We start from the raw sequence: 144179 nt of genomic DNA on the forward strand, positions 1-144179 counted from the left end.
AAAAACACTGATATGCTTCTATCACAACAAAGGTAAATCATTTTCAGGAGAATATTATAGATTTCAGGTGGGAAATATTTTTTTACTGTTCTATAGCACATATCTGCATGCACATGGCCCTACCATGCTTTCATGTTTTCCATAGGTTTGCAGTATCTTCCATGTTCGCCTAAGTATTTCAGGGTTCAAGATGCGAAAGTTTCCTGGCTGTAGTGGAATATCATTTACAACGTCTCTCCAGAACCACAGTTTATTCCACCAGCTCTGTAGACAAGGATCAATTTTCATTTCATTTTGTTTTCTTTTAATTACATTTTGACATATTGGAAGATACCAGAAAAATAATCACTCAACATGCTCACCAAAGGCTTTTTTGTTACAATAGAGATCAACCACTCTAAATCTAGCCTCTTGAATGCAACTAAAGCTACTATGTCTGTGTTCTGATATTCCTGTGGTAAGAAAGACGCTGCTTCAGGATAAAGCAGCCGAATTGTGGTTCTTGAGCCTGCATCTTCCTCAAAACCAAACACTGGTGCATTGTTCATTCTAGAAGTGTAAACATGACAAAATAAGGTGTAGGTTCATCACAGCATCTGCTTTAAACACATGAATCTTTTGACATAATTTGAGGTAAAACTACAATAAAACCACACATAAATCATTTGCCTTATATTAATGCCATTAGTTTGATACCAAAGATAGAATTACTAATATGTCTATGCAGGACAATACAAATGAATATATTCAGTAAAATTTGTTTTTAACCTAGTTATGCAATTATATATATTATGGGACAATATACTGTAAATAATATAAATAATGTTAGCTGAACTAACCTAATAATGATGTCATATTTATCAATATGGGCTCCAAGGTGTTTGCCATGTAAGGTTCCACCACTCCCAACCACCATACATCTTTTACACTTGTTTGAGACAGAGGGTAGTCCAGAATTGGGTAGAACTCTAAGTGCCTGTGCCAACATACCCTCACTGCCAAGCAGACCAAGTGGAGGTGGCAGCTCCCAGTGTCTGGTTCCATTTTGCAGGAATGCTGCAATCTGTACCAGGCTGTGGAAATTCACAGCTGTGGAATGCACTTTCTGCAGCGTTGCTTTGGTCAAGCCGCTTATACAAGGCCGAGACAGCAGAGCTGCTGAGCGATTCATTATCACCTAGAGAAGGAGTGTTTTATGCAAAGCACAGTATTTTAATGCGCTTGTCCAGGATTAACCCATATTTCCTGTACTATTAACATATGCTTTAATTCCATCATTTATTAATTCATTAATTCGTTTATTTAGATTCTGCTTTATCCTGGCATGGGTGGCAGAGGTCATGGATCCAGAGCCGATACTGGGGATACATAATAGTCGGGATATCTCAGTCCATCTCAGGCCACCTTGTGTACACAAATTCACACCCTCATTTACATCCAGGGGCAAACTATCTTGGCAAATTATCCCACTGGTATGTTTTGGGGAAGTGGGAGAAAACCACAGAACCCAGAGGAAACTGACAGAGACACAGGGAACATGTCAAACAGGACATGGTACCTGTATTATACGTAAAACGTGAATAAAAAATATGAACATTAACTTTGTACCATATAATCTTCTGTGGAACTTTCAATGCAGGTCGGCTGCTTAGTAGGCAGATAAGCAGGGATAAGGATTGCTGAATAACAGCTCAGGAGCAGAGCGAGGCTCAGGCCAAGATTTTTCCTTCTTTATAGCGAGAGAACAAACATTTCTGTATTCTATTCTTTGAAAAAAAAACTGTATTTCCTTCATGTCATTCATGCAAATCATTAGTCTTTCTTGTTTTCCATTTTGTCTGAACTCACTGCGTGAGGAAGAATTCTCTGGACTCCCTCCTGTGTTTAATGCCCGGGCTCTCAGCACTGTCTGCCTCAGCCAGCAGTGGAACACCATCTTCATCACGCTCTTTTACGCTCAGGTGCTTTAAAGTAACCATTGAACCACAGGATCCCAAGGTTCTATGAACACTTCCTGTGCATTCCCCCCTGTAATTAGCATAACAGAAGCCTCCATAGTAAAAGCAGGAAATCTGGAAGCATTTCAAATCCCTGACTTCTGTCGCATTCCTTTCATGTGGGGAGAAGCTAATGGATTAGATAACATTGCAGTAACATTTCCAAAAATGGTCACATACTTACTTCGCTTTTCAGTTGGTTTTAGTGATTCTTGGCTTAGAGGAGTAGTCAGCTTTGAGTAGAGGAGAGATCAATGGCACTTCAACTCTGTGACTTTAAACAGCAGTTATGTGTTTATCTCTAACTGATCTTTGACAGTCAAGGTTAATGATTCACCTGTCACTGTGGGCTCTCCTATACAAAAAAAAAAAAACTATTCACATATACACATCTTCATTTCAAAATACAAGTATTACTATTCTTTAATGTTTTGAACAATCCAAGTTTTTAGAGTATTATCGTTATTGGAGAGTTGAACAATTCCAGATTTTTCCTTTATAATCTCACATATTTACACATTTATGAATTACTTCCATGAATTGGAAGAATAAAAAATGAATAAAAAATCCTATAAATTTCATTTTTCTTGTGATGTTGGTTCCAGTATATTGAACCTGATCTGTATCAAATAACTAATTAATTAAGGATTCTCATATGGAGTAAAAGTCATTCCTAATTCCTAGGCAACCAGTTTCTGTAATCTTTTGTTAAGGATTAACACTGTGATATGTTCAGGTCACAAGTTTACATTGTAAGTGTACAAGTGTTTTGATAAAAAAAGCCCTAACAGAACCATGACTTTTTAAATATTGTCACATGTATATTGCTCCTGGAGCACAGAGGGTTAAGGGTCTTATTCAAGGACCCAAGAGCGGCAGTTTGACAACACTGCGGCTTGAACCTATGACTTCTGATCAGTAATCCAGTGGCTTAACCACTTCCCAGGGGGTGGTACATATTAAACAATTTACCTCAGAGTTTCATTATAAGAGTAATGCATGGGTTGTGATGTACTTAATAAACAACCATGTGTATTTGCTTCCAAAATTCTGAACACAGCATGAATACTTTGCAGTGATGATTATGACAGTAGTAAATATTTACAAGCTATTACATGACACTAATAAAATAATTATAAATAACTGAATCCCCAAAAGAGTGTTTATTAAACAGATTAAAACATCTTTTTTTTTTTAATGGATAAACAGCAAGCACAAGTTCCTGATACTAGAGTGTGTCATGTGTCTGTGTTGAGTTTAGCTCCCCACCACACCTGTCACACAGAGCACACTGTGAGCTCTGCATGCCTGCTGTGTGGCATAAGAGCACCCATAATGCCTTCCATTCGCTATAGTCCTGAGCGCGCTTATTTATAGGCGCCAGTTACTTCTCGTATTCCCTTTCATAATTAAATAACATTAATAAAGAAGCAACTTTCTAAATGGAATAACTTTACTTGTCTATACTCATTTATTTATCAGGATGAATAAGGATATTTTGTGGGCCACCACAATAGTTGACCAAAAAGCTGAGTTGGATCAACAAGAGCAGGTATGGCATAGATTCTCTACTTCAGGTTCTATGTCTATTAAAGCTAAGGTATGAAATATTATGAATATGAATATATGATATTATGAAATAATATACTTACATTGTAGATTTTACAATTCAATTTATTTAAATGTAAATCACATTTTTTTAACAGATACAAATATAAATAAAGCAAAATTAGCACTATTAACAAATTATTATACATTTACTCTAATGAGTAGATGTTCAAACTCGATTTGATATCTTACACTTTTAGACAATATTGTCAATTTGTTTTATTGAGTTAGTAATCAACTTGTTACATAATCACATCAGTTTCCTAAAAGCTACATGCCTTTTTTCTGATCTATTGTTGCACTTGATGTAATTAAAAATTGATAAGTACTGTATTATTGTTTTCAGAAACACAAAACACATGCACAGAAACTGGGAATTGTGGATGATACTAAAAGCCGAAGTGAGATGATCAATTGCTCACTCAATCAGAGTTTAGCAAATGTTCAGGTGAGTTGCTTTAAGAGTTGCTTTGCTATTTAAAGAAATGAAAAAAAAAAGTTCTCATTTCTTTGGGGAGAGAAAAAAAACATTAGAAAACTGAATACTGTAATCTATACATTTAAATTCACATTCATTATTTGAGCAGAATGATATCACCATGGATTGGATTTAATAATTATTTTTTTATTATTTTTATTTATTAGATTGATTTTGTCATGCTGCAATATGACCGTAATCCAAACTAAACATCGTGGTATTTCATGGTCTTACAAGCTTAGAGCTTGGCATCAGCATTATTAGAGGTCAAAACTTGAATGGTGTCCAGCACAGATTCCTCACTCAATAACTTGCACTGTGATCTTAAACAGGAGAGGAGAAGGTAGTGCATGGTAATTTAATATATAATTAACAGTTTGATTGTTTGTTTATACATTACACCTAAATTACAGCAGCACTTCATGTATACCTACTATATAGTATTTCACTGAAATGAATGGTGATGTCATCAGGTGGAGCAGAGAGTGAGGAAGAGCTCATCTGATCTTAGGCATGAGATAGTTGATCTATTTGGGGCTGAAAATATTACCGACCTCCGCTCAAAAAAAAAGTCAAAGAATAAAGCAACAATATCTAGTAACCTACCCGACAATCATGTGGTAAGAAAATTAAAGTATTTTTAATAACTTTATTAATATTTATTTCTTAAACCAATTATTATTGTTCTGTAATCATACATAATTATTTCCAGTTATTTATTTCAGTTATAGTTATAGTATAATTGTATTATCATTGTTTTTGTCAAATAGAGTTCTGTGGATTGTGAAAGCTTTCTAAAAGCAGCCACAAATGGAAACCTCAAAGTGGTTGATAAGTTCTTAGAAGATGGTGGAGAACCAAACATAGCTGATGAGGTAGTTCTTGTGTTCTTTATACTTACATTTCAGTAATAATATTCTTCATAAAATGTTGTTTTTAGTTTAGAAAATCAGCACTTCATAGAGCTGCCTTTGAGGGTCATGTTAAGATTGTGGAGCGGTTACTGGATAAGGGAGCAAACATCAACTCTCAAGACCGGGTGATAAACTTTGAGTTAACATTTACTTAGCTTTTTTGTTTCCTTTTATTGGCACAGGGTTAAATTCTGTGTTTTGCTTATTTTCTTAGTTGGCATGTACAGCTGTGCACTGGGCCTGCAGGGGTGGAAGTCTAGATGCACTTAAACTCCTGCAGAGCAGAGGAGCTGACTTAGAAGTCAAAGACAAAGTAAAACACCTGTACAAAATTATGATATACTGAATGACCAAATGTTTGTGGACATATTTGGCTATATTGCAAATGTATTGCAATATAGCCAATTGTGTAAATGATTGCATAAATGAAAGTGCATGGTTTCCCATACCCACAGCTTCTGAGCACTCCGTTACATGTGGCCACCAGAACGGGCCACTGGGAGGTTGTGGAGCATCTTGTGTCCAGTGGTGTGCAGATTAATGCTAAGGATCGGGTATGAGCTACAGGTTTTCTAATGTGTAGAATGATTTTATTACTTTGATCAGTGTGCAAACTTCTGTGGAATGTTCTCCATTACACCATTATTATTACTCACCTTGCTTTAAGGAGGGTGATACTGCGTTGCACGATGCTGTAAGACTGAACCGATACAAAATTGTCAAGTTACTAATAAGGGCAGGAGCAGACATGAAGATTAAGAACGCTGTAAGTATTACATGGCTCATGAAAAGCAGATAAATAAATGTGCTCTTGTCTTTTTTAAATGCACTATATGGCCAAAGGTTTGCGCAGAATGTTGTTGTGTCCTGTACATTACAATTTCTTTTCATTAGAACTAAGAAGCTCGTACTGGTTTTAGCATACTGTAACAATACCCCTTTGGAAAAAAAACAATCTCTATGAAGACATGGTTTGGCAAGATCGGTGTAGAAGAACTCAATACCTCAACTGCATTAAACACCAGTAGGATGAACTGGAACACTGACTGCAGGCTTTCTCACTTTACATCAGTGCCTGATATCACTAATGCTCTAGTAAAATGCATTCCTGGAAAAGTGGAGGTCATTCTAACAGCAAACTGGGGATAAAACGTGCATATAGCTGTGATGCTCAGATGTATAAATACCCTACATGGACAAAAGTTTGTGGACACCTAACCATAAGATTCGTATGTGCTTTTTGAACATCCAATTCCACATTTAATCCCATTTGCTGTAAAATATAACCTCCATTCTTCTGGGAAGATATTCCACTAGATTTCAGTGTGCTTGTGGAAATTTTGCTCATTTAGCCACTAGGACGGTTGTAAAGTCAAGTATGTTAAGGAGTCGTGGTGTGCAGTCAGCGTTCCAATTCGTTCCAAAGCTGTTGGGATGTAGCAAGGCTTGAGGTCAGAGCCCTATTTACAGGCTACTCAAGATCTTCCACTCCAATCCATGTAAACCATATTTTCATGGAGCTAGCTTTATGCACTGGGCATTGTAATGGTGGAACAGGTTTGGGTCTTCATCTTGGTGTTAAACAGTTTAAGGAAGATCCACATATGACTGGAAAAGTCCAGTCTGACAATACATTTGGCCATATAGTGCAGTTTTGTCCATATAGTGTACATTAAAGTGCAAATCCATGTTTCTCAGGCATGTGTGACGGCAACTGAGCAGGTGAAGATGTGGCAGTGTGACACGAAGGAGATGCTAGAGAAACTGGAGGAGATGAAATAATACAAACTGGCTTGAATGCCACATTTTAAAAAGTATAGATGATAATAATGTCTGTACAGGAATGACTGATGAACTCCTTCACTAAATTAGAATTATTGACTTGATTTTTAGCTGCTGGAAACATATGCGTATGAATAATCCCTACATTGTGTGTTTACTTTGAAACTGGTATCATCCTAATTCAACAAAAATGGTCAATTTGTTTCATATTTTACATGTGGTGTATAGCACAAATGTGATATAAACAGCAGATTGCTGAGTCGTTGTTTAAATGAAATCTCTCAGGATTTTTTTCTTATTAAAATGAAGTATTATTGAGTAGGCATTAGCCAAGCTCAAGTATAACTATAACTGCCATTACCCAATAATGTGCAATTCATCTTCTGTTGCTGCGATCGAAGTGTTTTTTTACACATGCAAAATCATGTTTACACAGTCAACGTTAACTGCATTAAAGTATAAATGTGCTGGCCTTCTTTTATAAATATATGTCATGTTCTAGGGACACAGAGAAATCAGGGTTAGGATTTCTGTTTTGTCCCTGACTTAACAGTAGGCTTTGTGAAGAGGTATTAGTGCATAGTTTCCGGTTACTATCAGGGGTTTACCAGTTTGCCCAAGTGACATGGATATACTGTACCATTGCCAGCCCAATGAATCAGCCTTATGATACTTTAAAATATTTATTTGAAATTTAGAGAAAGATTCCCTCTGCTTAATCCCCAAATATGTCAAGTGCCGACTGGCCAGAGACAATGTGTGCAGATTAATCTGTGGGATGCTTTAGTAAACAGTACATTAAAAAAGCACATCTACACTACACACTAAAGAGGTTTTAAGAGAGTAGAAATTTCAGTATGTGGCTCTACTTACAGTACATGTGACTTTTAGACTCTTTTGGCAGTTTGTCCATTGCGAGAGATTGATTTCCACCACCATTTGTTCAAACATTCATGCAAGCTTTAAGCTGCCTAGAATAGCATTGCTTTTCCTTCTGCAACATGTGATGAATGAACAGTTTTGCTGAAAATTTGTATAAACCTTTTTTTGCATTGTAATTTTTGCAATCCTCTTGAATCAGATGTTTGAGTTCTCATCATGAAAAAGTGACTGCCAGTTTCAGCATTGTACTTATATTGACTACAAAAAAAAGCATTAAAAATCAATAAAATACAATTAAAAATTATATATAATTATACATAAAAAATACAGATGGATTGTCTTTTAGAATTTTGGGTCTACTGTAAATTTTGCCCAATTCTGTAAGCTGTCAGTATGACCACTAGAGGGCGCTATTTTGTGAAATAAACCCTGTCCTGCCCCAACGCAGACCTGTGATTTCTCCAGACATTATAAGGTTACTATAGGAGACTAGCAACACATAGCATCTGTTGATAATCTGCCGTAAAAACAGAAAATATAATGCTTCAATTATATTTTATTAATTAGAAAATTTATGTCTACAACTCTATTGTATTTGGAACTAATGTTTGTTTAGGAGTTGAGGGATTCAGCAAATAAAACACTTACTTAGCACCTTATTATTTTTTTTTAATTCCTGTTAGGATAAGTTTTTTTTTACATTTTCATTCTCTCCAAACTTTTCAAGTAAATACTAAAGTTAATACACATTTTGGTGTCAAAAGTATAGATACAGTAATGAGTACAGCTTTGGACATTGCACATGGTAAAACAGTGTAACTACAGTTTGCTAATTAAACAATAAGCAATAAACATTGTAATTGTGTATTATATGTTTACATATGCATACACAAATAACTATAGTTTGCAATCAGTATCTAGGCATTGTATCAGTATAAGTCCATAACAACATTAACTTGTCAGTGGTAACAATTGTAGTAGTTTCCACTATAATAAGAACAAACCTGTCCCTGTTTTCAAAATCTAGTTGTTCCTCCCCTTGACCATTGCCTGCTTTTGAGTGTTTTTTCCATTTTCTGGCACTTAAATGCTAAAAATAAAGTATTACATGAACTGAGTGATAATCTGAATACTCTTACTGACATAAGGCTCAATGGACTTCACCAATGATTGTTGATTCTTAGTAGATACACTTTATATACACATACCATTACTGAATGAATACTATAATGCTGAAGGTAAAGAGGCTAAATTCCTAGTGCCTGTTCTACCGTTTTTATAAAAATGATCAGATACATGCTTTTTCAGTGCAGTTACAGTACTAATTAGTCATTAGTTGACCGACTACACCTTTTTATCCATACGTGTATTAAGAAAATACCAGAGAAAGTGCATGAAGATAAATGATACACACTGGTGATAGTACACACATTCGAGAGGATCACCTGCATGGACTCTTGCACTGTCCAGACTTTAATTTTAAAAGCATTTCCTCATCTGTGCACTTAAAATATGTCCACCGAGTGTATAGGCTTCTGATTATCTCAAACATCAATACTGGATATATGATGTTTTTTCCATGAGGTATATACAAATGCAGATATTATATTTTGAATTTATATTCAAGATTGTTTCTCAGACGGTTTTCACCAAAAATTAAAAAGTGCTTGATTATAACATTTAAATAAACAAAATTTTCAATAAATAAATACATAATTAAGAAGGTACACAATTACAGTTTCACAAAGGCAAACAAATTCACACTTAGACAGATTCCTCATTTTAAACACTCAGTAGCCCCATGTTGTTGATGGCGACTTTGGTTTCTCGATATCGAAGATGAAATAGTTCACATTGATGCAGCAATAATAACCTTGCCCAGTTTTTTTTTCTTTCTATATGATATTAAACTAGAGGTATCGAAAACAGACCAGCACTGAGAGACAGAAGGAAAGGAAACCCTGTTATCCATTCTTGAGGGTCTGCTGTAATGCCCATGTGAAAGAGAGCAGAAAGTGTGCAGATCCTGAATCAGTTTCATGCTCGATCTTTACCTCTGCAGAAGGAGTAGTGTTTGGAAAGCTGATCTGAGAGCAGCAGTATGGTGATTATCAAACTATTAGTGTGTCGATCATACGGAGAGGCTGCGTGCAGTGCAAGCTGAGCTCCGGGCCCTCTGCACCACCGCCTGGCTCTTCTCCCGCTTCAGCAGCTTGTTGTCAGAAAAGATCCCTTCGTTCCGTGGAATACCATGGGAACCATCCGGAAATGTCAGCAAGCCTGCAACGGAAGCCAAAACAACAAACAGTATCCTTATTTATTCATATTACAAAACTTAAAATAATAATAATAATGATAACTTTCTCGTGAAACAATTAATGAAGCCATCAAATGTCATGCACACTATAGAAAAAGCTCAGTGGTTAAGGCTCTGGATTTCTGATTAGAAAAGTTGAAGGGTTAAAGTCCCAGCCACTTTTGGGCCTCTGAACAAGACACTTAAACCACCCTGCTCCAGGGGCTCAGTATCATGGCTTTGGTATGCAAAAATATAATTTAACTTTTTATATATATGTAATATATATGTAGTAAAAGACACTTTCTTAATGCCGAATTGCCATTTTAATGTGTTCATATGCCCTCATACAGCAAATAATTCTTAGCTTAAGCAGTGTATATATACACTCACCAGCCACTTTATTAGGTAAACCTGTCCAACTGCTCGTTAACACAAATTTCTAATCAGCCAATCACAAGGCAGCAACTCAACGCATTAAGGCATGTAGACATGGTCAAGACGATCTGCTGCAGTTCAAACCGAGCATCAGAATGGGGAAGAAAGGTGATTTAAGTGACTTTGAACGTGGCATGGTTGTTGGTGCCAGACGGGCTAGTCTGAGTATTTCAGAAACTGATGATCTACTGGGATTTTCACACACAACCATCTCTAGGGTTTACAGAGAATGGTCTGAAAAAGAGAACATATCCAGTGAGCGGCGGTTCTGTGGGCGCAAATGCCTTGTTGATGCCAGAGGTCAGAGGAGAATGGCCAGACTGGTTCGAGCTGATAGAAAGGCAACAGTAACTCAAATAACCACTCGTTACAACCGAGGTATGCAGAAGAGCATCTCTGAACGCACAACACGTCGAACCTTGAGGCGGATGGGCTACAGCAGCAGAAGACCACACCGGGTGCCACTCCTGAGATCTAAGAACAGGAAACTGAGGCTACAATTCACACAGGCTCACCAAAATTGGACAATAAAAGATTGGAAAAACATTGCCTGGTCTGATGAGTCTTGATTTCTGCTGCGACATTCGGATGGTAGGGTCAGAAATTGGCGTCAACAACATGAAAGCATGGATCCATCCTGCCTTGTATCAAGGGTTCAGGCTGGTGGTGGTGGTGTAATGATGTGGTGGATATTTTCTTGGCACACTTTGGGCCCATTAGTACCAATTGAGCATCGTGTCAACGCCACAGCCTACCTGAGTATTGTTGCTCACCATGTCCATCCCTTTATGACCACAGTGTACCCATCTTTTAATGGCTACTTCCAGCAGGATAACGCGCCATGTCATAAAGTGCGAATCATCTCAGACTGGTTTCTTGAACATGACAGTTTACTGTACTCGAATGGCCTCCACAGTCGCCAGATCTCAATCCAATAGAGCACCTTTGGTATATGGTGGAACGGGAGATTCGCATCATGGATGTGCAGCCGACAAATCTGCAGCAACTGCGTGATGCTATCATGTAAATATGGACCAAAAACTGAGGAATGTTTCCAGTACCTTGTTGAATCTATGCCATGAAGGATTAAGGCAGTTCTGAAGGCTAAAGGGATTCCAACCCGGTATTAGTAAGGTGTACCTAATAAAGTGGCCGGTGAGTGTAAATATATATATATATATATATATATATATATATATATATATATATATATATATATATATATATATATATATATTCTAATTTTCTGTATGAAATAAACTAATTTTATGTGAAATTCACATCAAAATTTGAAGAACGATTTAAACCTATGCTACTATTGTTTTAATTAAACAAAGTACACCGGCTGAAACAAAAACACAAATGGGCTGGTATTCACAATGAACTAATATTTACACATCATTCTCAAATTATTGACTTTAGAATTTTAGAATTACCATGTCCTTCTACACGGCCGTTTTTGAATTCTCCTTCAAACTTCATCCCATCGAATCTGCTAAACACTCCAACACCTTGGAATTTTCCTTGGGCAAATTCGCCTTCATACCTTGAATTGAAAAGTGACAGAATGATTTTATGATTTTTACTGCACACATACAACAGACACTAGTCCTTAAAACTATTTATGAGGAATACCTGTTCGATAAGTATCACGTCTTTATGTTAACAACAAATTGTTAACTAAATATCATATTTAAATATCACTATGTTGCCTGAGGATTGCAATCTGATTCCATAATATCTCACCTGGATCCATCGGGGAACATTAAGACCCCAGAGCCATGGAACAGGCCATTCTCGAAGTGACCCTTGTAACAAGTGCCATCAGAGAACTTCAGCTGCCCTACACCATGTCTCCTTCCTGTATAGAAGACATAAGGTAAATCTTTGACTTTGGAATACACATTGTGATGAAATGTTCAGCGGTGCTTTTTCCAATAGCATGGTGTGAATAATTCAGGTTTTTTTCTTTTTGCCTTGTTTCCCATGCTACTTCAGGCAGTAGATTTCTTACTGAAATTCACAACAGTAATCCACTAAAAGCTTTTGAAAGCTGTCAGAGGGAAATCTTGAGGGACTGAGTCAGAGGGTGGCTAAGACAGAGATATTTGGCAAGTATTTGGGAGTTATATGAGCAGTACACTATGAGCAATACACTCCAGATAACAAGCTCAAGGAACCATGGCTGATAGCAGAGAGAGAGGTCTATTATATTTGCCAAATTCTTGCTCATTTTCTAACCCATAAGTTGTTGTTACGACCATTAAAAGGAAAATATTTGCCTTTTGGCATTTGACTGATTTGTTTTTTTTGTACAATTTCAGGAAGTTGTAGTATAGAATATAAAGCAATCGTATACTGCACATGCTGTTGACATTATTATTGAATTCAGTACAATGCATACAGATATCAAGAGATCAGAATGATATTATCACAGCCTAAAAGAGCAGGAGTTGGGTAGAATAGAGAAGCAAGGGCTACAGAGGAAGAATGACTTGCCTTCTTTCCATTCACCACTGTACTCTTCTCCAGTTGAGTAAGTGAAGGAGCCCCTGGTTAGTGTCATGCCTCGACCACCCTGTTATCACAAGATCACCCAACATGAAATCAAACAAATGGTTCGTCTTTCACACTAATATGTGCAGTTTCACGTTTGAGCCAGACAATTATTCAGTACACTGCAAGGAAAGGAGAACATTTTAGACATCTCCATCTCCACTGGAGCACACGAATGGAATACAGGCACTCACAGCTGTCTCGATGGTGAGGTTACCACGTGCCACCATTTTAAGCCTTGAATGTTTGATGTGGAAAGTCTAGACAGAAAATAATAGCACGGGGGAAAAATGGTCGTCGCCTAAGTAATTGACCAGGAATTAGCAAGTAATCGCAGTGTCGCCTGCATCTGTACCGCACACACACACACACACACACACACACACACACACACGCAATTACATCGCAGGCTAGAGCAGGAAAAGACTTCAGACTGGCCCTGACACCGAGCCTCTCCTCTGTGATCTGAGGGACGAGGCGAAAAAAATGTTTACCTGTATAATGTCCTTGATTTCGCAAAAACATTAAAACTCCTTTGTAAAAAAAAAAAAGGTGTGATCAGTTTCCTGAGACAGAAGAGAAATAAGACTAGCAGTAGTATCGAGCTCTCTGCGGCAGCCTCTGGCGCGCGCCTCGGCTCTGCTCGGCTCGACTCGACTCGCGCACGGCTCTCCTGGCAACGCGACCTGCTCGGAGGCTCGACTTCCGGAAGATCGGCGCGTGTCATTGAGCGCTTTTCCAGCTATGCATTCAAAGCGCATGCTGATTGGCTGGCTGCGGAATTTCCGTTAACGCCGCTAACACCGTTTCCTCAGAGGCGTGCTCGTCTGCTTGGGAGTGTGATTGTGCTGTAGATTAATTTAATCTGGAAAGGTGGTTAAACTGATAACGCGGGAGGTGACGTTCCCAAAATACAGACAACTGATTTCAAATTGGCACATACCGACTGTTAACCTGAACAGGGAGCAGTGAAAACACAAGTCTAATGTGACTAATACACCTAAACCCTCTCCAACCAATTTTATTCAATGAACCAGTATGGAACAAAATATTAAACATCCAGAAAGTACAAGTTTGAATGAAAAGGCGTTTGTGACAGTTGGTAGACCATACACACCTGCGAACAAATCCAGTATACGCTGATGATCAACCGGGCTGGTCAAACTGTTAGACCGTGTTTGATCAATAATTGTTAGAGATTTTCTTTTGCCTTGTAAAAATTCAAAAAGTGTACAATGCACTATTAGAATCAGTCATTCTGAAATTTCATGTCAGCGTGCAAACCTTCCATCCATCCCAACTTCAGGCCAGGCTGGATTTTTCTGCAGAGACAGTGTCCTGTAAGCAATCCAAAGATCCATCTTGACCCTTTCTGTCATAATAAGAACTGGAACCTGTCTCAAATGCAGTGTCATCGAAGTCTCCTTGAGAAAGTTGGAGAGTCTATTTTACAGTCTGTATGACCCTCCGACTCCGACACTAACTCAACACATCTGACAATTGATCTCTTCATCCTGCCCAGAACCATCCAGATTTTGAACTGGAGTGGATATTTATGATGGACTCTATAAAGCAGAAGAGGCGGTAATGGGAAATGTCGATAAAGATTTCTCCCTGGAGATGTATTGCTTGTAATACTGAGGATGAGTTGTTTTCGCTGTAGAATGGCCGTGAATTATATAGGGCCGTATGTCAAACACCATCAGCACTGTCGGATAAAATGACCCAGCCTCGCAAGAGCTAATTTTCCAAAGAAGAAAGTGGTATATATTTTATAAATATATATATTAGCCTAAAAGTACCATCACCTGGTTACATTAAGCTAGATTTCATGTATTCCAGACATGCAGACAGAGAAAGTGTGAGAGACAGCAATGTCTAAAAAGAATTTCTCTCTCTTTGACCTTCAGTCCATAGTCATCATGCTCATAGGTACATGAACACACACACACACACACACACACACACACACACACACACACACACACACACACACACACACACACACACACACACACACTCACAAAACCAGGGACTAAATTAGCCTCCTTTAGAGATCATTGCCCTTTACTGGTAATAAATCAGCATTGTGCTCATTCTCAAGGGAAATGGACAGTCAATCCCATATGCCCCAGAGTGACAGGATGGGTTGTGCAAGCATCACTACACATAAGCGCCCATTTAGCACCACATAATACCCCCCAAACACATACACATACACACACACACACACACACACACACACACACACACACACACACACACACACACACACACACACACACACACACACACACACAAACAAACACAAGCTAAACAGTGAGGTGAGTCTGCTCTCCTTGCAAGAAAAATCCCAAAGGTCAACTTCTAGTAGGTGGGGGTGGACCACGGAGCGTTGATGGTCATCTCTCTCTCTCTGGCTTAATTGGGTCCATAATTCTTTGTTTGCCAGATCATATGATGAGAGCTGTGTGAACCGTACATTTCAAACCAAGGTGAACAGGGTTATGGTGTCTCGTTGTCGTACTTCAAATTTCCACTGCTAAATTTTCTGTTTGAATGCTGTAAACTTTGACATTACATAAGCACAATTTAAATAATTGTGGGGTGTTACCTAATACCCTTTATATCTAGATGTTTCGTTCAGGCCAGGGTTACACTGTATCCTTACACTATTTCAGTATTGTACAACAACAGAATTTATCGTGAATGTGTCAGTCCAACACACACACACACATTCTGGGTAGTGAGGCAGCACTGCTACCCACCAAACCACTGTGACACCCTTTAATGTTCTTTTTTAGTAACCTTTCAATAAAACCTGCCTGGTTTTATGGCTTTTAAGTGGCTCTGTAGGGTAATTAAGAAAAATCTGCATTAACTGTAACTCTTATTAACAAGAGATGCCCTGTCCATTACAGTGGAGATTTTTTAAATAGTTAGTAAACCTATGCACACCCTATATTGTATGAGTTCAGAGTGATTAAGACTAAGGAATTAAGAGCGATATGATATTTGATCAATTTGATAGTTTGACATGGTATGTGGTGCTACTATAAATTAAATTCCATGCATCAGTAATGTGGGTTCAGTAAAGTACTTAGCAGTCCAAAGGCCAAAGAGAGATAGAGAGTTAGAATGGAACATATCACACAGGGGCACACAACACAAGCACACACACACACACACACACACACACACACACACACACACACACACACACACTGCTCACGGCACAGAACCTTGTCAGATGAAAAAGAGCAATTAGGATAGAAATGAGGGGAAATCACAGGGGAAGCAGGCGATGAAGACTTTATTGATTAGCGAGATTTCACAGATCCACCTTTCACTGTAGCAATTACACTGAAGTCATTAGAGACCAGCGCTACAGAAGTAGCAAAAATGATTGTCTAAACAGCCCATGATAGCGAAGTTAGCATAGTTAGGCTTTGCTAAAACTATTAATGAGCAGCTTTTATACAGACTCAAAAATGAATTGCAATTAAATAGAAGCTTTTTGAAATCAATATATTTGATCGCAGTGCATGTCTGAAATGATCTTCTGTGTGCCAGAGACCTCAGTGAAGTGATAGGAAAGTTTGCAATACGATGGACAAATGAATACTTCTTTGGCATTAGTGTCATTACATGGAATCTTTGATGATCTGTGATGTGTAGTGTAATGTGTAGTTACCTGCCATTTTTACATAGAGTGCAAGCTAAAGTATCACTGGATAACATGTTGCCTATGAAGCTATTATGAGCTGGTTAGTTTTACATGCATGTGACTGTGGTAAAAAAGATGGCTTAAAAATATAACAAATAATGGAAAGGACAATATGTCTATGTTATAAATATGAACACAATATTTTAACAAAGCTGGCTGCAAAAATACTCAACTTTGTACAAAAATACAATACAATAACTGACTAGTATAAAAGACTAGACAATGAGCAAAGGTCTATTTGTGACGGTTTTAGCATCACACAGTGAAGATATTGTATATGCTCTACTGCTTTCTATTAGCTTCATCCCAAAAGGTATAAATTCCTGGAGAAACCTTTCTTTTTTTTTTTTCAAGTACATGGACATCAAGGCAAGAACATCACTATCCTCTTGAACCCTTTTGGACGCTTCAGCTTACATTCATTGCTCTCATACTTATTGTCTATAAACTATATTGCCGATTAGAAAATTTTGTCTTTTTTTTTGCTAATCTTACCTTTTAGCAGCCATGTAATTATTGATTAGTAAGATATACTTTAACGGGAATAACATCCTAAAGATGATAATATGCCTGGGGCTTTAGATTTACACATGAACCAATGAACTGACAAAATTGCTACGAGTACAGAACTTTTCAGAACTAGAAACATGAACACCAAGGGCAGTAGGATGCATGGTGTGGTTAGTAGAGAGTGAAGCAGTGTGTGTTAAAGGGACAAACACAATCTGTTTCGTTCCCAAATAGAGATGAATCCGGCTCTGCTTCCTTTCATTCAATCAGCCATGCTTGGCCAGTTCTGCCGTGCATCGCTCCCTCTTAACACTCATAACCATTAATCCCAGACATATTATTTATATTGTCTAATTGTAAAGAGGATGAATTATCAATTATGGTTAGTGCTTAATTGCCCTTCATAAAGTTAGCTTCCCTCTGGCTTTAAAGTGGCCTATTTAAACAATGTAACTAATAACCCTACCTTTACATGCAGAATGCATCCTCATTGTTGAGATCAGCGAGTGTGAGAGTCACTCCTAATTTAACGGGCAATGGAGGGAAGGCATGCAGGTGGCACAAGGGGGACTCGTTAGGCATTAATGAATTGTGACACGACCTTCTGAGAACAATGAGGAATTAATGCAGCAAGTGACAGACAGAATCTCACATCTGCCTTAGGACTGTATCCAAAGATGCTGTACAGGGTAGGTACAAATATGAATTTGTGTTTACTCTTAATAATATGGTTATTTTATTTTACTCTCTGTTCTAAACTTTAGCTTTTCCAATAATTCCTTTAAACACATAATACAAGCCATGTGTGTGAATGACTCTTTAGAGTGACAAATGTACTTGTGTCTTCAGAGCACTGACACTTTAGGTGACACATGAAGGCTAATGACAAAGTCTTAACTTTCAAATACAAGTAATTTCCTGATTGTCCTTCAAACTAAAATACAATTATCACACTTTCCATTTTTTTCCATTTCTCACAATCCTCGTAAACCTTTTCACAGTAGTTATTAAAGTAGGCAAACTGACCTCTGTCTGTGAATTTGTGTGCGTATGGGTGGGTGCAGACACAAGTGGTGGTCCGTTAGTGAGGGAATGACAGAGTCCCTCGGTGTAATTATCCTCTCCTGCAATGATGCGGCCCTTTAACAGATCGCTCAGCGACTTTCCACATCTGCTCCATGTCAGCATCTGGCAGAAGCGCTCAGCCATCCCGGATGCAGCGGAGAGCCCTCATTAGAGTCACCGCTAAACAACTAGAAGTGCTAGGACAATTATGGGGCAATGAAGCTGACCTTGTACCCACCTCAACACCTTCAAATGTTTATTTTTTTCATTAGTATTAGAGGACTGTAAGAGAATCTCCAATGATCTCCATATTCATGTTAATTATATGATCATTTAACCAGGCAAATGTATTTATTTATGGTCCTGCTAAATGGTTTGTCTACGCTGTTGATGTACTACCGAGGACGTCAACAGCATAGACAAACCATTTAGAAATTAAATGAAATGAAAAGTGTCTACTTGTCTTTCTATTTCAATCAAAGAAAACAGGAAAGATCCCTCAGAATTTCAGATGTTTCGGACTTCAAAAGACCGAAAAGGGCCCTCTGTTCTTTTGTCTGGATGTACTTTGTACATGAACAGAAGAAACATGGGTTGACAAAGGGAATAGCTCTGTCTGTGAATGGAATCCCACCCAGTGATGTGAATCCCACCATTACACAAATTATCCGATGTTTAGCAGACTGCTCCAGTCTTCCTGGTGTGCCACTGATTTTATGGAAGTGGGAACTCAGAAACAGTGGGAGGCTTCGTCCATAAGTGTGCCCTCTCCACAGGCACCCTCAATCCCTGTCTGTGAGCTCCTCTGATCTCTGCTGCCTTGAGCATCTCTTTGTGGACATAACTGCTCGCAGCAGCTGCTGCTCTTTTAGGCAGCCTCCTTTTCCTCTTGCAACTTTTGTACTAACAATACCTGTTTCTGCATTGTTACTAGGACACACTTTTGTTTTCTATCCCTGTGTAAACAAACATGTGTGCAGTGTGGGCCACAGAGAGGAAGTTGTAAACCACCAATAAGAGCTCATTCATATGGAGTTTCTCAGTTACCAGTCTTGCATATGCTAATGAAGACAAACAGAGGACTCAGTGGGGACAGACTGGCTCATGTTTTTCCAGGTTACATTCAAAAAACATGGTGGTCACCTACTGGAAAAAGGGGAAGAACAAAACCCTATCTGACAGGCGATTAAATCTGTCTGTAATGTAAGTGAAGTGAAGTATCCTGCGAAGTATCCAGTGAAGTAAACTTTAGTTGTTACTATATAAGTTATAATTATTTACATACACTTCTTTTAAATTGATTCGATTTAAAATACAATTCAAGTTCAATTAAAATCAAGTTGCTACAATAAAATGGGCAACAGTGGCTCCTTAGCAGTTCACAACATTCATAACACATAAAACCATGTTCAATATACAATTTTCAATACAAATGTAATATCCTTCTTTTCGCTACTTGTGTACTGAAACAAGTTCAAATCTGATTGAGTGAAAGCACCCATATAAAAAGCCATATAAGGTACAGCATTTTAGACATTGTGTGGTAAGTAAGGTACCTAATCGTATAGTTGCACAACTTAATGGTTCAATGGTTAAACCCCTCTTTAGTGAGACCAAGCATTATTGGGCTTTTTTTTATCAGTGTTGGACAGACGCTGAGCCTATTGATCCATAATGTAGGTGACCTGAGTCCCAGCAGCAGTTACATCATAAATATGATCAAAACTAGTCAAATAGTACAGATGGACTATTACCTGTCAACATAAACAGATAATAAAAATCTGCACACACCGTTACATGTGGAAGATTCAGTCTGTGAATAATGAAAATAAATTGTGCTCTCTTAGGAGAGTCCTTCTTTGGCCTGCAGTACATCATAATACTGAATTTTATTAAGATTCATTCATCTTTTCGTTTTTTCAAATGATAACATTTTCATTGCAGGTGTAGTTTCATAAAAAATTTTTTTTAATGGTTTCAGATAATACTCACAAAATCTTATGTGAATACCCAGTCTTAAACAAGAATCACATAGATGTGAAGTATATGTGATTCCTCCATTAAGACATGAAATTAAGCAGTAGCTTTTCTAAAAAAAATATTTAATTTTATATGTAAATGTTTTGATGTTCTGAATGTGAATATGTGAAACGTAAAGCGATATAACTGGAAGTGGATGGTTATTATTTTTACAACTGTTGAACAATAAAAGACCAAATTAAAAATATTATTTTCAGGGATTTTGGTAGATTCTACTTGAAAACCATGGTGTCTTTGTCCAAATACTATACTGCTGATTGATGTGGTCCAACATGTACATACATACATACATAAATGTACATACATACATACATACATGATGGAGGAAAAAAAAGGATGGTGGTGGGAGACAGATCTTAATTTTTAATGAAACTTTCTCATTTCTATTTTTTTTTGTTTCATTTTAAGATGAAAAAAAAAGTAAATTAAAGTGAAATGAAAGAAACAAGTGAATTTGACACACAATTTGGAAAAGTCTTTAAAATATATCATCTCGAGGTCACTGATCTTACAAACATATGGCTGTATTACACACTGAACTCTAATGTACACTGTAAATACATTTTTTTATTTTTATTTTTATTGTTTATTGTTTTTCTGAGCTAAAGAACTTTGAAAATACAATGCATTAGCAAAATAACATTATAGAGACTTTTTCTATGTACTAATTTATTTATTATTTTTTCTTTTTTAATTCATTTCTTTATCTATCAATAATATGAAATCATATATAAGAGGAACCATGACAGCTTTCATTTGAATGTAAAACGGTTTCGTCTAATGAAACATTTACTTCCAGACCCACGTCCTCAATCAAATTAGATTTTTGGCTTTTCATAAGAAACCGTTTGTGCATCTTTCCTTTAAGGATTCTCAGTTCTTTAAAAGTTTACAGATATTATTCCTTTCGTTCACCAAATTAACACATACAACACAGATTATTTGGACGCTTTAAAAAACTATTTTATGGAACGCTTTGATTTACTTATGTTGAGGACACTTGTGAATTTGGCTTCATTTCTATAAATGAGTTTAAACGGTTCATTGCTCTCGTCCTGCCACCTGCCAGTCTGCCTCCCTGTGGAGCGGAGCATCTTATTGATTTAAATGTGGAGGAATGTAAGTGCTGGCTGGTTTAAGCTCTATTAACAGAGACCACGTGACGTCACGTGAGTGAGCGCGAGAGCGCGCGCGCCTGTTCGAAAGCTGTTCGCACACCCCTCCATCCAAACACACACACACAACGGGAAAAGATCACCCACCTCTCCATCCCCACACGCACCGGGAAAAGCTCACACACCTCTTCATCTACAAGCACACAAACACACACTGGGATCCATCCACGAACCGTGGAGAGTGCGCGCGCCAGTGTATCTCCGAGGTTAAACAAGAAGGAGGCAAAAACAAAAACTCTAGCGATCTCGTTCTCCCACCAAAGAGTCCTGGTGTCTTTTTGACATCCGGCTGAAGATGTTTGAACACCAGGACCCCTCGCTGAAAACAACGACCGGTCACAGAATTTCCTTTTCAATTATGGACATTCTGGACCCTCACAAGTTCACACGTAAAAAGCTAGACGGACTTTCTCAAGCGAGCAGCGAGAAGTCTTTACTGAGCACGGAGTTTGGAAACATGTCCAGTTCACCCTCAGGCAGAGAGACACCTTCTCCAACTGAGCCATTACTCCTCAACAAGAATCCAGGTAAATGCACGTGCTCTTCTTTTTGATTTAATGCAGGATTAAATGCATCAAACTGCTAAACTTTGTGCAGCAATTTGGTATTACCAATTGCATTGGTAATATTTTAGTAAGAATTTAAATGTGATGCAAGATAACTAGTCTAGTTTACCATATATATATATATATATATATATATATATATATATATATATATATATATATATATATATATGTGTGTGTGTGTGTGTGTGTGTGTGTGTGTGTGTGTGTGTTTTTTCACCTTTCACTGTATGTTGACCTTCCCCAAATATCCAATGCCGTGTTTCCTTCCCCAGTCACAAAGAGCCGCTTTCTACAGTTAAGTGTGTGATTGGCATAGGGGCATGGGGGATAATTGTTTAAATCGTCCCATTGAGAATGGCTGCGCTCACTTTGATCGATATTCCATTACTGGATGCTGCATATCTCCCTCCAGCACCTTGCAGGTAGCTCCAAACTTTAAACCCCCTTCCATGTCTGATCCCAAATATCGCTCGATTAAAACTTCTCTTTAAATAGATGACATTTATCGATTTGCCGACAAATATGAAACTCTATTAGCACGTCACGGGTAGATGCTAGGGCTGGATTTAAGCGGGATTTCTTTCCGCGACATGACATTTGAAGCGATGTGTGATTTATAAATTATTAAGGGATTAGAGCCCAATCCACCCAAGTCCCCTTCTTAACCTTCGCTTCGGTGCTCGCGCAGAACTCCCGATCTATAACCTTTACTCCACTGCTCCACTGCTCCACGCTAATGCATCATCATTTACATTTCAAATAAACCGCTTTATAGGAACAGGTCTCATTTGTAGCTCTTTATTAGTTTGTTGCTTGTGAACACCACAGTAATGAAAGCTGATATAAACAAGGTTGGCTTTTAATTAGTACAATATTTTATATTTATTAAGGAATTGTTTCATTGTGCATTTTCCAGTAATAGTCATGGTTATGTGTTTGTCTTTTCATTAGTGACAACGTGTAAAGCATTGAGAAGAACGTAATGCAGCTGTTTAAGGTCATATAAGGCAAATAAATAAATAAATCCGAAAACAAAAGTATAACTCTGTAAACTGAAATAAGACTGGCAATGGATGTTTGCAAGAGTGAGTGTGAATTTAACTTTGCATCACGTTTGAAAACTGTTTGTCCAAAAGTATCGAGTCCCTGCTCTAATACTGTGTAATAATAAGTGTTTGAATATATGAACAGGTGGTCGCACAGAGGAGGAACAGTGTAACTCGCCGCTCACACCTGATGTAGAGACAATCACCGTCCACCCTCGACTCTCGTGCTCCAAAAACCCGACTGAGGAGGACGGCGAAGAGGACGAAAGCAGCAGCAGTAGTAACAGCAGTAGTAACAGCAGTAGTAACAGCAGTAGTAACAGCAGTAACGGTGTCGCGGATGCTTCGAGCCCAGAGGAGCACGCGCGCCGCCGCCGCCGCCGCTCCCGGTCTGAACACGGGAGCGCGCGCCCCCGACGCGCCAGAACCGCGTTCACTTACGAGCAGCTGGTGGCGCTGGAGAACAAGTTCCGCGCAACGCGCTACCTGTCCGTGTGCGAGAGACTGAACCTGGCGCTGGCGCTCAGTCTGACCGAGACCCAGGTAAAGATCTGGTTTCAGAACCGCAGGACAAAATGGAAGAAACAAAACCCGGGGGCTGCAGACAGCATCCTGCAAACGCCGAGCTCCAGCGTGAGTCCCGGTGCCGGATTGTGCGGATCGGCTGTCGCTGGATTTCACTCTTTCCCGCATTTCAGCGACGGTAACGGCTATTTCCACTCCTCCAACCCGGGGCCGTTATCAAACCCCGGTACACTCCTGCGTCCGTTTTTTTCCAGCGGCTTCCTGCAACCCGCCTTCTTCCAGCATCATTTATAAACGGAAAGGAAAAGATGCTGAATGACGAACTTCAAAAGTATAACGAAAATAGATCAATACATAATCACAAGAGTTCAACTGGGTTTTTTTCCCCTTCCAGTCTGGTAATCCATTACATCTGACCCCGCAGAACTTTCTCCCATATAACCAGACAAATCATTATTTTAGGACTAAGAGATAAACCACAGCCTATACTTTCCTACTGTCCTACATAAGTCACATTTTATGAACTAAGATCAAACCTTGTTAATACTTGACACATCTGCAACAACATATTTATATACAACATTTTTTTTGTTGTTATAAGATGAATAATTGAATGCTGTATAAGAAATCAAGTGTTCATTTTAGTAGTTTACAACATGTTTGTGCTATATGTTACATTAAAAACGACTATTTAAGAATTTATCATGGGAAACTGTGAAGAAAGGAAATGTAATGTATAATAATAAAAACAGAATGATTAAAGTGGTTTGAATTCTTAATTCTTAATTTAATAAATATTAAACACACACACACACACACACACACACACACACACACACACACACACACACACACACACACACACATGCGTATGTACATAGGCCTACATAGTAACGTACAACATTACACAGTCAGTTTTAACAGTTAATAATTTACACCAAGGTTAGATATTAGCATAAATAAATTATGATAAAACTTTCTTTCGGCTTCTCCCATTAAGGGTCGCCACTAAACCCCTCAAAAAGTAGTGTAGAGGTTCTAAAGCCAACTGTGAAATTTGTGCATTAGTGGTTGTATTACATTAGTTTTCCACTGGGAGGCAGTACAGACTTATTTATATTTAAGGCTACTCTCCAAGAAAACTTTTTATTCAATACAACTTGCAGCTACCCAGACATTCATGTAAATCTCTGATTTCTATACTTTACTGTACATTATAACTTTTGAATTTTATTATTCCCAATAAACACTGAGCATCATTCCTTTCACATGTAATTTATTACATTTATGTAAGAATGTTTTATCATAGTACTTATCCAGTTATAGTTATATTTCATATTGCGGAACAACTGAGGTTGAAGAAGTCAACAATGCTAAGGTGTGTTTCTGTCTCTCTCTCTCTCTCTCTCTCTCTCTCTCTCTCTCTCTCTCTCTATATATATATATATATATATATATATATATATATATATATATATATATATATATATATATAGTGTGTGTGTGTGTGTGTGTGTGTGTATGAAAGAGAGAGAGAGAGAGAGAGAGAGAGAGAGAGAGACAGAGAAGATTTTTGATTTCTGAGTACAGTACAGTTTGAATCTATATTCTTCTTCATATTCATTCTGTTCCTCAATCTGGGCCTTTTTTCAATCAGCCCACCTCAAGCTGTTTCATCCTGCCTTTAATACCAACATGTAATCAGAGGAGTGAGTGAAATTACATAATAATAGGCAATATCTATCTGTTTGTAATAAACAAATATTTATCAAAGTGTATAGATTTAAGTTTATAGGATCCCCCCCCTCTCTCTCCCTCTATCTTCCCACATTCCTGCATATCCATAATGTAATTAATCTCTGAATAATTGCACTCTAAACTTGAGAAGCCGTGGATGAGGTCTTAGTGTGTTTGTGGGTGTGTGTGTTTGTGTGTGAGAGATATAGAGAAATTCAGACAGACAGATCCTGGAAGGATGGTTTCAGCTACATTTTGGGGTAACTGGGAAAAGAAAAATGTACTAAAAGTGTACTATTGGGGTTCGAGAGGATTTTGAGAATTGTATTATGCTTTAGTACTCACACCCTGCTCTCTCTCTCTCTCTCTCTCTCTCTCTCTCTCTCATATTCTCTCACATTTTCATTTGCTGGTGGGAAGAGGGTACACTAAAAGGCTGTACGGCGACTAATCAATAGTATATCTATTTTTTGCAGATTGCAGAAACTGGAGTGAGGGTGCTGTGCTATAGATCAACACATAATACTGTGAGCCAATGTATAAATATGGAGAGATTTTTTGAGCTGCTGTCCCTTGGCATCCTGTCACACGCCTTGCATACAAAGATGTACAGCTGTCTTTAGTGCAAAATTGTCAGTGGTTAAAACAGATGTTTATCAACAGCATGGGGCTAAATCCATAGATTTTACCAAAACAAGGTAAAAATGATTCATATCTATGTTTTCAGATTGTGCAGTAAGGTGGATATTTACTCAGAGTTTTTTCACACTCAATATCCTTCTATTTGTAGATTTGGGTAACTGGTTTGAGTGTCATGGAGTGCACAAGTAGCAGACAGCACAATATAAGGGCAGGTTAATGTACCAGAGTACTCCCCTTTTTGTTACTATGTGTTCATAGCATCTGGTTTTCTCTCCCTGGTACATCGATTCCAAGTGTGACATGATTACCAGCATGTTGATAACAGTATGTGTCATTCCTATGGTTCCCTGGAGAGTTATTTTCTCTTGTTGTGCTGTTTTTATGGTTATATGAGGTGGTATCAAAAAGACTAATGGTGCTAACTGGTGCTATTTTGACCATGTGCATGAGCACGTCTGTGGGTTCATCATGGACAGCAGTTAGAACAAAGAGCAAATGTGAAATTCTGTGTGAAACTGGGCCAATCTGCCACAGAGACATGACATTGACATGACATATGTTCGACATGCGGTGATGCTGCAATGAGTCGTTCGAGGTGTTTTGAGTTATAATAACATTTTGTAACCCTTTGTAATTGAAGCAAGTTAACTTGCTTCATTATATAGCAAACCAAAGCATATAAACTGAATTATTGTGCTAATTGCTTGACATTTTCATGGGCGAAAGCCTCAGTGTGGTGTAGTCTCTGACTTACTCTTTAGTTGCAGCCCTTAATATGATACCATAACGCCACATTCGGGCGTAGTCAGCAGGATTGCTTCAGGGCATTGCATCAGCTATTAATGTAATAGCCTACTTACTCCTCTCCATGCCACATTTGCTGTATAGTTGTATACTTTATAGTTATGTACAATGTCTACACAAGTACAGACATCATGTGAGGTAGGTAAGGACCCTGTTTAACAAATGGGGTTTTAAAATGGTTAGTCTACTTATAGATGCTTTAATTGCTAGCTTAATTGTTTTACTGAGTGAATAGGGACCATTATCGGCTTACAACTTCATGGTCTTTGCTTTGATTCTTAGGTGACTCTCTGGGTAGAGTTTTCTTCCCCAATTTGAATCGGGTTCCTCTGGATTCTCTCATTTTCTTCCATCTCCCCAAATCATACGAATGGGTGGATTGGCTACACAAGTACATTGCCCCTGTTAGGAGTTTGTGTATGCATTGTGATCTTTAATAGACAGGTGTTCCATCCAAAGTGAATTTTACTGCCTTAAGATCAGAGTTTCATTAAATAGGCCAGGATAAATTGGTTACTAATATAAATGAATGTAGTCATAATTTTAACAAGTTGTTAGGTGCCATATAAAACTAATAAATACATAATAAATTTTATTTGTAATTGTTTAAATATCTGTTCTTGTCAAAATATTAATACTACATATGTACTGTAGAGATTAAAGCAGGGTTGTAGAGTTTGAATGCTAATTTCTAAAACATGGGAAATTTAGCCAATGGAAAAAAAAACACAACAGTGAGATTTTGGTTTGTCAAATGCCAAGAATGACCTATTCTTACCTTAAGAAATATGACTTAGAAGACTAATGTGGATAAAGGTTGGTACTGAAGTAATTAATAAGATGTTTCATGTGTAATATAATGTTAATATAAAGTATAAAGTTTATTTTGTTTTTTAGTGAAAACGTTAACATCACATTAATTGTGGTAATTTAGTGAGTTCAAAAGTGAAAACGTTTTGAGTGAAAAAGTTATTCATTAGACATGCTTCATTTTATTAATCTCTAAAGGCTTTTAGGCTTTTTTAAAAACAAAAGAAAGGATTTCTGAGAGGGATTTATATCACAACATGGGATTTCATATTAGGAATTCTGTTTGGATTTGTTTCTTGTCTACTGGAGTCTCTCTACTTGGTCTATTATTTAAAGAATAATTAACAAATGTACATAGAATGTACTGTAAACAAATGTATATTGTCACCTTTTTGATTGTCCCCTCAGCATATTTTTTTAAATGCTAGAACAAGCGATCTGAGTGAGATTTGGCTTAAATTTCGCTTAAATAAATAACACATCAGATAAACCTGTACATTTTAGAAATTCATGTACAGTAAGAGAAAATAAACTTTTACCATGAAAGGGTATTTCTGCCTTATACACAAGGGTACGTTTACCCTTTATGCACATACAGAACATTTCCCCCGGTTAAAAACACACCACTGAATGTAACGAAAACCACTGTAGGAACATTGGCTATTTCTATGAGTTTTTTTAAGACCTACATTTTTAAAAATCAACATGCATTTATTTTCGTATTGCCTCTGGGGGATTCTCATGCCACAGTCTCACAAGCCAGACATTTAGTACTCACTAAAGCAGAAGTTCTCAGCTTTTTTTTTTTTTTTGGTCAGTGAGTGCAATTTAAGATAAAAATCTTCTAATCAAATCAAGTAACATTAACACTACCTTCATATACAATATATTGCACATCAGTAATTGTTATAACATTAATATACATGACTTAGGAGAAGATTGCCCTCTTTATGCTTTTATAGATCACAATGTGTAAAAATAGCAAATAAGTCTCATTTTGCTTTGTACAGTGTAAAAAATTATATCAGACATGCGTGCTAGCCAATATCTTTTATAAAACTGCGATTTATTTATATCGAGTTCTCTAATGAGATCATTTGGAGACTTAAGCGTGGCTTATTGATCTTAAAGCACAGATTTCTGCAATGCATATGCTACAGGTGTTGTAGGACTGTAGATGACTTACTGATCATCATGTTGTCCTGAGACTTTTTTAATTTACATACAGCTGCCTATGATTGGAGTAGATGCTCTAATTGATTTTTTAAAAAGGAATGTATATGTGGTTTTAAAAAATTCAGAAAAATTTATTTGTTTATAAGGTGAATATAAATCTTTAGTCACACCTGTAAAATCTTCAAAAATGTAGGTTTGTCATTACACAATGCACGGTGTGTGTGTGTGTGTATATATATATGTATATTTCTGTTGGATACATAGTGCATACTGTGTACTCTATGTGGAAGTGCAAAGAGAAAAATCAAACTGCAGTCTTCAGGAATCTGACAGTTCTGGCTCAAGGGTAGAACATCCAAGGCTAAGAGTAATAAGTGTTTGTCTTTTTTTTTATCTGTCTAGATCAATTTTGTGAAATTTGGGGTCATTTTATTTTGAGCACTGGCTTCTTCTGTGTTGACAATAAATGGCAAGAAACAGGTCATTACACATTTATTATAAATATATTTTGTTTTCTCTTTCACTTGCCCTATGTCTTGCTTCTGACCTTTCACCATCCCAGTGAACAGTTTTGCAATCATGACCTGTCCTATTTTTCTTCTTTTAATGATATCCCACTGTTTATTTTTATACTTGCACAATGGAATGCATTGTAGAGCACAGCAATAGATGATACACTATTACAGCAATTGGGAGTGTCCTTAAATAGTTTAATGTTTAAATCTTGCTGTTTAAATCCGTATTTTATTTGTGCATAGTCAATAACACAAACACATCAGCTTTAGCTGTTGTCTATGCTTTAATGCCCAGACTAATGTAGTCACACAGAAAGCAGACATGTCTTCCAGCCTGGGCCGGTCAATGGCCTTACTGAATAAACTCTGACTAAGTTGTTCTGTCCTTTTCTGCAGACTGGAGGTCAACATGTTGAAAAGGAAGGTTGTCTGACTGTGTTGTGATCTGTAATGCTTTGTGCTCATACATGGCTGTATGAGCCAATTCGCATACAGCTTCACTATGTGTCACCAAAAAATGTGCTTTTGAAATTGGAACTTGAATAAAAGTCATTATTTTGGGCCTAGCATTTGTTTGCAGAATTTAGATTCAGAGCTATTTATATTCGTGGAACTGATCTATTGTTTGGGAGTGTGACCTGAATATTTGATGTTGCACATAATGTTACCATAATAAGAAAATATACAAAGCTGAATGAGAAAGAGCCAAGTTTATGCAAGCCCTTTGTTTTTCATAAAAGTTTGTCTCATTAATAGGCTGGTTTATGGACTGCGACCACCATGCAAAACTTGTAGAATAAAGCCAGGATCCTGAGAGACTTGAGAAACAACTCGAAAAATAAGCATGTTTTATGCTCTTAAATGAAAGCTTGAACTTTATGCTCTGAGGACTTTATATGCTTGTAAATTCAGATATGTATGAGCAGATACAGCACCTCCTATATATACTGCACTCTCCTCATATAAACAAGCTTTACACTTTGGAACATACACCTACACTTGTGTCTTGTACATACAGTAGACACCCGTTTGGACTTGGTGGCTGCCTCTCCGGTTATGTCAAGTAAAAATGCAACGGTGTTACAAACATCAACCAGGCAACCACTGCTAAACAAACATAAATGGCAATGTACAACCCAGAAATTAAAAACAAATGGACTGCCTCGTCCATCATCATCTGTCAGAGACCTGGACTCAGCTCCATATGAGGAAATGACTCCCTCACTTGATTAGCAGGGAAGCACTGGGCCACATTGTTTTGCTGAAAGATTAATTTTGTTCTTTGATTAGCTTTAGTTGACAGACAGTCATATTTTCCTTCCTATCTTTAGAAACTGTAGGCAGGAGTGATTGTAATATTACTTTTCTCTTTCCTGCACATCAGCAATAAACTGGTTCCTAAAAACAGCACAAGATAAAGTGGACATGTGTGATTTTGTCTCATTCTTGATCACTGCTGCTGTCACTTAGTTTCTAGTTTCATGCTGTGGAAACCACTGGGGAAATATAGGATTTGAGAGGCCTGGTGAGATCATGGCTCCATTGACTGACTCTCTGGGGACTATAACAGACATACAGATAAGGGGAAACACGCATACACACACACACACACACACACACACACACACACACACACACACACACACACACACACACACACACACACACACACACACACACACACACACACACACACACACACACAGACACACTCACACACATACTTTGAATCCACATTCATGGATGTACAGCCAGAAAAAACATGGTAGCAGGGAAGTTAAAACTGGATTGAAATTAAAAACTAAACAAGACCACACATTAGATATGTTTATTGTGGCTCAGATATTGGAGACCTTTATGAATGTGGAAATGGAACCGAATTTGGAAGAGACTTTTTGGAAATGATAAATGTTCACATATAAAGATACATGATGTTTTTTTTATTATTATTATTTCATTTAATTATATGTTTTTCTTGTTATGTTTTTAATTATATGTATTTTATTTGCCTACATTGTCTGTTAGTGATGACATTTTGCTAGTCTGCTGTGCAGTTTTCTTTTCTTTTTCTGAAGTGCTTTTAAAACATTTTAAATAGAAAATAGAAAAGTTGTATCATGCCTTCTCTACAATACACTCATCATTCATCGATGTAAAGTTGAAACTGAAAGACTAGACAACCTTGGTAAATTTACAGGGTTTTTGTAATGTAAAAATGAAAGCTTAAGCCATTAAGCCATTAAACCATTGTCTAGCTTTTTTCTGTCAGCTACCTTACCTTATAACATTTTTACATGCAGGGAATGACCAAACACTTTTCTGATGTTCTAGTGAAGACGTTTTGGAGATGTTGGTAACATCCCTGTAGATTTCTCCACTCTTTGATGATGGCTTTCATGGTTTCCATGGTACATGTTTTGTTAGCCCCAGGTGGACCATGGCTTCAGTAGTTGGATAAAACAATGAAAATCATACAAAACAAAAATCCAGCAGCCTTCTTTATTCAGGTATAATCAGAATGACATGTGAAAGAATTACTTTCAAACCTGAACTACATAGGGATTTAATCATTCTGAGCACAGTCACATATACCATTGTAAGATATTTATTTATTTTACTATTCACATTCTTTTGGTTGCTATATTACATTAGTCATGCAATATGTTTATGGACAAATATAACAGGATTGTGTTGCTTTAGTCTAAAAGTGTTAATTAAATTGCTGAATTCATAGCCACTTTCCCTCACCTTTTTCCTGTCTAAATGCAAGAACAGGCTTTTTTTTTTTTTTTTTTTTTACAATAATAAGTCTTTCCCATTTAGCATGCCTGCTTTGTGGACATCTTTATCACCTCACTAACCCTTAATTATATGTTTGGTGAGTTATGCAGGTGGGGAGCCTATGGAATGCATGGCTGGAGGGTCTGAGGTCTGAGCAGGTCATAGAACTGTTTTGGGGACTAAGCCACCTGGTGTGCAGTTCACAAAGAAAGGCATGGCCTCTGCATTTCAAAACATAGGTCAGTCCTTTACTGCTATTGACAAGGAACCAGTAAAACACGGTTTGTTTTCTTATGAGGGAATTAGACAGCTTGATGTTTGACACAGTAGGACATGGGTGGGATTACTGATGTCATGGGCATACAGTAAGATTAAGCTCTGTTACTGAAAAGTAGTTTTAATGGGGCTCTTAACAGTGGTAATTTATAGTTGCTCCTGGAGTCACTTACTGCTATCTTTAGTGGCCTGGGCTTTTTATGAGCCTGAGCTTATGACCATACAACACTTTGTGTAAATAAACATAACTAGCATACCTGCTTGCTAGCCTCACACACAGCTAATAGAAACATACTTACTCCTTTCTTTTTGGCTTGCTCATGAGCAGAGTTAAAGCAGTTATCGTTGCACCCCTGCTCTGCAATCAACTTTATTGTATATCACTATTAGAATAAAATTGTATTCCATATTTAACACAAATAACAGTAGCATATTTTTCAACTGGTATGTAAACTGTCCTTTAGCTGAACTCATGCCCTGACCTGTAGTGGGTGGGTTGTAAACCAACTGCACTACTTCTGTCCTCCCTGAAAGTTGGTTCTCTTCTTTATACATGTAATTTGCATCTGTGAATCTTAATATCCAATAAGAACTGAAGACTGCCAGTGAAACAGTAAAAGTTTTTGCTAAATAAAGGAGCCTATTGTCTCTGGATAGCAATCAAGTGCAGCCAGTTAATTCGATTTATGTAATTTATTAAAGCACAGACAACTGCTCTCAGCAACAAAGTCCTCTTGTTCTCAGTCATCTCCCATGGCATCACCCCAGCTTGGGGACTGTATGCCCAAACTTAAAATGTCAATCAGAATCTGTAAGCTTTTACTGTCTGCCAGTGGAGTAGACTACTGATTAAAATAGTACCTGTTTTATCTAGGTGGCATGATTTTAGATGTATATTATACGTATCATTTTGTTTCTTTATTTATTTTAGTGACGTGCACAATATTATAAATCATGCATATGCACTGTTGATTTTTTTTTTTACACCAATCCTGACTATCAACATATCTATTTTGCACCAGTCCAGAAATATCCAGTGCATTTATGTAAAATGTGACATGCAGTATTATAGTATTCTGTTGAAATTAACTGAACTGGAAATAGTGCATCTTTTTGGAACTAGGCCGGCTATGCTTCAGAGCCATTGTAGTATGTCCAGTGTGAACTCATCTGTGGGTTATTAAGCTTTTGAAACAAAGCCCTACAACTAAAATAAATAATATATTATAATAAATAGACATTGTCCTTGACCTCCTTTTTTTTACATTAATGAAAATACAAACACTGCATGCACACATTTACTGAGGCCATACACAAACCCAAATTTACAGTAACAGCTCTGTCAGAATACTGGTTACTTAATAATTTAGCACTGAATATTAACTAAGCATAGAGCTTGCATCACGTGCAAAATGTTTTGTAAACAACAGTTATAGTCAAGACAGATGGTATGCAGAATGCAAGTATGTAAGGCAGTTGTGCCGTGAGATTCGAAGTGCAGTGTTTGCTCAGTATGCATAAGATGTAGAGCTCTGTCTTCAGCCCAGCGACAGGGAAATAGGTATCTAACTTACCTTTTGAGCTTAACTCCTTTTATGGCTTGCATTACATTGCACTTTTTCTGTATAGCTGTCATATGATTTTTTTATATATATGTTATAACCAGTGACTACAGAATATTCAACACAACAAATATGATAGAATGCAAAGGATGTGAAGCCATTTAGATGGATACACAAATAACGTTGGTGGACTATGTTAAGACTAAGGAATGTCATATATGCTGCTCAAGCAAAGTTCGTGACACAAGGTTTACATTAATTATGTCTCAGTAGAGGCTGGTGGAAGCTTTGTGAATCACTAACAATAAAATTAAACATTGTATTCCATGGAGATAAAATAGTATGTTATGTAAGTATTTTGGCAGAGTGTAATAATAAATGAGAATGCACAGTATGGAAGCATATCTCATACTTGATTTGTAAGAAAGCACAAATCTGATAAGAAAAAAAAAATCAGTGGGCTGTCGAAACAATCATCTAAAAATACACCTGGCATGCCATGTGAGAAAGTGATACAATGTGAGACAATAAGTGTGATTAGAGAGAAATAGAGAGAAAGACATAGTGATGGGAAAATGTAAATGGTTAGAAAGCAGGAAAAGCAGCGTGGTGAGAATTACCAGCTGACAGAATATAAGAAGATAATAAATGCTAGAGTGTTAGAAGAAAAAAGACAGGCTTTCCTCTGCCCTGGGAATTCCTAACTGGCTACTCCAACGTACAGGCAATAAGAATATAGTAACTCCTGTTTTTCGAGATGGTTACGATCCAAAACAAAAAAACGCGATAAACGGCCGCCACCCCAAAAATTGTATTATTTCAACATAAAACTCCATAAAAACTATTACCTATAGGTTTTTTGGTTTATAGTGGTATCAATAAGAAACTGGGAAAATCAGCAAAACAAATTAGTCATGTGGCAAATGCAATTCCGCGATAAACTGGGGCCGTGAGTTTCAAGAAGTACTAGAAAGGCCATTTGTGCCCCTTAACACAGCTATATCAGCCAGATTTTTTTTATTTCAGGTACAAAATTATCACTTTTGAAAGATGTGAAATATATTCTGTAAGCAGACTTAAGTAATGCTTTTTAATTCTGGAATCTTACCTGATAGCAAAAGGTGAAAGATCTCATTGGCTCAGAGGCTCTGAAGAGGATTTTTCGCAGTGAGTGCAACAAGAAGATTCATTCATTTATTTATCTTTACTGAACACTTTATCTTTTCAGGGTCACAGGGATTTCAGTGCCTATCCCAGGGCATAAGTCAGGGACATCAGTCCATTTGTCCACAAAAGCACCCCCCCCCACACACACACACACCTCTTGCTCCTTTACAAACACATAGTAAATGAATTTAACACCTACATACTGTGTATATTTAAGGAATATCTCCCAAGCAAGCCTGCAATATTGCTTTTATGCAATAGAAAAATTTTGCATACCTGGAATTTAGACACAGTATGGACATCTGTTTATTTTTGCTCTATTAGTAAAAATAGATGCCAAAGATGCCACACACACTCTATTGCATGTCAGCTAGCTGCCTAGATAAAGAACATTGTAAATTCCTGCTAAAAGTGCTTTTGGTAAAATTGCTGCTTTTACTTTCTTTTTATTTTCATCTGACTTTAAAGTCCAAAGTTAAAATGCTGAAAAGCTTAATTTGCCTTTTTTTTATCTTATGTTGCAAACACAAACAAGCATTACACACAAAAAAATGTCCCAGTGTGGTTATAAATATCATCATTCTTGGATGGAGGCACAACTAAACAAATTAGTGTACAGGAACGAGGTGTTGGATGATATGTTTTAGCACATATTTACTGTTGTCAGCTATATGAGTGCAAAATCAGGAACATTATATCCTAACTGTTCTTATTTCGGTGGCAGAACTGATAAAGTGGCGATGCCAGTGTCACCTTGTCCATTAAATCTTGGCTTTCTGTGGGTAGTGTAACAGGAATAAGATGAGTAATGTCTGCTCCTGCTCTTACCCAAGAGGGCACCGTCAAACACCTGTAATCCTATCTGTCCCTCAGGTAAACAGGGGAACACAGCATTACTCTACAGTACTACTCAGGCATTAGGGAGAGACAGATAGTGATAGATAGATAGATAGATAGATAGATAGATAGATAGATAGATAGATAGATAGATAGATAGATAGATAGATAGATAGATAGATAGATAGATAGATAGATAGATAGAAAGATTTTATACTAATATGCTTTGAGTGAAATCATTTTGAATATAATGTCTGGAAAATGCTTTCCATTCCGATTATGAGAGGTTTCCCAGGCAAGAACAATATTTAAGAAAACAATTAAAAATACATATTGAAAGAAGAAGCCTAGTATGAAAATATGATGTCCTCTTATTATGTCAAGACTCTCAATCTCTCTTTCTTGTCCTTTCTCTCTATCAGGGGTTTCATTATAGTCTTAGGACTTGTAATATTGTTGGTAAGGGGTTTTAATTGACCCAAGAGTCACATTTCTTCCTAAAAAAACTATACACAGTTTCCAGAGAGATATCTGATGTATACAGTTGATGTAAAAAGTCTACACACCATTATGAAATTGCAGGTTTTTTAAATATAAAGATATGCATTTAAAATATAGCAACATTAATATCAGACAATGTTAAATCTTTTGCTCAGTATTCCAGCAAACAGAAATCCTAAGGAAAAATAAAAATTTCTTTATTGGGAATATATCTAAAAAAAAAACCTTATTGCATAAGGCTGAACATCCATCACAAATGATACTTTGTGGAAGTACCTTTTGTCATTAATATGGCATCAAGTCTTTGTGAATAAGTCTCTGTTACCTTCACATATCTAGACTTTTGAACTTTCTCCCACTCTTATTTGCAAAAAAGGGGACCGACTGCATTGGGATCTCCTGTGTATGACTCTTTTTAGGTAATTCCATAGGTTTACAATGGACTTGAGGTCTGGGCTCTGGCTGGCCCATTCCAGGACTTTGATTATTCTTTTCTGAAACTATTTCTTTGTTGGTGTTTACTATTTTGGGCCATTGTCAAATGTGTAAAATGTGAAATGTGAAGTTCCTCGTCATTTGTAGCTTTTTGAGAGAGGACAGAAAGTTCTGTGCCAAAATATCTTGGTATCTGGATCTATTAATTTACCCATCTATCTTGACAATGCTCCTGGCCAAGCTGAAGAGAAGCAGCCCAAAAGAATGATGCTACCCCAACTATGCTTCTCTATTGGTATGGTGTTCCTTGGATGGTGCCCTGTATTGGCTTTCTTGATAAAATTGCTAACAACATAGACATTATCCTTACTAGCACATTAGACACCGTTGCCCCCATCCGGTTAAAAAAGGTTAGAGAAAAAACAGTGTGTTTAGAATTGCGTATGAAGACAGAATGCTCAGCTACAGATAAGCGCTAAATGCTGCTAAAGCTGAGCACCTGAGCAAACTCATAGAAAACAACAAAACTAAGCCCAGGGTTCTTTCCAGTACAGTAGCTAAATTAACAACAAATCAGGTATCTGAAAAATTTATTCCATCACAGTTTAGTAGTGAGGACTTTATGAATTTCTTCACTGAAAAAAATTTTATGTATTAGAAAAACAATTCCAACCTCTGACAGCATCTCCTGATCTAATCGTACCTAAAACTCCTCAACTAAACTGTTTTACATGTATAGGGCAGGAATAGCTGTATGATGTAATTATCAAAACCAAATCAACAACATGTCTGTTAGATCCTATTCCAACTCAACTACTGAAAGAAGTGTAACATAGAGCTGGTAAACCTCCTCTTAATATTATTAACGCCTCACTATCTTTAGGTCAGGTCCCTAAACCCCTCAAGCTGGCAGTTATTAAGACCCTCATTAAGAAACCTAATTTGGATCCAAACACACTATCAAATTACAGACCCAATTAAAATCTCCCATTTATGTCTAAGATTTTAGAAAAGATTGTGTCTGCCCAGCTATGCTCCTACTTACAAGATAACAATATCTTTGCAGTTTTAGTCAGGTTTACAATCACTAACTACCTGTTTTTAGCTTCACACCAAGGCTACATCTATTAGTTTTGCTACATCTTAGTGCTTTATTCGACACTATAGATCACGACATTCTCCTAGATCGCCTACAAAATTACATCAGCATTCAGGGGCAGGCATTGAGCTGGTTTAAATCCTACCTGCCTGATCGTTACCATTTTGTAGACTTAAATGGAGAGCTATCCAGGGTAATGCAAGTAAAATTATGGGGTGCCACAAGGTTCAGTTCTAGGACCCCTGCTTTTCACAATATACATGCTAACCTTGTGAAATTTTATTAGAAGGCATGGGATTAGCTTCCACTGTTATGCTGATGATACCCAGCTATATATCTCATCAAAACAGAATATACAGCTCAGTTGGCTTGGATAACTGAATGTGTCTGAGGTTACGCCAGCCCTAGTCACGTCCCACCTCATGAAGATTGTGGACCTTTAAAGAAGTAGATGCCAAACACTGCAAACATCCCGAACCATCTAGAGATGTACCAGTGCCATTTGGATTCCACTTCATGTGGAGTTTGGACATTGGACCTCTTTGAGTGTTTAAAGGCCTGAGTGTCTGGCATGTAGAAGTTTGTGTTGGATCTATGATTATCACAAATGTTGAGCTATTTTATGAGTTGCTCAGTAGCTCCTGGTTCCATAATCACAAATGACTGTAAATGACTGTAGAAAGGACATTACTCATAATCTTACATTCCAGTGCTCATGTTAGTTCTCAATCTCCAGTGTTCTGTATTGTTTAAAGATTTATAATCACACCTTTTGAGTCTGGTTCCTCTCAAGGTTTCTTCCTCATAACATCTAAGGGAGTTTTTCCTTGCCACAGTCACCATGGCTTGCTCATCAGGGATAAATACACATCATTTACCTTAACTCTTAAATTCAGTAAAGCTGCTTTGAGACAATGTCTGTTGTGAAAAGCGCTATAGAAATAAACTTGACATGACTTGACTTGACTTTGTGCCAAACATACAGTTTAAAATTATGGCCAAATTGTTTTTTTTTTTTCTTGTCAGACCATTTTTCCACATGGTTTGGGATGACTGAATCTTTTGGCATAATTCAGATGGGCTTGCATATTCTTCTTTGTAAAATAAAATGGCTTCCATCTTGCCACCCTTCCCCATAGTCCGAAATTGTGCAGAATACAGAAGATGACATGCAAGAAATTCATGTAGATCCTCCACTCTTGTTGTTGGCCTCTTGGTAGCTTTGCTGATAAGTTTTCTCCTTGAAGTCGCCTATCATTAACTTTAGAGGGTCTTCCTGATCTTTGTCTCTGTGGTGCCACATTTTCTCCACTTACTCATGAAGGTTTTGACATTCAGTGCCTTTGACACTCTTTAATATCCCTCTCATGAATGGTACATTTCACAAATTATATAATTCTTTGGCAACTCTTTGTTTCCCATGATTCTTTTATTTTGTTTTATTCAGAAACACTTTAATTGATGGCAGGTGTATGGCATTTATCTACATGCCTAATTTTTATGTGCCTGGTTAACCTAGACATTAAGACTGTGCAGACTTATGCAGTCAAGGTATTGTAGTTTATTTATTTTTTCAAAATTACCAAACATAATTCTATTATCTGTGTATATTTGTTTGTTGAAAGAATGTAACAAGTCTGACATTTATGTTATCTCTTTCTTTATATTTTTAAATCCAGCAATTAGTAGTTCATGCACATAACACTCTGTTGACCATGTTGTCTAATTGCTAATGCAAAATTTTGACTTTGAGTCAACGTTCAAATGTATTTTAGCCCGCACAACCCAATTCATAACAGTCGAGTCGAGTTACACTCCGCTACGTCATTCTGTCGCACCACGTGACACACGAGAGCTCTGAGTTGTTCTATCTCGACGTTGAGAGTGAGGGGTTTGCAGTAATTCCGGATTTGCTCCATCTCGGAAATGAATGAATAAATCACAGACGGCTGCGATCCTTCTCTCCTTCCGTGCTTCCCGCGCGCACGCGCGCGTGTGCGTGTGTGTGTGTATGTGTGTGTAAAGTGACGGGGCGGAAGAGGGGCTGGAATTGCTCTGTGGATGAGAGGTGATCATCATCATCATCCTCATCAGCGCCCTGAGTCTCCGAGTTCACTTGGACCAGCGACCAGGATTCCGGAGTTCAAAAGTAAGCTGTCGTCCGGCGCGCGCGCACCCTTCATTGTCGCCTGCGTTGCGATTGAACTTTTGGAGCGCCTCAAAAGGGGGGAAAAAAGAAACGAAAAATGAGCGACCTAGAGGAAGACTTTGCCAAGATCTTGCTTCTGAAGGAGGAGAGAATCCAGGAGCTGGAAAGGCGCCTGGCGGAGCGTGAGGATGAAATCCAGGAGCTGAAGCGGAAGCTGCACAAGTGTCAGTCCGTGTTACCGAGCGCGCAAGTGATAGAGCCGAGGACACGGCGCGCGCAGGGCATTTCAGCCGAACCGCAAACGCACCAGGATTTAAGCAGACAAAGCTTCCAGAAATACGCCAAATCAGACAGGTGAGCCTTCTGAACTGTCACAAAACAACCAAATGATCCAAATAGCAATAATGCGGTGATGTGATGAGTTTAGGCACCTGAATTTATGTTTCAATGCACATTTTCTACACCTTTACTTGTGCTACAGTCTTTCTGGTATGAATGAATAGTGCACTTCTTTCATTCTCATTCGCTGATGATGACCGCGCATCTTTCTGTGCAAGGGGAAATAAAGAAGGTGGTGGTGGTTTATGTGTGTGTGTGTGTGTGTGTGTGTGTGTGTGGGATGGAGGGGTTCGGGGGCTGAGAGGAAGAAAGAGAGTCTATAATTGATCCAAACCATCATCGTGTTCCCAGCGGGCGGCGAGCACAGGAAGCTTCGTACATTATCGGCTTTTAGGGTCTAAACGCGCAGCGCCCGAGAGCTTGTCTGAGGATATTTAATACCCCATTAGAAAGTGCTCTGTTTGACCATATGTTCAACTCCCTTCCTCCAGTTCCTGGCCTAATTTCTTTTTTTTTTTTTTGTAAACCACACGTTTACTTTCCTTGAAAATGTGCATTAATGACAATCTGACAGAAGTGCATACACTGGATGGAACGGCATAACACTTGAAAACAAACAAACAAAACAAACAAAACAAACAAGAACTGCTGAATATATATATATATCTTTGTAACTTTGTATTGAACTTATTGCAAATTAAAGACCACACACCTACCAGATACATAACAGATACATATAGATTTACCAAGCTGTATAAATTGTAAAAGAAAATGACCAATTGGTATCTGAATGTCTGCTGGAATTCAATGTTTGTTCAAATATAGGCCTAGATGACTGTAAGTTCTTGGATTCTAATAAAACCCGAGCCATTTTTATGCCATGGTGTCCTCAGACACGCGTCAAAAGGTATTAGAGGGGTTTAGGCTAATGTCAGATAAGATCTGTTCACATAGACTGTTATAGCAAGCGGAGAAACAATTCAAATAACTCAAGCCATGAAACAAAAATACCTCTGGTAGAGAACACTTATCCTCTTGCAGTGGCTGACACACAGGTGTTTTTGTACTCGAGAGTGGCACTGTAGTGATTTAATACTGCAGACTTTTCCCAGGCTTTTTGTTTTTATTGTTATTGTTATTTTTAGGATTGTTGTTGTTTTCTTGCTTAATAACATATACCACAAGAGGGCAGCAACCCCATATTGTATTGTTTTTGATCGCTCAAGCTGGAAGGGGATGAAGCAGGTAAAATTCAGAGAATGTAAACTATTTTATTCCCACAATAAAAAAAAATATATTGTTCAGGTAAATGAGTCAACACTATAAGCATCTAAAAAAGCCCAATAACAAATGTATGCCTCACTTAATGAGATAAATATTTATATTAGACATGCTGTTTCTTTGTTTAAACCACAAAATCCTAACTAGTTCTGCATCAGGGTTTTTCCAGTTCACTCATACAGTCACATCTTGTTTTAAAAATTATCTAACTGGTGCTGTAGAGTGCTAGATTTTTTCTACTGGAGCCTATACTTGAAAAGACAGAAAGACAGAAAACATCTTTAGTCCTGACAAGGCCGGCCAAACTTTGTCCAAACTCTGAAAGAATTTTAAGAATCAACAGTTATAAAAAACAGAAGGTCACAAGATGTCCGAAAAACAGCTGTATTCCTAAAATACATTTTTAGAGCATTTACGTACCCTAATGGTACTGAAACGTAATATAGCAATAAAAATCTATGAATGTATCTGTGATGAATAGGTTCCTAATGTGATAATTTGGGAGAGGACATGACCTGATTGTTTTTACTGGATTACTATGTGCTGAGTCACATGTGACACTACAGACAAAATAAAGAATGCCTGATGCACGACGCATGGTGGGTTCTCTGAGAGCATAGAGACTGGACACCAATGTCCTAGCCAAAAATACTCAATGCTTTATGCCAAGTCAAGTAACATTATGAAAGCTACATATTTCTTTTATTCTTCATTTGAACCTTTCATTTCCACAAAATCTTTTTAGCGTTCAGAGCACACCAATTTACCACACTGGGCTTATCTGTATTGCTTAATTGTTTAGATTAAGCAGTTGGGTGTTTAGTTGCTTAGCAATGGCAAAAAGATAGACTCTACTGTAATTGGTCCCTAGTTATAGAGATATCCCAAGGTGCTGTCTAATCTGGGCCTTGCTGTTTGTTCAGTTGTCAGTGAAATCAGGGGTCAGACCCAGAACACTGGCTGTTGTGGGTCTGTGGCACCAGAGAACAGCAACGCTCATCATATTACAACAGATTCCCTTACCATCGATCCATAGAGGAAGAGCCATGCAAGAAGAGTTTGTAGAGGTGAAATTTAAAGCCTGGGTGAGGCCTTCTGAAGGGCAGCTAGAGAACTAATCTATCTATCTATCTATCTATCTATCTATCTATCTATCTATCTATCTATCTATCTATCTATCTATCTATCTATCTATCTATCTATCTATAATGTGTCTATGCATACACTATATATATATATATATATATATATATATATATATATATATATATATATATATATATATATATATATATAAATAATCACACACACAAGCAGTACGGATTTACTTTCCTCTAAAAATAACTCAACATACAGCCATTATCAAAATAGCTGGCAAAAAAAGTGACTACAAGTGACCCTAAGTGATAACAGCTGTACATCGTTTAACTATGCACACGTCGTATTCATCATGTTCATGTTTTTGTCTGCGTGACAGTACCTACAAATTTGTGTATCTTGTATTATAGCAGTTAATATTTGGTGCTTTCAGTATAATTCTCTCATACTGACCACTGGATGGCACCCAATGGTAAAGAACTCTCTGAGGATTTATACATTAGAATTGTTGCTCTCTACAAAGATGGCCTAGACTATAAAAAGATCAGTAACACCCTGAAACTGAGTCACAGTACAGTGGCCATGGTTATGCAGAGGTTTTCCAAGATGTTTTTCACTCGGAACAGGCCTCGCAAGGGTCGATCAAAGAAGTTGAGTCCTCATGCTGTGCTTCAGAAGCTGGGTTAAAAAAGAAAGACGCTTGAGTTCTGCCATCATTGCTTTACAGGTTGCAGAATCAGATCGTCGTACTTGTCAGTGCTCAGACCATACGCTGAACACTGCAACAAGTCGGTTTGCTGAAGCTGGCTGACAAAAAAGCACACAAACAGTTTGTAGAAGACAACTTGTCCAAGAGCTTGAATCACTGGAACCACGTCCTGTGGTGAGATGAGACTACGATAAACTTGTTTGGCTCAGATGGTGTCCAGCATGTGTGGCTACACCCTGCTGAGGAGCACCAAGAAAATTGGGTCTTGAATACAGTCAAGCATTGTGATGGTGATGTTTTCCAACATATTAACAATCCCAAACACACCACCAAGATAACAGCTGCCTTGCTGAGGAAGCTGAAGATGAAACTGATGGAGTGGCCAATTATGTTTCCAGACCTGACCCCTATTGAGCACCCTTGGGGCATCCTTAAGTGAACGGTGGAGAAGTGCCATATGTCTAACATCCAGCAGCTTTCTGATGTCATTATGGATGAGTGGAAGAGGTTTCCAGCAACAACCTGTGCAGCTCTGGTAAATTCCATGCCCAGGAGGACAAACTATTGACACCTAGCACACAGTTTTTATATGTTTACTTAAGGTGTACTCACTTTTGTTGCTGGTTATTAACGCAATAATGGCTGTATGTTTAAGTTATTTTTTAGAGGACAGTAAATCTGTACTACTATACAAGCTGCACATTGACAATTCTAAAATATATCCAAGTTTCATTTTTATAGTATTGTCCCTTTGAGAAGATGTGAGGGGTGTACTATATATATATAGTTTGTTCCTCATTAATGTACACATAGCACTGACAGAAAAACACAGAATTGTTGACATTTTTGCAGATTTATTAAAAAAGAAAAACTGAAATATCAAATGGTTCTAAGTATTCAAACCCTTTGCTGTGACACTCATATGTTTAACTTAGGTGCTATCCATTTCTTCTGATCATCCTTGAGATGGTTCTACACCTTCATTTGAGTCCAGCTGTGTTTGATTATACTGATTGGACTTGATTAGGAAAGCCACACACCTGTCTATATAAGACCTTACAGGTCACAATGCATGTCAGAGCAAATGAGAATCATGAGGTCAAAGGAACTGCCTGAAGAGCTTAGAGACAGAATTGTGGCAAGGCACAGATCACAAGGTTACAAAAAAATTCTGCTGCACTTAATGTTTCTAAAAGCAACAGTGGCCTCCATAATCCTTAAATGGAAGATGTTTGGCCAAACTGAGCTATCAGGGTAGAAGAGCCTTGGTGAGAGAGGTAAAGAAGAACCCAAAGATCACTGTGGCTGAGCTCCAGAGATGCAGTCGGGAGATGGGAGAAAGTTGTAGAAAGTCAACCATCACTGCAGCCCTCCACCAGTCAGGGCTTTATGGCAGAGTGGCCCGAAGGAAGCCTTTCCTCAGTGCAAGACACATGAAAGCCTGCATGGAGTTTGCTAAAAAACACCTGATGGACTCCAAGATGGTGAGAAATAAGACTGGGCCGAAGGTTTACATTCCAACAAGACAATGACCCTAAGCACACAGCTAAAATAAGGAAGGAGTGGCTTCACAACAACTCCATGACTGTTCTTGAATGGCCCAGCCAGAGCCCTGACTTAAACCCAATTGAGCATCTCTGGAGAGACCTAAAAATGACTGTCCACCAACGTTTACCATCCAACCTGACAGAACTGGAAAGGATCTGCAAGGAGGAATGGCAGAGGATCCCCAAATCCAGGTGTAAAAAACTTGTTGCATCTTTCCCAAAAGACTCATGGCTGTATTAAATCAAAAGGGTGCTCCTACTAAATACTAAGCAAAGGGTCTGAATACTTAGGACCATGTGATATTTCAGTTTTTCTTTTTTAATAAATCTGCAACAATGTCAAAAATTCTGTGTTTATCTGTCAATATGGGGTGCTATGTGTACGTTAATGAGAAGAAAATTTAACTTAAATGATTTTAGCAAATGGCTGCAATATAACAAAAAGTGAAAAATTTAAGAGGGTCTGAATACTTTCCATACCCACTGTATACCAGAGGCTGTGCATTTGGTACCTGGGCCTTCAGTGGGGACTTACCCAACTTAATCCAGCTCCTAACAACACCACTATCACGTCACAATTATAGAAACCATCAACACTATACAAAAACGCAATATAACAAGGTGTGGCATTACAGAGAGAGAGGAATTTCACATATGGAGGCTAAATACAATTTTACTAAAGCAAGCTCCAAACCTCTACACTACAACCCCAACTGTGGATCACATTATATGGAGCAGTTCAGAATCAATATTTGTCTAATAACATGACAAAAACATTTTTTAAATAAAATACAACCTACTCACCAGAGATGCATACTTATAATTTGCAGCGCTCCTCAGAGGCTGTAAGCCAGTGGTACCGCTTGTTGGCACTGGTCTGGAAGTGGCAAACAAACCCTTTTCCGTGCTGAGACAAGCTAGCTATCATCGGGGTTGGTTTAGTTTTTCTTAAAAATAGATTTTTAAGAATGTCCGAGACCAAATCAATTTATCTTCCTCCGTCAGCCATTGTAGGCATAAAAAAGTCTAACTCAGATGTATTCATGTGTGCAGAGCGCTACAGCCGTGTTTTGCCAGTCGAACTTGGCTGTAACAGTTTCCCTCTGACCAACCAATAAGGGGATAGAAAAATGCGGATACTATTTTGGGCCAGCTAGCTGGTGCTGTAAGACAAATTTTAAATCTGATTGGTTAAAGAAACAGACCCTTTGCTAATATAGTTTAAGGTACATTGGCCAGCACTACAGATTCTGAAGGCCCTGGGCATATTAGATTGACATGGCAGCACATAGAGGCTGAAATCTGATTAGACAAAAAAAAAATTTAACATCCACATACACATACTGGAAGCAGTGCAGCCAAGAGAAATGCTACGAAATGAAGAGAATAGACTGTTGGGAATAAATTATTACAATTTTATGAATAAAATTTTTTTTTAATTTAGGTTGTAAATGTAGGTCAGTGCTTCTAATAGTGTTTAGGCGAGCAGAGAAAGCTTTGCTGGTCCTGACGGCCCACCACTAATATATATACAGCTCTTTTGAGGTCCCACTACATTTTTACATTTTACTCTCCACAACCATTTAATGAAAATGTATGTAAATTTATGCAATTAATGTTCATCTCATTAGTAACACCTAGAAGCTAATAGTCGATGACTGTAAAAACATAGCTAAGACAGCTAAATCTCAAATCTTTCTTGTACAGAAAGCCACATAAATAATAGGGTCAGAGGTGTTTTAGCACCAACAGCATGAATCCATTGTCCCAGTCTGCCTTGTGTAAACAGTCCAGGCTGCTGAAGGTTGTATAATTGTGTGGGTAGTGTTTTATGGTACACTGGGGCTCATTATTACCAACCACTCAATCACTCAACACTCACTCACTTGAAAGTCACAGCTTATTTGGGGTTTGTTGGTGACCATTATGCATGCCTTCATGGCCACAATATACAATCTCTAAAATTTCCCACATGTAAATGTCCCATGTCATAAAGCAAAAGTCACCCTAGTCTGGTTTCATGAAAGTGAAAATGAGTTTAATGTTCCTTGGTGGCCTTCCCAGTGACTGGATCTAAGTCCAGTTGCACAATATATGTCAACATGGACCAGTATCTCAAAGGCATGGAATGAACTCCATGCCACAACTATGGTTGTTTTTTTTAGAGGGGCCCTATCCATATATACATATGTGTGTGTGTGTGTGTGTGTGTGTGTGTGTGTGTGTGTGTGTGTGTGTGAGAGAGAGAGAGAGAGAGAGAGAGAGAGAGAGAGAACCTTTTTTTTTTTTTTTTTCCTTCCCTGATAAGTCTCTCATGGCATCTGGATGTTCTCATGTACTGTGAAAATCTTTTAACATTCTTTAGTTTGTAAAACACATACCAGCTATTCCTGAACCTTATTGTATACCTATGACTAAACAAACAAGCACACACACACACACACACACACACACACACACACACACACACACACACACACAGTGTAACACTAACAGTGCCACTATCACATAATAGAAGGTTTATATTCCAGTGTTTATATTTTATATTTCTAGAGATATTAAATAAATATCTCTATCCTATCCCAGGGATTTGTTTGTTCTGTGGTACTGCACATATTGGTCAGTTTTTCAGTCACTACTTTTGAAACTCCTAAGTGAAACACTTCAAAGAAAAAAAATCCATAAATAAACAATGCATGGAGTTTTAGGATTTAGAGTTGAAAACCTCTATACTCATCCATCTCTGTAAAGACATATAAAACATCTAAAAGGAAATGACTGTTCACATAGTTTGTACACCAGAGGGTGCCTTGGGCCTTTGTGTCACAGATACCATTTTCACATCTCACTCTTCAGTAACTTCTAGACAGAATGCGTATTCTATTAAAAGCCAAAACTATGGTGTTCCATATTAAAAAAAAAAAATTAAAACATTAATATTAATGTTCTTAAAAATCTTTTGTTTGATTTATTTTATAGAGCAGTATATAATTCACTTTAAAATTGACTTCAAGTCAGGAATCCCTTCCATTGGTAAAACATTTAAACAGACTCTTTCAAATCACAGCACACCTTCATTGTATAATAATAATCAATGAATTCCAACAATGTGCACATCAGTTAAAGAGTGTAGAGTCATATTTTTTGGATTCCATACTTTCGAATCACAAATACCAAACAAGATGTGTAAAGTAAAGAAACATCTTGTAGGATCCTCATCATACTCTATCCACCCAAACATTGTCACAGTTTTAGAACATAATGCAAGTACACATAATGAAAGATTTTTGGGTAAATTACAAACATTACATATATGTTATCTCATGTCAAATTTTACTAGAAATCTTTTTTGGCAAAACCTGTTTTGACAGTTTCACTACCACATTTTCTGAAATGTAGTTTTTTAAAAACTCCTTATGTTTTGCCCAACTTGTCACATGTTGCATATTATGGCATGCACCACATCAAATTGTTCGCTGAACTAGCTATAGGTTTGTTAATGTGTTTTTATGATTTACATGCCTTTATAAACCTTCAAACCAGACTTACTACCCTGGAAAGGCATCAAATCACAGTACACCTTAAAATTTCCTTAAAACAGTTTTTCTCTTTCTCTACTTGGAGCCAGACATATCAGTTTCTAGGTGACCTGCATTCATGATGATTTTACTCCTATTAGAAAGACAATAGAAAGGCCCAGATTATTGATTATTGTTTGACTGGAAATGTTCAGGTGTATGAAGATTGTCCTGGTTAAACAATGAGAAAGCAAATACAATAACATGTTTTCTTTTGTTCATGCAAAATTATGCTGAAATGAAGTATGCAAATTAATGCATATAGGCCATCGGTCTCATTTGTATACATGCATGCAAATTAGAAAAAGTTTTGATTATAAAAATAAAGAAAGCAATAAAGCAAGCAAGAAAGCAAGAAAGAAAGAAAGAAAGAAAGAAAGAATTTAAGGATATTAGCAGTAAACTAGCAAACGTTGATCAGGGATCTGTTTCCTGGAAGTGTTCATGCAGTCCATGCCTTTATTAGAAACTGTTGGGAGGGACACGGAAAATCGGCCAGTGATGTATTTAGCATGCCCCAGTTATCAAGAACCCACAAACGTCATAATTGCACTATTGCACTACTATAAAGACACACGAGGTCGCTATGGTAACCTGTTGACGTACTATTTTAAACCCTAGCAAGTATGGAGTTAGTTGTAGCTGAGGAATCCTTGGCGTGAGGAGTCCCGCGCTGTGTGACGCACGCGAGGTAGAGGGGAGCTGTCACTCCAGCGCGAGGACACTCCACATTCTCCAGCACGGATGCGCGCGCGCTGTGCGCTTCTTTCATTTATCTCGTCGCTCGCAACGACACCCTTTTTTTTTATCTTTATTATTATTTTTTACATTTAAAAAAATGCTGCTGACGTAGGCTTCAGAAACAAGCGCGTTTGTTTCAGAGCTGTTAAACTGGGAGAAAGTTAGAAAAGTGGGAGAAAGACAGAGCGCGCGTGAAGCATGGGCACTTTGCGGGACCTGCAGTACGCGCTACAGGAGAAGATCGAGGAGCTGAGGCAGAGAGATGCGCTCATTGATGAACTGGAGCTTGAGCTGGACCAGAAAGACGAGCTCATTCAAAAACTGCAGAACGAGTTGGATAAATACCGCTCGGTAATCCGGCCAGCCACTCAGCGCGTGCACAAAGAAAACGAACTGCAGGAGCAGCAGCGCACCAAGAGGCAGGCGATCTCCGCCGAGCCGACCGCCTTCGACATCCACGACCTGAACCATGTAACGCTACCTTTCTACCCCAAGAGTTCACAGTAGGTTCAGGTTCTTCAATTTTCTTTCATTTGGATTCTGTGTGTTTTGTTGTACTCCATGCCAAGGATGTAAATAAGCAGTATAATGCGCATACTAATATGGGGAATCCCATGTCTTGCACATTTTAGTCTTTCCCTTGCTGTAACACACCCCCTTTAACTCTGAAAGGGCTGATAATTAGCTGATAATTCAACCAGGCTTGATTGGAGAGGTGAAAACATTTGGGGGACAAGGAGATCAGCTTTGGGAAACATGGATGCTGATTAGTCTGTCATTTAAAACTTGTTTCTTGTGATTTATGATTGTGGCATGCTGGAGCAAAGCATTTTAGAAATACTGTAAGAAGGCCAATTTAAAATGCACTCTCAGTTCATCTAAACTCAAATGTAAACCCTGTGCCCTGGATTTTAAAAAAGGTCTGTTTCTTTAAGCTGTTGATTCAGACTGTTGAATATTAACAGAGCATGCTGTATAAGGAAGACATTTCCATGGCAGTTCACTTCGGCTGTCACATAAATACATTTACACAGCTGGTAGATCAGAAATAAGTCCAACAAAAAAACACAATGTTCCAGTTTACTGGTCAGCTCAGTGGGCTAGCAGTTCCTGATTGCCAAAAGGACTTGAATATGCAGATGCCTATTTTGCCTAATGAAGAGATCATTTGGTTATCAAAGTAGTGGTATGAAAATTAATGCTGTGCTATGCTTTCTGGTGGCATTCTAGCTTTTCCATCACAACATTTTTAAAAAGTAAATTGTTAAATTAGAAATTAAAGTTAATGTTTAATCATTTAGTAAGCTATGAACAGTAAAGAAGTGATAAAGAAACGTCTGCTTGTTGTAGGTTGTGAAAGTTGCAAGATTCAGACAGCTGTTGATTTGCATACACGCTCTTGTGAAATGGATCTCTCTAATGCAATTTGCATCCAGGGAACGGAAAACAGGGGAAGTTTTGTCTTCTAGTGTGGGAAATGCAACACGGCTGCAACACGTCACTTCTTACTCATTTATACAGAGGCAGTGAGTTTAGAAGATATGAATTTAAGTCCAAATAACTTGTATAATGGGTGGTTGAAAAAAGGGACAATTTAGTTGTTTTGTAAACAGAAATGAATTCTTGCTTTATGTCATTTGTAGCCAAATGAATAACCAATACCTGACAAAATATGTAAATACCTACTATCATCTGCATAGGTATCTAAAATTCTGGTGAATTTTAGTCATTTACACAGTTACACCATGGCAGATGTATTCGTATCATAATCTGCTATTCTGTAGAGATTGTAATTTGCTGTGATAACTCATTTATCTTACATTTTTGATCTTACATAACTTTAAATAGTATCAGTATTCCTACTGTTATTTTTCCAATTTGAAAAATAAGAATCATCAAATATGCAAAGTTTTTTTTTTTGTCAACTACAGCTGGTTCAACAATGGTGCAAGCACATTAATATTCAATAAATATTATATATTACTTGCACTGTGTCTTTTCCTGTCATTTCTAACAGCTATGTACAGTAGATGCTGGTTTTCTTCTTCATGCAGATGACTTTTTTCATGTCTGAAACTTCTGTCAGGGGTAAACTAGTTTCTGGATGAAATAACTTTGCACTTGTTCTTGTATGTAATCTCGTTTTGTCAGCAAAAACCTTGCCAATGTCTGTGACCAAAAAAATAAATAAAAAGATTATAAAATGAATCCCAATTTCAGGAGTTTAGGAATTGCATTGCTTCTTTAAGATTATTTCAGGATGGACTGCAATGTTTTTAAACAGCTTGGTGTTATAAAAGTGTTATGTTTAATGATCAATAATAATCATTCTTTGTGTGTTATGAGTCAAATCTATTAATTTGAAAGTGTGTTAATCAGTTTAGTGGTATGAAGCAGTCTCTCTCTTTCTTTCAGCTTCTCCCATTAGGGGTCGCCACAGCGGATCATCCGCATGTTTGATTTGGCACATGTTTTTACGCTGGATGCCCTTCCTAACGCAACCCTCCCCATTTATCCGGGCTTGGGGCCAGCACTAAGAGTGGCTGGGGTTGGTTCCCTGACTGGGGATTAAACTCGGGCCGCAGTGGTGAGATCACCGCATCCTAACCACTAGACCACCAGTGGTATGAAGCAGTAAAATAATGAAATAAGTTTTTTTTACCCGGATCTATAGAAATTCACTGACTTGATGTTTAAAGCAGATAAAATAGTTCATAGTCACTCAGGCTTTTTTGGCTTTTAACTGACCCTGAATTAGTCATTGAAGTAAACTATATCTGTGTGCTCTCTGACACATTTATTCTTTGCTTTCCTTTACCGGTGTCTTTCTTTTGTCTTTCTTGTCACTGTCTGTGTTTCTCCATCACTTCAAAGGTTTTTGCCATTTAAGGAAAGTAGTCTGTGTTTGTTCCTGCAGACCTGTAGGATATGAATCTCTTCATACTAAAGGAAAGAAGTAAAAACCACAAGTCAAACAGAAAAAGAAGTGTAGAGTGTGTTAAGAAGGGCAATCCACTGGAAACTCCAGGGCTCATTTGCTGTAAATGAGGCCAGTACTGTGCTCCTCCTTTGGGTATAAATCTGACAGTTTCTCTGACTATACCTTCTCTAATTATAGCACTTGCCCCTTAAAGGCCCAAGAACCAAGAGCAAAGTAATATCTTTTTTCCAGTCAAAGAAATAAAACCTACTTATTCATGATTTTTCAAACACAAGGAAACTCCATATATGTTAGGTTTTCTTCCACTGCTTTAAATGTGAAGTATGTTTGCAATTAGCATTTTTTTTATTTTGGTTGTTGGTATACACTAGTTAATGTTAAGTTAATAGTTCAAATTAGATTGTAATTCTGAGTTGTTGTTTTTTTATTGATAATGCAATAAGAAGTGATTGTAATGGTCATAAATGATAATATAAATAACCCTGCAGTTTTAGAATATTTTTGTTAATTATTGTAGATGGTAGGTTTTTCACGCCTAGATAAAATAAGAAATAAAAATATACTTAATCATAGCAAGTGATTTTTCTCCATTACTGTCTGGTGTATAACCTAAATATTGTACTCTCTCTGCTCTTTGGAACACAAAAAACAAACAAACAACAAAAAACAGGTTTTTTTTTTTTTTTTTTTTAATTATTTTCAAATTGAATAAATGTAAAACAATATTTGGGGCAGGGTTTTTTTTTTTTTTTTTGCATTAGCTGAGCAAACTGAATAAAAGATGTCAGAGCATGAGGATGTCCAAACATGTTGGTAAAAAGGAAAGTACCCACTAGGATGAATCATTCAGAGTTTATAATGGACACTGTTTTTCTTCATCGGTGCGGCAAACCTGTGGAATGTAAACAATATGCGGTGAATGGGAGAGTTTGTGTGTTTTAGCAGCTAAATCTAACATGTGCCACATTTACATGATCTTGATGAAATAAAGGCCAGCTTCTTTCTCTTTGCTCTTTGATAGTGGAATAAATAGTGAAATATTGATGAATGCTTTGCATGCCCTAGGCTGTGTCTGGTGTTACACAGCTTCTCTTTTTCAGTAATCATGTTAGTATGGCTTATATTCAGGGGCTATCAGAGCTAAGCTCTCCTGTCTTTCACAGATAATAAGATATCAATATAAAGTTTTGTTTTTGAAATCCATGTGAGATTAGTAGCTGGTAACAAATATTTTAAGGCAGATTTTTAAGTACCTTCTGTGGGACTAACAACAGCATCTCCAGCAAGAGTAATACACTGACTCGTATTGTTTAGTCGCCTAGTGATTGATATTTGACATATCATATATAATCTGTATTTTTGAGCTATTTCATTTTTTTTAACTAAATAAAACACTCTGCATTTAAGAGTTTTGAATGAGTTTATACACAATTGCTGTTTAAATAAAATGACGAGTGGTTTTTGTTTATTATAGGCTTTAGAGTGAGGGTGCTTTCTGAGGTTATATGCAATTCAAACTAAAATCATATCTCTGATGATAATATTTCATGTCTGCTTTTTTCTTGGAGAGAAAGGTTACATTGCATATTCATTATCTGAGATGATTTCTTTTTAATCATGAGCTGTTGTGCAGATGACTGTACTGTGAAAAAGGCAGTGTGATGATGGAAATCTAATCAATCCTCCTCTGTGTTCTGATATGGTACAATTCTGGATAAGGATAAGGCACCTTATCAAATCACATGTCTCCTGTTGGAATTGCATTTGTTTTTTGTTCAAATAAACTCTCCTGATTTGAGCCAAAAAAGTATGACCAGAGATGAGCTGTGACAACTCATTGCTGGTCATAATAACATACTGATTTGTATGCTGTTTCTCTGCTTGACTTCATTTTAATATTGCTTTACACAGGTCTAAGGACTTGATCAAAGAAGCCATCTTAGACAATGACTTCATGAAGAACCTGGAGCTGTCCCAAATCCAGGAGATAGTGGACTGCATGTATCCAGTTGAATATGGGAAAGACAGCTGCATTATTAAAGAAGGCGACGTGGGGTCGCTTGTCTATGTAATGGAAGGTAAGGGACTGTTTTGGTTCTAAAATAGATTTAAACACAAAGCAGTTTGGTATATGATTTATTAATTCTTATATTTGAACCCTATATTTATCAGCCATTCTTAGACTTGCACATTTAGACATGTTACATTTACAGCATTTGATATTAGCCTTATATAGAGCGACCTACAATTATCTCATTCATACAAATGAGCAGTTGAGGGTTAAGAACCTTGCTCAAGGGCCGAGCAGTGACAGATTAGTAGTGCTAGGATTTGAATGAACAAACTTCTGATTAGAAGTCCAACATTATAACCACTACACCTTCTCTACAATGCAGTGCAGGTGCAAGCTTCCAGGATCCTCACATGCAGCACACAATCTATACACATTACATATTAGAATAATCACAATCACTACTTGACTTGTTCCTATTTAAATTTAAAGGACCTGTTATGGGTTACAGACACACATCCCTGTCTAAAATCATGGCTTTTATATTACTGAATTAAAGATTTTTTAATGTGAAGCTAGTATGTATCACATTGCTGGTTGAGACAAGTGAGCCTATATGGTCTGTGAAGTTTAAAATATATGGTATAAGTGAATGTTTCACGTTTTATTATCACAAGCACAAGTGTTGTAACTACATACAGTGAAATTTGTGTGCTAGAGATGCACAGTACTACAGAGATACAGTGCAAAAATGATAATAACCAGTACAAAGCATTTAACAAACTGTAAACATTGAACACAGACATGTGTGGACATGCAGTGATTACATAAGGTGTTTGGGTGTGGACATGCGGTGATTACATAAAGTGTTTGGTTTATCCCTTCATGGACAAAAGGCAGGTTTTTGGCAGGGGAATATGCACAAGCTATGTGTTGCTTGTCTGGGAGCTGAACATTCTAGGTTGGTTCTCAAGGGAGCTGACTGCGCAGATTGCACTCGCAAGAAAATACGAACACTCCGCTCCTGGAAAGCACTCTGAGTAGGGTGCTCCCGCTCCCCGCGGTTCTGGCTCTGCTTTTGCTGAGGCAAAGCGGCATTCAAGGACTTGGGACTCACAAGTGGAGAGGGGTTGGAGACTGGCTCGTCCCTTTCGCCTCCCTCACCTTCTGGGTCCAGCGCCTGATTGCAAGGTTTAGAAGAACGCCTTTTGGTGGTTTCCTTCCTTTGCAAGGAGAGCTCCGCCTCTTTTTCTCTGAGGAGGGGAGGTGGAGGTCTGCGAGACCCCTTAAAAACTACACCTCAGACAGTCCTTTTGGAGGAGCTCCTAGAGGTAGTTACCCGTGCCGTAGCCAAGCTCGAGAAAGATTGGCCGGCCAATCAGCAGAAGGCTTGTCCACCTAGTAAGCATGATAAGCGCTTTCTGCAACCCGCGTGACTGCCTCTGCACCAGGGCCTGCCTTTCTTCCCAGACCTTTCTTCCCAGACACCGAGTTGTTCAGGTCGTGGGCTAGTCCTTATCCTTTCTCTATATTTAAATATATGGACTGAGATACTCTGGTTATGAAGCGAAGCCCGGGTTGAAGAAACGCTGGCTAGCTATCTCTCACTGGTTGATGATTTGCCTCTCAAAGCCCCAGCAATTCCCACCAAGCCCCTGAGAACCACCTTGGCACTGGTGAGCTAAGCTTATGTCTCAGCGGGTAAAGCTGCAGGCTCTCTGCACACCATGGCTGTGCTGCAGGCCTATCAAGCTGGTCTGCTGCAGGAGCTAGATGTAGGAGATGGCTCGGGTAGTCAGAAAGTCCATGAGCTCTGCTGTGCTATAGACCTAGCCTTAGTGCTACCAAAGAGACCGTTAAGGCCATTAGCTGGTCCATGGCCACCCTCGTCTCGACTGAGAAACACATTTGTCTCACACTGTCAGCTCTTTTTGGTGACACTGTTAATGCACTCGTGGACATGTTTCAGAAGGTTAAAAAGCATAAAAAGAAGGAGAAAATCAGAATATGTAGAGGGAGGAAGAGAAGGAAAAAGAAGAAAGAGAGAAAGGAAGAAAAGGAATGGCAAGTTTAAATTCAAATTGAACACAACCTAAATGAGAATCATCAAGAAATTTAAATTCACCTTAATAAAGGGGTTCGAGCTTAATCATGCATTTTAATAGTTGGTAGAATGGTTACTTGCATTGGCTTTGTTGCTAAACAAACGTCCGGATGTGGTTGACATAAGGAGATTCTTAAAGAGTCTGTTAGGAGGGAGTTAGATGTTCTGCCAGGTTCTTGTGAAGTTCAGAGTAGGAGAAGTTCTTGGAGGTAAAGCTTGCCGGAAGATCTGTCTCAAAGGGTTTGAGTCCTGTCTTGAATATAGGTTCTTAAGTGACAATTGGTGGGGGTTCAGGACATTTAAAGGTCCCCTAGCCACACCCATCTTTGGTGGAATGGCCAATGCCAGGCATGAACTTTTAAAGAAAAGTTTTTTTCATTTTGTGGCCTGCTTACATGTTTATGGTTGGTTTGGAGAACTTATGAAGAACTTAAGAAGAAAAGAGCAGATCATTTTGATGATAGGCATGAAAGAAAGAGTCAGCATTAAGGCAGAGATACATTAATATACTGGGACATAAGCCTTTAAAGTGTAACTTGTGTTAATACAGAATTATATTCTGGCATATTATATGCACCCTTGTTTGGAAAATAAAGAACAGATCATTTTGATATCAATTTTGATATCAAGCATAAAAAAAAGACAGCATCATGGCAGAGATACATTAATAAACCTTTAAAGTGTAATTATTGTTTAGACAGAGTTAAACACTGAGTTTATAGGACAAGGAGAAAATACATACAACATATGCATACGTCATATAGAATTTGGAACACTTCATTATTTATTAAATGACAGAAATGTCTTTTTGTGTGTGTGCTTGTGCCTACTGGAGCCGTGTTATCACTTGAATGCTGAATGCTGACAATGACTTTTGAGACTCAGGTTCAAGATGCTGACCTTGAAGCAGGTCTTGTCCCAAATCAGGTTCAAGGACAGGTTTGTGACCATAGATCTGAAGGATGCATACTTTAATGTATCCATCCTTCCAGCTCACAGGTTCCTGATGTTTGCTTTCGGGGCCGAAGCGTACCAATATCGGTACTGGCCCTGTCAAGGCTTTGGGGTGTCCACATTCTAAATTATATAGATGATTTGTTGATACTGGCTCAATCAGAGCAGCTGGCCATCTGGCATAGAGGTGTCACATTACCCACATCAAGGAACTGGGGTTAAGGCTGAATGGCAAAAAGAGTGTGTTTTCTCCATTACAGAGAACAGACGCATCCCTCACAGCCCTTAAATGAGGGAGATGCCCTCTCGAGGCAAGGGCCGAGGCCCAGGGAATAGTGACTCCACCCAGATGTGGTGAAGCAAATCTGGAAAGAATTTAAAAGAGCTAAGGTGGACCTGTTTGCAAATCAAGAGACAATGCACTGCCCCCCCCCTTTTTTCCTCTAACACCCCTCTAATCCTGGATGCCATGTACACCTTTCCCCCTGTCACACTGCTCCCGGGAGTTCTGGAGAGCATTCGCTGGGATGGAGTCCGTTTCCTGCTGGTGGCCGAGGCCTCGAGTATGACCTAGAGTGCCTGCATGGGACTTGGCTATTGTCTTGGAGGCCCTGTCAGAGCCTACCTTTGAGCCTTTGAACAAGGTGCCTTTGAGGTTCCTTACAATTAAGACAGTGTTACTCTTGGCCATCTCCTGTTTCAAGAGAGTAGGCGATTTTCAGGCCTTCTCTGTGGCCCATTCTATTCTGGAATTTACTCCAGGCTTGGCCAGTGCCTTCATCTTCCCTAAATCAGGGTATGTTCCTAATACCCTAAGTAAATAATAAGTGTGGCTGCCTCTAAGGCTTTGTCCTCTGGAGTTTTCCTCCAAGACATTTGCAACGCTGCAGGCTGGTCCACCTCACTGACCTTGACCTAGCCACGATCTCAATGCCATTTCTGGCCTCTCTGTCCTTCGCCCTAGCTGTGCCTATTCACAGTAGGCAGGGATTGGTCAGATGCAGCTGGAGTTCCTGAAGGGGAACATCTCTAGGTTACGTATGTAACCATTGCCCCCCTAAGGAAACTAGACGTTGTGTCTCTGTGTCGCTGGTTTCACTCCATGTGCTTTTTGATTCCTGGTCGTGACGTGCCGCATTTTCCATTGGACTGATTACACACGTGATTCAGAATATGGACAACCCAGAAGCATTCCCAAAGCGTTTTTGATGCAGTGTCTTATTCCCTCAGGAAAGCATGGTTACATCTGTAACCTGGAGACGTTTCTCCCCCCCATTTTGAATAGAAACGTCTGTATAAGTTCTCCCCTGTTTAGCTTTGTACTTTCATAAGAAAAGATGGATCAAATGTATTATCAGCGCAGGTTGTTTAATCACAGGTTGAGAGGATTCTTTGTTCCCTCTCTAGTGGGAAATGAAGTATACTTGGCTACATTTAAGGGACTTCATTGGCCACTTTTTGGAGTTGTGTGCTGTATTTTTTGATGTGAATTGAACTTTGCTATTTAGTTATACATTTACTGGAACACCAGGGTTCCCTGGTTTGATTTTGATCTTAGAATTCTGTGCATATTCAATACGTACAATTGGGTTTTTACCACATTCTCCCTGGTTTTCTTCCACCTAACAAAAACGTGCAATTGAGGGGATAATTTGCCCCTAGCTATAAAAAAAGTATTAATGAGTGTGTGCATGTGTGTACTTAGTGACCAGTAATGGACAGGTGCTTCTCCCTGGGCTTTATGTCTAACATTTCCATGATAGGCTCCAGATTCTTCACACTCCTGACCAGCTAGCCAAGCCTCACTGCATTTCATGACAGTTATTTATTAATACGTGTTCATAGACACGAATCAATAAATGTCACTGAGGTATTTCAATAGGAAGTATTTTTGGTGCCTCCACCAAAGTTTTCTTTCTGCCACTGGATACCAAAGAGGCAGTATTTTTTTTCTGTTTGTTATTGATTTTTTTTATCTTTAAGCACTATTACTCAACATTTAAGCAGGAGATTTTATTATGTTTTTATTGCTTTATATTCGGTAAGCTATTCACTATTATAAACCATTGTCAGTGGTTCCTTCCAGTCAAAATACAGTAAATATAGTTTCCCGGTTAATTAAGAGACACACACATTTATTACAGTATTACCCTAACCCTTAGCCTAACCCTTATAGTATATTTTCTTGGGTGGATGTTTATGTCAGATAGACAGTGTTCCAGTCTTTATAGCTTCTTTAGTAATAGAAAATGTGGTTGGTGTCCCTATTCCTTCCTTTGTAGATAAGCAGAGATAAACATATACTATATGATTATATTACACAAAAACTGCACTACACAAATAATTGTGTAATCTTGGCCATCACACACATGTTTTTCAAACATCCCACTTTAGATTTGTGAAATCGTACATGGTTCACTGAGACTGTGTCCTTGTCCATTAGTTTATTATATTTATGGTGGTCATTAAAACTTATCAATCAGATCTGAATCATTTGCCAGAATTAGGGCTAGACGAAAAGAGTGAATTGCATTTTAGCATTTCTACTTAATGTCTGAGTTAGGACAAAGAAAGAAAAGCAAGGACAATATAAATGGAAATGTATACCCTTCTTTGCAGTTTGGCTAAATAAGAAGCAATGTGTTGATATAAAAGGAATACAAGCTGAAAATTGTAAACATTAATCCATGATTTCTTTGTACAATTTATACTTATTTTGATTGTTTATTAGCAACATTTTCTGATTAGGAATATATTGATAGGATGAGAAATCTCTCAATTTTTTATAAAGTATTATTTATGTGTACAAAGAATAATGTACATGTATGTAGTGTACACAAGTTAAGTCTAAGTACAAATGTGGCTACTATAAATGCTACATAGTTTATTAAATACATATTATGTATAATGTATAATTTTAAATACATGTATAATTTTGTGGATATCTTACACTTATTTTATTATTGGAAATAAATAACTGCAATAACTGCAACAGAGTTATCATGATTTTATGGTTGATCATTTAACCCTATTGTGTTTTTATTATTATTACAAGAAGTGGGTCAGTGTGTGAAAGAAAACATGAATAGTTGTGTAAAGTAGAATGTTTCCTTTCTTGACTTGAAGAGTCATAACTTCCTGTGCATGGCTCAAAGGTCATGTTACTTATACATGACTTCCTGCTCCTTTGGATCATTAGTGCTGTGGGACACATTGTAAAAGAACACATTGTTTGACCTAAATTCTGACCCTGAACTTCCTATCGCCATTTCTGCAGGCCTTATTGGGGTGAAAGTGTGTGAGTATGAACACATCCTGTTAGCAACAGCTGGCCCACATCCTGTTAGCAACAATGTGTATATATGAGTTCATGAATAAGGCTTATGAGCAGCCAAGCTTAATCCAGCTGATATATACAGTGGATATACAATGTTTTCAGACTCCATTGTATTTTTTTTTTGTGACATGAAAATATAAATGAATCCAAGATAAATCATTTGAGAACTTTTTCCATCCTTAATGTAAAATTGCAACATATAAAAATTAAGTGGAAAAAGAACAAAAATATTTGAAAGAAAAATCAAAAAATTAAAAGTTTGGAAACACCTGGTCTTTTATAATTTTTTTGCATATTCCTTTTGTTTATATGCAACAAACTAGGTACTTTAACAGTATGAAGATTTACTTTCCAAACAAATATATAAATGAACAGAAACTTTATTTTATTGAAAAATCGTCCCTTAGCATGAATAACAGCCTTATACACTTGGCATCCAGACAGTGAGTTTCTCCAAATTCAGCTGAAATACTTTGCAATGCATCTTATACATTTTGCCAAAGGTGTTCTTCTCTAGTTGGATATGTCTTTCTGACTTAATCCAATTTATCAGTTCAATAGGATTTAGGTTTACTGTTTAGGGCAGGCAAGTCCCTGGAAGATAACACTCCAACCAACTGTTTGCTCTCTGAATAACACTTACAGAGCTTGGACGTATGCATTAGTCTACGCGGTATGCATTAGTCTACGGGGATTTAGTCTTGTATGGTGAAGTTCCAGCTTACTGCAGTCCAGTTAATGTCCAGTAAAATTGAAGTATGAAATGGTAGCCATGCTGGTTGAGTTTTCCTTTAAGCTGGAATGTCTCGAACCTTCTCTGATTTAAAACAATTTCAAACCATTAAGCTTCCATTTTCATGTTTGACTGTTGGTGTGATGCAGTCTGGCAAACTCTTCTTTCCTGTCCTCCGTCTTACATAAGCTAAATGTCAAACTTTCTTTTAGTCAGTCAATGTTCAATTTGTGTGTGTATTTGCCTTTTACCTAGTTTGTTGTATATAAAAAAAAGGAACGTGTCTCAAAAACAATAAAAAACTAGGTGTTTCCAATTTTTTTACAGCTACTGTACTAAAAGTTACGACAACCTGTTTGCATATATTGTTTAAATTTTACATTGATTAAATGATGCTCATCTTTGTTTTTCAACAATGTTAGAAGGTTTGTTTGGTTTTAGAAAAATCATCACCAAAAAAAAAAAAAAAAACAGTATACCCATTGTGCAGCATGGTGGTGACTTTAGACGTGCTTTTCTTCAGCCAAAACTGTGTTTTTTATCAGGACAAGGGGAATAATAAATAGCTATAAAATTCCAGACAATTTTTGTGCATAGCCTTCAGGTGCCGTGAGCTCACAATGAAAAGGAATTTAACCTTTCAGCACAACAATGACCAAAAGCATGCATTCTAATCAACAAAGGAGTGGCTTAACCAAAAGAAAAAAATCAATATTTTGCTGGAAGCGGGCTCTGCACAGGAGATGCCCGTACAATTTAAAGGATCTAGTTTTTGCAAGAAAAGTGATACAATATTGGCAAGTAAAGATATGCTGTACTGAGAGATTCTTATCCAACATGATAAAACCTTCGGCACTAAGATGATAGAGAGGTTTAATTAAACCAAAAGGCGCTTAAACGAAGTATCTGTTCAGGTGTGTGCACACTTATGCAACTAGATTATTGTAAGTTGCATTATTATTTTTACCTTTAAAAAAGTTATACTTTTTCACTTGAGGGTAAAAACAAGTCCTACCAGGATGTATGTTGCTAATAGCTATTTCTAGATTTGAATTATAACTTTGACTGATGGTTGATGGGATGGAATTGGAGAACATGCACTGAATATGAGTGAAATTTACCACACATAAAACGTCTCTAGGTAACGTACGTAACCCTGGTATGTAACCGGAAAAGCATGATGACACCGGTGTCCTGGAAAGACACAAATGTCCTGGAGAGATGTATGAAATTGAAGTATGAAAACTATCAACAATGTAGAACAGAACACCGGGTTAGCTTTTAGCTTCCTGGTGGAGCTTCAACAGATTGGAGTTGCTGTTTATCACAGTAGATATGAGCTTCGAACCAGAAAGACACAGCTTACATTTGACTTAAAAGTTTTTGTCTTTATACTTAACTAAAGTGAAATAATAAGCATATTTCCACTTTGAGAAACTCGTCTTGCTCTCCCCTCGATTCGCCATTACTGCCGCACAGACCTGAATAAACGGAGACACGCCCACAGCGCGTCTTCTTCGTGTTTACAGTGGTTTATCCACCAATCCTACAATGCGTCGCTGCTGTAAGCAAGTTAGGCTGTAGTCTACACTTCAGCCGAAATTAATTCATTTAAAAAAGTAACGGGTAACGCACCATACGGTAACAGTAACGAAGTGACTTTATTTTTAAAAGTACCACGTTACAGTATTAGTTACTAGTTACTAGTAACGCGTTACTGCCCAACACTGCCAGACACTAAGTGGCATCTTTTGTTATGACACTGCTCTCTGGTGAGAACACGTAGAGTTTTGTGTGAAAAACTTGTGTGTGTGGGTGGAGCCAATCGAAAAATCGTGTGTGTTCAGTAGCAGCTCATAACAGCGTTTTGGCTAAACAGGTCTACATTGTAGCCTCGAACAAAATACATTTTAAGAGGTTATCCAACTTGACCTATGTTATATCCTACTACCAAGTGATTTCACTTAGACTGTTATTGGTTACCATCTAATATGCAGTTGATACTTGACAACAGTCATACAGTGTACAGTAAAGCAGTTAAATTTTATATAGACACATTCAATGTATTATTAATGAAATAATTGGTTGTGTTTTTAGTCAAATTAAGATACCTGTGAACAGCTAAGTGGTACAGTAAACAGGCTGAGCCCATGATCCATGATTGTGTACCATCTAAAGAGGCAAGTAAATCCATTAAATATTGCCTAATATCTGTCAAATAGCAACAATAAAAAAGGTAATTCCAAAGAGGTCATTATTATTTAAAAATAATGAAAGAATATTCAAATTTTGAAGTCACTGCTTATTAAAAAATATTTTATATTGCGCTTTGTAACTTGCTAAACTGGGTAGTTTAATGTGTTATTTAGTGATACACTGGTGTAACCGTCTGGTGTGAAACTATTTTGATTGATTCTGCACTAAAATGTTAATCTGGTGTCAATATAAATTTGATTTATTTTACCCAAAGTGCCCTACTGACATATTTTATTATATAGATGCTTGGAATTTCTAATGACAACTCCTCCATTAACTGCTTTAGTTTGTACTGTAAAGGCTGAGCTACTGTAAGCACATCAGAAATTGGTATTGAGAATTTCTCAGGTTCCAGTATCATATTGAAAATAATAAAATTAGACTGGTGCAACCCTGGATTTAACGAAAAGGAGATTTAGGTTTTAGGAATGAAGTCAGTGTCCAGTCACCCATGACAGATGAAAGCTATTTCAGGTCAAAGATAGATGGATTTCTTCCTATCTGCTCAGTTAACCTAGGATTATGTCCTTATTCTCCCTAGATTTTATGAGTCTTTTAATGGTGCTTTTTAAATAGCCAATTTCGACTCATTTTCTTTGACTATATAGATCATGGAAATGCTGTCCTTCAGCAGTCAAAGATGTCTATTATACTGTGTTTACAAAATGTTCACGAATAGTAGTTTATGATTCACTTGTGCTCACTGACGGATCATAATTTCAAAATGAAAAAGAAATTACACATTTATTTACCTTATAATATTGTAATTTTGTCATAGTGTGCTTTTACATTAAATAACCCACACTTGTTTCATTTTGACAATGACAAACACAGTGACATTTGAACATATTTGTGTTTATGGAACACTACTGAAAGGTTGCTTTTATCTGTTTGGCTGCTGATAGAATCTCTGACAGAAGGTGGTAGATAGATAGATAGATAGATAGATAGAGAGAGAGAGAGAGAGAGAGAGAGAGAGAGAGAGAGAGAGAGAGAGAGAGGTGAATTTGAAGTGAAAGTTGTTTAACAGAAAGTGTGTTTGGCTCTGAAATGGAGCATGGTGCAAACACATCTGCCACTGCTCACGTGCATGTGCGGAGTCTTAGCCATGAAAGTGTGATCACACATCACAAACATGCAATCATTCTCCCATTGTGAGCTTCCTCAGCAGGCTAACCATTCATATTCCTTTTCACAATGTTAAGTCCTGTTATTCTTTTGTCTTGGCACAAGGTTATTTTTGTTTGTTTCGTTTTTTTGTCGAGGCTTGTAGCAAATCCTATAACCTATGCCACCATAAAAAACATAAGAGGGAGAATTTTATAAGAATCATGAGCCAATGCATTTATTCAGTTCATGATTGATAAGAAATTGTCAGGGATTCATTGAAATACATTTTCTGATAAATAGCACAGTGTGATACATGTGGCTTTATGTGTGCATAATCCTCTTTAACCTGAACTTGATTTCTTACAGATGGCAAAGTGGAGGTAACAAAAGAAGACTTGAAGCTGTGCACTATGGGGCCTGGAAAAGTGTTTGGAGAGCTTGCTATCCTTTATAATTGCACGCGAACAGCCACAGTGAAGAGTGAGTACACAAACACACACGCATGCTTGCACGCACGCACGCGCACACGCGTACACACACACACACACACACACACACACACACACACACACACACACACACAGTAACAGTTCTGTGTTGAGACTTGTGGCCATTTGCCTGTTATCATGTAGTGAGGTGCATGTAAATGAGTTCTTTGACAGTATTGTTCTTTTTGCTAGATTAAAATGACCCCAGCCACACTGACATACGGGATACTTATTATTACTTTAACCAAAGGAAGCTCTATGCTCAAACCGGTCTTTGAAGTAGCACAAGCTTTATTTCATGCCTGTCTGCTTTCTAATATGTGCACCAACTACAAGTAAAACTGACTTTTACAAATGTTAATAAACCCTATTTATTTTCCTATACTTCACTAAACCTTTGGGTAGAATCTGAGTAAGATCTGCAGTAACAACACAGTCGGTCTGAAAGAAAGTTTTTTGTCAATTGCAAAATATGTGACTGTTGATAGATAAGTGCAGGTCTGACTGAAATACTCATATGATGGTGAAAAGACAAATAACATGATTGCTAGTCATCCTATGCATTTTCCTCCCTACATGTAAATCCAGGTGGGGCAGGGCTCTAACATATACATTATATTGACCTTCAACATATGTTAATCTTCATACAATACTCATTCACAACTCTATGCATTTAAAATTTCATTAAAATTCTGATTACCCCACTGAATAACCAACAAAATATCTTGCTATTTTACATAAATACTGATATGCTCTTTATTGTTGCCTTTCTATTATATACTGCATTTGACCTAGCTTAGAAGTGAAGGGTGGAGCTTAACTCCACTGTGTGTTCGAGGTAGAAAGTAGGGGAAAGAAAAACCATGGAAATATTTATGTTTGTCTTTTGTTTGTAACAAGCCAGCCAACTTTGATGAGTGATGTACTGTACATTTATTTACTAAAAACTGTAGACATTATAGATCAGAAATGTGTGTGCACCTCAGTGATTTTATTTACTATGCAATAACTGTGAAAAATGTAATGTTATTATTATTATTATTATTATTATTATTATTATTTTAATTTATATTATTATTATTATTATCTTAATGTGTCCTAATGTGACATATGACACAGATAGTACAATAGTTAAGTAAAAAAATATTTCTTCACTTTAAGTCTTAAATTAAGGTAAATTCTTTAATTATAGTGAATTAGCCACATGCTTAATGTTTTATCATTTCTTCTTTAATTTTGGCACTGGACTAATTGTTGCTCAATTATAGGAGTTTGTGTTGTTCAAAATGTATTAAGTATCTAAATTAGATACGAAAACTACGCATATAGATCTAGTGCAAAACTAGAGTGGCTTTGAAACTTGGCGTGGCTGGTTGACACTAGGTAGAAGGAGTAAATTATGACAATTTTGTGTCTTTCTTCCTCTAAAATTTAATTAATGCACCCACAAGAAGTTGATGTGGAATGCACAAAGAACATAGAGTCCTCTATTGCAGGCTTTGGTGATATCAGTAATGCAATGACTGTCATTGTGATAATGTTTTACAAGCTAAATATTATTAGTATGCATATGCTAAGTTTGCATGATAATATATTTGATCCCTGTATGTATTGGGGATAGGTTCCAAGCCTTCCAGTGGATGCATGAAACTGAGGACAGTAGGGAACACTATATACTGTACATGCTGTACATTTTTATTATAAAGTGTAATTTATTCTGCAAATTAGGCACAATAGGATATTAACATCACCACTCTTGCGATCTTTGCAAAATATAGTTACTTGAATATAGTTCAATACAAAGTGAGCTGCTCTGAAAAGCAAGATGGCTTAATGACTAACAGCTGGGTAGTGCAGGTAATGTTATTATGCTGGGCAAAGGAACCTTGCAAGAGTTCATCACTTTACTCAAAACAAAAAACTTAACTTTAACACGGGACATGGGGGTTTTACTGTATTAATGTAAAGCGTTTGATGCAGTTCATATCTTTTAAAAAGGTATTTAAATGTTAATATTAATTTTTTTATCTTTTCACTCTATCTTGTGATCCTCACACAATTTTAATGAAGAAAGCATACGTAGGAGCTTTTCTCTTGGGAGATGCAGCAGTATCTATGAGCCATGGGCCTGAAAGCAGTGTGACTGTGTCTGTTCTGAGCTTATTGTTACATTAGTAATTTTACAGCACACTAGAGAGCTCCAGAAATTGCTGTTCTGCATGGTGTTTTGGAAGTAGAGCATGTTTTATCTAACAGCAAATCGATGGAGATATTAAAGGGAGACGGTGCAAAGTGGGAAAATGTGTGTTGGAAAGTCACATAGACAACAGAGAAATGAAGACAAAAGAAAAGTGCAAGACAGCGCTTGAATAGACATCACAGTTATAGAGCAGATAATCAAATGTGGTCAGTTCAGCAAAGCAGCACTGTTTGTGAACCATTGCTCAACTAAATAATAGGCTATCACATCAACCTTTTCCACCAATCTATTTGGCTATTTATTGAGAAAATATGGACAAAGACAGGGAGAGGTTCATTATTACTGTAAATGTGCTCTGCTACTTTAATCCATTAAGTGACTTTAAATATGTTTTTTTTTTGTAATTGAGCTTAAGCATTACCAGACAGTCCTTTTAAACTAAGCTGACTTAAGGAGCCTGTTTTGTTTTTCAGTGTTTATGTTTATGCAGCTAAATTATTCTTGACGGATCACTGTCTAGCTCACCTTCTGGTTTCTATCTGGCTTATTCAGCAACCTGTCTATTTTATCCATTCTTTTTCTTCTTATCTATAAGTCTCAATGATGGTTTGGCTGCTTCTCCTTCTGTCATTTCCACTTCTTTTTCACCATCCATTTATTTTCATTCTTTTTTTTTCCATTTTACATGCTTCTCCCCCCTCACATATGTCCTCCAGCCAATTCTTTGCCCTGTCAGCTCTGTTTATTCCCTTACTATAGTCTCTTCCTCTCTCTCTCTCTCTCTCTCTCTCTCTCTCTCTCTCTCTCTCTCTCTCTCTCTCTGGCTCTCACAAACATAAACCCCAGCTGTGGCCCCCTGCTCTCTCCCCTGGGTTCTGTTTATCGTTTGCCGGTGCCTGAGCTTCTCTGCACGCTGGCTCTGGTCCTCTGCCTTCCTGAGGCAGGAAGTGGGGTATGGATTGGCCAAGTCTGAGCAGCACACTTGGCTTTGTGTTTGAGCATCTAATCTGTTTTATTCACACAGGCAGATGTGAGCATGACCCCCGCACACTGCCAGCACAAACCAATCAGTGCATATAAACAGCTTATCAACCTTTTCATTGTACCTGGTGAACAGAGCCATGCTATTGTTTTTATATTACACAATTCACAGATTTCTTTCTCCCTCTCTCTCTCTCTCACACACACACACACACACACACACACACACACACACACACACACACACACTAATGAATTCCTGACTGACTGCAGGAAATATTGTAGGTGGTTGGCAAAAGGTCAGGGCTGTGTGGTTCATTGTTAGGGCCAAGTCTCCCCTTAGGAACTTGCATCACCACCAATAATTATATAATTGAAATTAAAATGAAATAAGAATAAAAATTAAATCCAACATATTTGTGGATTGTGATTTGTTGATGGCAGGTGGACTTGGAAGGCATACTTGTTTAGCCAGTTCATAAATGGTTTCATGAATGGTGCTAGTGTAATAACCTACAGTCTGCTAGTTTCATTATGATTGACAGAGGCCTTACACCCTGGCTGTGGCATTGTTGGTTTTTAAACTAATAGTCTTCTGAAAATAGCAGGAGTGCTTTTCTTTTGTGCCACTCAGGTGCCCTCAGTTGGTGTTTTGAAAGTGGTAAAGAATGCTGGTGAACAAGAATCATGTACATTATAAGGATGATAAAGAATTATGTTACATTGTGGGATTTAATGATTTCACAACATAATATATATATATAAAATATATATGAAATGTAATATATATGAAAATCGTCTGTGGTCAGTTTATTGCCCAGAAATGTTAGTGATAAATATTTACTGAAATATTTCCCATACTTTATTTTGTTTGGATTTTAATTATTTGACTTTTCTTGGTATTTAGGAACTTGAGCCAATGCATGATTTCCTGCATTATAACTGTAAGGTGATGCAGAGGTTAAATACTCAATCATTAATCATAGGGTTGATTAGAGAATACACAAATGAAATGAGACAAGAGTGCACTGATGTAATATGCAGGATAAGGCAGGATGCAATTGCATAATCTAAATCACTTTATTTGTGGTAATTCAATATCTGTAGTCATAGTCCGGTCAAAAAAACATGCTGACAGCATCAAAACAGTTAAATAACTATGAAAACAGTTTCGACCCTTCAGGGGCATGGACTCATCAAGATGTGACATGTCAAGGTGTGCTCTGGTATATATAGCACCTAGAGGTTAGCAGCAAATCTTTGTTTGTTCAGCACATCCCATTGATAATCGACTGGATTGAGATCTGCAGAATTTGAAGGCCAAGTTAACATCCTGAACTCTTTGGCATGCTCCTAAAACCAATCCTGAATAATATTTGCAGTATAGCAGGGCGTATTATCTTTCTAAAAGAGATCACCTGCTATTATGGAATACATTGACAAGAGCATTTCATCATCTTTGTTGGCTTGTTTTTTCCCCTTCGCACACACCCCCAGCCATCTACATAATGTAAAAGAAAAAGTGATTCATCGGACTGGGCCACCTTCTTCCAGTGTTCTATGGTTGAGTTCTAAACTCACAAGCCTATTGTTTGTCTGCAGCCATAAAAAGTTGAGAATCTCTGTTTTCTGACACGTATCTGCCAAAACTATTATTACACTTTTTTTGCAGTTTGTGCTACAGTAGCTCTTTTGTGAGGTCAGACCAATCGGGGTATTCTTTACTTTCTGCATGCATTAGAGGCTTGGGCATGCTGCCCAGTAATGGGCTGTCCTTTCTTGGACAATTTTTGGTTGGTACTAAGCGCTGCATACCAGGAACACTTAACAAGTCCTACTGTTTTGCAGCTGCTTTGACCCAGCCAGCAAGCCCTCACAATTCTGCCATTCTGCCACATTTTGAAAAAAAAAAACACACACATTGTTAATTTTAATGTTGAAAACTAATGCAAATTGCGCTTGAATTTGAAAATGCGAAAATTCTTACTTTTTTGTGGTTCAGGGTGCAGATAAGCTCCATATAAAATTGGAACAGCAGAAACGCTGATTTGAGCTGCTTGTCAGAGCATGGCTGTGATTCTGGCCATCCAAGTGTGACTCAACTGTTTCTCAAATGCCCTTTCTTCATATGGTCAGTGGGCCACTAATGTCCTTATAATGTTTTATTAAAACCTCAATAAGAGCATTCCAACCACTGTGGTTTTACATTAACATCCTTCCCATAATCCAGTGAATGTGTAGGGACACAAGTGACTTTGGAAATGGACATTTTTTCTTGCAGGTCTTTCCGTGTAGATTAATGACAGTCTAATCTAATGCTTCTGCAGGTTTTTTATCTAACAAAGAAGGCTCATGCTAATTCCACTTGTTTAATCAATTGGTCTCACTCTTCACAGGACAGATGAGTCATATCAGGTGTTATGCTTCTTGCCTCAAATGGAAAGACACAGGCAAACTATCCTTTTGATGATAAGAATGGTTGTTCTTTGTGATTTTTTTAAATGATCACTTTAAAAATATGACAAATTTAATAATTGAATGTTGTATTAGGAACATTATATGCAATTTGTGCAGAATTTGGGCTGAATCACTCTTTACTATGCCTGAGGTACAGTTGTTTTTTTCACGTCTGGCAGCAAATTTGAACAGATTTGTATATAACACTGACATGTATATCTATCTATGCAAGTCAGTGTTATCACGATTGAACAAAGTTGCATTTCTGTCTTGCTCCTTCATCTTGTTGAGACATGAAGTAGCATAAAATGGGTTTTATCTTGATGCACTTTTCGCTGAGTGAGTAAAGAGGGAGTTAGAGTACTGGGATGAGGAGGATTTGCAAATAGAAGGCCGGAGGAAAATGACAGAGATTGAAAAGAAAGACGGGAGTGGGATGAAAAGAGGCTGGTGGTCTGATAGTGGTGTTTATTAGTGAGACTGAAAACAAAAATGATCATCCTGCTATCTGCTTCCATGGTAACGTGTGTGTGTGTGTGTGTGTGTGTGTGTGTGTGTGTGTGTGTGTGTGCGTGTGCTATCTTACAGAGAGGTTTGTTAAAGAGAGCTTTTTGTCCAGTGCAAGAATGACCTGACTTATCCAGTTAGTATCTTATAGAGGTCAAAGTCACTTTGACTTTGTGTGTGTAAGTGCTTGTGCCATTTTCTGGCTGTGCTTGTTGGCTGTTTTGTGTGTTTTGTGCCTGCATTCTTTATAACTGATGTTAAGCCTCTTGACATTAGAAAAGACTGTTTTAGATCCAAGACATGACTAGTGAGACATACAGTAAGACCATGTGTATCTGACCTGGTGAATATTCCAAATGGAACTTCACAACTGTAAGCACTGAAAATATGTTCAGGATATATATATATATATATATATATATATATATATATATATATATATATATATATATGTCTTACACATGAAAGCAAGTCTACATGGTTATATTTGTAGGCCAATTCCACATCAATAAAATTGTTTTTATGCATAATGCCACCTGCCTCCTAGCAGCCGATTTGGTGCAATTCTTACCGGAATCTTAGTGTGTGACTTAGTCTGCTTTGATACTTGTCTAAAAGCTGTTGGATTGCAAATGCAAAACTAACAGGCACTATTATTTTCACCTCTCAACAGGCATATTTCCCAGTAGTTATGTTTGGTATTCACTCCATGTGCTTTTTTTTCTAACCTAGTCCTGTCACTCCTGTTCTGATGTTGGTTGATTACCTTAATGTGTTCACCTGTTCTGTGTCAAGTCCTTAATTAGTTTGTCTCTATATATACTGCTGTTTCTGTTTTATGTTGTTAAGTCTCATGCATTTATTTCTCGTCCAATCTTAATTTTCTTGTCTTCCTTTCCTTAGTTTTACTTCCTGGTTTTCATGAATATAGATTATCCTAATTTAATTAGGTTGGCCTGTGTTTTGACCCCAGTCTTAGACTTTAACTATTTTTTTGGCTACAGATGGCTGCTACAAATATGTATATCTTATTACCATGATTTTCACTTGGAAGAATGTTTCTGAATATGTGAGCCCATTTTCTGCACATGACCACATCACACTGGTTAAAGACATGACCAAAACATAGCAATTATTTCAAATTACAGGTCTATTGCTAGAGGACCTTCATGATATAATCTGACATATTATTGTCTGTTTTAGAGCTCAGCCGATATTTTATTGGAATGAGCTCATACACTATGACAACAATCAAGTGCTCACATAGTTCACAATTTAAAAGAATGAAAAGAATAAATGTGGTTCGCTTTTTAAAGTGATATGAGAATTGGAGATTCCTGCAGTGATTATAAGTCTTCAGTACTTACTTTATTTTACTGACTAATATCTTGTAATCAGAAAGATTTGCATCACACACCGTTTAATTATTTATCCAGTAAAAATATAGAGTACACATCATTCTCTTTTCAGTCCATTTCCATTGTTCTCTCTCATCATAACATTTGATTTTAATTAAGAGTGATACATAGTAGGGCATGTCCATTTTTAATGGAAACTATCAGCAGTGGACAAGGAAAATATATATTTTTAACCACAAGTGTAGGTGGTATTTCTCATTTTTATTAACTCTAGAAAATTGTGTGTGTCCCTTTGAACTGGAAAAAAAACCAACGCTATTAACCCAGAGTCATAAGTCAATGGCTACTCTTCTTAAAAAAAAAAAAAATTATAAGCTTTAATTGTATTCAGTCCTTCCTGTTGACTTCCTGTGAGCACTATGAGTTTATTTTGCAGATTCCCACAGAGACATGCCATAATCCATGAGAACTCAAGGCTATGGATCTCCTACTGTAAAGATAACAGCTATTTTCATAGACCATGATTGCAGCCCTGATCTATTTCTCATCACAAACTGGTCACAGACAATGAACAAATTTAGATTACTTCTGCTTTACTGTTCAATGTGTAATTGGTGTATTTTATGTGAGCCCAGCTTTCTGCAAATATTTGAAAGGGTACTCCATCATCATTTCTTTGTCGTTAGTGTTGTCTCACTCAGAAATAGCGTGCTGGGAAAACAGCTCCCTTTTCTGATGAGTGAATCCAGGCACAGGGTCCTGATAACAGCTTAAAGAGAGTACAATTCTATCTGTCTATCACAAGGTAGTTATTACTCAAAGCTAGCTCTCTTTTTCTTTTCCTTTTTTTTTGTCTTACTCTGTTGAACTGGTGTGCTTATATGATGCATTTAGAAAACCTCTCATCTCCAATGTTTACTCTTTTAGCACCTTTTTTTACCTTCCACTTGCCCTTTTAGCACGCCTTAGCCTTCCGGGGACCTCTGCAGAGTGAAGAGCTACACCGACTACTTTCTTATATGAAGCAATAGAAAAACTACCTAAAGCTTAAGTGACTTTTTGACACTCTATCTCAAGAGAAAGAACAGAAGTGTTAATAATATCTACATGTCATGGGTGCATGTGTTTATCTGGGTCGCCACTTGACCCTGTTTGGTTGAGGGCCATTTTTGGGTCATTCACATTCTCTTTATGTTTGTCTGTCTCTTTTTAGTTTGTCTATTTGTCTGTTGCTTTTATCTTAACCATGTTTCCTGATGTCAAGCTACCATCTCGAATAAAGATAAAAATGGAATAAATGTTTTATATTGGGTATATTTTACCATCATCTTCATCCAAATGGATAGTTATGTGATCTCACGTACTTTTACATAATTTTGCCTGATGCAACAATTGATAGATTTAATTTTGGAAGATCTATTTTCATAGTGGAAAGACATATATTCATATCCCACTTCTACTGGACTACCTTTTTATCATATTTTACATTATAGAATATAACTCACACATCACACTTTAAAATGTAGTGATACAGTGGAACCTGGTTATGTCGATGTCCTAGGGGGTCGCCAAAAAGCATCGAGGTAACCGATGATCGAGATAAATGAAAATCAATATGGCGGCAATATATTAACGTGCTTGAAATTTCTTTATGTACATGATGTGCGTTAATAAATGAGAATGTGCATGCACGTGATTTTGAAGCGTTTTGCAGCGATTGCCGCGATTTGTTTGATGAAGGCATGCTATAAAATACATACAGTACATGTTTATCTGTCAGGAATCCACCTGCCACGCCCCCTTCGGCCCCCTTCGGCGTGTCAGGTGCTTTCTCGGCCGCTTTCTCTGAAGCTCTCGGCTTCAACTGCGCACATATGGTGCTCGTTTAGCATCATCACCAGCTCCTATTTAAACTTCCACACTCTCACTGTCCGTTATTGTTGGTATATGTTGGTTCACGGCGGTCGTTGTTATCGCTCATGCGTTTCCCGGTACGTGCCTTCCCACCGGCACTCTCTCAACGGCTGCGCTTTTCTTCCCAAAGCCGCGCCGCGCCCCTACTAACACTAGCACTAACTAACAGCAGAGATTCACCAGTATACAATACAACACCTGTAGCAGCTGTAGGGCTTGATTTTTCCGCCACTTCCGTGAGTTCTTCTGCGGCTGCACTGAGATAACCGACGTTAAATGGCAAATTTTTCCCCCCTTGTGCTCGAGATATCAGGGTTCGGCGACATAAAAAAAGTCGACATAACCGATAAAAAATGCTTAGAATTTGGCGGTTCCACTTCAAAAACATCGACTTAATAGGGTTGTCGAGGTAACCAAGGGCGAGATAACCGGGTTCCACTGTATTTTTATAGTAAAGTTTACTAGCTGATTTGAAGACTTCAATGCCACAACACCCGACGAGGAGTCCCGTGGCAACAGTTGCAGCAAACAACCAAATTTTAAAGTTTAAAGGTGTTGTGGCATTGAAGTCTTGCCCTTTTACAGCTTTTACAGCTACAGTAACATATCATAGCTAAGGGTAAATTGGTGAAGATGAAGGAGCTTGGAGTTCTATGAAAAGGGTCCCGCTGTCTTCTTGACTAGAGAATATACTTGAAGTACACTGGAGAGTATAGGAATGGCACATCTACTGGACAGAAGTGAAAGATTGTCTCCTGAGCAGGTCAGAAGTCCTCTAGAAAGGAACAAGAAATTCCAGTGGGGTTTTCTGGATACATTCAGCAACTTGAGGAGGTCTAGATGGGAGCAGTAAGTCCTCTGGAGAGGAGACAAAGTTAAGGTGTTTTAGGTGCAGAAACATTTACTCTTCAGGACATGAGCGTGTTGTACAGAGGTTTGTAGTCCTTAGGCAATAACAGATGCTTTTAGTTCCCAGGAGATTGTATATTTGGTGACAGCAGGAGTAGAAGCTTTTAGACATGATGGCTTGTAGACCTCAGGAGGGAAGAGTAGGATCTGTATGTCCTTATTTCCTGTAAGATTTAGTGAACCTGAAATAGACTTACCACCTTTTGCCTTCACTGAGGAGTCGATTGGCTCAGTGGATTATTTATTATCCAGTGATGCTATCCACTGCCTTGTCTGGAGCTGTCTTTTCAGAAAGCAGTGAACAGGCTGAGCAGAATGAATCGTGCCAAGGCAGGTTCTCAAGTGATATGTTTCCTCTCCCTCATGAATAACATTAACACAGGCTCAATCAGGAAACATGCTGGGGCCTGAATTCTTCTTCACCGTACGACTAAGATTTTTTATTTTAATGAGAAGTACCCATAGAATATCACATTTATATTGAATGTATTGTTTTGGATTAAATGCTTCACAAGAAATGGTAATTAATTCAACTAATAAGACTGACATAACTGATTTAGCTCAAGGTTCTGTTTCTGCATTGTTTCCTTTGCTTGGTTGTGTAATGGCTGGTGTAATCACTAATTGAATGTAAATGGTATTCTGTTTAATGAAAATAATATTAGGTGAAATTATTATAGTGGTTTGTAGCATGTGCCTTTAAGCTTGTATTAGCTGCAGACAGAATGTGTGGGTGTGTGGATGCTCCGCTTCGAACCTGAACATTAATGTTAATCTGTAGAATAGAGCTTCTGTGCTTTTCATAACAGAGAGCTTTGTGGAAGAGCATGAATGCTTATGTGTTTTCCTGCTGGCAGTTTCATTGCAAACTTCACTTTCTGTTGCTCTTCTCTTGTTTTTACTCTCCTCTATTGCACAAACGAGAAAGGATCACAGAACTAGCAGATCAAAATGTTTAGCTGAAGGGTGATCAAGTCAGTTGAGCTCAATCAAGACAATATTGCCACTGGATTAATCTTATAGAAGTTTGAACTTTGGTTGTGATCAGAACAAATGCGACTGTTCTTACTTTAAGTGCTACATTTTTTGTTAGGGTTGCCATTTTATGTGATTATTTAAGAAAAAATGTTTTATAAGTTGTAGGTAAACCAGAACAGAAGATTTAATAGCTCTAATTTATTTTAGCATAAACTGTTATTAATTGTCTGGAAGCCTGTACCCTTTCATTGTCTTGAAGTCTGCACTAAAACTGAAGGTCTTTCCATTATTATATTAGAATATAGGAATTAGGTTTAGGATTTATTTAGCATTGCTCTTTACCGAGGAGCATCTCAGCCAGTAGCTCTCTGAATAATTATTCAGCTTTCATTACTGATATCCTGAGAGCAGCTCCCAGAACAAGCAAAGGGAGTGTACAAGCGTGAGGATAGATTTTGGCAGTCTAAAGTTAGGGAGCTTTAAGTTTTATAATCATGTTCTAGCTGCTGATTTTAATTGTTCTAATACTGCAATTCAGTGGTCGACAGTAACGAAGTAAATGTTATTTGTTACTGTACTTAAGTACCGTATTTTCCAGTATTTCTACTTTTTTCCCACTCTTTGAACCCCACGGCTTAAACAATTAAGCGGCTAATTTATGGACGTTTGACCTGCCGCTCACTCGAACTGTCAACAGGAAATGCGAATCATTCGTCACGCTGAAAACAACCGGGCATGAAAAAACGCACTTCACCTGTGTTTTGAGCTGCACAGCATTGGGAGAAAAGATTCACTGATGGTGATTTTTAAACGCACGACGATGCCAAAAGATAAACTCCAGAGAGAAATTGTTGTGAAAGGAAGGACAGTGAACAATGACTTTCTTGGTAGGCTACTGTTTAGATACAAGCCGTGTAACAGACACTGTCTTTTGTTAAAGCCTGTGTAAAGTTCATTAGTTTCAGTGTAGTCACCTGCGGCAGGTAAAATAAACTTTACTCAAGTATTTTGGTTTAGGGAGACTTTTTTTTTTTACTTTAACTTAAATACATTTTAAAGTCAAATATCTTACTCCTCTACATTTCGCAAATCAAGTTCCTTTTTATTCTTGAGCGGATAAAAACTTAACTGGTCAAACATGCAGTAAGCCACCAATCAGGGTAGCGCACATGCTCTGTTTTAAACTTGTTTTGATTGCCGCTTTGCAGTGGTGGATTTGGGCGACACGGGCAGCTGACCAGGGTGGCATCGTGCCAGAGGACAACATGGGGCGTCCACGCCATTGTTTACCGCTCATTTGCACGGTCATGTCAATTATGATGTCATGTCATGCCAATGTACCCTGGTCATGAGTGTGCACCCACCGCTCGGGGAGTTCCCTCACTCACACACTCAGAAAGGAGAGGCGGGGGTTGGGTGACGTCACGTCAGTAAGGAGCGCTAAATCCAAATAAAAATTATGGATGACAAAAAAACCTCAAAAAAGTTTATCATGATGTGTGTAGCAACAAACCAATTACAGCCTAAATAGTCTAGTTGGATAGTAGCATTTGTAGATTTTGGTTCCTTTAATTGAGGTGATGTCATAAAGGTTTTCTGTGATTGTACTGAAAAGGTCTTGAACTCTTGAACTGAGTTCAGTAAGGGGAATCTCCAGTGCAGCTTAAAAGGTGAATTTAAAAGACATATATTATAAGGATATAGATGTTGTATGTATCTAATAGCTACAATTAGCCAAGTAGTTTTATGATTCTTGGGTCTGAGACTTTGATATATTGTGCACAATGACATGAACATACAGTTCAGTGTCAGTTTAAAGATTAAAAAAATGAGGGAAGAAACTCCCAACTCTAACTGGCCACAACACCAGTGTCCTTATTATGTTTTTTTGTTTTATTATGTTATCAGTGTTTAACTCATTGATATCATTTTATTAATAGATTGGTGTGTTGAGAGTAACAGAGTCTTTCCACATAAACTGAGGTGATTAAGCAAGAGGACAATAGACAAGCTGATAATAGAAACATTATAGTCATAATAAATCATAGTACTTAGACACTTAAGTACATTTGAAGGCAAACACCTTTGTACTTTTACTCAAGTGAAAGATTAAAAGAGAGCACTTTTACTGGAGTGATATTTTACCTACTGTATCTTTACTTTTACTCAAGTACATGTATTTCGACTTTCTAAACCTGTATTGATCTGTTTCTATTTGCCATTTGCATTTGGCCAATTTCGTAGAAGAAATAACCCTCAAAACCCAAAGCCACATAAGACAGAATGTAAGTATGGAAATGTGCCAATTTTTGGTGTTGTTGGTATTGTACCAGCTCCAGGGTCTCTGGTTCTTGAGTGGTTCTTGGTGTACTGTTATACTGGAATTATAAATTTTCTCATTGTGGGTTTTCCACTTGGTTCTCCATGTTTTTGCCAACAATATGTTGGTAGATGAATTGGCTACACTAAATCACACTTAGTTTTGAATGCGTTTTTTTCATCCATTTCCTTTCAGGGTGTATTTCTCATGATGCTGGAATAGGCACTGGATCCTTCAAAATCTTTATCACAATAAAGTGGTTTCTGAAGATGAGCACTTCAGATGTTGGGTACTGAATATTAGAATTTTTGTACAATTCAAAAATTTTATTTGTCAGCAAGCACTGCAAACTATCATGGTGGTGATTGTATTACATGAGAAGTACTCAGTCTTGTTTGAATAGTTGAACATGTTTTTTTGTTACTTTTTTGGAACTGTCTATAACCATATCAGAAATCAACTTGAGCACAGTTTTAGTAGAGTGGAGACTGAGGATAAATATCTCTTCTATAGTCAAATGTAAATAAATTAAAGATTAAAGGGCTCTGTCTTAGATCTCTTCTTTGAGAAACAATAAACACAGTCTGAGATATGACACAGTCAAACAGGGTTAATATACAATGCTGAAAATTCAAACAGTCTTTGAACACACTTAGTTTCTAATTACATGGATTCTACACTGGATTAAAAAAATGTGGACAGCCTAAAGGTTATTAGTGTGTGTAGGCAATATTGTAAATCTTCCAATCATTCAGATCAATATGTTGTCTTTGGATAACGTAAGTGTAAATTTCAGATTGGGTGAGAAGGAATTACAGTGTTTAATTTAAGGGTTTAATCCATATATTTGCAATATACTCTCAACTTTTTTGTTGTATGCCCTTGAGCAGGGTTATTGAGTGCATCTGTATTAAACGATAAAGGCTAATCACAGCCAAAAAAGCCTGATGAATAACTAATGTGCTGTGGTAGTAAGAGGAGTGCAGCTGGCTTTGTTCTCCACCCTTATCAGTTTCAGTGTCTCTTATAGTGCTTCATTTAAGCCTCATCCTGTAGTCTGTCCAACCAAGTGTTCCTTTAAAAACACTGAATGTTCAGTTCAGTCAATGTTCAATCTCCAAACTAATTATAAATAACAAATGTGATAATTAACCCTATGATTATATTAAATGTTCAAATTATTTGTGGTCTTGTAAATTTGGGCTAATGATGTGTTTACTGAGTTTTGCACTTTGGGTACACAGTATCACATTTTTATTTCTTTTTTTAATGTATATTCATGTGTCTTTCCAATGTTTTCTTCTGTTTTATCAAGTAATTTATAGTGGAATCTACAATTATCACACTTAAAAACACTTAACAAAAGAAAAAGAAAAATACAATAAAACAATAGCTGCTTGAGAGTTGTCATTATTCAACTGAATTTTGAATTGTTCCCAGAAGGTAATAAATGCAACTTTTGATGCAATGATATATCTGTTTGTCCTATCTGTTCATATGTGGTTTGTTTTTTGGTGTACAGACTAGTTTTGATAATCCTCACTCTCAGTATTCAGGCTATTATTTGAACTGCATTATTATAATCACAAAGTCATTATTTTATAACTTTTATCAGCTCAATCCTTTTTCTAGTAATTGAGCTGCTTCAGGAATTGTGAGGCCACTGTGAAGTAGTGAAAGATAGATGTATTTTTTATTCAAGGCTAAATTTGATTGATTTTATTTAACATTTTATTTTATTTTTTTAGTAAAGTTATTGTCTAAATATTTGTATGCACTATTCATATCCCTCACAGCTCTAACCAAAGTGAAGTTATGGGCCATCGACAGGCAATGCTTTCAGACCATCATGATGAGGACTGGACTGATAAAGCATGCAGAGTACATGGAGTTTCTCAAAAGGTTAGAACTTGAAGCGTGTGGATAATAATCATACATTGAATACTGTACGGTGTGAATGTCTGTAACAGTGTATGTGTGTGTGTGTGTGTGTGTGTGTGTGTGTGTGTGTGTGTGTATTAAAGTGTGCATTGGCACTGCAGCTGTCATGTTAGTTTTGTGTGTCTATGACGGAGTCTTCTCTGCATCCAGCCGAAAGCACCTCCTTCCCTCTTTCTCCTCTCTTTTCTTTTTATCTTTCATCTGAAAGCTCAATTTGCATGATAGCAAATTGAAAGGAAAGCATGGGAAATATTTTACATATTAAAGACAGAATTCTGCATGGATGAGCTTACAAATGAAAGAAATCTTCATTGAAATATGGTTATGTAATGGAACAGTTCTTTGGAAGCTCAACTGCTTCACTGGCACAAAGCCTTTGTGCATTTGGCTTTCCATTCTCTCACTGGCTCATAATCTGTCCTTCCTCTTGTCTTTAATGCTCTCTAACTTGCTATGGTATATATCCAAATAGATTTGGAAAACTAACATTTTCACCACAAAATTGTAATCATGCCACAGAAGATATAATCTTCCCTTTTAATTACACTTCTGCATTTACTGCTTTATTTAATTGTCATTAATTAATGTAATGGTGCAGGATTGTTGAATATGCAAAAAGACTGAAAACCAAAAAAAAAAAACACATCAGCTATAACCCATCAGTCACTCATGTGCAAAAAAGGTGAAAGCCTGGCATGTAATAGCAGAAAAAATATAATCCAAGATATAATATAAAAAATATAATCCACTTGTCACAGAAAAGTGCACAGTAGAGGAAATGAAAAGTTTTCAGTTCTAGACAAGAAATAAACAACGAAAAAAAAATGAATCAGGGGAAAAATTATATACTTGTTTTGTGTATTGCGAGCAAAAAATTTAAAACAATTTAAACTTGAAACACTACAGGGAGTGCATGGGTACATTGAATTTGGTGACATTCTCTCAATGATGCATGCCATTCATAGTCTTCAAGGGATTATTTTGATCACTAAAAATGTGCTTTGGCATGTGGTCATTTTCAATTACCAGTTAACAGAATCAGCCATTGCTGAAACAATCAAAGGCTCCTCATCTTATAATAAGGGAACTTAAGACAACACTTAAGCAATAAAAGGGACATTCTTAATGACATGGTTTAAGATTCCTTAGGTTTTATTTGTTTATTTATTTATTTTTTCGGTGGTTGGAGAGTCTTTTACCTTTTAGCAATCTGTTGACCCTAAAGGGACATGCTGGAAAAATGGTCTCTATATAGGGACGTATCCTAATTTGTTAAACCCTTTTCCAATACTGCATCTTATAAGTGCCGAAGGACTACTGTTTGGACAGACTATCTGTGGGTGGTCTGTGTTCATGTTTTCTTTTTTTCTTGCTTCACCAGCTGGCTCACTATCCATAGCAGTTAATGGTTGATTAATGGTACAGATAATAACACTGTGATAACTTTATTTTAGATCAGCATTCATTATTTTTAAGCAACTGATGTTACTCATCAGATGAACATTTATTTTTACATACTAATGCATAGCTACAGTATATCTAGCCATACAGAGTAAGCCAGAGAAAACAGAACAACTGTGGCACAGAAAACAACAATAAAAGGCTAAAAAAACAAAGCAAGGGTTTTCAGACTAAAATGTAACAGGTAAGCACAGAATTTAAGCAAGACTTTAGAAGTTAAACTAAGCCAAGAATTTAAATAAAGTAAAGTAAATGTTCTATGGTCCCTGGTGGTCTAGTGATTAGGATGCGGCGCTTTCACCGCTGCGGCCCAGGTTCGATCAGTCAGGGAACCAACTCCAGCCACTCTTAGTGCCGGTCTCAATAAATGGGAAGGGTTGCGTTAGGAAGGGCATCCAGCGTAAAAACGTGCCAAATCAAACATGCGGATGATCCGCTGTGGCGACCTCTAATGGGAGAAGCTGAAAGAAAGAAAGTAAATGTTTTATAGACAGATGGAATAGTCACGGTAACAACCAAAAAAAATGCAAATAATTTTTTGAGCATAGAAGCATTCATGTGAGATATATTTGGATACTATTATCACTAAGTGAATGGCTGGTGTGAGCACACCATCAACCACTGTCAAAAAAATAAATGAAATCTTATGCACCATGTTTTTGGAGCTGTAACAATTGAGGGAAAATGGCATCACATTATCAAGATTAAGATACTGTTAATCAAGAACTAATAATAATATACATAACATAACTGCAATTTTGACTTGAATTTCATTTTGTAAACCCTCTCTTTTGCAGCGTTCCAACATTCCATAGTCTTCCAGAAGAAATACTAAGCAAGCTGGCCGATGTCCTTGAGGAGGTAAACTTTTATTTAGCGAGCCTTCAGAGCAAGTCTATAAATTACATTTCAGGTGTATCGTTACACAGATCTGGGTCAAAGTTGACAAACATTTTGCATAAAACATGGTTTTGATGGTTCATGGTTATGACCAGACTTTTATCATTTACATTTATATTTACATTTATGACATTTAACGTGCAAAAGTGCTTTGAGTCACCGTTGAGAGGACTTATTTGACAATATTTGCTAAGGAATTCAGACAGATTTAGTCTAGATTTAACATTAATAATATCGTGGTAGGGCAATAATGCAAATGGAAAACAAGTGTTCATATTTTAATTTCTTACAGACAAATATCAAAGGGTCTTAAAGAAAAAAAAGTTAATTATAGACTGGAAGTAAATGATGCAGGGTTTAAAACTGACAATGCAGTAATGGGCAGACTGTATTTTTTCCTTGCTCTTGCATAAACACAAAAATACTAACTTATTACAGTAAAGCAAAACATTAAGCATATTTAATACAGTATTCTGTTTCCGAAATGAAAGTCTCCAAAGTCTCACGTAGTGCTCTTATCTGAGGAACTTAAGCTCATGAAATCACCAAATACTCATTTTCCATGCCGATGTTTAAATATTGTTTAAATTTCTATTTCATACATTTACAGTTTCATAACATTAAGCTTATTGGATCTTTCAATCATTTCTAGGGCATCTTTCCAGATTTGACCTAAACATAAACCATCAATGTGAGTTAATGAAAGAGAATGAAAGTAACTGATAATGCTGTTAGTATTTTAACATAAATGCTACTTCTAGTAGTCAAGTTAATGGCTAATAAATTAGAGTTCAGTGTACATTGTGCTCTTAAATGCACAGGTATAATCCATCTTATGGTAAAATTCAAGAATCCAAGGGGAAATCTTCTCCCGCTATGAATGTAATTGTTATATATTGTGTATCCTGCAGCTGTTAAATGCTTTTAGTCGTTTTTCTGAAAAAATCTGTTTTAATTCTGTCAGGTTTCACTCACTGCCTTTTCTTCACTACAAAACATTAGGCTGTAATGGCCTGAGGGTGTGTTTGGCTAAGTGGGGAAAACATTTCTGCATTATATTTATGTGCAGTCTTTAGCCCTAAGTACTAATTTTGTCCAGAGCTTTGACAAATTAACCATTCAGATTTTTCTGCTCCAGCACTTTGTAAGATTGCTGCATATCTGCCTTGGAATATTATATAGATTTAAATGTAAATATTTTTGTTCCTTTGTTTTAACTTTGTCGTATGTGGATAGTGTGTATACTGTGTTTAGGCTATGCATTTTCAGCACTCTTTTAAAACAAGCAAAATTACATTTGATTCCTGCGTAATGTCTAGAAGGAAGATTGAAAGACGAGAAGATAATATACGGTAAGATGTTTGAGGCCTGGTCAGTGAAACGTTAATTAGTTATGCAAGTTTCAATAAATCACGTCTAATTATTAAAGAATGGTGCACGTCAGAGGAAAAACACATGCTAAAGAATACAATAGATAAAGCATCGGTGTTCTTTGGAAGTGCTAATGCATGGTTGAGTCACCTCCACTTCCCATTCACCAAAAGGACCAAATATCCTTTTGTCTTTTTCCTTCTGCCATAAATTGTGTGACTCACTCTGTAAAACAGTTGTTATGAGTAGGCTGTTTAAAGATTGAAATTCTATACAGGTCATAACTGAAACTGACTTAAAAAGTGAATTCTAGGCAGTAGAGTTATTTTTGCCCTGTGTAACTGGACTCTAGGAATTGTGTGGAAATGGCCTTCTTGCAATCATTCCTCAGTTTCTTGCACTTAGTGTAAGACTTATCTGTTGTTAAAGATGACGGACCAAAAAAAACGCTATATTTTAGTCATTAGCTGAATCTTCCTGAATTAGAAAGTGCAGACTCCACAGCTGTCATGTGAAAACGAGGCTGTTACACTAACCTCAGCTCATTGAAATCCAGTTAAGAATGAAAGGAAATGAATAGCAATCATTTCCCCTCAACATCTACTGATCTCTCCGCTCTATCTCCACCTGTTTTTCATTTTCTCCCTATTATGTATGTCATGACATAGTGAAATCTGATTGGAATTGTTTATTAGTTGACCAACATGGAACCACCCTTATTACAGTCCAGATTGTTGGCAATAAGCACATTTAAAGCTCTGGATTTTGAGCATATGTGTGTAATAGTAGACCTGCACAAAGGTTACATTTATACTGCAATACTGCAGATCACAAGCAGATCAGATAAGAATCGAGAGCTATTTACCTCTTCGAAATCCATCTATTTATTTTATTGATGTTGGTAAATGTATGGATTCCTCTAATTAAAAATTGTGGCTTTTCTATAGAATGGAAAGGCATTGCAAAACTACAGGTACAACAATAAATTTCTTTAAGTTGTTAATTGCAAGAGGGTATCTGCAAGAGTGAAAGGGAAAGTTTATAGGACTGTGTTGAGACCTGCGATGTTTTATGATTTAGAGACAGTGGCATTGAGTAAAAGACAGGAGGTGGAGCTGGAGGTAGCAGAGCTGAAAATGTTGATATTTTCGTTGGGAGTGATGAGTATGAACAGGATTAGAAATACGTTTATTAGAGGGACAGCGCATGTAGGATGTTTTGGAGACAAGGTGAGGGAGGTGAGATTGAGATGGTTTGGACATGTGCAGAGGAGGGACATGGGGTATATCGGTAGGAGAATGCTGAGAATAGAGCCACCAGTAAGGAGGAAAAGAGGAAGGCCAAGGAGGAGGTTTATGGATGTTGTGAGCGAAGACATGCAGGTAGTTGGTGTGAAAGAGGCAGATGTAGAGGACAGAGTGGTATGGAGACGGATGATCCGCTGTGGCGACCCCTAATGGGAGAAGCCGAAAGAAGAAGACGACTTAATTGCAAACCTGTATTTTAATTTGCAAAACACAATTTCAAATACAATTTCTATAATTTTGTCAGCTTTGTTACATTAAAATCTCTGGTGGCTTAAAGGGTATGTTATAGGTCACACAGGGAGGTTTTTAGCTTCGGTCAGATTTGGGGTTCTGTTTCGTCTGTGCTGTCTGTGTGCTTTTGCATCTCTCATTACATCTGTCTAGAGGACAGTGATGGCACACAATAACAGGAGGGCATGTGTGTGCATTCACCCTTTCCCAGCATATTAGGGGTTAGAGTCTCAGTCATACGATGTAGGGAGAATTAGCAGTGACTTTTTTTCAAAATTGTAGGTGAGTGTGGAAACTAGCCATTTAAAATTGAATTACCGGACCTAACAACACCGATCAGCCTCAAATTAGGTCTGTTGTGTTATTCATGCAAATGGTATTCACTTTTGCAGTAGTATCAACATAGCCATGAATAGTTTTCAAAAAAATTCCTTTTGCAGCATCCAAAATATACTCCCTACTTTTTAATGTTCTTCTCCTGTTGAATGCTTTTTTTTTTTCCTGTTTTTGGTATTCAGACGCATTATGAGGATGGGGATTATATAATCAGGCAGGGTGCCAGGGGAGACACTTTTTTCATCATTAGTAAGGGAAAGGTAAGTTCCTTTTTTTTTTTTTTTTTTTTTTTTTGCTCAGCAGCAGTATGATGTTTAAATGTTAAAGTGCCCCAAGAGCTCTTTTCTATTTTGCCATTTTAATTAGGTTTCTTTGGTAACCTGTCTCTGTGTTTTAGGTGACCGTGACCAGGGAGGACTCTGCCAGTCAGGACACGGTGTACCTGCGCTCTCTGGGAAGGGGCGATTGGTTTGGAGAGAAAGCATTGCAAGGGTAGGATGTCTTCTTTGTAACCATCAGATATGTCATTAAATGCATCAGGCTGAGTTCATGCAGCTGGAGCACACTGAACTGCTTTCATAAAATGCTGGTTATGACCTAAATCCAGTATATACAATAAAAGTGTAGCAGTGTGCCACCTAGTGGTGTCTTTTCGTTAATGCCTCTCGATATGCCATAGTAACACATGATAAAATGAGAAAAGTGAAAACTGATTTGATTGAAATTAAAGAGAAATATTGCCCTGTATTTAAGACCAAAGGCTTAATAACTGATTGCTAAATGCTTGCATGTGAATGTGTGAGCTTGAAGGAAATACATGTTTGAAATCAATGTGTTAATATAATATTGGAAAGTGTGAGTTGTATATACAGATGGATGGATGGATGGATGGGTGGGCGGACAGATATTTATAATTTTATATATATAAAATGATCTATCTATCTATCTATCTATCTATCTATCTATCTATCTATCTATCTATCTAGCTATCTATCTATCTATCTATCTATCTATCTATCTATCTATCTATCTATCTAAGCAGGCCCCCTATTTTTCTGGGATCGTTGTCGTAGATTTACTTTTATTCAAATGTTGTTTACTTTTAAATGACAATCACAAACACTGGTGAGTAACAGTAGGATGTTGTCCAACTAACAGCATGTGTCAGATGCTAAAAAAGAGGTCTGACAATTATCACTTTTATGTGTGGGATTTAAAAACAGCCTGAGGAACCCAACAGATTTCTAAACAGGATAAAGACTACAAATAAACATAAGTCACACAAACGCAAAGTTATTTACTGTAGTAATTGCAAACATTTGTGGGATTTCACACAGTTTCAAACATCTACAAACAGCATAAGCAAAGAGGATTTGAATGAATAGATGAACACTACAGCATATTAACTATGTATCATTTATTAACTAAAAATGCTACATAATTAATCACACAGTTGAATAAGCTAGAGTGTGACCCAAACTGAATAAAGATTAAAAAATGTTAAAAACCCAGCATGACTGCACATATGCCCATGCTTGTTTAACAGCCAACATCTATTAAGCACTTTCACAGAAACAGATACACCCTAAGGCATACATATCCTAGAGGTTACAGTATATTGTACATATCCTATACATGCTGGTTAAATTCCTCAGGGGGGTTTGATTAACACTAAAAGGAAGTCAAGTGTCTTCCATAGCCTCACTAATGACTAGATTTAAACATCAGTCAACCCTTATGGAGTCCTGGGCACGGACTACAAAATATATATCGACCTTCTCTGTCCATTAAACAACTGGTAGATTATAACCTGAAAAATGGTCCAACATCCCCAAACCATTCAGCACTTGGCAGCATTCCAGGAAGAACAGAAGCTGTTGTACAATTGCTCTATTCCTTATTTCTGATATATTTTATTGTTTTTTATGTAGGGTTTTGATAACTTAATCCTTTGTACAATGTAAGTGTAGAAAAAATATATTTCTACAGAAGTTGACATAGAGTTAATTTTCTGTTGGCCCAGATAAAAGTAATAGAAAAATCCCTAAATGCTGTTTTCGGTAATATCATGCAGAACCTGCAGGCCTTTCCAAATACTTTGCTGTAATTTGTTACTATTATTATAGTACTAGGTTCAAGCTTATGACAGATGGTATTTTTACTTGGTATTTTTTTTTGCTTAGATCAGAGGATGCTTTTTCCTTCTTCCTATTAAAGGTTTTATCCTGGGTGTATTTGATGAATGACTGGAATACAGAAAATCAGTGCTCATAAATAGTAACAGTCCTTCTTTGTCCCTGTGTGTTTTCCTTTTACTCTTTTCAGAGTAACAAATGTGTGCTGATTTTTGGAGACATTAAAAATGAATGAAATACAAATCTATACAGTTTTCATTCTAGTTTGCATACTGCATCCACAATCACAGAAGGTTGCAGCATATACAAGTCTGCGTTGTGGACTTTTGCAATCAATTTACGAAACGATCGCCTTGTTTATGTCTGACTTGAACTTCCAGTAAGCAATCTGATCTGAGACGGTTCTAGTCTGGCACAGTTTACGGCATGTGGACTCCAGGTATTTAGATTGTCCTCATGAACTGTAAGTGATGAAAGGGTGCTCTTGTTGCCAGGATTAATGGGTGTGTACTGTGCCGGTGTAGACTAGGTGTGTATGTGTGTGACCGAAACAAGAAGGGGAGTTTTTCACAGAGCACATGTCATGTTTTGAGATGAGTCATTATACACTACAAGGAGGGCATTGCTGTCCACTTAATGTCTCTTATAAAGACTCTTATAGAGCGCACTCTGGCCATAATTACACTCATCAACCCTGGGGCTTACTCCAACCCTCTGGCTTAGTAATGGTACATTTTTTTTTTCATGTTGTCTTTTCTCTGCTGTTGTGTGGAGCAGCTGCGACCTTCTCTGAGTGTGTATGTGTTGTGGGGGATTTAGGGTTGAGTAGTGAAGAATTCTCACCTCCGTCCAAGCACAAGATACTTTGATTGGGATTAGAGCATGTGTGTACTCTGTTTACATTAACGTTTACTTCTCTTACTTGTCAGTCAGAGCACAGGGCATTTGTGTGTGTGTGTGGTTTGTGTGTGTGTGTGTGTGTGTGTGTGTGTGTGTGTGTGTGTGTGTGTGTGTGTGTTTTGTGACGGGTTGGATGGATCTGTGAGGTAGTAGTGAGGTTTGGTCGGAGCAAATGTTTGCAGTTGACCGTGTTATGAGAACTAAAAACAGTGTGTTAGTTGAGCATTATGAATTCACGCTCGGATTCTGACTCAGGCGATTGCGGTGACGTATCCTCAGAGTTCAGCGAGCCAGGGGAGGTTAACGATGGCTTACAGAAAGGCTCCGAGTAATGGCAATTTTTTTTTTCTTTTACAAAATTGCCTTATTGAGATCTGAGCAAAATTTTAAAATCCTATAATGCAAATATTGATAGGCAACACAATTCTGTTCCTTTCTTATGATCAGTTATTAAACCTCAAAAAACCTGAATATAGGGCATGACTAAAGATAATTTTGTAATTTTTACTCTCTGAGAGTTTCTTGTTCAACTGACCATACAGCTACACCAGAGCAGCTGATATAATTTTTTTTCCCCTGAGTCTAACTTGATTTAGACACAGATCACTTTCTGTGTTGCTCATTTTTTTTACTCATGTCGTCATGTTGTTTTTTTGCACAGAGAGGACATCAGGACAGCCAGTGTCATAGCTGCAGAGACTGTAACCTGCCTTGTCATTGACAGAGAGTGAGTATTAGTCATTATATCATCCATTCTGCTTTATTATTCTCACTGTAATGTCAGCTTAAATATTATCCACATGGCTTAAAAAAATAATAAACTAGAGCATGTGCAGTGATCATTTGAGCTTAAGCACAGCTTTAGTATAAAGCTGTAATGAAATTTCCTCTTTATATTTATTTTGAAGGCAAATGTTGAATATTCTTTTAGTTCTAGACTTTATTCTAAACATTTTATACATATGGCCCTAGGTGTGCTTTTTAATGTATTTTATATAAACTAAATGATTTATATGGGTGGTATTTTGTAAAAAAAAAAATGTCTTTATAAGCCTAATTAATGAGCATTTAGTTAATGATTTTATCTGTAGGAGAAGTTGGAAATTTTTCCGAACATAGACTATATATTTCCAACTTTGGTGTTTTACAATCAGTTTGCCTATTGAATTAAAGGCTGCCAATAATTATGTTTTATTATTGTTATTGTTATTATTATTATTATTATTATTATTATTATTATTATTATTATTATTATTAATATAATAATAATTCTGGACAAAATTACATTTTATCAATGTTGCTGATTTAGTTGACTGTTGCATATAAAGCTTTCTGACATGACATGTTTCTCAGGTTACTACGAGTTTGTATGAATGCCTTATTTATTCAGTGCCTGAATAAGTTTGTCTATTCAGAGGTGTGATTGTGTGAATAAAATCTGGCTCTATGCTGAATAGTTTAATTGCTGTGTGTGTCGGTGATCTGTGCAGACAGGTTGTCTCCTGGGTAATGTGCTCATTCAGCTCTTTATGAGCTGTTACAACTTAATAGGCTGCTGTGCGCAGTTCTGCTAGACTGAGAAAGTATTTAATAACTGATTGTTACATTTCTCCATTTTGAACCCTCTAAATGTGCTCACCGATATGAGTCCTTCAAATTTATTTCAAATTCCAAATTTAACTAAAAGATTATTTATAGCTGAATATATGGAAACATTTACAGTAAAAATTATTCTTTGCTCTTTGCTATGTGAATCTGTTTTGACTACAGCACTCATTGATGCTACACTATATGGCCAAAGATTTGTAGACACCTGACCATCTCACACATATCTGGTTCTTTCCCAAACTGTTCTCACAAAGCACGAATTGTATAGTATGTATTTGTTTGCAGTAATATTGAGATTTCCATTTACTGGGACTGAGATGGAATTCACGCTGGGCACAAATCCAAGTTAACGCAATAATTTATTAACACGCGATTAATTCAGCACGCATTTCTGTTTGACTATTTTTATTAAAAATTATAAATAAATAAATATAAAAGAGGCAAACTTCAAACCTTCAACGCAACAGATAGATAAAAACAAATAATAAATGCCACCAAAAAGATAATTTTTAATCACTAAACATTTGTTACTTAATTGTAAATTTGTTACTTGTTTTAATTACTTATTTTGTTTTATGTTGAGTATGGTTTCACTAATAATAAACATATATTTGCATAAAGCATCCATATTTGTCCATGCCCATGTTAATTAGAGTATTGAAAACTTGAAAAGTATTAATTTAAGACAGATTTAGAACAGATTAAAATTGATTAACTTGCAGGGTTTTTTTTTTTTTTTTTACCACTTTAACAGTCCCAGTGAGACTTGGACCACCTCCAAGTATTTGACTAAACTGCCAGTGTGGAAGCCTTCTAAGAGAACCAAACATTTTCCAGCATGATACTTAACTGTAACTACCAATACAACTAGCTTGATGCTATACATTGTATTGCACATATAACTGCACATTATCAACATATTATCGACAGTTTTTCTTTTATATACATAATATACCTGCACTATGCAGGTCTTTTTTTTATGACATAAAATATTTTAACTATATGTTGTACTGTGTATGGCTGTGCAACCAATAATATATGAACATAGAGTGGAAGAACTGAAGTGGCCTGCACAAAGCCCTAAACTTAACCCCAATGAACTCTTTTGGGATGAATCGGAATGCTGACTGCTCCCCAGGCTTTCTTGCCACATATGAGTGTTTGACCTCATGAGCTGAATGAGCACAAATCTCCACAGCTACTCTCCAAAATCCAGTGGAAAGCCTTGCCACTAGAATGGAGTTTTTTTATAACAGCAAAAAAGATCTGAAATGGGAGGTTTAACAAGCTCATATGAGTGTTATGTCAGGTGCCCACAAACTTTTGGCCGTATAGTATATTTTAGCTCCATGCTGTTAATCTGCCATACACAAAGACACTTACACATGAAAATATTTAGGGAAAGCAACTGTGAAATATGAAGCTCACTGCATACAATTCCATGCAACTTCTAAAGTACTTTGCAAAGGTCTTGGTAATATAAATACACATAAAATAAAGCATTTGCTTTTTTTTTTGTCCGAAGTGTATTTGGTAAATCCTTCATGAATAAAACGCTGAATGAAAATCTATAAAAATCTATTTTATGGACACTTTTAAATCATGTTGATAAAGATACAGTGTTGCACATGTCAGAAGTAATTCCTGTTAAACATATCTCCATTTGGGGAAGGAGAAATGTAGGGTTAGAGGGAGGGTGAGAGAGAATTTAAATATTTACTCAGATTGATTAAACTGCAGTGCCATAGCAGCCATTTTTGGTATAAACACATCAACAGACGCTCATCCCAGGCATTATTACCATTTCTCCCTGTAATATTTATCAACCAAGACACACACACCAACATATTCCATCTCCCTTCTCTGTGATCACACTGCTAAAATAGCAGAGGGGCTGTTTTTATCATTATTGCTAATATTCTCAGCAGCAGATATCATACATAATTGAATATTCTGTTTCTCAGTGCAGCAAGAAAACACAGATTTTTAATTAGGTTAGCCTTCAAATGTAATGACTTTCTTCTTTTCCCTTTATAAGAGAATTTACTTACTAGTTGCACTTACAACTTACAATTTTTTTTCATGCGATTATTTTACTACACTGTTGTCTTGTATTCTCATTTACATCAGGGTATGTAATTTGGGATGTGGAAGACCTTTCTTCCATGTTTGAAATGGAATGTTTGAACATTTTTATATTCTGTTTTTAGATCCTATAAGCACCTTATTGGAGGTTTGGAGGATGTGTCCAGCAAAGGATCAGAAGACGCTGAGGCCAAAGCAAAGTAAGCCCATTTCATATCTTAGTATTATTAGCGTTGTTACCGTTATTAAGCTTAAATAAGTATATTAAGTTGCATGCAGCATTTTATATATATGTCAACCCACGATAATTTGCAGATTTCTGATTTGGAACCTAGTGACAAATTGTCTTGATGAATTCACTAAGCTACAGTAGGGTCTGGGGGGTGCTTCCAGAATGTGTGGCTTTTGTGGTTACTTTCTAAGACCAGTGCAAGTTCAGAAAATCCACCACCAGACTGACTTAATTTCTTTCTTTCTCATTTGTTTCTGAATTTCTTTGGATCTCGTCATGATGTTTAGGTTTTGAGGATCTTTTGGTTTACTTCACTTTGTCAGGCAGGTCCTAGTTAAGAGATTTCTTGATTGTGAACAGGTGTGGCAGTAATCAGGCCTGAGAGTGGTTAGAGAAATTGAACTCAGGTGTGATAAGCCAGTTTTAACACTTTTTCACACAGGGCCATGTAGTTTTGGATTTAGTTTTCCCTTAATAATAAAAACCTTCATTTAAAAACTGCATGTTGTGTTCACTTGTGTGAAACATTAAAAGTGTGACAAACATGCAACAAAATAAGAAATCAGGAGGACCAACACTTTTTCACACCACTGTATGTATATATATATATATATATATATATATATATATATATATATATATATATATATATATATATATAATCACGTATATTATATTGTAACAAATCCCACTGGAATAAAGAGAGACAGGCAAAAGTTCCCCAAGCAGAGCTTTCTTTATTTACTTTCATTTTCACCTTTCCAGTACTTGCACTGGGGCTCACCCGCCTTCCTCCGTCGTCTGCTCGTCCCACTCGAGGATCGGCACGATTTCTCTCTATAGCGCCCACCCAAGTTTCCTCGCGGATGGCACGCCTTTCCCTCGAGTCGTTCGAGTGCACTCGGCGGTCAGCACGACCCTTCCGCTCATCTGTGCTTGGTGGCTCTCTCTCTCTTTATTGGCGTCGCCGGACTGAGACAGAGTGCACTCATTAGTTTAATCAGCTGCAGGTGTTTCTTGCTTCTCGTTCCATCTGGCTCCACCCTCCACTCGTGCCCTGCTGACACATACCCCCAACGCCTCCTGACTGACTCCCCCACCCACCCCATGGCATGAGAAGGTGTTGGCAAGTGCTTCTAGATTCCTAGGAGTGAGCGAGAGAGCGGGCGGGCAGGTGGTGAAGTTTGGAGGAGAAGGAGAGGGGTGAAAGAGAGGGAGAGAAGTTGCCTGTCCCATGGTACACCACCATCTGGACTTTCCTGGAGAGGCGTAGCAGACGATGGGGTGCCTGTTTGGCTCAGGCTCATCCTGCTGAATAGGAGGCAGGTGATGGCTGTGACGGCTGCAGCATTCCTGCTGGCCTGTTCCCGTTTCCTTTGCAGCAAAGTCTCCCTGACATCATACCCCTTTTCCAGCATGGGGTTTCGGCACCACTGTAACATACTCACTGATTCCGCGCTGGAAGAAAAATACACAGGCAAAAGTTTATCATGCAGAGATCAGGATTCTTGCAGACCAGCACGCCTTTTCCTGGCATCCACCCGAGTGCACTCACCGACCGGCACGTCTTTCACAGGTGCCCACCCGTGCTTATCATTGTTCAGTGACCCTTCCGCTTGTCTTTGCTTGGTGCCATCTTTCTCCTCTTGCCGTCTCCCCTCTTTATTGGCATCACCGGACTGAAACAGAGCGCACTCCTTAATCTCATCAGCTGCAGGTGTTTCTTACTGCTCGTTCCGTCCGGCTCGGAACACCACTCTCTCACAACTGGCAAATTAACCTATTTGAATTTGTTAACACAAATTCATTTTTAACGTTGCAATTAATCACAAGTTAACTCATGACACTCATGACTAAATTATGCTATTAATCACGAATTAAATATTTTAAATGATTGACAGCCCTACTATATATATGTAAAACAGTAATACATATAAAAAACAGTTACCATATTTAACTTTTTTTTTTTATATACATTTATGTCTATTTATGTTGGTAAATAATACATAAATTGATATTTAATCTATTTTTTTTCATTTATGGCTTAATAAATAAAGAAAAGAAAAAATAACAATTTCTATTTATTATAATCAGTAATCAAATCAAGAGTTAAATCCACCGGTCTGATTGCCAACTCTCATCTTTTCAATGACATTACAGGGAGAATGTGAATATTTGTTTTAATATTACAGCAAAATGTAAAATGAAAATAAAAACAGGATGCAATATACAATCATTATAAACCATTATCTTATTCCCAATAGAACATAAAAAACATTAAATGTTTGAACTGAGTAGAAACCCAAGAAAAAGATATGGTCATTCAAAATGTTGATGGTTGCAACACCTCTCAGAAGTGTTGGGACAGAGGCAACAGAAGGCTGGAGAAGTAAGTGTTACTAAAGCAGCTGGAGGAACATTTTCGAACTAATTTAGTTAATTGGCAACAGGTCAGTAACAATTGTGTACAAAAAGAGTACCTTAGAGATGCAGGTCTCTCAGAAATAAAGATTTGGCAGAGGTTAATTAATCTGCAAATAAACATCTTCACATTGTGGAACAATTTCAGAATAATGTTCCTCAAAATAAAATTGCAAAGACTTTGAATATCTCATCATCTACAGTACATAATATCATCCAAAGAGTCCATGATTCAGAGAAATCTCTTGAGCAAGGGACAAGGATGAAAATCAATACTGGATGCCCATAGTCTTCTGACCCTCAAGCGGCACTGAATTAAGTGATTCTTGATTCTTTAATGGAAATTATTGCATGGGCTTGGAAACACCTTCAGAAACCACTGTCTGTGAGAATAGTTGTCATCCACAAATGCAGGTTAAAACTCTATCATGGAAAAAAGAAGCATATTTGAACATGATGCAGAAATGCTGCCATTTTCTCTGAGTTAAAGCTAAATTCAAAATGGACTGAGGCAACATGGAAAACTGTTCTGTGGTCAGGCGAATTGAATTTTTATTATTTTTGGAAACCATGGATGCAGCCTCTGGACTAAAGAGGAGAGGGTTTTAGAGCAACACATGCTTTTATCCAGAAATATTTTTTATGGAAGGCCTTGCATATTATAGAGAGATAATGTTAAACCACAACTGAACTTATTACTACAGCATATCTTCAGAGTCCGATGTGCTGCACTGACCTGCCTGCAGTCGAGACCATTTACCAAATGAAAACATTTTCCGCGTAATGAAATAAAAAATATGACAAAGAAGATTCAGGACTGTTGAGCTGCTAGAATCCTGTATCAGACACAAATTGGACAATATTCCTTTTCCAAAACACCAGCAACTGGTCTCTTCTGTTTCCAATAAATAAAATATGGGTTTATGAGATTTGCAAATCATTGCATTCTGTTTTAGTTACATTTTACACAGCATACCAAACTTTTGTATTTAGGGTTATATGTGTAACTGTGATTACTTCGCATTTGTCTTGCTAATTACATATTAATTCATTCATTTTCATTGACATAAAGTGCCATAGAAGAACAGCTATACTGCCTGAGTAAGAGACAAAAGGTCAGCATCCTCACAGCTGTGCTACAGTCAACTACCACTGACACTGTTTTTAATGAACAGTAATATGAGATGAGAGTTAGAGACAATGACCTCTCAGGCAGTTTAAGGTGATGTGAAACCAAAGAACTGCAAAGACGAGAGTAATGTGAACTCTCAGAAACATAATCGCCCAACACACACACACACACACACACACACACACACACACATGCACACAAAGAGAAATTATTGTTTCTATAGTAATTATCCAGTCAAAGTTTGCAAATGATGTGAATAAGTCTTAGCTCCTACGCTGACTGCAAAACTTTCCTCTACTAGATCAAAGCAGCAGCCTTAGAAACTTTCTCTACTTTCTCTTTCTCATCTGCATTGTAAATTACCAGAGCTGATACATTAATAATATACCTCTTCCATATTTTTCATGTCAAGATTATAACACTGTTTCTGTTTTCTTTCACATTTTCTTTGAACTAATCTATATACTCTATATTCTATCCGAGAAATTATTTTTTACCCTAATGTAATCATTGTTCCAGGAACCATATCATTTAAAATGAGTGTACATATAAGACAAAAAATAAGGCCAATATAATTTATTTTGAAACGCAATGGCCATTTTTGTATCTGCTTAATTAGCATATTTTGTAAAGACATTTATATTCGACAGCTGACATAGCAGCTGCACTGATAGACCACTGATCTGCTCTCCAGTGGCCAAAGAGCTCTAGTTGAACAGCTATGATACAGCAAAAAGCCTAAAGCCTGGGACATTAGAGAGCACTTTCTTCCATGCACTCAGATATAGCAGCCAATAATACCAGCCCTCAGTCCTGAGAGAGGGATCACTGCTCCTTTACAGTTCATCTACCGGAAACACACACACATAGAGGCATTACATCATGCATCATGATCTCATATGATCTCCTTAGACACATGCATATGTTTAGTTATTTATATATAGATAGATAGATAGATAGATAGATAGATAGATAGATAGATAGATAGATAGATAGATAGATAGATAGATAGATAGATAAATGTGTGTTGGAGTAAAAAAAAATTGCCAAACTTTTTTGTGTGTGTGTTTCTATGTGTGTGTGGCAGAAATGGGCTTTGAAAATGTAATTTAAATGACAGAAGGTTTCCAAAGTTTGAGATCATTTAAAACTGAAAACTAAGAAAACACCATACAGTGTGTTTACCCCTTTTTAGAGTAATCTGAAATGTATTTTTATTTATGATTTAGTTATTTATATATTTGTTTTTGAATTTTGATGTAATAAGGCAATTTAATTGGTTTAGTTTTTACAGATATTCTAGCATGTGATTTTAGCAATAAAATGCTATTTTTTTAAAAAGAGATGTCTTATTTTCCCTTGTATATTTAATATTGCTCTTTAATAAAGGAAAAGTACTTATTATTCGATTACTTGATTAATCACTGGAATAATCAGTGGAATATTCGATTACTAAAATAATCGATAGCTGCAGGCATAGTTCATTGTCTTCACCACATGGTGAAACTCACATCTTTAAGCAGAAAATAACCCATTCCTAAATATATCCTGAATTTCAGAAGCATATGATTTTTTTTTTTTATATTTGTTCCCATACGCCAAGCATATTGCAAGTATCTTGTTAAATAAATGGAAAGTATTCCTCACTAAAGGACACAGAACACTACACTGAATATGGAGATTATGAGGTTTAGAGCCCTAGCTTATGCTCTATTTATGTACTGTTCCCGACATCTGTGCGTGATAAGAATGATCCCACCTTGTAGTCATGGTGCCAATCACAGTCACTTACTGAATAGAGATATCTCATGCTATCACATGTCTCATGAAGTTTATCTTTCTCTGAATATGCACAATGAGCAAGCTTGCATTACACAGATATATCAGTCTTGATGACAATAATAATAATAATAATAATAATAATAATAATAATAATAATAATAATAATTGTTTATACACTATATCATTTTGCATTCTAGTTTCAGGAAAACTGAAAGTGCTTTAAATACCAGATTTCAAAAGAATTTCTACTTAAGCACATAGAATTAGTGTATATCACTTATAAAGTAATTATAAATTCACTACCAGGAGTATGATAAAAAAGTATATTGAACAAGAAAAGAAGGCTGAAGTATGAACAGGCCAAGTTGAACAAATATGCTTTTAATCTCGTGCTGGCACTAATTCCAGAGATTTGGGAAATATTCCACTGACGAAGTTGTGACTAATCCTTGGGATTAACAACAGCCTGTGCTCAGGACGGGCTGTGTACTGTGCGCGATCCCAGACTTTTTTTTTCTCGTTGCAATAAGAGCCGTCTGCCATCTACAGGCCAAGATGCGAACTGTGAGCTATTCCTGGAGAGCAGGTTATCCTCCATTGGGGCAAAACTTATATTTATGTCTAATGCAGATAAATCATTATCTATTACAAGATTATTAATTTGGAATAGTTATGTGCAGAAGATTAAAATGCGGTGCGGTTTAAATATCCCAGCAAAGATATCAATATCAGACATTTGCAGAAAAAAGCACAGGTTTATTAGATTTGTGTATAAGCAAAGTATCAATTAGCTGCATTACTAATTATGTATGGTCCTCACGAGGATTGTGAAGACTAACTTATGTGTGTATTAGGGTCCTTGGCAGTGTACGTGGAAAATAATGACCTTTGTTTGACACCAGTCAGCCAAACACAGCCCCAAATGTGTTATTACTCACATTCTCACGTGACTCAGTGTTTTAAAAAGACCCAGCTGGATGATCTGCCATTTCTCTCTTTCTGCTTATACGTAGACTTCACTGGCTGAAAGCAATAAGTCAAAGATTGTAATCAGGCACAAAGAATAATCACAGTATTCCAGGAAAACCTGGATATGTTCAAAATTGATTTGAACTGATTGTATTTTGTCTATGTAAAGTTCCGCCATTTCTCATGTACGCAAAGGAATGTATTGAGAATTTCTTATAAGTTAAAGGACATGCTCCTGAAGATGAGTGATGATTCTGATTGACTTCTCGGTCTAGTTTCAGTCTATTCCTTTTGTCGGAACTAAGGTCCCATGTCCAAGCAGACATATCAGTTAAGTGACTCATTAATCTAGTCAGTTTAAGTTATTCACTAGTCAATTACCAATAAGTTTTAAAACTTCCAACAAACAAACCAAATGAAGACATCTTTCAGTCACGAATTAGAAGAAGCAAATCAGTTTTATTACAGTCAATTCAGTCCTGTCTCATGGAGCTCTTGGGAGAAAACCATCTCTACAGTAATGGCAGCAGTCAGCTTTTGCTTGCTAATGCAAAATTAATATAAACAATCCTTACTTTTGATCTCCCAACTAATGAAATGTACATATTTTCTATAATATCTCCTTTTGACACACCAATTTACATGCACCAATAATTTTATGAGGGCTTGTATAATGCATATTCTGGTAAATTTATCCTCTTTCTTGGAAGTCTCGTTTACCTCCTAAAATCTAAACAAAACCAGCCGGTCAGAGTGGATAGGCCTTCTTGTAATAAGATCAATGATACGAGTAAATAATATCATTAGAGTATAAACATTCTCTTGCTAAAAGAGTATAAATGAATGTAGCATGGACACTCTTTTTAGCATCAAGCGGGTTGTCTAACTAAAAATACACAGGCCGAATGGATACAATGTCAGTAAAGACAACTCTGTCAGCTCAATGGATTAAGGAGGAAGCAGACTTTAGACTTAATCTAGATTCGAATAAAATTAATCATAGGTTCTGTGTTTTTTTTTGGGTTTTTTTGGTGCAGAAGTCAGACGAAATGAATGCTCAGTTCACAGGCTTTGAGAATAAAGAGGAAAAATGTTCCACTTATTTTCTCCAGGTATCTTTTCCTTTCGGCTAAATTCCTCTAAACGCTTTCCATTCTTTCGCTTGGTATCATGCAGGTACGAGGCAGAGAACGCGTTCTTCTTCAACCTGCACCTGTCAGACTTCAACATTATAGACACACTTGGAGTCGGAGGATTTGGACGTGTTGAGTTGGTAATTTATTATTATTTTTTTTATCGATCTTGCTTGCAAAACGTTATACAAGATGTTGCAAAATATTGCAAAATTGTTCAACAAGAAATATCTATCTGCTTGCTATTTTGGGGTATGTAATGCACATTAAGGGAGCTATTATGCTTATTTATTGGAGCTGAGGTAAGGGAGATCAATGAACTAAAAATTCAGTGGTAGAACAAAGAGCAGCTTTTTACTATTTATATTGAAATAAACACTTGTATTTTCAGGGCTTACATGTGTCTTTGTTGCTTAATTTGTAATCCCAGGTGCAGCTTAAGAGTGATGAGTATAAGACATTTGCTATGAAGATCCTGAAGAAACGCCACATTGTAGACACCAGACAACAGGAGCATATTCGCTCTGAGAAACTCATAATGCAGGAAGCTCACTCAGACTTCATCGTCAGGTATTCACAAGCTCTGATCTTCCACATTAACACCTCAGTCTACTCACAGGGTTCATGATAAGTTTACCTGTATGATTACTTACATTAATTAACCTTTATGCACATATTTTAATAAAATATACAGCACACAAACACTAGATACTCTGAAATAATCAACATTACCAAAGAATATAGTTTTTTTTTTTTGCAAACCGTGAATACCGTAATTTCTGGACTATTAAGCACACCCAAATGCAAGCTGCACTCATTGAATTTTACAAAGATTTTTATTTTGAACATAAATACGCCGCATCTGTCTATAGGCCGCAGGTGCCTACACTGAAACTAATGAACTTTACACAGGCTTTAACTAAAGACAGTGTTTGTTACATGGCTTGTATCTAAACAGTAGCCTACCAAGAAAGTCATTGTTCACTGTCTTCCTCCTTCTTCCTTTCACAACAATTTCTCTTTAGAGTTTTTCTTTTGGCATCGTCGTGCGTTTAAAAATCACCATCTGTGAAGCTTTTCTCCCGATGCCGTGTAGCTCAGAACACAGGTGAAGTGCGTTTTTTTCATGCCCGGCTGTTTTCAGCATGACAAATTATTTGCATTTCCTGTAGACAGTCCGAGTGAGAGGCAGGTCAAACGTCAGAGGAATCTCATCCATATTTATGATGTGGTGAGGCCCGATTCTGTGGGAGCGCGATATAATAATATGAGATTCATTGGTTCACCTTAACCCGTTCAGGAATTTTATTGGTCTAATGTTATGGGGCTCAGTTTTTTGTCTTGAAGCATGTGAAATCAGAAAAAACCCAGGAAAAATCCATAAATTAACCGCTTCATTGTTTAAACCGCGGAGTTCAAAGCGTAGGAAAAAGTAGCGGCTTATAGTCCGGAAAATACGGTACATGTTTTTATGTTTTTACGCATACCACATTATTTCTTCTGGTATGGAAAGATGTGTGTATAATTATCACAACACAATTAACCTCCTATCATTTACACATACATCTGCATGATTCTGCATGTTGCTTCTTACGTGCATATTTACAGTGAGGAAAATAAGTATTTGAACACCATGCTATTTTGCAAGTTCTCCCACTTAGAAATCATAGAGGGGTCTGAAATTGTCATCGTAGGTGCATGTCCACTGTGAGAGACATGATCTAAAAAAAATCTAGAAATTACAATGTATGATTTTTTAACTATTTATTTGTATGATACAGCTGCAAATAAGTATTTGAACACCTGAGAAAGTCAATGTTAATACAGTTGTGTTCAAAATTATTCAACCCCCACTGAAATTGATTGTTTTGGTCGGTTTGACATTGATTATGATCATTCAGTCATCCTGCTTACAATTAAATCAAAGAGGCACGTGTAGGTCAGACAAATATAACATAACATTTATAATGAAATAACCACAAATGTCTTTTCTGAGCTCACATCATTATCAGTTTTATTCAACCCCCAAGTGACATTCAATCTTAGTACTTAGTACAACATCCTTTTACAGTTATAACAGCTTTTAAACGTGAAGCATAGCTTGACACAAGTGTCTTGCAGCGATCTACGGGTATCTTCGCCCATTCATCATGGGCAAAAGCCTCCAGTTCAGTCACATTCTTAGGCTTGCGCACTGCAACTGCTTTCTTTAAGTCCCACCAGAGGTTCTCAATCGGATTTAAGTCTGGTGACTGCGATGGCCACTTCAAAATGTTCCAGCCTTTAATCTGCAACCATGCTCTAGTGGACTTGGAGGTATGCTTGGGATCATTGTCCTGTTGAAAGGTCCAACGTCTTCCAAGCCTCAGGTTTGTGACGGACTGCATCACATTGTCATCCAATATCTCCTGGTACTGATGAGAATTCATGGTACCTTGCACACGCTGAAGCTTCCCAGTACCTGCAGAAGCAAAACAGCCCCAAAGCATGATTGACCCCCCGCCATGCTTCACAGTAGGCAAGGTGTTCTTTTCTTCATAGGCCTTGTTCTTCCTCCTCCAAACATAGCGTTGATCCATGGGCCCAAACAGTTCTAATTTTGTTTCATCAGTCCACAGAACACTATCCCAAAACTTCTGTGGTTTGTCCACATGACTTTTGGCATACTGCAGTCGACTCTTCTTATTCTTTGGGGACAGCAAGGGGGTGCGCCTGGGAGTTCTGGCATGGAGGCCTTCATTACGCAGGGTGCGCCGTATTGTCTGAGCAGAAACTTCAGTACCCACATCTGACAAATCTTTTCTCAGTTCCTCAGCAGTCACACGGGACTTTTCTCCACTCTACGCTTCAGGTAGCGCACAGCAGTCGAAGTCAGCATCTTCTTTCTGCCACGACCAGGTAGCGTTTCAACAGTGCCCTTTGCCTTGAATTTGCGAATGATGCTTCCTATGGTGTCTCTTGGTATGTTTAACATCTTTGCAATCTTCTTATAGCCATTGCCCTTCCTGTGAAGAGTAATCACCTGTTCTCTTGTCTTCCTGGACCATTCTCTTGACCTCACCATGTTTGTAACCACACCAGTAAATGTCTAGAAGGAGCTGAGTATCACAGTCATTTTAAAGCTGCCTAATTGGTGCTTATTAGGCTTTATTGCTGCTCCCTGATATCCACAGGTGTTTTCAATACCTGATTGAAAACACTTCATTGAACCTCTGTTCTTCAGAGTGGTAGTCTTTAAGGGGTTGAATAATTATGTCAATGAAGAATTCACAAAAGAAACATTTACTACTGTATTACAAAACTAATTGATGTCATTTTAGTTGCATATGGTTCTTTAAGAAGTCCTTGTAGGATTTCATTCTGAATACAATTACAAATGTACACTAAATTCCCTAAAACCATTTACAGCATTGGGGGTTGAATAATTTTGAACACAACTGTATTTGGTACAGTAGCCTTTGTTTGCAATTACAGAGGTCAAAAGTTTCCTGTAGTTTTTCACCAGGTTTGCACACACTGCAGGAGGGATTTTGGCCCACTCCTCCACACAGATCTTCTCTAGATCAGTCAGGTTTCTGGCTTGTCGCTGAGAAACACAGAGTTTGAGCTCCCTCCAAAAATTCTCTATTGGGTTTAGGTCTGGAGACTGGCTAGGCCACGCCAGAACCTTGATATGCTTCTTACAGAGCCACTCCTTGGTTATCCTGGTGTGTGCTTCGGGTCATTGTCATGTTGGAAGACCCAGCCTCGACCCATCTTCAATGCTCTAACTGAGGGAAGGAGGTTGTACCCCAAAATCTCGCAATACATGGCACCGGTCATCCTCTCCTTAATACAGTGCAATCGCCCTGTCCCAGAAAAACTCTGTGCAGAAAAACACCCCCAAAGCATGATGCTACCACCCCATGCTTCACAGTAGATCATTCTTCTTCCTCCAAACACGTTTAGTGGAATTATGACCCAAAAGTTCTATTTTGGTCTCATCTGACCACATGACTGTCTCCCATGACTCCTCTGGATCATCCAAATGGTCATTGGCAAACTTAAGACGTGCCTGGACATGTGCTGGTTTAACAGGGGAACCTTCCGTGCCATGCATGATTTCAAACCATGACGTCTTAGTGTATTACCAACAGTAACCTTGGAAACGGTGGTCCCAGCTCTTTTCAGGTCATTGACCAGCTCCTCCCGTGTAGTTCTGGGCTGATTTCTCACCTTCCTTAGGATCATTAAGACCCCACGAGGTGAGATCTTGCATGGAGCCCCAGTCCGAGGGAGATTGACGGTCATGTTTAGCTTCTTCCATTTTCTAATGATTGCTCCAACAGTGGACCTTTTTTCACCAAGCTGCTTGCTAATTTCCCTGTAGCCCTTTCCAGCCTTGTGGAGGTGTACAATTTTGTCTCTAGTGTCTTTGGACAGCTCTTTGGTCTTGGCCATGTTAGTAGTTGGATTCTTACTGATTGTATAGGGTGGACAGGTGTCTTTATGCAGCTAACGACCTCAAAGAGGTGCATCTAATTTAGGATAATAAATGTAGTGGAGGTGGACATTTTAAAGGCAGACTAACAGGTCTTTGAGGGTCAGAATTCTAGCTGATAGACAGGTGTTCAAATACTTATTTGCAGCTGTATCGTACAAATAAATAGTTTAAAAATCATATATTGTGATTTCTTGATTTTTTTATTATGTCTCTCACAGTGGACATGCACCTATGATGACAATTTCAGACCCCTCCATGATTTGAAGTGGGAGAACTTGCAAAATAGCAGGGTGTTCAAATACTTATTTTCCTCACTGTATATATCCAGTGTATGTGTATGCATTTTGCTCATCTTATTTACACCGCCAAGGCATAAGGTTATGACATTATAATATTATAGCAGGTGAAGTGAAAAACACGGATTATCTCTTCATCATGGCACCTGTTAGTGGGTGGGATATATTGGGCAGCAACTAAACATTTTGTCCTCAAAGTTGATATGTTATAACCAGGAAAAATGGGCAAGCGTAAGGATTTGAGAGAGGGCCAAATTGTGATGGCTAGATGACTGGGTCAGAGCATCTTTAAAACTGCAGCTCCTGTGGGATGCTCCTGTTCTTCAGTGATCAGTATCTATCAAAAGTTTTCCAAGGAAGGAACAGTGGTGAACCGTCGAGAGGGTCATGAGTGGCCAAAGATTTTTGATGCACGTAGGGAGTGAAGGCTGCCTCGTGAAATTGTGTAGGATAGGAGGAAATATGTATGATAGGAGGTTGTGTTATTGATTTATGCAACACATTATTTGTGCATGTGTTTAAAAGAAATTGTAGATAGATTGATCAGAAACACTTTATTCTGCATATCTGACTTCTGATTGTAGTGTGAACAAAGTACAGGAAATAGACAAATTAAGAAGTGACAAATTACGTGCACAATAAATATTAATAGATTAAAATCTTATTATGTTTAACTTGTTCTTTAAAGTTTTCCAACATAGTTACAAATTTTGTTTAAAAAATAAAAATCTGATTACTGAATATAATTATCTTCTAGCACATATAGATCATTATAATAAGGAATTCTATTAAAGTCTTTTGGTCAGCAGTAAGGTCATTGTCTTATAATACACTGTGCGTCACTGTGAACATTTAATGTCACAGCTTTTTTGTTATGCTTTTTGGCTTTTTTTCAGACTATACAGGACATTTAAGGACAGTAAATACCTGTACATGTTGATGGAGGCTTGTCTTGGAGGAGAATTATGGACCATCCTCAGAGACAGGTCAGCTCTACATATAGCTATACTCACTCCAATTCCTTAATTACTATTTATTTCATGATGTAGTAACTACTCTTGTCTGCTAACTGCTTTTTTTTATTTTTGTTGTTGTTGTGGTTGTTGTTGAATTCAGGGGTTCATTTGATGATTCTACTACACGATTTTACACGGCATGTGTAGTGGAGGCTTTCGCCTATTTACATTCAAAAGGTATCATTTATAGAGATCTCAAACCAGAGAACCTCATACTGGACCACCGGGGCTATGCCAAACTGGTAAATTAATCAAATCATATTCTTATTTGCATAGTTATTAAATATTATAAATGTAGTATGAGTAAAATACATTTCCTTTTTGAAGGTGGACTTTGGCTTCGCTAAGAAGATTGGATTCGGGAAGAAGACGTGGACATTCTGTGGTACACCAGAGTACGTAGCTCCTGAGATCATTCTTAACAAGGGTCATGATATCTCAGCAGACTACTGGTCCCTGGGCATCCTCATGTATGAACTACTAACAGGCAGGTAAGTCAGTGTGTAGCGTAGGGTAAATAAATGACATTATATTTAGCAATCATGTTTAAAAAAATGTCTAACCCCAAAATATATTGTAGCCCTCCTTTTTCAGGCCCTGACCCCATGAAGACTTACAACATCATTTTAAGAGGAATTGACATGATCGAATTTCCAAAAAAGATTACAAAAAATGCTGCCAATCTCATTAAAAAGCTATGCAGGTGTGTTCCAGTGGACATACAAATATCATAACACCCACCTCGTTTTTATAGTAGCATTTCCTGACAGTACTTTTTATATATATATTCCAGGGACACTCCTTCTGAAAGATTAGGAAATCTAAAAAATGGCGTCAAGGATATTCAAAAGCACAAGTGAGTGTGTATAAGGTTTTGTGTTATATTTGTTTCATATAATTATCTGCATGTAGCAAATTGTTTATGTAGCCGTAAATATCAGCTTTTACTCCCATGTGAAGACAAATGATCAGTTTTATAAATGTTTACTGACATCATTGTTATTAGAGTACTTTAAATAAAGAATTATGAACATACAGTATTTACAGTAAAGTACTGTAATATCATATATAAAGGAGTATATAATTCTGTACATGCTCATTTGGTTGCTGCTTAGCATGCCATGGATGAGTCTTGCTCAAGGACCTATCCATGACAGTTTGGCTGTGCTTGGATATGAGCATATGTCTTTCTGCATTCTAACTATAGCATTTACCAGCCACTGTAGCTAGCTCAAGCAGTTTATGTTCATTCAATCTCTTTTAATGTGTGTTAATTCAGTGTTAAATTGATGAAAGGTAGTTGAGCTTGTTGCATTGGCTTAGTTGTTAAGGCTTTGTTTTCCTCAAGCAAGCCCCTTAATCTTCTGCTCAATTGTACCCTCCAACAATTGATTTTTAAGCAGATTATGCATTATTTTATACTCTATATGGAACTACTGTAATTTACTGTAAATGTTTTTAGTTTTATACTGTAAAAAATTACAACTTATCAACAACAATGTTTACAGTCAATTTTTTACTGTACAATTATTCAACAGTGTACTAAAAGATCTGAAATAACCACTTATTCTGGACCAGCTTCATCAGTGCTCATTAATGTCTTTTGTACAGGTGGTTTGAGGGCTTTAACTGGGACGGTTTACGGAAAGGAACACTGGCGCCTCCCATCATCCCTAGTGTAAGTGCATAACTACCTACGTACCAGTACCAGAAGAATGCCAAAAGTGCCAACTTTGATACATTTGACCTGAATTTGGTCCTCTTTTATATTAAATGTGTCTAATACCAGTGTATTGATTACTCTTAATAGTGCCACTGAAGGCTTTCAATAACATTTTCCTTTTGGTTGAGCTGCCAAATGTTTAAATAGAAGATTGTTGAAGATTGTTTGAATTGAACATACTAAAAAAACTGTTATATTAGAATGTTAATTTTTGTAACCATTACACTCTAAATAAGTGTGAGGTTGTGTAATCAATGTGTAATTAGTACATAGGTACTGTATAAGTAAAAAAAAAAGATCTGTCTGATTTTCTCAGGTTAGCATGATACAACTGGAACAGACAATTACGCATTAATAATGGATAAAATTTTTAATGTGATGAAACACTTCAGATACATAAGCCACAATTAGAGTACTTGAGAAGCTGAAACAGTACAGATAACTGTAATAGTAACAGTCATTAGAGACACTTCATATACATTTAAATTCTGAATTGCTAAAGGTATGACCAGCTAGCCTGCTGACCATGCTTTTTATAGATCATGGCTTAAACTTTATTCTTTAATTTAAGCTATATTGTATTGTCGGCGAGAAAGAAGCATGAGCAGCAAGTATTGTTAACACAGTGTGCTTGCTCTTTTGTTGGCAAACATACACTTGCAGCAAAACAACAGACTTGGTGGTTAGCCGCAAAACTGCTAGAATAGAGAAAAGCAGCAGGTGGTAACAAAACCCAGTGGGCTTCTGCTAAACAGTAAACAAACATCATATACTAATGTGCCTTTTTAATGCACTCTGGCTTGGATAAACACAAACACATTCTATTTTGTAACAGTATATACTTACATTGCTTATTAAAAAGATAGAAGCAGTAACATGCCGCTAGGGAGGCTCTCAGGTATGCAAAGGAGTGCATGCTACACTAACATGCAGCGAGTAGGAAACTAGAGTGCAAACCATACATATTACTAAAAGTTAAATCCTGAATGATATAATCTTATCTTATCTCTGAAATGCTGCTGTGGGGCATTGTTAAAAAAGCACTATTCAAATAAAACTGAATTGAATATTAAAAGACTTCTGTTCTGTATGTGTATTTTGGTCTGACAAAATTATATGACGTGTTTTATGATGTCCTCCCAGGTCACATCAGCTACAGACACAAGCAATTTCGACAGCTTTCCTGAGGACAACGAGGATCCTCCTCCTGACGATAACTCTGGCTGGGATATAGATTTCTAAATATACGCACTACAAGCTTATACACACCAAACTAAAGACCTGTTCCACTGTTGCCTGGAACAAAGCTGCTTCTTTTGGGACAGGCTGCATTTAAAACTGCTTGAAAAGAGAAAGAGAGAAAAGAGGCTGATCAGAGGGAAGACCAAACACTTCTTTTTGCTTTAGTCTCAACTGTTGAAGGAGAGGAATTAAAGTCTGTGTGGGTTTACGATACTTAGGACTGTTTATACACCAGTCCTAATTACAAGGGGGAATAATATATTCATATCATTTGTGTGTATGTGTGTGTGTATGTGCGTGTGTGAATGCGTACCTGCCACAAGCCCTTCTTAACACAGGATATTGTGGATATGTTGTAGCAGGTTGTAAACTTACTTGATTGCTTTTTCTCCATGATTGGCTGCAAAGTCTTTTTGAACTCTTGTGCAGACTACTCAGTAAAGTGTGTTACACAAAATTGGATTCCATCACTATACATCAAAGCCAGGATTGTGTTCACACAGACACGAATGTCACAATATCAGGTTATGTCAGAACATATACATAGTAATATATTACATGATAAAGTTATTCTGTAACTAATGTTCATTAAACAGCACAAATTTAAGTTGGATTCAATGGATAATAACGCCTGGGAATTCGTTCCAGAAGTGACCGATGCTGATATTTGTATAATAATGTAATTATTACATTCTTAAATTATTGTTGGGTGTAAATGAAGGTGACTGGTATGGCTCTCAAGCTCAGAGCTTGTATGGTTTATCCCAGCTTCCAGTGTGCCTCAGAATTACAACATTATTAATTTAATATAATATGCCCATAGAGCCCATTAAATTCAGGATAATCAGCTTTTGTGTAGTTGAACACAGCCCATTAGTCTATGTTCACATTACAAAGTTGAATTAGTTGAGTAATTAAATGTCTTATTGGTTTTTTTTTTTTTTGCAATCTGATTTTGAACTCTCATCATCTGTTCCATATAGAAAATTGCCAGATTTGAAATCTTTTAAGATTATTCTTTTAAATAATTCAAGATATTCTTTAAACATCCCAGAAATAATCAGAAAAGGAGCAAAAAAGCTATACAGCAGGTCTTTTTCTTCTGCTTCACACTTCTCATCAACACCCAACAAGCTGCCTACTGACCTACTGTATAAAGCAAATAATCTTCCGAGTTTAAAATGCTGATTTTATTGCCTCAGCGATGATGGATTTTCAGAAATATATGATTACCGATTATTATTATTATTATTGGTTTAGAAAGGCCTGAGCGGAGGAATACAAAAAGTACAATTGAGCAATAAGGCTTGTAATGTGAACATAGCTGTAAGTCGAGGCTGTAATGGGAAATAATTGTTTGTAAACCAGAAACCACTGTGATCAGGCAGGTTGATTTTTAACAGGCCTATAAAGTGAGTCTTGATATGATCAAATAACTATAGATCAATTCAGGTGATTCACAGATACATTTCACTGATTACATTACAAATGAGCTGACAATGAAAAGAAACAGTGCCTTAAGTCAATGGCATCCTAATTCTCTCTAGTAATCATCCGTGTGCTGCACCAAAGTGCTTGCCATCAGAACACATCCATTTCCTTTACTATTGCAATCGTGTTACAATCTGTTTTGGACAATCTATAGTGAAAAGTCACATTTCTTTCTGTTTTTTTTTTTTCCTAATCTAAATCTGCACACAGCTATACACTGTGAAATTGGATAAAGACACAGATTCATGTGTCATTAAGGCATGAGATTGCCTTTGTATTTTTATGTGGCTTGACTGGCAGTGGCGATGAAAACTAATAGCACTGCGTTACCTGACCGTTTCATCCTGTTTGTGAATTTGCACTGTGCTGCAGTACTTAATCCCGACTATTATAACATATAGGATACATCTTACTATACTGCATTGAGGTGCCCTCCTCATCTGAGTCCTCGCTTCACTACTTACTGATCCGGCATAGCCACTGCAGCTAAACCAAGAGGAGATGGCAGTCATGATTTGCAGTAAACTGCATCTAATGCTTTCTATATAGCCCACAATGGACACAATATAAATCTGGGGCATTATTTATAAATAACCACTTTTTTTTTTTTTTTTTTTTTTTGGGAGAGTTTCCTCAGTTGCTTAGACTGCCAGCAATTGGCCATCACATGGTTCATCATTTGAATGCCAACAATGTGATTTCTACCTACTTGAAAATGATCTAGCGCAGTACGAATATATAATAATGAACATTTCTTGAATTGCCTATTCGCAGTTGTGTCATAATACTGTACATGTCCGTTGCTTAAATTATTAGGCTGTACTTAAAGGCATTAGTAATTTGACTGAAAATCATTAATATATCATTCCCTAGATTATGAAATATTTGACACTTCTTCATGTGGTATAAGACCTAGTCTGAACCGTCTTAATTCTCTGATCTGCCTTTACTTTTCATGTCTAGATTGCATTCTTTATTCTTTTTTTTTTTTTTATCTTGGGTGGTGTGATTTTTTTGCCAAGATATTTATTTTATATGACTGCATTTTGAGGTCCTTGTAGTGCAAAGCCACTTGCAGAGTGCCTGTTATTAATTTTATAATGCTGAAATAAAGATAAATTACTTTTAAGTGTTACTTAGCCCTGTGTCTCAGCCTCTCTCTGGTTTTCTTTTAACACCAACAGAGGGAGCCAGACTATTACAAATCTGTGCTTGCATTACCTGCTCTTGGATTTTCACAGTTTATTGCTGAAGGGCTCGTTAATAAGCTGCTTTGTTGACATAAATGTGTAGAAAGTTGGAAGAATATAAGAATATGCAGGAACACGTCTAGTGACAAACTATCAGTTTGATACCTGGATTACTTAAGCAAAAAGTGCAGCAAAAATTCTCCCCTATATATAGTCCTGATATAAACAAACCTCAAACGGTGCATATGTGATTCTTACATAAAGATGTTCTTTTGCCCCCATACAGTGTAGTTTAATTTAAATTTTATGTATGAAAGGTATGACCAAAATAATTAGCAAGATATTATTAATTATTAAGATAGATAGATAGATAGATAGATAGATAGATAGATAGATAGATAGATAGATAGATAGATAGATAGATAGATAGATAGATAGATAGATAGATAGCATTTTATATCATCACATTATATACTATAATGTGCAAAAGTCTCATTGCACATATAGAAAGAAATGGTCTTAATTCAAGATCCTTAATATATATATATATATATATATTCTTCTAAACAGAAGTCAAGTGTAATATTTAAAGAAATTCAATATCTCATGGGGATTGGTCGACCAAAATATTTGTTTAAACAACATTATTATTTATTTATTCGTTTTTTATTAAGAAATAACTGTGGTTTTTTTATTATTATTATTTATTTTTTATTTTCAACTGTCTAAACATTTGCAGGTAAAAATCTGACAGCCATCATCTTTTCTGTGCTTTATTCCAGATTTAGTTACTTTCTCTACTTTTTTTTAAACGTTTTTTATTTTTTCAGATTTCTACGCAGCATAACTTTTACCAAGAAGTTCTTAAAGCCACCACTGTTTCACACACCTCTTGCACTCAGAGCTGCTGAATTGGGATCTCCATCATAAAAAGTCTGAGGTGTCTGCTGGAAGTCTCGGTAGTAATGGTATAATGGAAAATTATTTCCCATGGTATGACCTTGCTGCCCTTCTACATGTGATCAAATCTTGGTTGATCTTTTGCGTTAAGAAATGAACTAACTCTGATTAATTAAGACTGAGAAATATGACGCACATCTATATATAAAACACAGAACCATCACTGCCGAAAATGTGCACCAGCGTTGAGCTATTGGTGCTTAAACAAACTGACAGAACTCTGCAAATGACCAGAACACGAGCGAACGCACGCACACACGCAAAGTGTCAAGTAAATACCTTCTAGCTGTTTATTGGCAGGTAAATAGTGGAGTGTAATGATAGTCTTTAAACCCCGCTTTAGGAGATGCATCCTAGTCTGCGCGCGCCTTGGGGAGGTGCGCGCACGCCTTTTTGCGACAGAGAACAAAGCTCGCGCGCAGCGAGTGTGTATGAGAGAGAGAGAGAGAGAGAGAGAGAGAGAGAGAGAGATCGTATGTTTTTGAATTGTCAGTACTCTGCCCTCATTACCCAACACGGTTGCACGTTGAGGAGGGGCGTGTGTCCACAAAATGCACGTGTATAAAGCTCATGCCACTCTGCCGCTCTGCACACACGTTGTGTCGGACCCTCGGTAGGCATCCTCTTCCCGGACCCTCAGCATCCCCTCACACGACTTTCAGATATTTTTCCCGCGGGTTCTTTAAACACACCGGCGGATTTATCTCCGTTCAGGATATGACCATGAGGCATCTCTGGTTGTCTGCAGTAGTTGCTGTTTATCTCGCTGGGTGCATCGCTGACGCCGAAACGGCTTCCCGGAACTCCATCAAGAACCTGCAGCCTGGAGCAGCAGGAAGCGCCGAGCCGGTGAGCGCGAGCCCACAAGCGCCCAAGACAGACCCGGGAGCCGGAGAGCGCACAGCGGTACGTCAGTGTTGCCCTCTTAAAACTTAACTTTTTGTCATAATGTGAAATGAATATCTAAATCAAAAGCAATGTTTTTAAAAATTTTGGATCAAATTCGCATCTTTTCCTCCCCATCCAGCCTCAGAGCTGCGGCGGTGTTTCTCAGTGCGCTGTTTCGGAGTTCTGCTCTCGCGGGATTTGTCAGCCGTGCCGCAAACGCAGGAAGAGATGCGCTCGAGACGCGATGTGCTGCGCAGGAAACCGGTGCATTAACGGTGAGAATCTGCCCTCGAACTGCTCCTGAATTCCCAACGCATGCCACCTGGAACACATCTGTGAAAATGGCAATAAGAAGTGATCTGACGTGCGCTTTCTTGCAGGTGTTTGCCAAGCAGGTGAAGTAAACGCCACTCAGGTTGTCAGCACGACGGTTATCTCCAAGCAGACCACTGAGGTTCATAACAACCCTACAAGTGCATTAGGTGACCAGATCAAAACAGTGGTGCAACAGCAGCCTAAAAAGACAACTGTCGCCTCTTCAAGACCAGATGAACCGAAAGGTAGATCAATTCTTTCTACTTAAATCACTGCAATACTAATACCACATTTTCAAATCCCAATCGTAAAATAAAATGACTAACCCCAAATTTTCAAATCCCAATCCTAAAATAAAATGACTAATCTCAGGTGTTCTTTCACACCTCATAGTTGAAGGAGACAAGTGTCTGAGGTCCTCAGACTGCTCCAAGGGTCTGTGCTGTGCTCGCCACTTCTGGTCTCGGATCTGTAAGCCAGTGGTGACGGAGGGCCAGATCTGCACGCGTCACCACCGCAAAGACAGTCACGGCCTTGAGATCTTCCAGCGCTGCGAATGCGATCAGGGCTTGGTGTGCAGAGCCGAGAAAGATCAAGGGTCAGATAACCTGCAGCAGCAGCAGCAGCAGCAGCAGCAGCAGCAACAGCAGCAGCAACAGCCTCGCAAAAACACGAACAAAGCAACCAGACCCCTTCACACATGTCAGCCACGCTAGGACATATTTAGGACAACTGGCTTTTAATGCTCCCTCACATTCACTCACACATGCGTATTCACACACGTTTGCATACGTTCAATATCACATGTGCATGCATGGACACAGGCAGAAGGGACACAGGAGAACTGATTCCCTGAAAGGACGCCCCATTATAAGGATAGATCAGATTTTGTGGATGGATGCAGAAAAAGTGCACCGTGTTGAAGACTGAATGTAGGACTCTGCCCTAAAGACAAGTTTTGTTTGTTTGTTTGTTTTTTTCCAGATCTTTAGGAAGACAGAGTGATGTTTCCCTTTATAAGGGAACTATACAAATTTCTTGCAGTAAATTACTGTATTGTACGTGGCACTTAACGGAGCTTATCAATTCTGTAAAAGTAGTTTTGTGAGACCTGGTGCTGCATGACACTATGCTAATAATGTAAATATGCAAATGATATGATTTATATTATTATTTACAGTGGTGTGTGTATATATATATATATATATATATATATATATATATATATATATATATATATATATATATGTATATATACTTTATTTGTATTTCAAACATAAAATGTTAAGAAATCGCTTTATATTAAACTAACACAGTTGACCACAGATGTCTATACAGTCGTACCAATTTCTTCCTGAGAAACTGGCTGAATCTTTTGGCTGATCACAGAGCCAACATGCTAGATTTCACTTTTTTTGCTGTAATGTAGAAAATAGACCCTTAGACTCGTACAAGTCGATCAGTGTCTACAGATTACGATTCTCACTTTTGTGAAATTTATATTGCTAATATTTTGGCCATAAAACATAGTAATAATTCAATATGAATAATACAATATAATGATATATGGTTAATATGCTGAGACATTAAGGGCTTTTAATAATTGAATTAAAAAAATACTCTTAACAAAAAAAAAAAAAAACTGTCATTATGTGAAGCAAGATCTTTCGCATTGTGTCTAGGCTTCACATCAGAATTAGACAAACTTAAAGTTCTTGCAGTTTGATTGCATTTCACGAATGTCTATGTTCATTTAATAACCCCAAACTTTTATTTAACTACTTAATATTTATATAATTGCGCAAATGTCATGGAAAAAGACATCCATGGACATGAATGGAAAAAGAAAAAGCAGTCACTTTAGCAAAAAAACTGTAATTTTTAGCTTCCATTCTGTCCTGTACAGCTAATTTCCCTGTATACTTGTTTTGTATTTTGGAATGCCTTGATTAAATGCTTTTGTGTATCACAAAGCATTTCATCAGGATTATGGAAAGGACTATGAAAGGTCTATTTTTTTTCACAAAAACTTGATTTTGAATTCTCATTCTATACATTGACATCTGGACATTTTCCTGTCCATGTATAAAGCCCAAGGCTTAAGGCAGAAAAGGAGCTCACCATTATACTCCCACTATGCTTGAGAAATGAGATGAGGTTTCAATGTTGGTATCTAAAGCTATTTTCTCCAGACATCCCTGTTATTTTTAACAGAAGTTCTATTCGCATAACAATTCTCCAGTAGCATTGTGGAATCTCTCTCACAACTGATACTGAGTGGTTTCCACCATGATAACCACTCTTAAACATCCCACTTGTAGACTTATACACATTTTATGCACGCTTTTATAAAGTGCAAGATCTTCAGCTGACACTGTAAGTTTCATTTAACTGTTTGTCATTTGTTTGAGCAGTCTGTGGTGTGCTCATGCATTGAACATTATATCAGTGGTGCTATTTATTTAGTTCTTAATCTACACAATCCAAAGTTCTTAGAACTTTAAGTTCTTATAACTTTTCTAGATTGAGTCATATTGTTGGTCAAATTAATTTAGGATTAAAGACCAGATAGGCAAAATCGTGCATTTAATATGGCAGAGCCGTTCAAATCTACATGTTACTTAAAGCATTTTTAAGTGGTCATTATCATTATTGCATATCTTTTTTTATTCATGCTCAATAACTATACAGCAATAAAATAAATTGAGAAAATGAAATAGAAAAACAACTTTATTATTGTTAAACAAGTGATTCTATTGAAAGAGCTGTTACTGTAGAAATTAATTTAATAATTCAGACTTACTATCTAGCCAACTTATATTAGCTGCTAGAATCAGTGCAGTTATAACCTGGCATGATGGAAAAACTGGCAAAAATGGATAAATAGTGCTAGTTAGCAAATTAGTGAAAGTTACTTTTTCAAATTCTGTTGGTGCTGGGCAGCAAAGGATATACCACATTATGCACAAGTCTTTACCTCATCACGTTTGAACTATAATTGAGGTAGAGCCAGAATGCTCATCCTCAAGTTCAGTAATGCAGTGTTGTGGCATTTTTGTCTCCAATTGAAGAGAACCCCATTCAGAAGTAGGGCATTACAATTAATTAGGTGCTGGTCACTGGTAACTCAGGAGCATTTTTAATGTGACTGAGAGAGAGGAAGAGGAGAGAAAAAGGTAAAGAGAGAGAGAAAAAAAGAGAGAGAGAGAGAGAGAGAGAGAGAGAGAGAGAGAGAGAGAGAGAGAGAGAGAGGAGGATAAAAGGAAAGTAGAGTGACAGGGAGAGAGAGAAACAATGATTATTAAGCATCATGTACAGTTTGATCAGGGTGCATTCAGAGACTCCAGCAAGACTATCTATGGCAGAATATTTAAAGGAAAGGGCCATAAGGTAGCACAGATATAAAGATCACTGGGATACAGCCTACATAACCACCATCAGCAAACCTGAGTGAACTTGTGAGGGTGCAGATACAACAGCATCCAAACATCTCAGTTTACCAAAACACTCTATATGTCCATGATCCCTTCAGATCTACTCTTGTGTCTAAGAAAAACCTACTAAGAGATTTTAGAGATTTAACTAAACAAATATATTTTTAACCTAGACCCTGAGACTGTAGCTGAGTCCTGAACACTGATTGAAAGCCGGCTCTATAACTTTGGGCTTGGTAAGAGAAAGATTTGCCCACTGCTGTAGACTTCTTATTTAAGTGACCAATAAGCAGCCTCTACCTTTTGATCAAAGTAGGTGTGGTGAATCATTAAGGATTTTTGATCCATTTAGAAAATTAATTGGGAGCCAGTGTAGATTGCTTAAGATTGTGGTCAGATTTTTCTGGTAAGGACCCTAGTGAGGCATTCTTGACTAACTAGCATGTATTTATCCACTTACTAGAACATCCAGACTGTAAGACATTACAATAATTTAATTTAGATGTAACAAAAACATGAAAACATTTTTCTGCATCATGAAACCACATCATATAATTTATTTTAGCAATATTTCTGAGATGAAAGAAAGCTATCCTGGTAATATTATCCTCATGAGCCTCAAAGGAAAGACTTTGTTACTGCTGCACATGATGAGACAGAAAGACCATCATGATAAACTATGTAATCAGAAAGCTTACTTCTAGCTGCAGGTGGTCCTACTAAAAGTATTAAAATCTTATCAGAATTTAGCAGGAGGAAATTAACAATCACGTACTGTCTAGCATCTTTTACACATTCCTCAACGCTGTTAAGCAGATGTCTCTCATCTGTCTTTGCTGAAACATACAACTGTGTCAGCATAAAAATGAAAGCTAATTCTGTGTGTACAAATAATTTCATCCAGAGGTAGTTTTTCTACATTGTTGCATATTAACATGATTGGATGCTAAATTAAGTTAATTTGATTGATGTATAGAGTATGTCATTGGTGGGAGAAGAGATTTGTCTTCAAGTATTTCGTAAGTCTAGTTTTTGTCCTTAAGTGTTTTGGAAATCTAAATAGAAATGTAAGGAGCACTAAGTATTATTCTTTTTTTCATTGGAAATGAATGACATGTACATCAATACATCATAATATTACATAAAATATTATAGTATTTTCACAAAAAAAAATTATATAAGGATTAACCACCTCTGTATATTCATAATCTGTTTCAGTTTTAACAGAGCCATTCAGGAGTCCTAGAACATATCATCTCACATAACACTTCCAACAGAAACCTACTTTCACACATTCTATTGTATCTTGGGGCTTAGTATTGGTTTATTAATCTGTGCACAATAGATCTTCAAAAACCTGAATCTATTTTAATTGTCACACCTACAATTTAGATGAAAAAAACCCTCAAACAACTGATCATTATTACCTAAAATTTTACTAGCACAATAAACGTGTAGAAACTTTAAAAAGCTTATCATGTTGCACAGTCTTTTCACAACATTTCCCCCGAGAACTACTTGCCTTTGGCCCCGTAGAGGAAGTGATCATGTCAGATAAACAGGTTGCTGAGAGTGTTCTGATGGTGACATGTAATCCCTTGGGCAGCCATATCCTAGTTTGATGGGGGAAAAAAACCCAACCACATGAAAGCTGAAACATGGCAAAACAGCAGGAAACTACAAAGCCAACAGGAGGATAGAAAATAAAAAGAGTCCAGAGGAAGTAACAGGAGGTTCAGCTGCAAGACCTTCTCTTTCCTTCCTTTGGTGTGCCTTGGCTAACTTTTAATTAGTCCTGAAGCAAGGCCTGGATTGCAGGTTAATCATAGAGATATCTTATCCTCTAATTACTTTATCATACCCGGTTGCTGACACACAGGTAGCATGTTCAGCAAAGAGCATGTGCTAGGGTGGTGTTTGAAAGGTTTACGCTTAGCTTGTGCCAGCAATTACTATATGCAATGGAAATAAGGTTAGGAGAATTATAGTGTAATTTTTCCCTTACTGTGTAATTTAATGTAGACCCAACATGGAATAAAAAAAAAAAAAAATCAGCATTCCTTGTCAAAGTGTTCTTTTTTGGAACTGGGATTGAAGTTGTAGTAAACAACCAGTGTGACGGGCAACCACATTAGCTTATGTGTAATCAATCAATTTAATGTTCATGTCGTAGACTATTGCTAAAAACTTCTTGCCAAAGAAGGCACTGGGAGAATGAGACAAGGCCTGAAACTCTCAAAATCAAAGGGAGGAATTTGAAAAGCGCAACATTACGGTATTGCACTATTCTAACTCCATAAAATGCCAAGCCAAGATGTTTTGTTGGGCAAGATACAAAAGAGTTTGAAAACAGTCACTGTGAAGTTTTCCATAGACTACCACTCATACTGTAGGACCTCGCTCTCTTGCTCTCTCTCTCTCTCTGGTGACAGACTGTGGCTTAAAATTACAGACATGCAGATCTCTGTTTAATGATGTCGGGCGTCACAGATTCGAAGGCTTGCTAAAATGGACTATTTTAACTGCTTGTGCAGAGACTAAAGGGGGAGACATACTTCTAAGCGACACACACGCACACACACACACACACACACACACACACACACACACACACACACACAGTCAAATTATAATTAGGTGTCCATTTTCAGCGGTTGTACCAGGGCCTATGCTTCTGAACAAATCTCCTTGAAGAGTTTCTCATGCGGTACAACTACACACCTTAAATAACAGCCAAACCAGCAAAGCACCCATAGACGTGTCCAAACAAACCCAATGAGAAGTATTCACTCTCATTTCACCAGAGCTGTCCAGTTGTGTGTGCGCGCATGTAAAGAAGAGTCTATTTCAAATTCTGGATATGCTCTGAATATTTTGGCAAAGACAAGCGCATTATGGCACAGAAACAAAGTACAATGCGCAGAGTATTCCATTTTTAACTCAGCCTAGTCACTACGCTTCATTTTCTTGGCCTCTGTACAGGTGTAAATGGCAGACACTAATGAACATGGACATGTGTACACTGGGCTGCCTGAAGCTGAGAGGGCAGCACAGCTGTGTCTGATGCTTCCATATTGAGCAAATAGTGAGGGAGGGTGTCCTCAGAGACACAGCTAAGTAAACAACCCACAGAAGTGATGAGCTTAAATAAGTCGAGACACTCTCCAGATCTCGTAGTAGCCTTGTCAGGTTGTCACAGACAACAGTAAGTTCTTTGATTTTGGATTAACAGCATGCTATATTAATACAGTATATTTGAAAATTGCATGCTGGCATGCAATTGGCTCTAAAATAAACCATCTTTGTCAAGAATTATCATATCATCTTTTCCATTTAAATTAAGACCATAACACCGTGTGGTACTTCTGTGCTCACATACATACACACAGTGACAGACAGAGTATTGTGAGTGATGTAGCCGTAACAGCAGTGTGAAGCAGAGCCAGAGGCGTTTGGGGTTTGGGACAGTCTGGAAACTGTGTTTACGCTGAACTGCTCGTTACTGGCCTGACCACAGACCTCTGCTGGCCACAGGCATGTGTGTATGTGTGTAAGTGTGTTTGTGGTGACAGCTAGGAGGGGGGTTGGTTTTGGGATATGTGCTCAAATACAGCAGCTAAACTCAAACTGGGCTCTGGGGCTGATGTGAAATAAAGAGCTGTGTAGCCAAGACTCTTTTCTGTGACAACAGGGAACTATGACACTCTTGCCAAACACATATTTCAGCCTTTTCCTTTTGTTTATTATATAATCATGACAGAACAATGCCGCACATCGTTTTCTTAAGTTAATGATCAATGATGAATGATAGAAGAGATGATATCAATAGAGTTTTCAATAGGTTATTAAGCTCTTTCACAATACATTAACTGTTCAACTTGCTTGGTTGCCTAACCTGCTGTTCTGATTCCTGGTGCCACACAAACAAGCCCAAAGCACACTCCCTGTCAAAAAAAAAAAAAGAAATAAGATCATGTTCTCAGCAGCATTTAACAATTCTTCAGATACTTCAAAGGGCCTCTCATTTGGCACATGGTTTCCTATCAGCCTATTATCCAAACAGAGCACCCAGGAAGGGTGTCACTCCTGCAGTCCTTTGCTCCTCTACACAATGCATTCCATTCTTCTTTGTATAACCATGCTAAAGTCAATCAGAAGAAAGTGAGCAATGCATTTGTGCAAACAGGTGAGAAATTTCCCTCACTGTGTAGGAATCCATAATAACAATATGCTCAAGGGCTGTGCTTGGCAGTGCACTGTAAAAATCTTGTCAACTGAGGACCTTTGGGCCAGTAGAAAGACACATTTTATGAGTGAACTGGAAGAGATGGCTTTGAAGTCCCTGGTTATTGTAAGTGGTTATTAGCCACCGACCCACCCCTTCCCAACCCGGTCGTCCCAGAATGCTGTTGTCGTCATGGCGGCATTTTTTGTCTGTGATGTTAACTGTCTCATGTGGGAGCCAGGATGCAAGCACTCATCCATCAGAAAAGTGGGATGCTTGCTGGCATCTGCTCCCTCAGAACCATGTTCAAATCCCCAGCCCTTTCCTTGGCGACTACACCCTTTGATCCCTGCTGGTGTCCTGACAATCTGACGTGTGCGTTTCTGGCTTTCCCACTGCCTGACATACAAATAAAGGAGCATGGATTCTTAGCCTCATGTGTCATTTTTGCAAGGAATGGGATCCTAAGAACAATTCAAAGTTTCTTGGCAAGTTTTTGGTTCTGCCTTGCCTTCTGGAGTCCAAAGTGATCTCATGCCATTAGGCATATCAGAAAGCGTACAAAGAAAAAGATGCATTAAAATGTGACATGTGTGAGTGTTTTTTCGCTGCCAGCTAATCACCTTGATCATGAATCTAAGCATAGTCCCATGTCCTCTAGGGATGCAACCCAATACAAATGCATTATTCACATGAACAGATAATAACAGAGTTTCAAATGGATACAACTGCAAATACAAAAAAAGTGCTGTGTGTGTGTGTGTGTGTGGGTGTGTGTGTGTGTGTGTGTGGGAGTGTGTGTAGTATTACCCCTGTACTGTCTACAGCTTAACCATTTCTCTGAAAGTATCAAATAGAATAGCTTTTCAAAGGCTTTCTTTAGCTGCTACTGACTGCCTGAGTCCACTGCAGATCTACCTGCTCTCCTGAAGTGACTTAGGCGGACAGGCTTGTTCCCTTGTTTGTTCTGCTACCTAAGACACAGCTGGGCATGTTCAAGCCCACCAACAATCTCTCCATTGTTTACTAAAAGAATAACACAATATGCTGCATCTGCAGTTGCTACCAGACCAAATAGAACAAATAAACAGCCCAGGGGGTCAGGGGGATGGGGTCCTGTTCTGGATTAGCTGACATTCTTATTTGTTTCGGCTGCATCATAATACCGTTTAGTGCTAAATAGTTCAGCTCAGTTTAGAAAGCCACAGAATGCGGTTTCACACATACTGTCGCTTTTTTGGTTTGTGTGTAAGTGTATATGAATATAAATGTTCTGCATATTACCCATAATATTCTAATTACAGTTGGTGTCTGGTAAATACATTTAGAATTTTTACAGGAATATAAATTGCTGTGCATGCTAAAATAGTTTTAAAGCCCTGCTAATGACATGATTACTAAATGCGACAATGTATAATCTGCAGTTCAGGCCTGTTACCATAATCACTTTTTCTAAAATGCTCCAAAAGATTAATAGCCAATATGTTAAGTAATGTCAGGAAAAGTGTTTGGACAAGGGAAACTTTTGTTTCAGTTAGAGTTTATAAATGTTCATGAGCTTTCATCTATACAATTAAAAGCCAAAGAGTTAATAAAAGTTTTAGTTTGTGTTCTCAGTAGAATAAGCATGTTTCCTACTTAAAAGTGTAAGGTAAAGTCGATTCATACTTGTCTCATGTACATTACAGCACAGTACTGTAAATCTTTCTTTGCATATGCCAGCAATGTTAGAAAGCCACTATATATATATATATATATATATATATATATATATATATATATATATATATATATATATATATATATATATATATATGGTATTTGCATGGTAAAATATACATGCTATAGGTAGATAAACAGGCACTAAAGTATCACTAAAATGTACTCCATTTCAAAATATTTAAAGTGTACAGAGGGTATTCCATAGTTGCATTATTTTCAAAAACATTTTTGTGAGTTACTCTAACTATAATATAATAAGTGAATATATTTATACATTTAAAATAAGCTTACAAAATAAGCTTTAGAATGCTGAAAAATAATTCTGAGTTCTCAATTCATCTCACCTAGCTTTCAGCAGGTGTTGGAGGTCACGGTGTCAGACAGTACATGCTAGATTTTTCTTCATCAATTCAATTCAGCATCTACAATTTCAATAAGGAAAAACACAATTAGTGTTTTTTTTGTTTGTTTTAGCTGTGCTAGAATGTGGTTCATTCTGCATATGTCTGGTGTGTTGCTCTGGTCCTTAATCTGTAAGGTGTTTAAAAGCTAACCTAGACAACAAATGTAAAACTACACCATCTTAGGACCAAATGTAGAGCTGCATCCATGTACTGTATCTGACTTGCCCCATCATCTTTTTTGCACAACAGGCCAATACCAGTGTTTTTTTTACAGATTGTAAAATACAAGTTGCAACTTTACCTTGACTACCACATAAAACTAATTTGTTTTGTGGATCTTTGGGTTTCATTTAAAATCTCGGGCATAAATGTTGCATAAACCTGGATCAGACGTTGTTCAGACTTTCTTACACATTTGTTATTTATTAAATAAATTGACTTAAATAACTAATCAGATATCAACCAAACTTATAAAATGTATTAAGTGTTTCGACACATGATTAGTCTAAATTTGCCACAAGCCCACCTAATATATATGCGATTACTTTTACTATTTCTTAACTTCCATGGTTATATGTCCCAAACGTGCTTGTTGTCAGGGGAAGGCTCAGTCAGAATTCAAAGAAAATCTTTCTTTCACTCTCTCCCCTACTAGGCTGAGGTGATGCGTTAAACTAGAGTTGCCAATTTGCACAGAAACCGATGCAGACATTTTACAATGTTTGCTTATTCTCACCTGCACTTGTAAGGATGGTTAAGTAGGTTAGCAGCTATTAAGAGACAAGTAGAACTGTCTAGCACTTAAGATTCAACATAGAAGATAGCAAAATATAGATGCCCGGTTAGAAAGGTTGTATTTAACACAAAGACAACTCTCTGTAGTGGACAACAGCTATCTGTATCTAGGAGAATGGCCAGACTGGTTCGAGCTGATATAAAGGCAACAGTAACTCAAATAACCACTCGTTACAACTGAGGTATGCAGAAGAGCATCTCTGAACGCAAAACACGCCGAACCTTTAGGCGGATGGGCTATGGCAGCAGACGACCAGACCGGGTGCCACTCCTGAGATCTAAGAACAGGAAACTGAGGCTACAATTCGCACAGGCTCACCAAAATTGGACTATAGAAGACTGGAAAAACGTTGCCTGGTCTGATGAGTCTTGATTTCTGCTGTGACATTCAGTTGGTAGGGTCAGAATTTGGCGTCAACAACATGAAAGCATGGATCCATCCTGCCTTGTATCAATGGTTTAGGCTGGTGGTGGTGGTATAATGGTGTGGGGGATATTTTTTGGCACACTTTGGGCCCATTAGTACCAATTGAGCATCGTGTCAACGCCACAGCCTACCTGAGTATTGTTGCTGACCACAGTGTACCCATCTTCTGATGGCTACTTTCAGCAGGATAACGTGCCATGTCATAAAGCGCGAATCATCTAAGACTGGTTTCTTGAACATGACAATGAGTTCACTGTACTCAAATGGCCTCCACAGTCACCAGATCTCAATCCAATAGAGCACCTTTGGGATGTGGTGGAACGGGAGATTCGCATCATGGATGTGCAGCCGACAAATCTGCAGCAACTGCGTGATGCTATCATGTCAATATGGACCAAAATCTCTGAGGAATGTTTCCAGTACCTTGTTTAATCTATGCCACAAAGGATTAAGGCAGTTCTGAAGGCAAAAGAGGGTCCAACCTGGTACTAGTAAGGTGTACCTAATAAAGTGGCGGTGAGTATATATATATATATATATATATATATATATATATATATATATATATATATATATATATATATATATTAGAAATTTAGATTCATCTGACCAGAGAACAGTACTAGTAAGGTGTACCTAATAAAGTGGCCGGTGAGTATATATATATATATATATATATATATATATATATATATATATATATATATATATATATATATATATATATATATATATATATATATATATATATTAGAAATTTAGATTCATCTGACCAGAGAACAGTACATTCTACATGAGTTTCGGCCAGAAGAGGATGACAGCATTTATGAATCATGTTCACGCATGACTTCTAATTTGCATTATAGAGACTTAGCCAACATTTGTGAATGACCAGTTGACCTTGTACCTTGTGCACAGAGATTTCTCCAGATTCTTCACAACTTTTGATGATATGTACTGTAAATGATGAGATATTCAACTGTTTTGCAATTTTGTGTTGAGGTACAGAGCCTTCGGTTCCCTCAGGAATGTAATTGTTACACAATTTGTAGACAATCTATCTTCAGTGATAGTAAAAGTGTTCCCTTTAAACTTTTACTTGAGTAAAAGTACAAAAGTATTTGACTTTCAGATGTACTTTAGTATGCACAATACAATGATACATTATGGCTATAATGGCCTATTATTGTTTTTGTCACAAAACCTTCGGGTCAGGAATTTCTTCTAACATTTATACCTCTCAAAGTGTTGTGCTTGCAGTTGAACTGACAGTGAACTGTATCTTGGTGCTAAGTAGATACCACTAGGCATCAATCAAAACAAGTTCAAAACAGAGCGTATGCTCTACCCTGATTGGTGGCTTGCTAAGTGCTTTACCAATTACATTTTTATACACTCAAAATTAAAAAGGAACAACTGAATTCACAAAATGTAGCTGAGTAAAAAGTAAGATATAAGAATGGTACAGTAACAAATTACATTTACTTTGTTACTGTCCTAGGCATAAATCTCTCCTTACACCTGAAGAGAGCAGCCCAATATTTTCTGAGACAGAAACGAGGCAAATTTGGACTTGCTGATTATCATCCCAACCAAATCACACTTAGTAGCAAATCTTAAAGTGCATGCTGGAGTTTCAGTTCAGACAGTGCCAAAAAACATTATCTGCAAATAACAGGGATGTTACTTCATATAGACCTCCATATAAGACACTTGGTCGAACTTGACCATACTGTCATATGCTGTCAATGACAACCAAACTGCAGTGGAGATAAGACTCCAATATGTAATGATAAGAATAAAAGTGTCAGTTAGATCAGGTAGACAACAGAACTTGCCAAATAGAGTGCCAAACAGACTATCCCATACTCTGGAATATAATCCAAATGAACTGAACTCAAAAAATAAGCTTAATAAGCTACTAGTCAAAGAATTGGAGAAAACAGATGCTTGTTTTCTTCATCTAATTAATATTTAAAAATATATACTTTTAATAAAGAATGTAACACCATGAGGAGCACAAGAGCATTCATCTGGTAATTTCTCAACCAGCTGCACCCAGAAGGCATAGAAAGGCCAAGCAATTTTCATTTGCTTCTTGTAGTTTTTAAATGACATGAAAGTCTGTACAATGTACTTTTAAGTAACAACTTGTTACAACTTTATGAAAGGACATTTGTAAAGTCACAACTTCACTCTTTTCATTATTAAAATGTTTTAATAGCATGCCCTTCTAGATAACTTTTATACCTGATTTTTTTATCATAAATAAAAAAAAAAAAAAAACCTTATAATTACTGTAACAATTTTATACATATAGCAGCAGACTTTGAGTAAATTCAAACACTATTCATAGCCAAAACAATTCTCTGACAATAAAAAATCTTATGATTTCTGGATCAAGAACAAATGTGTTTAATCTGTATTAAATCAACACACATAAACGTTGCAAAAAATGGCTTAATAGTACCTGTTGTAATAAAAACAGCTCAAAGCAGGATTTTCTTTAGAATGAAATTTTCTGTTATGCTGGGTTTGAGAGAGGAGCATTAATTCAGCTGTTCCTCATTGAAGTGCTGCTTCCGAGGAAGTGTATTCACGGCATTCTGCTGTCCGTGATTATCATGCCACAGCAGAGGCTTTGTTAGAGCTTGTGGAGATCTTTGCTGTAATTTGCATTCCTTCCTGATAAAGCACTGATCACTGCACAGCATGAAGCTCGCCTCAAAGCAAGTGACCTCAAGGGCTGATGGCATCCTCTGATAAAACAGAAGTCCATGACTTAATGCTATAATTCACACATATACTATCTTTTGTTTACTGCACCATTTTCTTTTCTCCTATATCTATCTATTTCTTCTCAGGCTTTCTCTTTGCTTCATATTCCTAGAATCCTTATCATTTATTGGTTGTGTCTCTTTGATAAAAGACAGTGCCTTCATTTCAAGACAAACATATACTCCATTAATATGCTCAACCTCTCAGCTTTGCCCTCTTTCTAAGCATTTGAATTCATCTTTTCGATCATGACCATATAAAGAAATATTATAACAATGTGCTTGTGTATTAACATGCAAGAGTCACCTGAAGGATAATGAAAGCTATTTTTTACTATGATGCATAGGAAGTTGCAGAAAAAAGAACTACATTAGCTAACCCAACCCCTCTACTTAGCATTAGTCATTCATTCCCAGGGTTGGTCAGAACAAGAACCGAAATGCCTTCCTGGTTGTATTCAGCAACATATTCTGTTACAATACCTACAGAATCCTTACAATGCATATTCAGAAAACATTTAGACCACATCCTGAAAGGATACTAGTACTTATATAACTACTAAATTGCCATTCTACAATTTCCTCTGTTATGCTTATGAATGGTGAGTGTGGTAATACTGAGATGGCACAGTAAATACTTACCAGATTGTATAAATCTTACAAAAAAACTAATAATCTGAAAAAAATTATAGCCATAATTATTCAAAATATGTAATATACATACATATTTGAACATTCTGTTATTCTGATGACAATTGTTTCTTTTGGAGGACTTTTTTCTTCACAATTGAACACAATCAGACATTATACTGTTGCATTATTAAACATTTGAAAGCCTAACCCTAATGTAAAAAAGTCACCCTTTTCTTTTATTGCAGTACAGAATGTTCACAAAAAAAGTCATACCAGAGCCTACTAAGTTTGTGTAGTTTCCCCAGTGCCACCTCTACTCTAAAGTGCTCAATTTAAGGATTTAACTACATTTTGCCAAATGCATGTGCACTGTTATGTCTAACAAGAACAAGGTAGCTCAATATCAGCATAATTCAAAAATACATGTTTGGTGCCAAAACACTATACCTAATCACCCAAAGAACATCATACCCTGTGTGAAGCACGGTGAAGACAGCATCATGTTATAGCACTGCTATTTTCCAGCTAAGACTGGGGCTGGGATAAAGATAAAGGGAATCATGTATAGCTCCAAGCACCAATTCATTTTGACACAAACTGCTGAAGATTAACAAAAAAATTATCAGCTCTCACCATGGGTATGAGTAAAGCACAAAATCCATGTCGACAAAGTAATAGCTTTGGAAGAGGAAGATAAATGTTTTGTAATGGCCCAGTCAGAGTCCAGATCTAAATCATATTGAAAACCTGTGTAAGGTTGAAGCAGTCTGTGCACACAAGGTCTCCTGACAATTTAATTGATCTGGAAGGAAGGAAGGAAGGAAGGAAGGAAGGAAGGAAGGAAGGAAGGAAGGAAGGAAGGAAGGAAGGAAGGAAGGAAGGAAATCTAAATGTGCTATGTGGGTAGACCGTTGTATTTCAAAGATGCTTTAATAAAAGTATTAGTTAAGGGATTTGCAGCTATATGCAACAAGGTTATTGTAAGTTATTGTATTTATTTCCAAATACAATTTACTTGATTGCTTAATCACACAAAGTCCATCCCTTAAAAAGATCTAACATCATGAAAACCTACAATGGGAGTGTAGACTTTTTAGATCCACTGCATGTAATTCTGTTATAGAATAAGACTGACTCAATAGTACAGCACACAGGGTTACTATGAAATTGACCCAGAATTAGACAATAATTAGACCAGTGTATATTCACCCGAAATAAAAGCTATTACATTTAACTGCAGGGATGTAATTATTGTCAACTTTGCAGTGGGTGAAACATTGAAATGCTGACATGTGGTCACAAAACAGTGGTCATTTATATAGAGAGTGATTACTTATATGCCACTCCTTGTATTTCAGATGCCAAAAACTCAGTCAGCATATACATATTGGACTCATTGCTAAAACATTTTCAGCTACTTGCTTACTGACCACAGGCATCCTTTTAATTGTATGCTTATAAATATATAAATATGCAACCATGTTGCCTGGTTCATGGACATATTGTCATGTGATTTGTACAACAAATCCCAAAACAAAGTATTGTACCTTGTAACCCTGTAATCACTAAATCATACAGTATGACAATTAGATAGCACATGTATTTTAATGCACTAAGGGAATCTGAAAATCTGAAAACAGTGATTATAGAGATTAGTGTAACCCCGACACAAACTGATGTAGTGCACAGTAATCAGACACAGACACTCATTTCATCTGTAAGTAAAGATAAGATCTCTGACTGTGGAAAGGACTACAGGTGGTAGCCATCTACACAAATATGTTTACACACAGCAGAGAGCATTCCTGCTGTGCCTCGGCCTGGGTCCTCTCCAACTCTCTTTGGCTGCCTCACTTCATCACTGATTGTCTGGGGCTCAATAGCCAGGCAGCATTTTTTTTTTATTGAGCACTTAGTTGTTAGTTATCCAAGAAAGCCACAAAGTGGTTTCTGAAAGAATCACTAAGGCAAACACTTGAGCTTTGTCTCACTCTGCATGTTATTTATGATCTAGTTGAAGCATGCGTGTAAAATTTGCTCCCCTTCTCTCCCACATGTGTGTTGTGAAAACTTATATTTTAAGAACTGCTAAGTCAATGTTTTGGTCTGAGTTTAGAATTGGTGCTAGTGCCCTACTCACCCCCCCACACTCACTCACCATCATGTTCACACAGAAATCTCTCTGTGTTCTGAACTTACAGGAATAAAGCATCACATTGGAGCTTTTAATAGCAATATTAAAAGTATTACAATATCAAAAGCATGAATAAAAAAATCTGCATTCCAGGGATATTTATGATAACACAACGTAATAATCTTAGTTATATCACCAATATATTTTTGAAAGAGAGAGAAGGCATGTATTATTTAATTGTCTCTTAACCAGTAATCAATACATTCAAGCTTAGACTTTCTAAATGTATTATACACACACTTTTCTTTGCCACTTGAGCATTTGAGGTTGTTTGAATTTGGTCTGAGGAATGTGTTCACTTCCTGGCATTACTGCTTCTTTTATCATGGAGAGGATGCTGGAAGATGTTAGGATGTTAGTTGTTTGAAGCCCTTGGGCAAGAAAAAGAAGCCTTTTGTGCATTGCCTTATCACAAAGGATATGAAGCAATGCTGAATGGCAGCCATTTAGCCAAATAGTTTCCTTCAATGAGCGCTGAATGTGACCTGGGTTTGACCTGTCAACAGGACATGCCACTGTCCACTGTCTGGGAAAGTGAGGGCGATTTAAGATGAGAGATAAGCTGCTGATCAAAGTGAAATTTAGAATGACATTTTAAGCAATGGAAAGCAATACTTTTGCAATTAGCAAACTGAAAAGTTTCAGATCCTTCCTCCAAGACATTTCAAGCCTAAAGGTAGACAGACACTAGGGGCTTAGTCTGAGGCTTAGTGTAAATGTGACACTGAGGATTTCCATCTTGTTGCCTCAAAGGTCCTAACACAATAACATATCATACCAGAACTATATTAGCATAGTCTGTGTTGATGAGAGACACTGTGTAGTGAGAACACACACACACACACACACACACACACACACACACACACACACACACACACACACACACACACTATATTCTTTTGCAGTCATGTTTTGGCACTGATACGCATTATGAAAAAGAAGAAGATGGGCTCTATGACCAAAATGACCATACTATATTTCAGGGTGGGCCTATCCTATCCTATGTTGCAGTTGGTTTTTATGTTACAATGTGTGTCAAACTGCAAATGAAATAATCTGAAATTCCTTTGGAAATGGCATACAAGCTTACTCCTAAACTGTTACTGCAGTTTGTCTTTCTTGGTAATGCTAAGGATGTTCCCATATGACCTTTCTAACTTTCCATGTTTTTTGAGCTTTCATATTTTCCATTGTGCAGAATTTATGACTATTCCTCACTCTATTCAGAAGAAATCTCTATATTTTGCAGGTTATTTATGTGAGTTAAATAGTTTTATTAATTTAAATAATCCTATATGTACGTAATCAACAGGTAAATCTACATGATCAATGGAAAAAGTTATCCTTACTTGTGGACCATGATAAGTAGATGGGTTGATCTAGAACAACAGGGGAGAATAGAGGCAATGTCTTTTTCAGCATTACTTTACTTCTGTATGATGAGTTTATTTTCTGGGTGCAGCTATTCTTTCAACATTACAGTATTTGCACTGACAGAAATATTTCCAAATTGATGAAATAGACATAGATAGAGTTTAGAATTTGTGATCCATTCTAAATTCCTTACAAAATTCAAATTTAGAAATCACCTAAACCTTTTTAATCTGCATTTTCACTTAAACTACATATATTTTGGACACATTGAATTTTTTTTTTAACAAATCCTTAACCTTTCAGATTTTCTGCAGATGAAGTGGGTTGAGACATTACAGTCATGGCAACCTGCTTGCTAAACAGTAACTCAGGTATGCAACAATATTTACTATAGTAGTGTGTGATTTGGGACACACTCATGTAGAGACTGTAACACACACTTTGTTTTAAATTAAAATATAATCAATTGACTTAGGCAGTAGGCAGGCTGCTCTTTATTCTCTGCACCATCCTCAAACTCAAAATAGAGTTACAACAGCCCAACAGCTTTATATTGCTTTCTTGATGGCTGTCATGGCTTTCTCAGGAAAGTAGTAAACTCAATAGCCTCTGCAGTGTAACTGGATCCTGGACTTCCTGACTGAGAGACCTCAGTCAGTCAGGATCGGGAACAGCATCTCCAGCACCACCACACTGAGCACTGGAGCCCCCCAGGGCTGTGTGCTCAGTCCACTGCTGTTCACTCTGCTGACTCACGACTGTGTAGAAATGCACAGCTCGAACCACATCATCAAGTTCGCTGATGACACGACCGTGGTGGGTTTAATCAGCAAGAACGACGAGTCAGCATATAGAGAAGAGGTGCAACGGCTAACTGCCTGGTGTGGAGCAAACAACTTGTCTCTGAACGTCTATAAAACAAAAGAGATGGTTGTTGACTTCAGGAGAGCACAGACCGACCAATCTCCACTGATTATTGATGGATCCTCAGTGGAGATCGTCAAGAGCACCAAATTCCTTGGTGTTCATCTGGCAGACAACCTCACCTGGTCACTTAACACCAGCTCCATCACCAAGAAAGCCCAGCAGCGTCTCTACTTTCTGAGAAGGCTAAGGAAAACCCACCTCCTCCCCCATCCTGTCCATGTTCTACAGAGGGACCATTGAGAGCATCTGAGCAGCTGCATCACTGCCTGGTTTGGGAACTGCACCGTCTCGGACCGCAAGTCCCTACAGAGGATAGTGAGGACAGCTGAGAAGATCATCGGAATCTCTCTCCCCTCTATCATGGACATTTACACTACACGCTGCATCCGCAAAGCACACAGCATTGTGGACGATCACACACACCCCTCACACACACTTTTTACACTTCTACCATCAGGAAAACGGTTCCGAAGCATTCGGGCCGCCACTACAAGACTATGCAACAGTTTCTTTCCTCAAGTCAACAGGCTTCTCAATACACAGAAATAAAACGGAACTCACACACACACACACACTCCCTCAAATGTGTGTAACAAACTGTAACATTTTTCCTGGACTTAACACTTAACTTTCACTCATCACTCATCTCAATCCATTCCACCACCATTCATTTATTTATTATTTATTATTCTAAACTGTACCATACTCTCAACTGCTGTTTTTTGCACACTTATCATTATCATTGTATTATACTGTTTACATGCTGTTTTTGCACCTTTGACTGCTGCTGTATTTTTTGCACTACATTGTACTGTTTATAGTCACTTCTGGGATATAGTTTTTTATTTTGTATAGTTTTTACAGTTTTCTTGTACAGTACTGTATAATCAAGTATACAGTAGGTTTACTGGTCGGTGCTATATAGGGTTTTGTGTCTTGTCTTGTGTCGTCTGTCTGCACTGTTTGTCTGCACTGTTTGCACTAGGTTGCACTCGATGCACTTTATGTAGCTTGTGTTGTAGCTCTATGTTGTTTTGTTTGTTGTCGTTTAGTGTAGCACCAGGGTTCTGGAGAAACGTTGTCTCGTTTTTACTGTGTACTGTGTACCACTGTGTATAGTAGAAATGACAATAAAAGCCTCTTGACCTCTTGACTTGACTTGAGTTCTCGGCTGTTCTCTATCATCATTGTAAGTGACAGCAAGGGAGTACAAAAATCAAAGAATATTACACATTAGATACATTAGAACATTAGACATCTGCTAGTGTGTCAAACCATGAGTAAAGACTAGCAATGTTTGCATACCAAAAAATAAACAGGACAGATGAATTATATAGACCAAATATTGGGCCACATGACTTTACCAAGTTGGAGGTACACAATTGTATAGGATGTCTTTGGTTTAAATACCATAAATTTTCAATATTCTCTTGAACAAAGAGACCAAACCCTGTTCCAGCATGACAGTGCCACTGTTCACAAAACAATCTCAATGAAGTTATAGTTTACATGGTTTGGAGTGGAAGATCATAAGTGGCCTGCTAAAGAGCTCTGACCTCAACCCTACTGAACACCTTTCAGATGAATGCTGACTGCATTCCAGGCCTCCCTGTCTACATTAGGCACCTAACTTTACTAACACCCCTGTGGCTGAATGAGCACAAATCTCTTCAACCTCGCTCCAAAATCAATTAAAGCATCTTCCCAAAAGAGTGGCAGTTATTATAACAACAAATGGGGACTAAATATAAATGTTCTGCACATTATCAGTTATGTAATGCTCATTCTTTGACATGTATATGTGCCCTTAATCAATATGTACCTCATATTAAATATTCAAGGTAACTTCAGAATGCAAAAAAGAATATACAGTACTTAAAATAAACACCACACTGCATCCTTGTTTTGAGTACAAAGAGTTAAACACAGCATTATGATACATAAATGAAATGTAGGGATTAGTAGTTGTAAGCAGTGCTCGAATTAATGGGGGGGCTGCAGGGATCCGGGACTCCAATAAGTCATTAGGGACCACCCATGACAAGTAAAAAATAGACTTTGGGGTTCCCCAAGATTATTTTAGTAAAGAATATATTAATTATATGACATGACTCAATTCGAGAACTGATTGTAAGTGACCTTTGCTCTGATGATTCTACCTTTCATCCTGCTGTTCTCTTTAAGGAAGTCTGTCATCCATGCTGTAGTCCAGGTTAATTCTAAAAAGTATAACTCTGTATGAAACAGAAGATATTTAACACCTTAAGCAATATAAGACTTACACTTACTCTATTATTTTCTGAATATGTACACACAAATACCATTTTGAATTTCGACAATCCTAAAAAGACATGAAATCATTTTCATTCATAGACTTAGGAAAATACTGAAACAGGCCCTTACAAATTTTTACAAATGAATTCAGAGACACGTCCACACATTCTCAAGACATGTCCTCTTGGACCTAATATATGCAGGCAGAATTTATGACACCTTGGTATTCGTGACATGCTTCTAGAAACCTTTTGGGTCCTATCTGGTGAGTGCTGGTGGACTTTATCTCCTCAACCTCAACATGCTCTGTTTGAGTCTCGACCAAAATATCTCCCCAGGTAAACTCTGATGGCATCTGGCATGCAGTTGAAGATGTGTTGAAGAAAGCAGAGACTGGAGATCCAAAGAAGAGTCAGTTTCAGGCCCTAACACACACACACACACACACACACACACACACACACACACACACACACACACACACACACACACTCACACTATAACATGCAAGAAATATACAGAAGTATAATGGATTTAAAAATTAATTTGATAAATTAAATTTTGCATTGCAGTTGTTATAACCCATAAGAATCTGTCTTATAGTCAGTTACATACATTTCTGGATGACTCACTTGATGCCTGTGATTTATATATGTGTGTAACATTTTGCACTTTCTGGCAGTTTCGCTTCTTACTATTTAAGATCCACTGAATAGAAAGATTTTAAGTTCCAATAAATATAAAGTTTTTCAATCTCTTTTTCTGTCTCTCTGTGTCTCTCTGTGTCTCTCTCTCTCTCTCTCTCTCTCTCTCTCTCTCTCTCTCTCTTTCACACACACACACACACACACACACACACACACACACACACACACACACACACACACACAAAATATCAATCACTGTTGAACCTTTGGTGGATATGATTGTTAGCATGACATCCCACTCTTGATATGGTATAATTAAAGCAAACATTTTAAAGGCCTGTGCTGTCATATGACTGAGATATAGTGATTACAGTGGTGCAGGCCCAACTAGCACAGGCCCAGTATTACTCTGTAATGACAGAGGCTGGCAGTTATGTAAAGTTTTCATTTAGAGCCTGCCCTTTTGACCCATGGCTGGCAACGGCGACATGAAGCCTGACTCTCTGCATAAAGCTGTGGACTGCTTTCTGTCCTGCCGACACTTCCTGCCTAATCACATGGCACAACTGATTCAATCATTTAATGACGGTTAACAACTTGTGTATGAGTTCTTTGGGAACTCTATACATAGTGAAGGTCATATGAACATACAAAGATGCTCACAGTAGGTATCAAAGGTTATAGATTAAGTGCTTTCTCTGGCATTGGCAATGAGGTTGCATTATGTGATAAATTGAGGTACCTAATTGAGCTACCCTCTGTGTTCACCTCACTACTTTTCCTCACCACATCAGTATGGTATTGAGGATTTTTTTTTATATCCAAAAGGCTTTTATTCCTTTGTGAATTTATTAAAATATTATTAAAACAAAAATGTCACTTTTTAATCTAATTTACCTTCCATCATATAGAGGTGCTGCAAATAACCATAATGTTTTTTTTATATCACAGTGATGCTGAATTCTGAAACTGAATAGAAGGTGCTGCTTTATATACCATGAGTTTAAAAAGTTGCCAGCCGTATTAGAAAGCAAAGATTCATCATTTATATAGCAGTAATTACCAGGAACTTGAAAGACTACATAGGTTTTGTTTAACTGAAGAGAGGAAAAAAGAGTCCTACTATAACATAATTACTAGAACTGACTTTTGTTTAATGTTTTTTTTGTTTGTTTTGTTTCTTTTGTAACTGAGATTCTACTTAAAATCTGAATGGATCAAAGGTACGAAATCATTGTTCATTCAAATCTATTTAATGGAATCTATGGAAAATATATGTGGTAAAAATGGAACGGCTCCAGGTTATGTATGTAACCCTGGTTTCCAGAGGGAATGAGACGCTGCGTCAACAAAGCTTTGGGAAAGCTTCTGCCTTGTCCGCACTCTGAATCATAAGTGTAATCTGTCCAATGGAAAGTGCAGCGTCACTGGTGAAGTGATGTCATGACCAGGAAGCTATAAAAGCACATGGATTGAAGACAGTGCTAGCTTCTGTAAGGAGAAGGAAGTGCTGCAGGGATGCCAGCAGTGTGGCTTGGAGACCCAGCGTCTCGTTCCCTCAGGGAACCAGGGTTACATACGTAACCTGGAGACATACCCTTTCAGGAACTCCAGCTGCATCAACACTGCATCAACAAAAATAGAGAGTGAGGGCACAGCTAGGTCAAAGGACAGAACGGCCAGGTGTGGCATTGAGGTCAAGGTTATAAAACTTTACAAAGATCAGCGGGGTGGACAAGCCGGCAGTGCTGCAGATGTCATGTAGGGACACTCCAGAGGACCAATCCTTAGAAGCTGCCACAATCCGGGTTGAGTGGGCTCTGACCCAGAAGAGAGCAGGGCAACCAGAGAACTCATAAGAGGATGCAATTGCATCAACAATCCACCTGCTAAGCATCTGCTTGTTTGCAGGGAGGCCTCTCCTCCGAAGGGAACTCAGATAAAGTCTCCAACACAACAGGCAAGTCCCACACAGGCACTTTAGGCCACACCCCTGGAGAAAACGCATCATGAGCAGGTCTCTGCCCAGTGATTGCACACCAGAACGAAACAGACTCCAGCCCAGCGAACTCTGTTCAGAACTCCCGGAAGCAGCATGATAGCGGTAAAAGCACCACGTCTAAGCCATTGTGTCCAGCCCTATAGGAGCTGGAGGTGTAATGGAGAACCAGAAGGGACAGTGCAATGTCTCTTGAGTCATGAACAGATCTATCTAAACTCTGCTGAATTTCTCCCAGATCTGCTCCACTGCATGAGGGTGGAGCCGCTATTCCCTGGGACTCAGCTCTTGGCCTAAAAGGGCGCCTGCTGCTTCGTTAAGATGGCCCAGGATGTACTCTGCCCTCAAGGAGAGCATCTTTCCCTGGGCCCACAGGAGGATCTGGTGTGCCAGCTTGTACAGGAAACATTAGCAAAGATGCCCCTGGTGGTTGACCCACTTTAAAGCTAGAAGCAGGGCCAGCATCTCTAGGCAATTGATGTGCCACAGTAGATGGGGCCCTCCCCATGGACCTTGTGAGGGACACGTTCGGTGTTAACGTTATGCAATGACCGGGAACTCCCAACACGGGGCCCTTAGATAGGAACTTAGGATCTCTCCAGACATCTATAGCATGTAGGGCTCGCTGCATGACCTTAATTATATGGAGCAAATCTCTGAGAGAACACTTGGGCCCTGAGCCACCACTGAAGGGGTCTCATGTGCAGAAGGCCAAGTAAAACCACATTGGATGCTGCTGCCATTAGCCCCAGCATTCTCTGGAACTGCTTGACCATAGGGACTGCCCTTCCTGATCTTCCTGGCGGCTGTAATGATGGACACAATGTGAGCAGGAGATAGCTGCGTACGCATATGGGTCAAATCCTATATGACGACTAAATAAGTGGTTCCATGTAATGAAGAAAGCACACTCTTTTTGCCATTCAGCCGAAACCCCAGCTCCTTCATGTGAGCAAGAATGACATCTCAATGTCTCTGATTAAACTAATATCAACCAATCATCTATATATTTTATAATGCAGATCGCATGAATGTATGCATCTTTTAGATCTATTGTGACAAACCAGACCTTGGATCTGATTTGAGATTTGAGCATTAGCATCTTGAACCTGAATCTAATTAGTGAGCGGTTCAGCTGATGTAGATCTACAATAGGACGCAACCCTGAACTATGAAGTACCAGCTGTAGAACCCGCCTCTCTGTCTGATGCAAGAACCACATCAATGGTCTCCTTCCTGAGGAAAGTGTTTACCTCTTGTTCCATGACCAAAGCCTGCTTGGGTCCCACAAAGGTGGGACACACCCTGTCGAACCAGGGCAGTCGAGACCCAAACTGAATCGGGTAGCGTCTGTCTACAATATGCAGGACCCACCAAGACACGTCTGGCAGGGCTTCCAAGGCTGCCAGGTAGTCTCTTAAGGGTTGAAACTTAGCATGCTTCGCTGTACCCCCCCCACCCTGAATATAGCAGGGGCAAGGAGGAGCTGAAAGATGTGCTTAGTCTTTTTGCTTGCGTTCATTTTTTCCCACATATATTTGACATACAATATGGACAGACAATACACACAGAGCGCTTTATGAACTAACAGAAGCTAGTGCTGGCTTTACTTCATGTGCTTTTATAGCTTCCTGGCCATGACGTCAGCCTGCTTTCCATTGGACGGATTACACATGTGATTCAGAGCGTGGACTACACTACGTTCCCAAAGCATTCTTGATACAGACACCTCTGGCCCAGCATCTGTGTCTTAAGTAAGCAGAGGAGAGATCTGAGATCTTTAAATGAATGGAGTAGTTTTGGAGCAGCTATTGGCAACATTTATCATGTTGCCAATAGCTGCAATACAGGCAGATATAACTGATTAGTGGCAACACTGCTAAGCTTTAGGACAAAAGTCAACAAATCCAAAACTTCTATTATTTAAGTCAAAGCAAACTATGACTAGAATGTTTGATAGTGGAAAAGCATAAAAATGGATTCATGCAGTCTATGTGTTTTCATTAATATGACTCAATATTACAATAACCAGGTATTAACCAGTGCCTAATTATGGGTGTTTTCCACCTACAGCAGTTGCTGTGGAACCTTACCCAGGCAATGTGGAGGACAATGTCATGATGCTGCAAAAATATTAAATCTTTGTATTTTCGAATGTCAGCACGGTGGTGCAGCAGTTAACATTGCAGTCTTAGAAGCATGCTCTCTCCGTGTCTTTTGAATGGGCTCTCCTGTTTCTTCTGAATGGGTTCTCTGGATTCGTCCAATCTCCTAAATTCATGATGATTGGTTTGTCAATAACGTGGAGCCTGTAAACATATGTTCATTGTGCCTGTAATGAAGTAGTAGATTCCCTGCCTGGGTTAAAGTGGTCACTGGTAATGTTTAAAAGAAGTATTTGATAATGTTAAGGACATTTAGCTGAATGATAATGGAAGACTCTTCTCACAGTAGATCACAGAACATTACTGATAAGATATATCACATGAATCTCACATTCTCTGATCTACTACAAAGGTTTGACCGCAGATATAAATAATCTGAAATTATCACCAGTTTGAGGAATACTAGGAAATAGATTCTGTGAGCTGGTTGAAGTTTTCTTATCGGAATTGGGCAGTGCTGCCTAAAGCATGGGAACATCTGTCTAATCAGCCTGAATGATAGTCATCACAAACCACCTGCCACTGGCCTTGACAATTAGCATAGTGCAGATTTTGTTAAACAGCTTCTGCTGGTACATTCTTCTGCTCTCACTTGATATGCCCTGTCTTACAAATCTTAACCACATGCTCAACCAAACGAGCATTCCAATTGAAATGAGTAATAAGCCTACACATGCTTGCCTAATTATAAGGATTCTTAGTCATGTGATTTATAATATGGGATGAGGCATAATGTGTAATGAATAAAACATAATGAGACAAGCAGTTGTATGAAAATAATTAACATCGGGGTCATGTATTGCCACCCAATAGTTGAATATTTTCTAATAACCACACTCTGCTGTGTTTCCCTTAACAATTAGACATTTACGAAACTGCCATTTTTATTGACTGAAGAACAACATGCTGTTCTTTTAATCCATTTATAATAGCATTTATAGTAATGTTGTGGAACTTGCATGAAACAAGTTGTTTTTCTTTATACTATTTATAAACAGTCATTCATTTATTAGCTATTCTCCTTTCTTGCCTCTCTATCTCTTTCTCTTTCTCTCTCTCTCACTCTTACACTCCCTCTCTCCTATCTAATATGACAATAAAACTGCAGATCACAAAACTGAGAAACCATAAAGTGCAAATTCTTCGTGATGTTTACAGCGGCAGAAAACGTAAAGCCATTGGCAGACACAGACTGAAATCTTTTTTCCTTGCAGAAAGGTTTACCAAAGCAATTATCATATAGTTTTCTTATTAAATAATAAGAGTGGTCTGTTGATTGTTAGGTTAATGTTATGTGAATCCCATGTGAAACAATTGTTACTATGGAAACAGTAAGAGTAGAAACGTTTAATCAGTATATATCTGTATTTTGAGTCAACAATTGATTAGATATATAAGGGAATAATTAGGACACTTGGGAATAGAATAGAATAGTGAGCAGAAATGTTTGCTCTGTAAATGGCAAATCTATTAACTAAAAACTTTCTTATATATCCTAATATACTAATATTTTTTCATATGTAATTATTTTAACAGGTTATTATTTTGATTTTACAGTTTTCCAGGAATTATTTATGTGTTAGACTTACTATCTAGACTGGAAGTAACTGCAACTACCCAATTTATTTAAAAAATGTTTGTGTCAGTGATAACTAGTGAGCTAAACATTTTCTGTGTTTGTGTGTGTTTGGTGGATTTTTTTATTTATTTTTATTTGGGGGTGTTATATGTTGTATGTACAGTTGTATGATGTCAATGACACTTATTGTATTACACATATTTGTTTAATACATTTCAGTTCCATGAATATATTGTTTGTGTTTGAGACATGTCACTCAGCCAAGCTTTCTGGTTTGAGAAAAACAGCAGTAGTGTGTAGAGATTTTTCATACCAAGATCAAATTTGTTTTCTTAACTGTTGCAATGCGTGCTATCTGGAATCACAAAACTGTTCATAAACAAATAAATACAGCATACTGTCCAACTAGTCATGTTTTCATCTATCTACTTAATGAGGAAGAAGTTGTTTGAAGAGCTCTGTCTTTGCAACAAGTGAGCTAACTAAAAATCAGCAGTTTGCACAAAGATAATGCTTTTTCTGCATTCTGTCTTGAAAACTTGCCTCTCTTGCATGGTTTTATGCATTATATGAATAGATTATTTGCACTACTGCCAAGTGACTGGCTGATTAAAACTGCATAAATGAGCAGGTGTGTAGGTAAGGTGAATGATTAGTTTGTGCTTGTAAGCAAACAACCAACATAATATTGTTCATAAATATTAGTTACTAATATGAATATGAATAATAGTTTAACTATTATTCATATTAGCACATTTATAACATTAACACATTTATAACATTGTAAAATTATAAAAGCTAATATTAGCTTGTTACATTTAAATCATTTGTCAAATGCCCATATTCAGAGCAACTTATATTTATCTCATTCATTTGAGCAGCTATGGGTTTAAGGCCCTTGATCAAAAGCCCAGGATTAGCAGCTTGGTGTAGCTGGGATTTGATTACATTACTTTTAGATCCAATGCCTTAACCACTAAACTACCACCTGCCACTTTTATAACATGTCAAAAAAAATCAGTAGCCAAGTTCACTAACATCTCTAGATGATTAGCTGTTACTAATTTTAATGCTAACTGGCTAACTTTAGTTTAAAACAGTACCATAGCAATTATGCTAGCAAGCAAGTTATATTATTTTCTTAGATTAATATTGCCTTTTACATTTTATTTATAACTACTAGCAAACTATGACCTAACAATTTCGTCTCATCTGCTGACAGAATAAGTCAAACATGCTCCCTGATGGGACGAGAATCAGCACTTTGATTAGTCAGTCCTTCAAAAAGTAAAATACTGTGTATAAGAATCAGCACATAAAAGGGTATGTTTTAACCATGTTAACACATAGAAAACACATGAAGACTTCCCATGTAAGTATGAATAGTAAGTCAAATTTCCTTCAATAAATAAATCTTAAATAAATGTTCTTCATTATTCTAATTCTATTCAATTCAATTCAATTCAATTCAATTCAATTCAATTCATTTTTATTTGTATAGCGCTTTTAACAATGAACATTGTCTCAAAGCAGCTTTACACAGATAATGTGGTGATTAAATGTAAATATGTTCTTTGTAAGTATGTTTGTCCCTGATGAGCAACTGTGGCAAGGAAAAACTCCCCGAGATGGCATAAGGAAGAAACCTTGAGAGGAACCAGACTCAAGAGGGAACCCATCCTCATCTGGGTTGCACCAAATGTCCATTTGAAGCATATATACAAAGTTGCGGGGTACAGTGATGATGATCAGAAGCAAACTGCACTCCCGAGTCAGTGCAGCAGACCGCCAAAACCAACTACAGTCCAATCCGTCCTCAAAAGCACCCGTTCTACTCCGGAATTATATGGAACCACCCAAGGTGTTGATGAGAGACCGTCCCAAGCTGCACAGAAGTGTGAAGATCCACGGAGGGGAGAGGGGCAGGAACAGTGGTCACTGGAGCCTCAGGAGCATGTTTAACTCGACCGAGAGAGAGAGAGAGAGAGAGAGAGAGAGAGGGTGACGGGAAGAGAAGGATATGGATTATTAAGTGTAACTATTGGTGTATGAAAGTTAATGTCACTGTGCAGTTTGGACTCCGGCAAGACTCGCTATGGCAG

At 37.5% G+C, this 144179-nt stretch overlaps 6 protein-coding genes across 7 annotated transcripts in view; 4 read left to right on the forward strand and 2 right to left on the reverse strand.

Annotated features, from left to right (window-relative positions):
* st3gal7 (ST3 beta-galactoside alpha-2,3-sialyltransferase 7) overlaps nt 1–2308 on the reverse strand; it is a 3209-nt gene extending 901 nt beyond the window's left edge. The window contains exons 1-6 of the mRNA XM_046836873.1: nt 2182–2308; nt 1849–2028; nt 1609–1729; nt 840–1177; nt 363–549; nt 124–264 (exon numbers count right to left, since the gene is read on the reverse strand). Of these exons, the coding sequence (XP_046692829.1) occupies nt 124–264; nt 363–549; nt 840–1177; nt 1609–1729; nt 1849–1979 (918 nt within the window). The 5' untranslated portion in view covers nt 1980–2028; nt 2182–2308. The remainder of the gene's footprint in view (nt 1–123; nt 265–362; nt 550–839; nt 1178–1608; nt 1730–1848; nt 2029–2181) is intronic.
* Nucleotides 2309–3480: 1172 nt separating this feature from the next.
* ankrd2 (ankyrin repeat domain 2 (stretch responsive muscle)) lies at nt 3481–6779 on the forward strand. Its single transcript, XM_046872790.1, has 9 exons — nt 3481–3549; nt 3952–4053; nt 4557–4703; nt 4854–4958; nt 5024–5122; nt 5212–5310; nt 5453–5551; nt 5665–5763; nt 6696–6779. The coding sequence occupies exons 1-9, from the start codon at nt 3481–3483 to the stop codon at nt 6777–6779; spliced, it is 903 nt and encodes a 300-aa protein (XP_046728746.1).
* Nucleotides 6780–9113: 2334 nt separating this feature from the next.
* morn4 (MORN repeat containing 4) lies at nt 9114–13653 on the reverse strand. Its single transcript, XM_046836885.1, has 5 exons — nt 13446–13653; nt 12895–12973; nt 12142–12256; nt 11832–11941; nt 9114–9941 (listed from the first exon to the last, which is right to left on the reverse strand). The coding sequence occupies exons 2-5, from the start codon at nt 12959–12961 to the stop codon at nt 9793–9795; spliced, it is 441 nt and encodes a 146-aa protein (XP_046692841.1). The 5' UTR covers nt 12962–12973; nt 13446–13653; the 3' UTR covers nt 9114–9792.
* Nucleotides 13654–21546: 7893 nt separating this feature from the next.
* Nucleotides 21547–24241, forward strand: nkx1.2la (NK1 transcription factor related 2-like,a). Its single transcript, XM_046834030.1, has 2 exons — nt 21547–21995; nt 23229–24241. Exons 1-2 carry the CDS (start codon nt 21764–21766, stop codon nt 23900–23902), a joined length of 906 nt encoding a protein of 301 aa, XP_046689986.1. The 5' UTR covers nt 21547–21763; the 3' UTR covers nt 23903–24241.
* A 15531-nt stretch (nt 24242–39772) lies between these two features.
* Nucleotides 39773–112280, forward strand: prkg1a (protein kinase cGMP-dependent 1a). 2 transcript variants are annotated; one of them, XM_046834131.1, is made up of 18 exons: nt 39773–40453; nt 54245–54411; nt 65205–65318; nt 80747–80852; nt 83150–83213; nt 86680–86757; nt 86895–86989; nt 90194–90259; nt 93351–93425; nt 100938–101034; nt 101325–101464; nt 106570–106659; nt 106790–106931; nt 107017–107180; nt 107270–107392; nt 107483–107545; nt 108301–108367; nt 109556–112280. In XM_046834131.1, exons 1-18 carry the CDS (start codon nt 40197–40199, stop codon nt 109652–109654), a joined length of 2007 nt encoding a protein of 668 aa, XP_046690087.1. In that variant the 5' UTR covers nt 39773–40196; the 3' UTR covers nt 109655–112280. The 2 variants fall into 2 exon arrangements, with proteins under 2 accessions (XP_046690087.1, XP_046690079.1); XM_046834123.1 differs by lacking the exon at nt 39773–40453 and adding an exon at nt 49248–49895.
* A 1347-nt stretch (nt 112281–113627) lies between these two features.
* On the forward strand, nt 113628–115677 carry dkk1a (dickkopf WNT signaling pathway inhibitor 1a). Its single transcript, XM_046876530.1, has 4 exons — nt 113628–114201; nt 114323–114458; nt 114564–114743; nt 114892–115677. Exons 1-4 carry the CDS (start codon nt 113866–113868, stop codon nt 115212–115214), a joined length of 975 nt encoding a protein of 324 aa, XP_046732486.1. The 5' UTR covers nt 113628–113865; the 3' UTR covers nt 115215–115677.
* Nucleotides 115678–144179: the final 28502 nt, after the last annotated feature.

This window comes from Silurus meridionalis, chromosome 2 (assembly GCF_014805685.1).
Source record: "Silurus meridionalis isolate SWU-2019-XX chromosome 2, ASM1480568v1, whole genome shotgun sequence".
Classification (NCBI taxonomy): domain Eukaryota; kingdom Metazoa; phylum Chordata; class Actinopteri; order Siluriformes; family Siluridae; genus Silurus; species Silurus meridionalis.

What these genes read in the sequence shown, in the direction of transcription:
- dkk1a (XM_046876530.1), top strand. Translation starts at nt 113,866, where the DNA reads ATGCCACTCTGCCGCTCTGCACACACGTTGTGTCGGACCCTCGGTAGG. An exon ending in GAGCCGGAGAGCGCACAGCG is followed by an intron (nt 114,202 to 114,322) that starts GTACGTCAGTGT and finishes CTCCCCATCCAG; the next exon opens with CCTCAGAGCTGCGGCGGTGT. An exon ending in AAGACCAGATGAACCGAAAG is followed by an intron (nt 114,744 to 114,891) that starts GTAGATCAATTC and finishes CACACCTCATAG; the next exon opens with TTGAAGGAGACAAGTGTCTG.
- ankrd2 (XM_046872790.1), top strand. Translation starts at nt 3,481, where the DNA reads ATGAATAAGGATATTTTGTGGGCCACCACAATAGTTGACCAAAAAGCT. An exon ending in AACCAAACATAGCTGATGAG is followed by an intron (nt 4,959 to 5,023) that starts GTAGTTCTTGTG and finishes TGTTGTTTTTAG; the next exon opens with TTTAGAAAATCAGCACTTCA. An exon ending in ACATCAACTCTCAAGACCGG is followed by an intron (nt 5,123 to 5,211) that starts GTGATAAACTTT and finishes TTATTTTCTTAG; the next exon opens with TTGGCATGTACAGCTGTGCA.
- morn4 (XM_046836885.1), bottom strand. Translation starts at nt 12,961, where the DNA reads ATGACACTAACCAGGGGCTCCTTCACTTACTCAACTGGAGAAGAGTAC. An exon ending in ATGTTCCCCGATGGATCCAG is followed by an intron (nt 11,942 to 12,141) that starts GTGAGATATTAT and finishes TTTCAATTCAAG; the next exon opens with GTATGAAGGCGAATTTGCCC. An exon ending in CGGCCGTGTAGAAGGACATG is followed by an intron (nt 9,942 to 11,831) that starts GTAATTCTAAAA and finishes CTTCCGTTGCAG; the next exon opens with GCTTGCTGACATTTCCGGAT.
- nkx1.2la (XM_046834030.1), top strand. Translation starts at nt 21,764, where the DNA reads ATGTTTGAACACCAGGACCCCTCGCTGAAAACAACGACCGGTCACAGA. An exon ending in ACTCCTCAACAAGAATCCAG is followed by an intron (nt 21,996 to 23,228) that starts GTAAATGCACGT and finishes ATATATGAACAG; the next exon opens with GTGGTCGCACAGAGGAGGAA.
- prkg1a (XM_046834123.1), top strand. Translation starts at nt 49,591, where the DNA reads ATGGGCACTTTGCGGGACCTGCAGTACGCGCTACAGGAGAAGATCGAG. An exon ending in GGAGAGAAAGCATTGCAAGG is followed by an intron (nt 86,990 to 90,193) that starts GTAGGATGTCTT and finishes TTTTTTGCACAG; the next exon opens with AGAGGACATCAGGACAGCCA. An exon ending in ACCGGGGCTATGCCAAACTG is followed by an intron (nt 106,932 to 107,016) that starts GTAAATTAATCA and finishes TCCTTTTTGAAG; the next exon opens with GTGGACTTTGGCTTCGCTAA.